Raw genomic sequence first — 133,039 nt, 5'->3', positions numbered from 1 at the left:
TTGAAACAGCATTCAAAATTACTCTTGGCTGTATTTACATGGGCGATGTAAGTTGTGCCCAGCATTCTCAGATGTAATTTGCATTGCACACCACACAGACACTCCGTCCATGTGCTGTGTGACGTGCGAGACACCGCGCATTACATGTCCCATTCTTGTGCTCGATTTGTATGAAAATGGGAAATGTAGTGATTTTTCAAACTTGAACCATTGGTGAGTACAAAATTGCTCATGTGAATGAACCCATTCAAATGAATAAGTTCATTTTCCGTGCAATTTCTGTGTTGAACACTAACAAGATTATCGGCCATGTGAATGCTGCCTAAAGGCTGTGTCACATGAACATATTTGTGCATAGTTTTGTGAGCTGTAGCAGTGCAGTACACAGAAGGGCCTGTAGAGGGCCAGAGACAGGGCCTCTGTTGTGAGGGTTAACCAAGGGATGGAGCAGGAACCAGATAAAAGCCAGTTCCTGCCAAAGAGTGAGGGGGAGAACCAGCGCAGCAGAGTGAGGTGCTGCAAGCTGGTGGCCTGGAAAGGCAAGAGGTTGACAGGGTGATGCCCTCAACCTCAACACCCAGGTGGGGTGTGTATATATGGACTTTATGTTGTACTGAAGTACGTGATCTGGTCTCTGTTGTGTTGTTGGTGCTGTGAATAAAGACTGGCAGGAGCCAGGGTTAAAGAAATTTCCATGTCTCCAGAGAGTGTTTCTACAAGGCTGGTGCCCATTCCGGTCTAGAAGTCAGCGATCCTGCAGGCAAGACTACCCCCCTTGTCACAGAGCGTAATACGTAATACGCAGTGAACAGAGCCCATTGATTCAATGGGTTTGTACACATAAGCGTATTATATATGCACATTTCATTCGCAATCACCAGAACATGGGTTTTATGTTCTCTGTTTTCTTCACTTCAACCCTCCCAATGAGAAGGAGTTTGAACAGAGCAGCGACTGAGCATGTGTGCTCCATTCATTTAAGTGGGATTGCCGGAGATAGGGTAGAACAGCGCCCATCACACAGAGTTGAATGAAGCGGCAGTGTGCATGCTTGGCTTCTGCTCCATTGAATTTTGTCTTTACTGCAGGGAGTGCAGTGAGGAGGAAAGGGGATATGGGACTGCTGTTCTCGTTATTAACAGCATTCCTAGTGGTGAGTCCTCCAACCAATCATTCCTTTATCACAGTTCATGTGGATGAATGATAGCAGTTAATTTTCGGACAACCCCGTTATTAGGGTATTCCCATCCTGGCTTTTCATGGCCAAGATGGGAAAACCTTACTCTCTCTATTTCCTACCACTTGTTGGAAACAGCCGAACGCTTCAGCCCAGTTCTGTTTGCATGGCTCTTTTTAAAGTGAATGAGAGCTATGAAAACAGTGCAGCACAGTGTGCTACGTACGCTGTTTTCATAGCTCCCATTCACTTCAATGAGATCTATAGAAATAGTGTTGGGCTGAAGCGTTTAGCTGTTTTCGTAGTTCCCGACCAGATGGCTGGTAACTAAAGCAGCTATGAAGAGCTGAGATGGGAATATCCCTTTAAGTCTGTTCTTAAGTTTAGAACAATCTTAGCTACTTAGTTCTAGCACCTGCCTTCTGTGCTCAACGGGACACCCTGGAACGTACGGTTCCACAATTGTTGAGGGAGTTGAAGAGTGGAGTGGTAAAAAGGTTTACTAGAGCATGCTGTAAGTTGAAAGAAGGGCTTTATTACTGTTCATTTTCAAAAACTCATACATGGAGACATTATTTTTGGTGTTTTCTCCTAAATAATATTTCCATGTTTCATTTAGGCTGAATAGGCACCTTGCTAGGAGTCTCAATGGCTAGCAGAAATACCATGATATCAGAGTTAGAGGAGTGATGTGAAAGACATCTTAGTAGTTCGGGGGCCCATTAATGCAAAAGGAAGCCAAAGCCTTTTATGACATCAGCTAACAGTGTGTCCACAAATATGAGTCCTCCAACGCTAATGTTGATATCAGAAGAGCAGCACGGTTAATGCTGGATTTTTATTGACTTGGCCGTATTACCATGTCATTTATTTAATCACTGTAGGAAATGGCATTGTAAAATCGTAATCACTCTTGAACATATTTGTTCATTACTTTGTAACCTAAAAGATTAGGTTATAACATTGGGTTTCCTGTAACAGCGGATGCAGTGCATTTACTGAGTCTAGTAGAAAATCAATACCGGCTATTTTCCTGTTGTTTTCATGAAATACGGCGTGTCACTAAAGAATTTAAAATCTAGATGATTCACATTTTTTTCTGTGAGCATTCTTAAGGTCTTCAGTCCCAATGACATATGTTGAGATAAGATGAAGAGCTTAAGGGTGGTGAAATCATATAGTTCAAAACGGGTGTGTCGGAACATACTAATTTTTTATCTCACAGATTCCTATGAATTGCACACTTCCACTTTTCACTGATGTTTCTCTTTGGAACGTCATTACATGCAGCCACTATTTACACATAGTGATGAGCGATTAGTGGAATAATTGGTTCGTTATCAGGCTGATTTCATGAAAATCATTGTGAATTGGGATGGACAATTCCGACTCCCATTAAAGTCAATGGGAATAAAAATTGGGTTCAATCATTTGCCCTCCAGAAGGTTTCTAATGCAGCGAAAGACCCCAAATTGCATAGGAATACAGCTACACATTTGGGGAACACTGTGCTCCTCCCAAACAATAGTGTACAGTGGTATAGGGGTGAATCGTAGCACAAGGGTGTCACTGAAAACAAAAGAAAGCCCACACAGGGTCTCTAGATCATCAACTGCGCCAAAGAAGACAGCAGGTATGCCGCTTGTTTTGAAACAATGTCATCCATTTTACAAGGTCAAATTCTGCCTGGTGAATACCACACTAAGGCTTGGGCCTCCTTCAAGGAACTGCTCTGGAGCTACCAAAAATTTCACAGTAGGTGTAGTGTTTGTTTTAAAAGCAATGTCATGGAGCAAATGTGCTTTGCGAGCTCCGTGCATTATCCTACCATATATCTGCTAATCCACCATCCATTTCCCTAGTTTTTCCCTTTAAAAGACTCCAAGGGACAGGGAAACTTTACCCTATACTGTTGGGTCCCGTTCAGGTGCCTTTCATGCTGCTATCAACCAGAGGAGGGGATGCGGCCTACAGGCCTGGGGGCTCGCCATTGTGAACCAGACCTCATATACGATCAGAGGCCACAAGCGATTCTCTCCTGCCGGGTGAACTTAGACCTCAGCTCACATGCTGCATGTTGGGCATCCTCTGACTGGCATATTGCGAGACCTTCCCTCTGCATCAGTGCCAGGTCGGCGGCTGGCTGGGAGAGTTGCCTCTGTGGGCCTCCAGCAACTCTCAGGACATGGGACTCCTCCAACTCCCACAGCGTTTCCATCTTCTCGCTGGTGAGTATGACCTCACTGCAGAGGTGAACCCGCTGGGAGACAACTGCAGGTCTTTGTGTGTCGTTTTGGTTGCTGCGGCTGGTGGCAAAATCTTTCACATGGCTGCAGCAGGAGATTGGGGATCTCTCCTCCTGATGTGTGACCGGGGACTCTGTGTTGGTTCCCATCCCCCTCCTGGGGATCCTTCTTCCTGCACTCGCTTTATGTGAATAAGGCCCAAGCCTGGGCCACAGCCACCTACTGAAGTGAAATCTAACTCCATACTGCCAGGTAGTCCATATAAAACAGTAGAGGCTGACACTGGGACCTAGGCAACCACATCACCGACTCCACTCACTTCTGAATCAAGAGACTGGTACTTCAGGTTCACCCTTAGCCACTTTGTCCCTGGGGACTATTTGGGCTTTGCTTAAATACAATATACCTTTTAGAAACATAGTGCAGATACTAAAATACATGTACAGATAAACACATACAAGAAAAAGTGTTCAGCCACAAAATTTATTAAAAAGAGACTTTGTGACCTCCAGAGGCAAAACATCTAGTATGGCCACATTTTTACAAACTCTCTCCATGCGGATACTTGAATAGACACCTAATTCCAGACATCAGCGCCACAAGTGTAAATTTGATACTTGGGAGTGTTGGAGATGACAGTTTTGACTCTCTTGGAGGTCTGCAGGTGTAGAAACCTATACAACAGTGGACTCAGCGCAGTTCAGGACGCCATCTTATGGTTCCATGTGGCTGACACTCTGGGTCTCTTGGACACTGCTGCAGTAATTTGACTCTGGTGATATACACTATATAGACAAAGTATTTGGACACTGCATGTTTTTCAGTACAAGTGCTTTATTATTCTATTTAGCACTGTGTCGGCCCTCCTTTTGCTTGTATTGCAGTGACAACACGTCGGGGCATACTTTCCACAAGTTCTCTGTAAGTCTGGACAGGACTAGCTCGCTATTCCTCGTACAAGGCTGTGAGAAGCGATTGTTGTGAGGATGGGCGTGGGTGGCAGTGTCGTACCCGTTGCTCCAGTTCGTCCTACAAGTGCTCGATCGGATGCATAAATAGTTATTGCAAAATTAGCAGCTTTTACTCAGTGTTTGCATGTTTGCTGATTTTCAGCAGTGTTCAAATACTTTTGTCCATATAGTGTACATATTTATACCAAAATACGAGATGCAGGCCCGCTGATTACTCCATGTGCACCATTAAAGTTTCCCCAATAGAGGTCACCAAAACATCAATAACAGATCTGGACATCTCACTTATAATGAATCTCAGCTATATTTGAATGCGCACTGTGGTCCTCACGAGTTTGAGCTTATCTGGTTGCTGGGTCCTTGAATCCTGCCATACGAGACAAGATAATAATCTTTATTTGTAAAGTGCCAACATATGCCGCAGCACTTACAAAGACCGGAGTGAATACAGACAGACAAAAGTACAAAATTAACAGAACCACGGATGGTTACATAGTAATCAGTTGATGGAAACAATAGGGGTGAGGGTCCTGCTCTAACAAGCTTACATACTACAAGTAATGGGGGATACAGAAGGTAAAGGGGCTGGAGATGTGCACGGTATGGTGAGGTGGAGAGTGAGGGATGCTGTACACATAGACAATCGTCAGACATTTAGCCGTGTGACGGCAGAATTGGTATGACTGCATGGGGCGGTTGATGGTGGCTAGCAGGGATTGCAGTCAGTAGGTCAGGGAGCATGTTATCAGGCGGCGTATAGAGGGGTTTGTTTTGGGAATGCAGTATGCCTCCCTGAAGAGGTGCGTTTTTAGAGCACGCCTGAAGTTCTGTGAGTCCTGGATTGCTCAGGTATCCTTTGGTAGTGCGTTCCAGAGGACTGTTGCCGCTCTGGAGAAGTCTTGGAGGTGGGAATGAGAAGTTCAAATTAGAGGGGCGCGCAGTCTAGTTTCGGAGAGCCCGGGCTGGGTGATGGATTGAGATAAGGGAGGCAATATAGGGGGGCGCTGCGCTGTGGAGGGCTTTGTGGAAGAAGGAAGTGAGTTTAAATTGAATTTTGTATTTAATGGGCAGCCAGTGCAGTGACCAGCACAGGGCAGAGGCGTCCGAGTAGCGGCTGGACAGGAAGATGAGCCTGGCTGCCGCATTCATGATGGATTGGAGGGGATAGAGTCTGGTGCAGGGGAGGCCGATCAGCAACGAGTTGCAATCGAGCCGAGAGTGGACGAGGGCAACAATAAGCAGTTTTAGCGTGTCTAAGCGTGTCTGCGGTGAGAAAAGAGCGGATTTTTGAGATATTCTTAAAGTGCAGCTGACATGTTTGGGCAAGAGATTGGATGTAGGGGGTAAAGGAGAGATCAGAGTCAAATATGACCCCAAGGCATCAAGCATGCTGTCTGGGAGTTATGGTGGCGCCACACACTGAGATGGAGATGTGAGGATGAGGTTGGTTAGTGGAGGGTGGAAATACCAGCAAGTCAGTTTTAGAGAGGTTTAGTTTTAAGAGAGAGGACATAGTGTTAGAGACAGTGGATAGACAGTCTGTGATGTTTTGGAGGAAAGGTGCAGAGATGTCACGGGCAGAGGTGTATAGCTGTGTGTCGTAAGCGTAGAGGTGGTATTGGAGTCCAAATCTCCTGATGGTTTGGCCAATAGGGGCTGTGTAGATGGAGAAAAGGAGGGGGCTGAGGACCGAGCCCTGGGGGACCCCAACAGCAAGGGGAAGAGGAGGGGAGGTGGAGCCAGCAAAGGAGACGCTGAATGAGCGGTCAGATAGGTAGAAGGAAAACCAGGAGAGAGCAGTGTCCTTTAGACCGATGGAGCGAAGCATACTGAGGAGGAGTTTGTGGTCAACAGTGTCAAACGCTGCGGAGAGGTCGAGGAGGATCAGTAAGGAGTAATTGCCCCTCGATTTGGCTGTCAGGAGGTCGTTTGATACCCTTGTAAGGGCAGTTTCTGTCGAGTGTTGGGGTCAGAAGCCAGTGTGTAGGGGGTCTACGAGAGAGTTCTCTGATAGATAGCTTACAAGGCGGGAGTAAACCAGGCGTTCTAGTAGTTTGGAGATGAAGAGGAGATTAGAGATGGGTCGGTAGTTGGCAGCGTCAGTCGCTTCAACAGTTGGCTTCTTCAGCAGTGGGGATATGATGGCGTGTTTGAAAGAAGAGGGAAAGATGCCAGAGGTCAGAGAGAGGTTGAATATAGTGGTGAGATGAGAGATGACCACTGGGGAGAGGGATCAGAGGAGGTGATACAGGGCAATTCACTGCTTTGCCAGTAGGGGTTGTATTCCTGTATGGCGTGACGCACTTATCTATGGCTGGCGTCCTTGGTATCAGTTCATATGTGCGGACTGTGTTGTCTGCATTCGCCCCTCCCCCAATTTTGGGTTGGGTTGAGTTGAGGAGCTGCACATTAGTCTGCACTAAATATTTAGCTCCCGCATATTGCAATCTGGCTTTCTGCATGCTACTAGGGGCTATGGTGATTGAGCCTGCCCTGCAGTATCAGGTGATGCAAAAATAAGAAAGATAAATCATCTTTGAAATCCATACAGGGTCCCTCACAATCAGCCCAGGAATAATACCTGTCACAAGACTTTATCCAGGATAATGATTCTGTCTCTCCATATATATCTTCAAATCGTAGCCCTGTCCACTCACCAGTTCCAGTACAGAGAAGCCATTGTGGCGAAGCCACGCTGAAATTGAGATGCCGCGCAAAATTCAAAGCCGCAGCATGTCAAGTGTATCTCCATTTCCGCGACAGCCTCTTTCCTCTTTATGGGGAGAGATGGCCGCAGCGGAATACAGGCAGTGAAGCGCAGGTTTTGAAGTTGCATTTCTGCCGCAGAGCCGCTGCGGTCATACCGCGAGATTTCCATGGGATTTCTGCCCCGTGTGACCGCAGCCTAACAGTTAACTTTGCAGTTTGCAGAAAACCACTGCTAGCTGCGTAAGGATTTCAAATAATTCGTAGTGGCCAGGCTGGCGATTTTGAATAACATCTGTGGCCACAAATAGAACTGCAATATTCCCCACACCACAACATAGTTTGTCTGTCTGCTTTGCTGCTATATATGTTGACAGCAGCAGAAATATACCCTCTCCCAATGTATAGACTTCATTTTATAAAGGCATATAAACATGATGCAGCGTCTTTGTCTGCTCTCTCCAATAGAACCGCATTTTCCTGCTGGTATACGAGCTTTCATGCCAGCAGCAATATATCCTCTGTAGAATGTAGAAATACTACATGTTATATTAGCATAGAAACATGATGCAGCTTCTTTTTCTGGCCCCTCCAATATATATCCTCTGTAGGATATCTGCCCCTAACAACAGGCCACTTTTTATATAAGCATATAAACATGATGCAGCTTCTCTCTCCTGTGCTCAACTGTAAAATGGCCGCAGGTTACATTGTGCCCATGTTATATATGACTAGGTCATGTGAAAGTGCTGCCCATATGATGAAGGATACGTTTTGAACATCATCAAGGCACCATGGCTACTGATTGTCTGCATATTGGCCTCTGCAGCACGCATTTTGTAAAATTTAATTTTCCCACGATTTTAACCAAAAATCTGTACTTATCTGATTTGGCGAAAATTGGGATGATTTCATTGCCGGGCCAATCAAGACAAACAACACTATTTACAGCCTATGTACTATGAAATTTCCCTTCTAAGGCCCCCTGTCCACGGCCAAGGTGGAATATCGCTAGCAATATCCCGTCGCGGGGGGGGGAGGGGGTAGCGCTGTCAGCTCTCAGAGGTGAGCCTATCTGATAGATAGGTTTAGCGCAGGGAATCGCGGCAAATCGCACCATGCGATTTGAGTCTTGCGAGCGGAGAATCGCTATGGGACAAAAAGGTTTCAATAATGACTTATGAAAAACCCTATGAACCCTCCATGTAGCTGGCAAATCAAGTTCATAAGCAAGCGGATTTATTACACGCGTGACGACAAAGGGACCCATATAACGCGGCACCAGTTTCAAAGACAGAACCTTCAATTTCAGATTTCTAGAAGACAAATTTACCTTCTGTCCCACCCTGTAAGGTTCAGATACTGACAGACTCTTCACACTACGCAACTGCGTACGAGCCCCCGTTGCTTTCAGGTTCTTCTGTACTTCTTTCCATACCCCCTGCAGCTCATCTGTGGTGACATCAGCTGCAGGACAGGCAGAAGGAGTAGAAATAGCTGTAAGGAAGCGAGGATGCTGATCATATACGCAAAGGAATGGAGATACCCCAGTGGAAGAACAAGTACGGTTGTTTAGCGCAAACTCTGCCAACGGCAGGAATTCTGCCCACTGATGAGCCTATTGGCTAGCAAACAACCGTAAATATTGCACTAAATCCTGCTTTTTCCGCTCCATCTGACCATTAGTTTGCGGGTGGAATGCTGACAAGAAGGAAAGCGACGTTCCCAGGTTTCTACAGAAAGCTCGCCAAAATTGCGCAACAAACTGAAAGACGAATGATTTTTACAAAAATCTTGGAAAACTCTATCAAAGAAGGTAGCTTCTTTAACGCTACAAATTGTACCATTCTTGAGAAACGGTCTACAACAACTAGGATAGTGCTAAACTTCTGAGACTCAGGTAGATCAGTGATAAAATCTACCGATAAATGCGACCACGGACGAGAAGCCACTGGTAACGGTCTCAGAGGCCCCTCCGGATGATGCCGCCAACTTTTACTGCGTGCACAGACAGAGCATCCCTTTACAAAGTCGTGGATCTCCCGAGACATGCCTGGCCACCAGTAGTGTCTAGTGCAAAGATCCAGAGTCCCCTGAACGCCCGGATGGCCTGCGAGCCAATCACAATCAGACCTACCAGCAAGCGGGCATTTTAAATCCCCGCATGCTGATAGATCAGCAGCGCTACAGAGCCGGGGACAGTGCGAGAAGTCGCCACTGAGCCCCCGCAGCTGAAGGCAGGTGAGTATTTTATTTATTTATTTTTTTACACTATTTTTAATGGCTTTTCAGGAAAGGGGTTATGAAGCCCTTCCCTGAAATCCATTGACGGCTGCCGGGGCTCAGCGGCAACTTCTGGCGCTGTCCCCGACTCCGTAGTGCTGCTCATCTATCAGCATGCGGGGATTTTAAATCCCCGCCTGCTGGTAGCTCTGATTGTGATAGGCTGAAGTGCTCAGCCAATCACAATCAGAGCTACCAGCAGGCAGGGATTTTAAATCTCCGGCTGCTGATAGCTCAGAACTACAGAGTCGGGGACAGCGCCAGAAGTCGTGGCTGAGCCACGACAGCCAAAGGCAGGTGAGTGTTTTACTTTATTTTTTTTAAACAATATTTTAAATGGCATATGAAGCCCTTCCCTGAAATCCATTGACAGCTGCCGGTGCTCAGCAGCGACTTCTCGCGCTGTCCCCAGCTCTGTAGCGCTGCTGATTTATCAGCATGCGGGTATTTAAAATCCCCGCCTGCTAGTAGCTCTGATTGTGATTGGCTGAAGTGCTCAGCCAATCACAATTAGAGCTACCAGCAGGTGGGGATTTTAAATCCCTGCATGCTGATAGCTCAGAACTACAGAGTCGGGGACAGCGCCAGAAGTCGCAGCTGAGCCCCCGCAGCTGAAGGCAGGTGAGTATTTATTTTTTTAACACTATTTTAAATGGCTTTTCAGGGAGGGGCTTATCTTTAAAGCCCTTCCCTGAAAGCCCCTTAGCTGCAAGGACTCAGCCGCGACCCCTTTCGCTGTCCCCGTCTCTGCACTGCTGTGCTGATCTATCAGCAGAAGGGATTTAAAATCCTCACCTGCTGAATGAGCTGATTGTGATTGGCTGAGGCGCCTTAGTCAATCACAATCATCTCTTTTAGCAGGTGGAGATTTAAAATCCCTGGCTGCTGATAGATCAGGACTGCAGTGTCGGGGAGAGCTCAGAGAAGACGCGGCTGAGCCCTGGCAGCTGAAGGGAGGTGAGTTTTTTTTACACTTTTTTTCATGGTTTTTAAGAGAAAGGCTAATATTAAAGCCCTTCCCTGAAATCTATTGACGGGGGCTGGCAGTAGGATCCTCTGTGTGACAGCTGCGGTAGGGAATAGAAGAATTCCTCTGCTGCATCTGTCACAGATGTGGCAGATGTAGCAGCAGGGAATTCTTTTTACTAGCATGCGGCAGACGTGTTCTTCATCCCTGCGGGGGACACGGCAGCGGCGGAGGGTAAGTTTTTTTTTTTACACTAAAATGATTGTTTTTCTGGGAAGGGCTTATATGTAAGGCCCTTCAATGAAAAACAATTCAGGGGTGCCGGTAGAGCAGTGTTTTCAATGGAGCCGCCGGCAGCAGTTGCGGCTCCATTGAAAAAAATGCACGCAGCTGCATACATGCGTGTTTTTGCTCGTACCTAGGTGCGCACGTATGTACGCACCTAAGTACGCTCAAAAACATGCTCGTGTGAAGCCACGCTAAGTTTGTAAAAAAGTAGCAAAATATAAAAAGAAACTCTATACATTTGGTATTGATGTAATTGAACTTACCCACAGAACTAATTTAACATATTATTTATACCACATGGTAAACATCATAAAACAAAATTTAAAAAAACCCTGCAGATTTTGTTAGAGAATAAGTGATCAAAATTTTATATGTTCCCAAAAATAGGATAAATGAAGACATTCCGTAAAAAAACAAGCCATTATAGAGCACCGTCGATGGGTAAATTAAAATGTTATGGCTTTTGCAATGCAGTGAAACAAAATCAAATCTTTCAAAAAAAGTGTTTTTAGTGTACAAAAATAGCAAAACATAAAAAAACTTATAAACTTGATATTGCCAGAATCATGCTGACCCAGAGAACAATGTTATGATATTACTAGCTGATATATCCGTCTTTTCCCAAGTTAATTTGTTACAGGTCCCTGTTGTTCACACAGAAAATTTTTATGAAGTAATGGTTACTGCAGAGGAACCGAGGAATAAAATATGTATATATATATAGAGGAGTGTTAGATTATGCTCAGACTGCATGTACCGATGTCCCTCTGCAGAATGTGCCAACCCTTCCACTCTCCTAACTTTTTACCCTTATAGGTAACACCCCTTTTTATTCAATTTTCCCTCAGACTAGAGGTTGCAACCCCTTCTTAGCCTTAAAGGCATGGTCCATCTCTGCAGTCCATGACCGCTTCCTTATGCACTTTACATCTGTTTACTGTTAGCAAACAAGTTGTCCTTTCTAAAGCTGCTCATACAGATGAGATAGAAGTTGGATGACACGGCCAATTTCAGCTGATCATTATCTGAAAATTTTTCACAAATGATCATTCGCAATGGCTGACTGTGATCTATCCAGCTGTACAATTTAGTCTGTGGTTTGCCAAAAACACAAATATATGGCATGATTGGATAAACAATTGCCAGTTCCTGCAAGCCCAGTGTGGGTGTTTTATTATTTGTTTTTTTCCTCTGGCCCTCTGATTGGTCAGTCTATTCTTTTTATGTTGCTGGTGGGATTTTTTTATACAGACCATTCCATAGGTGATTGACCGATTGCATTGTGTATCTGTATGGCCAGCTTAACTTCTGCTTCCTATAAAAGCAATGCTCTTTTATATGTGAATATATACTCACATGGTAGTAATTTGAAAACTAAAGAGTTCAAAGATCAGTTTTCTGGTAAACATTTGTGTAAGGCGATCTTTCTAAAGTGACCTTTTCCACTGCCAAAAACTGTGATTTGAAGTGACTCAGACATGAAAAACACAGCCTCATTTGAATTTACCCTTACAAGTGCAACACATTTATTGGAAATTCTCTTAACTCGTACATTGCTTCACAACATGCTGCAGCTGTAATATTGATAAAGATAAGGTGACCAGAGATCATGATTTAGGAGGAACAGTTCCACTTTGGGACACAGTGTCCCACTTTTCCCTAAGACCCTAAGCGGGACAGCCATTTATTCCGCTTTCGGGATGTCTGTCCTGCTTTTGTACCTTTTCCGGGACGTGGGGTTTCATGAAGGTCATTACCAGCCAGGGTGCCGCAGTTCCCCAGCTGGTAATCACTCAGTGGTGCTGCTGCAGGATGCACACACTGATGGCAGTGTTTCCGAGGGAGGAGAGGAGAAGAGGAGTCCAGGTGCACAGACTTCCGTCAGTGTGTGCTTTCCACAGCAGCACCAAGTGAAGGAGCAGCAGTGCTCTGAAGACAAGGAGGAGGTGAGTATATCGGTCTTGGATGGGTGGGATCTATTACTACTGGGGCTACTGTGGGGGTCACTGTTACTACTGAGATCAATATAGGGGACACTATTAGTAATAGTATCCCCTATATCAGCCCTAGTAGTAATCGTATTACTACTAGGGCCAATATAAGGAACACTATTACTATTGGGGCTAATATACGGGTTGCTATTACTACTGGGGCTACTGTGGGGGACACTATTACTATTGAGGCCAATACAGGGGACTGTATTACTACTGAAGCCACTGTGGGGGTCACTATTACTACTGGGGCTGATATACTGGACACTATTACTACTTAGGCCACTGTGGGGGTCACTATTACTACTAGGGCCAATATAAGGAACACTATTACTACTGGGGCAGACATAGGGAACACTACTGAGGCTACTCGGCACGTGGCAAAGTACCTCAAGCTGAGTTAGGGTATGTTTACATAAGGCAAAAATGCTGCGGAATGTCCGCTGCAAATCTCGCACCATTTCCGCATTCATAAAACAGTCAAAGTCTGCACTATTGGTGAGAATCGTGACTAGAAATCAGCCACGTACCTGCAGCTGATTTAATACTAAGTGGCGCTCCCCCTTAGCTCCTCCGAAGGCTTCCCGCAATCAGCACTCCCCATCTTCTGGCCAGGTACGGCACCGCTAGTCAGGTGATGATGGTCAGGCGAGGCCACTACAGGCTGCTAGGAACCGGAAACTGGGGAGCGCTGCAGATTAGATAAGACCAGGCCATTTATTGTACATTAGATTGTAAGTTCTTAGGACCAGTGTATATATTAGATATGTGATTGTAAACTCTTCCGACTGGATGACCGAGGTGGAACTGAGGACTGGCTGACCGAAGCTGGACTGCAGACTGGCTGACTGAGGCTGGACTTGCAGACTGGCTGACCTAAGTTACATTGCGGACTGGCTGACCTAAGCTGGACTGCAGACTTGCTGACCAAGGCTGGACTGCGACTGCAGACTGGCTGACCTAAGCTACACTAAGGACTGGCTGACCAAAGCTGGACTGCAGACTGGGTGACTGAGGCTGGACTGCAAACTGGCTGACTGAGGCTGGACTGCGGACTGGCTGACCAAGTCTGGTCTGCGGACTGGCTGACCAAATCTTCACTGCAGACTGGCTGACCAAAGCTGGACTGCAAACTGGCTGACCAAAGCTGGACTGTGATTTGGTGACTGATGCTGGAATGTGGACTGGCTGACTATCTTAGCTGGACTGTGGACTGGCTATCTTAGCTGAACTGCGGATTGGCTGACTATCATACCTGGACTGCAGACTGGCTGCCAGCTCCAATGGCAGATATTGGGGACAAGTATTTGGCATGCTGGTTTTCAGCATACGCAATCCTTTTTTCCACCAGCAGATAAATCGCTGTCAAAATCTGTCTGAAAACACATTCGCACTCAGCCTAGCCTGCATGTGTTTGGTGGAGTTGGGTGGAATAGCTCTGGGCCGAAGGAATAGTCATCTGACTGCTATTTTATGTGTATGGGCACTGTTAGTAGCAGGATACATATTATTGTATTAGATTGAGAACTCTTAGGAGCAGTGCGTCTGTTATATAATAGATTGTAAGCTCTTAGGCCGTAGTCACACAGCCTGCTTTTTACTGCAATTTGCACAATGTTTCAAACGCCGTGCTAATTGTGGTACAATGCCTCCGTTCATTTCAATGGAACATCGCAGACTAGCGCTCGAATGCCAATATTCGTTTCTACAGAATCAGTGCCCTGCGCACATAATTATAATCTATCAAGCAATATGCAGCAGGACAGATTAGATCCGGGGTTATAGCTGATTGCCACATCTGGGGTCGGGAAGGAATTTTTTGGCCCTCTGAGGCTGACTACCCACTACCTTTTTTTTCTGCTGTGAATTTGCAGCGTTTTTTCTTCCAACTGTCAATGGGACTTACTAATGTAAAAAAATCGCAATGCACAAAAATCGCAATTTACCGCTGAGGATATTAATAAAGGCAAAAGAGCATAATTGTCAGATGATACTGGCTGTGTCATGTGTCAGTGATTTGTGTACACAACTTCTCATATATAATCCGAAGCAGACAATAAAATGCTGTATGGAGTTCCTTAGACCTCTGAAATCAATCGTTTAACATAGCATGTCTATGGACGGACATTGCTGCGGAATTCCCGGTGGGTGTCTGATCGCGAATTCTGCAGCAATAATCCGTCCATGGGCATTCGGCCAAAATAAAAAGCAAAATTGAGCAGAACTAAACTAAGAAGCAAAAAACAATAGATACAAGCAGGAGGAAAGGAAAACAACAAACTACAAGGCTAAGAAGGGAGGACAGGATTAGAAACCAGGGACCTCCAGGATCATCTGGTACAACCCCCATAGTGCAAGGGCCCTGATGGCTAGGTGAAGGTGCACAGCAAAAGGACCCTGATGACTGGGGGTTGAAGGAACCATGAACATCTCTATAGTCCTGATAGTAGGATGTTCATATATGATGTATGTGAGGTAGCAACACAACCAGGTGAGAAAGTGTATGTAGTGGGGAGAGACCTGAGGCAAATTGGAACGTTTGATATCAAAGACGAGATCGGACATGTACAATAATAGTCCGAAAGTGTCAGGTGACTTGTGGCCCAGATGGAAAGGATTCTAATGTATCCTGAGTATTACAGGTGAAATATTATAATTCTGGGTGCCGTTTTTTGTAACATTTAAGTACCAAAGCCCTTCTATGGAGCGAAACGTCATTTATCCTATTCCAGTTAAGTAAAGTTATTTTTGCTAAAAAAAAAAAAAAAAGCACTGCCTTCGCCTCTGTTCTGTCACTGCTGCGCCAACTTGTGATCTGTAACCCAGGCACGTAGCACACACTAGTTACAGCAGCGCAAAATGCTGTCTGAGTGCAGCTTGAGCCTTTCCTAAGGGGTTAGAGCATTCTTTGGATGATTCACAAGATGATAGTTGGTCTCACATTGTGATTTCATTATGTGGAGGCTACAATCTGAAGGCAGAGTGTTCTAAAATAAATTTCTGTGTAGCAATGCGGACTCTGCACTTTAAAGTTTAACTGAAGTGTAAATAAGCCTACAATGCTGGACTGGATGGTGCTTGTCATCTATCAACATTAGGGTTTCAGACCTTAAATGTATTCATATGTGGCTGAAAATGAAGACCTGTTCATTTATATTAGTATTAGTCCTATTCCTTGGGAAGAATTTCGTGGCTACTCTCAGGTAATATAATTATGACGCTTATTACATAGTGTTAAACAAAGTTTAGAGACTCAAATCATTTGTTTTAACCCATAGCTTGCTCATAGCATGCACTTATTGATGGGCCTGCTGTCAGTATGGCCAGAGTTGGAAGCAGATAGCACAGGCCACATTGCAGGCACTTCTCCCATTGAATTCAGTGAGCATTGTAACTGTAGTACCAAACCAGGTTGCTGCAGTGTTGACAGGGCTATCTGCTTCCAGCACTGTCTACAATGAGTGGACCCAACGAGCATCGGTCTCCCGCCGATCAACTATTCATGACTTATCCTGCGTATAGGTCATCAATAGGAAAAGTCATTAAAGGGAGACATTAAAGGGGTTGTCCCGCGGCAGCAAGTGGGTCTATACACTTCTGTATGGCCATATTAATGCACTTTGTAATGTACATTGTGCATTAATTATGAGCCATACAGAAGTTATAAGAAGTTTTTCACTTACCTGCTCCGTTGCTAGCGTCCTCGTTTCCATGGAGCCCGTCTAATTTTCGGCGTCTAATGGCCAAATTAGACGCGCTTGCGCAGTCCGGGTCTTCTTCTTTTCTCAATGGGGCCGCTCGTGCAGGATGCCGGCTCCGTGTAGCTCCGCCCCGTCACGTGCCGATTCCAGCCAATCAGGAGGCTGGAATCGGCAATGGACCGCACAGAAGCCCTGCGGTCCACCGAGGGAGAAGAGGCGGCCATCTTCAGCAGGTAAGTAAGAAGTCACCGGAGTGCGGGGATTCAGGTAAACGCTGTGCGGTGTTCTTTTTTAACCCCTGCATCGGGGTTGTCTCGCGCCGAACGGGGGGGGGGGGGGGTGTTTGAAAAAAAAAAAAACCCGTTTCGGCGCGGGACAACCCCTTTAAGGGAGAGCAAAATATGATGTAACGCAAAATCAATTAAAAAAAGGCTAAAGAGACCGGGCAGAATAATTAAAAAAATGGGTTTTCCTTCAACATTGGCTCTTTTATTTGGCCAGAAGTAGGCAGTATTTACCAAGGATATAACTTTTCATATGCTGCATGTACTTCTTGTAATGACATAAGATGTTCAGTGTAGCCTCTATCTCTACTTTGTACACAGTATGTGACACAACATCTGAGTTTGTACAAATTTTTGCTATTTCTTTAAATGGTAGCCAAATTTTTCTCAAACTTCTGACATGTCATGGTGACATGTCAGAAGTTTGGATCGTTAGGGGCCCAGTTGCTGAGACCTCACTGACCACTAAAACAAATGAGCAGAAGTGCTCATCTGAGCGCTGTGCTAATTCTGCTGTTTCTGTCACTGCTCGAGAGCAATGACCTGTTCTCGACATAGGTGCAAGTGCCACTTACAGTACATTAAAAGGGTTAAAGCCAAATACAATTGATGACCTATCCTCAGGCTGTGGTCCGCCGCTTAGTCCCTTCACTGATCAGCTGTTCTGGTGCCTGCTGTCACCAGCCAAACAAACAGGGTATGGAGTGGAAGCTGATTCTCCAACCCCTATGTAGTAGCTAGCGCTCGTAATTACAGGTGCAGCTCCCATTAAAATCAGAGAGAAATGCACCTGCAATTACCTATGCCAGCCACTGCATGGGGGTCAGAGCATCAACGTCTGTTCTGTACTCTGTGAATTTTGCCACTGTGAGCAGACGCCGGAGCTAACCGTCCAGAGTCGTGAATGGCAGACCCCAGCCAGTCAACTATTGATCACCTATCCTGACGATAGGTCATCAATAGTATTTGCCTGGAAAATTCCTTTAATGTACTAAAGGTGTCTCATGCACCTATATCAAGAAGAGTAATCTGTTCAGACAGCCACTGATTAAATTTCTGACTTGTGACTTGACCGGTGTAGGAGAATCAGGTCCTGTTGGGTTCAGCCATAATATCCTTGGTTAGCCATCTTGTCTGCTACATGGTGGAAATCAGTTCAAATTTGCTTGATACTTGATGTCATGATAATTATTCAATCTACCCTGCAGAGAAACATCTTATCTCTATTGTTAAATTGTCAAATTGTCATAGCCATGAATTTGGGCAGGTAGCCTAAAAGCAATTATATATAACCAGCTTGCTTTCATCACCTAAGGGCCTCCTAGATAGGCATCTATGCATATACCAGGAGGGCTCTAAAAAGGTTACTAATATTATTCTTAGTCTGCTAGCCTCATGTTTATCATATATAGTGACATTTTTATGGTTTTTCAGTAGATGATCTGAGGGAAACAGAGACGTTTATGGTGAGGCAATGGTAGATCTAATTAAGGACCCCATAGCAACTGAGGTCTGGTACACTTTCTTTCTCATGTATCAGAAAAGGTATAAAACTCTGTAAATAATGTAACCATTGGCTCATAGGTGAGACAATGAGGAGTCTAGGGAGCTGCGTTTTATACACAATGTGACCCTTTTCAGAAGGGTGTGTGTGTGCCTGTCTCATTGACCCTTGTGGAAGAACATTTGCACACAGTCTTCTCAACAGCCTTCACTGTTCACATGTACTGATTTCTTGGGGTCGCACTGCTGGAATGGGGGACCCAGTGAGTGTAAAAAGCAGCTTCCCCGGACTCCTAGTTTCCTTACCTTTGAGCCCAAAAGGGTTCCCTTTAACAATAGGTTTTTAATAGGGCTTTAAAAAAAATGCTCCTTTCTGTGGATTTGACATAAATGTCTAGTGTGGTTTTACCCCTTTAAAGGGAGAATACAGCACCTCATAGAGGCAAGCTACAGCATCACACAAAGGGGGATAAGTAAACACTTCACACCATACAATAATTTGCAACTTTTTATAATTTTGCAATTCTTTCACTTTTGAAAAGTAGCAAGAAATGTGGATCGTCCTCCAGCAGACCAACAGATTTACTATAATATATCCTAGAAATTGGTACACATTGTAGCACAAATGTATGCCTGCTCCTTGCAGGTATAGATTGCAATTTCTGATGTATGAACAGCCAAAAGTGCATCAACTTTGTTAAAAGGTACGCTCTTCTTAATAAATTTGATGCATCATACTCCAACATATATTGGTTTTAGATTGGCATATGGAATGCAAGTCCAATGGTCAGTTCACATCTGCATTTTAGGGCTTTTAGGGCTTCCTGTGAGTGTATGTGCATTTTATATCGCTTTCTGTTCAGATTTTGCATTTTTAACATATGAGTGTCATTTGAAAGCAATATGTTTTTCACGCGTCTTAATAAAACAGGTAGGTGGCCCAATTGATGTAATTTATTGTTCAAAATATTTTTATTGGGTTTTCCAGATATATTAACTTTAACATTGACATCGTGTCGTAGACTCTTCACAGATTCTGTTGTCGTTAAATGTCCAATTTATGTAATTTAAAGCTCCTATTGAAGTCAATGGATGTGTGAAAAAAAATAGAATGTGCTTGCATGCCGTGTGAGTGCAATCTATTTTCTTTTTTAATGCACCCATTGACTTGAATGGGCGATTCTAGTCCAAGAATCACACCAGAATAGGGAATGCTGTGATTTTCTTACACAGACCATTGTTTCATTAAAAAAAAAATCATTCATGTGAATACACACATTGATTTTAATTCGTCTCAGTTCTGTCAATTTCAAGCTTGGATGAACTTGGATGCTGAAATTGTCTGTATAAATAAGTCTTTAAAGTGACCCGCCAATCTCAAACAAACCAAGATCCCCACAATTGCTTGTCTGACTACCTGATGCACACTGTGCATTAGTTGAGCATCAGTAGTGTATGACACTACGCACTGTTCTCATTGGCCAGCGGTGCTCATATGATCAGTTCTGGACAATCAGAACAGTGTATAGTGTCTTAGACTACAGAGAGTCCACCAATGCACAGTGAGCATCAGGTGGTTAGAGATGCAGTGCAGCCCTCTTGGTTTGTCCAGTACTGGAGGGTCCCTTTAAAAAAAACATTTTAGATAAAATAAGAACTGTTGTGTTAAAAATAGTTATTTAATTCACATAATTTTCCATAAAAGATTCATAGATGATATAATCATTATTTGGGATGGAACCAACAATGAGTTAATTAAATTCATTCAAAATTTAAATAATAATGAATATAACTAGAGATGGGCGAGTATACTCATATACAGGTGAGTTGCCGCGGGTAGGAACGGAGGGGAGATCTCTCTCTCCCTCTCTCCCTTCCCGCTCACCGCCGCAACTCACCTGTCACCCGCGCCAGCCCCCGAATCTTTAGAGACGAGCGGGGAGATACTCGGCTAAGGCACTACTCGCTCAAGTAATGTGCCTTAGCGAGTATACTCGCTCATCTCTAAATATAACCTTCGTTTCGCCGACAGCATAGATGTGGATAAACTTATATTTTTAGATTTAGAGCTAACACATGAAAAAAATAAAATTATCACCACTACCCACTTCAAAAAAGTGGATAGTAACAGATATATTGATTTTTACAGCTGTCATGTGCGTCATTGAAAACAAAACATTCCAAACGGGCAAATAAAAAGAATAGGATGAAACTGTACAAAAATAGAAGATTATAAAAAGCAATCCCAGGTTCTAAAAAAGAGATTTTTTAGAGAAAAAATATCTGGAAGGTCTCATCAATGCGGCCTATGAAAAAGTATTGCAAGAGAAAGAAGAGGAAAAAGAAAAAAAAGAAAAAAAAAGATTTAAAGGAGAAAAGATGGACGGTGGGCAAGAAGAAAAATAAAAATAAAAAACCTGGATTAGCGTTTATAACCAAATTTAACAATCAAAATCAGGAGATCCGAAAAATATTGCAAAAAAATTGGTCTATTCTAAAAAGTGACCCCATCTTACGAGAATCTATTGAAAAACATCCCAAATTGATTTTCAGAAAAAACAAAACTTTACAAAACTCCATAGCCCCCTCAAGAACAGAAACAAAGAAGAACAGGAGAAAAAACACCTTTTTTACACTGAAATCAGGAATTTACAAATGCAATAAGACTAAATGTAAATGTTGCCCCCATATCCAACAGGGTAGGAAATCCATAGAAATGGGACATGAAGAAGAACCAATTAAAATAAAAAATACTTATAGACGTAACTGCGATAGTAAATTTGTCATCTATCTATTAGAATGCACTTGAGGTAAAACGTATATAGGAAGAACAAAAGGGCATGGATTAGCGATCATAAATTTAACATGTGAAGGGGATTCACCAAGCACGGTGTATCCCGTCATTTTACAGAGTTTCCTAATTGTCAAACAAAGGATCTTTCAGTAATATCACTTGAACAGATCCAAACCAAATCTATCAGTCATCTTAGAAATAAAGAAATGTATTGGATCTATAGGTTAAAACTGTAACTCCATCAGGTTTGAATGTAGTATTAGAGAAGATCTGATCAATTAAATTAAATCATTCTTGTACATTTGTAGCATTCAGTATAAATATGACATTCATTATAAAAATGAGAAAAGTAGAAAGATATAAGAACAGCAACAAACGATGGTGCATTATATACCTTCCTAATGAGAATATAATAGGGCGGCAACGAAAGGAAAGCATATAGAACAGCAGTCTAAATCCATATCGTCACTGCTGATATTTCAATAATTCAGTACACTCTTATATGTAAATCCTAGTTTCGCTTAGGTACTTTTAAATATAACAGTGTTTTACTATATACAGTTTTATTAATCCTTTCCAATCCACTGTCTGACGTGTAAAGACATTCTGATTGAAGGCTTTACAGCTCCGATGTCGGAAGACGTCCGGCAGGGTATTCTTACTGCAGATCAGTGGCTCTTTGATCGGGGGCCTCCCCAGCATGTCCCATACTGCAGTGCTGGCTCTAGCCAGCAAATGGCGCCATTGTATAATGGCAGGACAAGAAAGCCCCCTAGGAAACCCTGAATCCAAAATTGGACTGCAAAGGGTTAATGCTTTTATTCATTGATGTATTAATTATACTAATTCAGGAATGGATGATATAAGAGATGTAAAGTTTAGAGCTAATAAGTATTAACATACTGTGAGATTCTTTGTACTCACACGCACATTCCGCTATGATAAACAGAGAATTTTTTATGAATGACTGTGTAAATGACGTGACCTAGAATGACGTGGTCTGCCACGTGACCGGGGTTTCCCTGATCATGTCATACCAAGATTGAGTGAATGTAAGTGAATGTTAAATCTTTCTATATATATAAATGTAATGTATTTTTATGTGAATTCTATGCTTGAGAAAGGCATTTTTTACTGCCAAAACGCGTTGCATAATAAATTATACAGATTGAAGAACACATTACGGATTCCTCTGGGTTCCTGAGCGCGGGTGGTTTTCTTATGTCGTTTGCACCTAATTCACATAGTAATTAAGTATTATACAGTATTAGGGCTCAGTGACACTGGAGTTTTTACACGCGTAAAAACGTTCGTACTGCGTTCGTCAAAAAAAGAAATCGCACCTACAAAAGATAGAACATATGGGTGGCAATGGACATGGTCATATATACGTGCATAAAAATGTCCACGTGACTGAGCCCTTGGCTTGGCTAGAATGAGTAATTGCAAAGGTACATTAGGATCTATTATAAAGATATTGCTATTGACAGTCTACAATACCTACTGCATTTAAATATATATATTTTTTTTCCAGCCAGGACCAGGTGATATATGTTCTACCACGTAGTGACCGACAAGCGCTGGTTCTTCAGAATATCACTTCCTCATATGATGAGAAGGTAATTTGATTTATATCTCACCTAAAATATTAAGAGTACCTACAAAGCCCCTCCATCCTTGGGGGCTACCAACTCTTCAGTCATGTGAATTCTCCAGGGATGCAAGGCGTTCTCATGTGAAAATAGCCTCGCATCACTTTAGGTGGAGGATTGTGGAGTTTCTCCCATTGCTTTCAATGAAAGAGCATGCAGCAAGATAGAATATGCAGTGATTTGTTTCCCACATAGCATTCCAGTGCCATGCAGGAAAAATCGCTCATGTGTATGAGCCCATTCAAAAGAATGGTGTTCATATTTGTGTGAGATTTGTGCATCTCGCACCGCGCAAATCTTATGTGATTTTATTGCCCGTGTGAAGCCAGCATTATAGTCCTTGGGGTTTATTCGGCCATTGGGTACCATATCTACTGAGGTCAGGCTCCCGTCTGTCTCCCCTCCTGCTGTATAGGCAGAGCAGTGTAGTGAATCTTTACAGGGCAGCAGTACAAATGCAGCTACTGTATATACTGTCTGTGTGAGGCTATGTTCATATCTGGAGCGTCTGGTGCAGATCTGGTGTGAAATACCGGAAAAAATAGCCATGAAAATTTCTGCCGGCATATCAGAAGATGGACAGACTACATTATAGACATCAGGGCCTGTCTGGTGCCATCTGGGACCAGCGTATGCCAGCCTGATTTTTTTTGTGTGGGCACTAGTAAAGGGGTTTCATTATTATGCTTGTTGATGGCATATAAATAGCTTCTCCCATAAATAAGTGAACAATGAAAGTTTGACTACTGGGACTCTCAAATCCTTTAATTTGCAAGAAAGAGGTGGGTGTCATTACAGTCAATGTGAAATGCAGAAATAACTCAGCAAGCTCACTTGATTGCATCCATATTTCCCAAAGATTATAATGGCAACTGACTGCACGTGCCCAGCCATCTCTTTGCAGCATAGAGTGGACACAATACATAGAGTGTAATGTGTGGTTATGTTATATGTGCTCCTCAGATGAAATCAAGGCTCATATTTTAAGCCCCCTAATGTGGTAGGTTGACCATAACCAGAGGCGTAACTTGAAGCTTCTTGACCCAGTACAAAACCTGTAACAGGGCCCCCAACTATAATGCTTTATTCATAGTACTGGGCTCTCTATATGGAGAAGAGAGGCCTGATGGGCTCCCTAAGGCTCCTGGACCCGGGTGCAATTGCATCTTTTGCGCCCCCTATAGTTAGGCCCCTACATAACTACAGTATGTATTAGTCTATTTTGGGCCTGATAGACAGAATTAACTTAGGGGGTAATTATGTACTTACTATTAACGGCATATCATTAATAGTTTAGATTTTTAACAAATTTCAGATTGTCCTCTGGAAACCGGACTCACCTGAGCATATAGAGAAGAATAAAGAAGTTCACTTCTATGTAAATGCTTCTGTAATAGATGAGGTGAAGACTAAGCTAAAGGAATCTGCCATCACGTATACGTGAGTGCGAGTGAACTAATAGTATGTTGGAGATTACTGTTTATAATCCCATTTATTCTAATATCCCTGCTAATTGGTTTTCCTTCTCCTTTTCTTAGCGTTATGGTTGAGAATACCCAGGACCTTATTGATCAGCAAACATTCAATAACACTTCTGTTCAACGAAGCACTGCCTCTTATTATGAACAGTATCATTCTCTAGAAGATGTGGGTCTTATTCTTATTTTTAGTACTATTTACAATAAATAGATGTGATAAAGAGTACAAAAATGAATATTCTTAGTATTTTCATTAAAATAGCGTATATGTCAATAAGACTTCATTCATATCACGCTTTCATACTACATTCGTTAAAGGCATCCATAGGGCCCTTCGACCGAATGTGTGACAAAAAAGTATCCTCTTGGCATATGTCAGTGAGGTATGTCTTTGCATTTCTTTTTTTAACTGTATGGAAAGACATGCAATATTCAAAAGGCGGCATCCTGTAAAACATATACCTAAGTAGCATGTTATTTGTAATATCACCTTCTTAAATCATGTGAGTAAACCAAGATAGCTGCAATGTTTTTAAACATGACATGTAGATAATGATCTAGATGCTAGATATATGAAATGCAAATGTTTAATACTGTGCAAAAGTTTGAGACAAGTGTGGGAAAAATGCTGCAACGTAAAAATAGAAGTATTATTGGTTTATTTTTGTCAATTACCAAAATACAAACCGAATTAAAAAAAAATAGAAATCTAAAGCAAATCAATATTTGGTGCGCCTACTCATTGCCTTCAAAACAGCATCAATTCTTCTAGGTATACTTGCACACAGTTTTTAAAGGAACTCGTCAGTGAGAGTGTTCAAAACATCTTGGAAAATTAATATCATCTGTGGATGCAGGCTTGCTCAGATCGTTCCGTTTCTTCCTGTAATCCCAGACAGATTTGATGTTGTTGAGAGCAGGGTTCTGTGGGGGCCATATCATCACTTCCAGAACTCCATGTTCTTCTTTACACTGAAGATAGTTCTTAAATGACATTGGCTGTATGTTTGGGGTTGTTGCCCTGCTGCAGAGTAAATTTGGAGCCAATCAGACATCTTCCTGATGGTATTGCATGCTGGATAAATATCTGCCTGTATTTCTCAGCATTGAGGGCCCCATTAAGGCCCCCTGTTCACAGGAGTTGCAAAGTCCCGCCGCCAGGGAGCAGGAGCCGGCAGACGAATCTCCACTGGTTAGCCTATCTAATAGATAGGCTGACCACGGAGAATCGCTGCAATTTGCAGCATGCTGCGAATTGCCGGCCGTGACTGGAGAATTGCAATGATTCTCCGCTCGTGGACAGGGGGTCAGCGCTTTCCATAGCAACGCTATGGAAAGCTTTAGACGGCGAAAGCTACCACCGGCGAAATCACATTCGCGGACAGGGGGCCTAATCCTCACCAAATCCCCAACTCCATTTGCTGAAATGCAACCTCAAACTTGCAAGAAACCTCCACCATGCTTTACTGCTACCTGCAGACACTCATTATTGTACCACTCCACAGCCCTTCAGCAAACAAACTGCCTTCTGTTACAGCCAAATATTTCAAACTTTGGCACTAGGTTCCATTTTTTCTGTACCACAGTTCCTATGTTTTTGTGCATAGTTGAGTCACTTGGCCTTGTTTCTGTGTCGAAGGTATGGCTTTTTGTCTAGAATTCTTCCACGAAGACCACTTCTGGTCAGACTTCTCAGAACAGCAGGTGAGTGTACCTGGGTCCCACTGATTTTTGAGCTGATGCTCTACATCTTCGATTTTGAAGGAAAGCAAGCATGATGTGTCTTTCATCTGCTGCTTTAAGGTTCCTTGGCTGACCACTGTGTCTATGGTCTTCAACATGGCCCATTTCTTTGTGCTTCCTCACAAGAGCGTGGACATCACATCTTTAGACCCCACTCTGCTTTGAAATCTTTGACTGCTGACAAAGCTGAGTACAGCAAAACGAGTCTCGGGCCTGTATTTTTTTTCCAAATGGCACTTCTGGACCTAGGACCCTAATATGAATTATGGTAACATGAGCCATGTTGTTTATGGTTACCTTGATGATTACCTTTTGCCCTCCCTGCCCTACATTTAGGATGAATATTTATGTGCATATTATTTATTGTGGGCATTGTTTATACTAATACTATTTATGATTACTGTAATGCTCAATTTATTGACTGATTCATATATTATTGTTATGTAATTGGGTTTCCTCCCACTTTCCTTGTATCTCCTTGTAGTGTGTTTAATGTATGTTAGTAATGCATGTTTATGAATTTGATATTGAGTAATATAATAAAATTATTTTTATACATTTTATTGCTTCTGTTTTTTGGTGGATATGCTTTGAAATGTTTGCCTGGGAGAGACCTTGGTGATGTAGTATAACTGCCTTGTGTCTTGTTGCGGTGCTCACTCTTGCTATGGTGTATGACCTGTGATATGAAACCGTCTTCCACAGTCTCACCTTTGTAGCAGAGAGTTTGTCTGTTCCATACTCAGTTTTAAGCCCCCTGTTTCTCTTTTTGCTAATGACAGTGTTTCAACCTACATATGAAAATGATTCTCATTATCACCTATGTGGTATAATTGGTTAATCATACACCTGACTATAGTCCTACAAAATCCCAGATTTGGTGCAAATCTATCTAGAAGAATTGACGCTGTTTGGAAGGTAAAGGGCGGTCACATCAAATATTGATTTGATTTAGATTTCTTTTTTGTTCATTTACTTTGCATTTTGTTAATTGACAAAAATAAACTAATAACCCTTTCCAATCCACTGTCTAACGTCTAAACACATTCTGATTGAAGGCTGTACAGCTCCGATGTCGGAAAACGTCTGGTAGGGTATTCTTACTGTAGATTACTGGCCGCTCTGTTGTCGAGGGCCCCTCCAGCATGTCACATACTGCAGTATTGGCTCTAGCCAGCAGATGGTGCCATTGTATAATGGCAGCAAGAGAATGCCCCCTAGGAAACCCTGAATCCAAAATTGGATTGCAGAGGGTTAACACTTCTATTTTTAAAGCATTCTTACTACGCAGCCTGTATTCCCACACCTGCCTAAAACCTCTGTATTGTTAAAGAAATATTATGGCATATTCACTCGGTAGGTCATACATGTTTTTGTTAGGAATACCACTTTAATATGAGCTAATTCAAGGAGGTAATTTTCAATCTCTGTTTGTTTACTAGATATACTTCTGGATGGAGCAAATGGTGGAGTCACATCCCGATATGCTAGAAAAAATTAGCATTGGAAATTCATTTGAAAAGCGGCCTCTCTACGTCCTGAAGGTATAGTTGCAATACATGAGAAACACTACTATGGGCCTTTATTAAAACCGGTCTGTGACTCTGGAGCACTGGAAAGTAGACATATAATTTACCACCTACTGATAACACAGGAGTGTCTAATTTCGGATAACCTAGTAATAGTGTGTGAAGTTCCTGATAACTAAATAAGAGAGTGACCAATTCATGAAGATCCAATGGGTTAATAGTAGAGATAAGCGAGCGTACTCGGATAAGCACTACTCGCTCGAGTAATTGGCTTTATCCGAGTATCGCTGTGCTCGGGTCTAAAGATTCGGGTGGCGCTGCGGCTGACAGGTGAGTCGCAGCGGGGAGCAGGGGAGAGCGGGCGGGAGAGAAGGAGAGAAAAATCTTACCTCCGTTCCTCCCCGCTCTCCCCTGCAGCTCCCCGCTCCGCGCCGGCACCCGAATCTTTAGCCCCGAGCACAGCGATACTCGGATAAAGCCAATTACTCGAGCGAGTAGTGCTTATCCGAGTACGCTCGCTCATCTCTAGTTAATAGCTATTATATGGTAAATTATAGTTTTATGTCCAGCTTGTGGTGATTTAGGGACAAGAGTACTCATGTAACATGGTAAGAATACGTCTCATTTTGGATGAGGTAGCGGTTCAGTGATTGACAGGAGTGGAGTTCTTAATGACCCAGTCACTGATGGTCAATTGGTTATTGTCATGTACTAATTGTCACATACTCGACATAAAATCTTTTTATATCATTGTATGAGACAAATGTTCACATACACAGACACTTTATATAGGGAATCATGATCTGTGTTCATTGTCATTCAGATTCTAACAGTGATGAACTTGAATGTTCATTAATTTGACAGACTGGTGTTCTCTGGTCTTGTTGCTGGGTTATTAGGGTTGAGAACTGTAAAAAATTATCACATATGTTTTCTTCTTGAATTATAACAGTAAAATAGTATATAAGGCTGAAAAAGACATATGTCCATCTAGTTCAGCCTATTACCCCGCCCCATGTTGATCCAGAAGAAGAAGAAAAAAAAGATGAGTTAGAAGCCAATTTTCCTCATTTTAGGGAACAAAATTCCTTCCCGACTCCATCTGTCGACCAGAATAATCCCTGTATCAACAACCTTTCTGAAGTAATCAGTGACTACAACATGTAATATTGTTACAATCAAATGCTTTCAGGACCCTCTTAAAGCTCTTTTAGTGAGTTTGCCATCATCACGCCCTCAGGCAGAGAGTTCCATAGTCTCACTGCTCTTACAGTAAAGAACCCCCTTCTATGTCGGTGTAGAAACCTTCTTTCCTCCAGACATAAAGGATGCCCCCTTGTTACAGTCACAGTTCTAGGTATAAATAGATGATGGGAGAGATCTCTGTATTGTCCCCTGATATATTTATACATATTTATTACGTCGCCCCTCAGTCGTCTTTTTTCTAAACTAAATAACTTCAACTTTTGATAACCTCTCTGGGTATTGTAGTCCATTTATTAATTAGTTGCCCTCCTTTGCACCTGCTCAAGCTCTGATATATCTTCTTGAGTACCAGTGCCTAAAACTTTACACAATATTCCATGTGTGGTCTGACCAGTGACTTGTAAAAAGTAAGAACAATAATGTCCAAAAATCAGAGGTCCTGAATATCACGCTCCTGCAAATGGAGGTGTCCCATTTCGAAAAATCGTTTCCTTTCCGATGGCGCAGCACAAACATAAAGTATTTAGGTATCCAGCTCCCTGCTGATATTTCCCAGGCATTTGGACTTAATTTCCTTCCATTCGGACCCCTGTTTCTTTCATTGAGCGGGAGGGTCAATGCGGTCAAGATGGACTCGCTGCTTAGATTCCTCTACCTGTGCTAAACCATTCCGATCAGACTCCCAAGACCATTCCTGAAAAAGCTAAGATCTTTAATAACAGAGTTTGTGTGGAGAGGGTGCAAACAGAACATGTGCTTCTCGCTCCTTAAGAGGAGAAAAGAAAGAAGGGGACCTTGGTCTCCTCAACTTCACCCTTTACTACAGGGCTAGTATCTCCAACTCCATGCTAGACTTGCTAAAACATAAAAAACTGAAGCTGCGAGTAGAGGGGGAACAGATTTCCTTTCTTCTCATCACCCCTTCTATTTTTGCTCATTACTTTTTAAAAGGCCAGCACTTTCCATTTTAATCTTTTTGCTATTTACATAGTTGAAGAACAGTTTAGGGTTAGGTTTACTTTTATTTACTTTTTATGTAATTTATTTTTTCCTTATAGCATTTTAATGCTTCTTTATATATATCTTTATTGAGCCACATTGTTTTTCTCCTATTCCTAACTGTAAGAGCCCTGTAAGGTATAAACTGCTCACAGCGAGAATTTAAGATAGTTTTTATAAATGCCCTATTTATTGTCTGTACTCCAATTTTTGAGCAGATTGTCCCAGTCAATAAGGTTAAAGGGGTTTTGTCATTAAAAAAAAATATCTATACTCACCTATTTCTTCCATGTCAGTCTCCTTAAATCATCTTCTCATCGCTGAGCTTCTCCAGTGCCCCCGGGGTCACCTCACCACACACCTGCCGGCTTGTTATAAAGGCTGAATTCCTCACATTCTCTTCCAGCCGGGTCAGTAAAGGTTACATCCCTGTGCTATAGTGTTCACTGGCTAAGAAGGAATGCTGATCTATTGCCAACACAGCTCACATGAGTAGTCTCTGCAGTAGATCAGCACTCCCCCTGCTGGCCTGTGAACTGTGATGTAACGTACATTGGCTGGCAAGAAGAAGACTGGCTGTGAATGTACGTAACCTCACAGGAAGGAGAGGAATCAGCCAGCCGAGATGAGGTGACCCACCCGGGACTGCAGGAGACAGGAGAAGATCAGTGAGGTGAAGTAGACTCATGGGGGGCGGATAGATAAGTATAGAATTTTTTTTTATGACAGAAACCCTTTAAGGGCATCTCTACGCTGATTGAACTTTGCTTTCCCAAAGTTTTGTATTTTTGTAGCTTCCCAATAAAATTCAAGACAAGAAGAAATGTATTATATTATGCTCACTTTTCTCAAGTGCCCCCCAACCTGCACCCCTGTTATTCTCACAGGTTTTTTGGTTAATATTAAGTCCAAATTAGCCCTCGCTCTAGTTGGATCCTGCACAAGTTAGGAAAAGTAATTATGATTAGTTATTGACAGAAACTCGTTTCCTTTATGAGATCTGCAGGTTTCAGTCTCCCAATTTATATACAGAGAATTAGAGCTCCCATATTAATCCCCTCATTGTGATTTGCTGATTCATCTATTTGCCTTAGTAATAAATTTTCGGTGGCTTCTGTTATATTTGGTGGCCTATAGAAAACGCCTATAAGGATTTTAATATTGTTTTTCCCTCCATGTATCTCTACCCATTGAGACTCTGCTTGTTCATTTCCTTCAAATATATCTTCCCATAGTGTGGACTTTAATCAGGACTTTATGTAAAGAAAAACTCCTCCCCCTTTCCAATCTGTTCTAAACAAATTATAGCCCTGTAATTTCAATACCTAGTCACAGTTTTCATCCAAACAGGTCTCTGTTATACCAATTAGGCTATAGTTTTCCTGCTTCCAATTTGTCAACCTTGTTGGTCAGACTTCTAGCACTGGGCGTCATAGAGTTTAGAAAGTTTTAGTTCTTTTTTATTTGAAGTGTATCCCTGTTAACTGTTCTGTCAACTCTAACTGTACTAACCCCTTCCATTGCTATATCTCCCATTTCCATTACTTAATCTCTGTCACTGTCTACACTATCTTCCCCCGTCCATAGTCTAAAACACTCCTCCAACCTTCTAGCTATCTTTTTCCCCAGCACAGCTGCACCCTCCTCAATGAGATGCAGCCCATCCCTACAGTACAACCTGTTGCCAACAGCAAAGTCAGCCAAGTTCTCTAGAAACCAAAAATCCCTTCTTCCTACGTCAACTCTTGGGCCACTTGTTTACCTTCCTAATGTTCCGCTGCCTTTGTGCTACAAGTAGTATTTCAGAAAATACTACTTCAGTTCCTTGCCCAAAGCTTGCATTCTAGTTTCCTGAAATCGTTTTTAAGGACCCTCCACCTACATCTAACTTTGTCATTGTTGCTAAAGTGTACCATGACTGCTGGGACTTCACCAGTTCCTCCCAGTAATCTGTCAACTTAATCCACAATGTATCGAACTTCAGCACCAGAAAGACAACACTCCGTACGATGATCCCCATCTTTGTGCAAATTGCCCTGTCTGTCCCCCTAAGTCTCCCACTACCAGGACCTGTCTAGCCTGCCCTGTGCAGACTATAAGTGGACACACCTTATGAGCAGGAATACTGTTAATAGGGGTAAAAGGAAGACATACATCCCACAGAGGTAGCTCCTGCAGTTGCTACAGGGCTCATGTAGAGTTTTCTCTAGTTAAAGAGGCCTATGCCCTTGCCTATGGCCATTCATAACCTGTGTGGGGTTCCTGTTTTTAAAATCACCAGAATACCAGGAAGATAAAAGGAACCAGTCTAAGCATCTCTTTACTCTTCATATTGAGGAGAGTAATGTACCTTTTACATGGGACGACTGTCAGGCACAGAAGCACCCGACAGCCATCCCAGAGATAATTGCTTCGGTGCTGTTACGGAATTGTTCTGGCCGGCCCACCTCCCTTCACGGTTAACAGGCAGTCATTCACAGATGTTGTTTGATTTTTATGCCTGCATGATCTGAACAATGAACAACTTATCGTTCTTCATTCATCTCATGCAGGCATTTACACCGAATGATATCAGATTCCCACAATCCAGCGACTATCTGAACGATAATCGTTCAGTGTAAAAGGGCCCTAATTACGCTTTATTCCTTCAAGAATTAGGAAAAATAGACAGTGGAAAAAAGCACCAGGCTCTGCAGACCTTGGATGGCAGAGTACAATAGTATAAACATACACTAGTAAGTAGTTTGAGTTTTAGTATAGCCACCATCTCCTTTGAGTATGTCTGAATATATGGATCCCCTACAGCTTTGTCTAGTTAACAGTAAATTGAATTTATTTAGTTCCTATCCTGCTATATATTGCTATGTGTAATTCATATGATTATTCAAAGTCTTATAAAATATAGCCAGATGTTTGCTGTGGCAGGTGACAATTCATTATTTTTACCACCGATTTTTCTTAGATGACAGGGAAAGAGAAAAATGCAACAAATGCAATATGGATTGACTGCGGTATACATGCCAGGGAGTGGATTTCTCCAGCCTTCTGCTTGTGGTTTGTTGGACATGTGAGCATCAATACTAAGATATTATAACAGCTTATTAGTAAAGTAAACTTTTAGTTTATTTCATTATATAGTATATGCTATAACACATTACCTTTTTATATACACATCATAGACAAGTATGTCTTACACAGATGCAGTAAGCTTTATATTACATTGAAAATTGATAACAAACTTTAATTTGAAATGACCTTAAAGGGAATGTCTACTCTGGTACACCATATTGACAGAGACGCAAAACCCTGGCATAGACATAAAGTTAAATGATGACATTCGGTCTACCTTTAGCTACTATTAAAGGGAGCCTATTGTTACGGCCGGCAGGGGCAGATGGACAGGGGATCCCTACGCCAGCCCTCTCCCGTGTCCCTATCTACTTGCCCCCCTGGGCTTGGCCCCAGGGCGACAACTGGGCGACTGTCCTTGCGCTGCACTAGTGTCAGGGACCCCAGGAAGGAGGAATTGGGAGACCGATAGGTGGGAACAATGAGCTGACTGGGACAACAATGCACCGACCAGAGAATAGTCAAGACAACAGGCAAGGTCAAACCAAAAAGTCATGAGTGAAATACAGGAGGGCAAAAACAGAAGCAGAGTCAAATGCAAGCTGAGGTCAAACCAAAAGACACGTTCGAGGTACAGAAGGACAAAGTAGAAGCAGAGTCAAATGCAAGCATAGTTCATACACACTGTAGTCAGGTCAATGATTGCGGGTGTAGTCAGAACAAGTCAAAACAAACATTGGCACTGGAGTCTGGGCCAGCAGAGTTTTATATGCACACTGCCCCTTCCAGAGGGGCAGGGATAAGTCACATGATGACTGGAGGAAGTCATAAAGCCACCTCCCCCCGGCGAAGCGTACCCACCCGAGCACCGCGCAGCCGACCAGTGGACTTGCATGCCCGCGCAGAATGCGGGACGCGCTGCCAGCTGCCGTGACCAACCACCAGAATGGGGGAACCCCGGACAGAGCCGCCAGCCCAGGCCCAGGCACACCAGGACGAGCAGCCTGCACCAACCGGACCCCGGTGCCCCTAGTGGTAACCCTATCACTAACACCTATAAGCTCACTGCATATTGTTTTATTATGTTCAATGTAAAAATTTGTGTAGTAAGTACCCAAGCTCCCTCCAGAATTGGCTACACACAGCCAGGGTGGTAAATTCCAGCTCTATATCTAGATAGGAAATACGGTACTTCGAATCATTAAAAAAAACCTTGCTTCGACTGATAAAGCTATATTCAGAAATATATTCCAGTGGTGCTTGAAAGTTTGTAAACCCTTCAGAATTTTCCATATTTCTTCTTATATTTAACCTAAAACTTCATCAGATTTTCACACAAGTTCTTAAAGTTGGTAAAGAGAACCAAATCAAATAAAGGAGTCAAAAATATAAGATTTGACTATTTATTAATGGGAAAAAGAATCCAATATCACATATCTGAGGTGGCAAAAGTATGTGAACCTTTACGATTAGCAGACATCTGAAGCTGAAATTAGAGTCAGGTGTTTTCAATCAATGGGACCATAATCATGTTTTTTTTTAAAGAATAGGAATATATCAAAGTTAAATTTTTACAACACATTTGTGGAAGTGTATAATGACATGAACAAAGAAGATTTCAAAAGGACTTCAGAGGAAGAGTTGCTGATGCTCATCAGAATGAAAAAGGCTACAGAACCATCTCTAAAGAGTCTGGACTCCATACTGAGATTGTTTACAGATTGTGTACAAATGGAGGAAATTTAAGACCATTATTATCCTCCACGGGAGTGGTGAAGTAGCAAAGATCACGCCAAGAGCAAGGCGTATAATAGTTCACAAGGTGAGAAAGAAACCCAAGCTAACCTGTAAGCAACTTAAAGGCCTTTCTCACATTAGATGTTAATGTTCATAAGTCCACCATGAGAAAGACAAAAACAACAATGGTGTGTCCTGTGCATGGCATGATTGCAAAGAGAAAGCTGCTGCTCTCCAAAAAGAACATTGCTGCCAATCTGCAACTTGCTAAAGATCACCTGGATAAGTTAGAAGGCCATTGAAACTATTTTGGTCTCATCCATTCACAAAACATTGAGTTTTTTGGCTTAAATCAGAAGCATTATGTTGGAGAAAGAAAAACACTGCATTACAGCATAAAAACCTCATACCATCTGTGAAACATGGTAATGTTAGTATCATGGTTTGGGCCTGTTCTGCTGCATCTGGGCGAGGAGGGCTTGCCATCATTGATGGAACAATGAATTCTGAATTCAGCAGCAAATTTTGAACCGGCAAATTCTAAAGGAAAACATCAATATATCTGTCTGTGAGCTGAATCTCAAGAGAACGTAGGTCATGCAGCAAGATAATGACCCAAAGCACACAAGTCATTCTACAAAAAAATGGTTAAAGAAACATAAAGTTAACATTTTGGAATGGCCAAATCAAAGTTATGATCTTAATCCTAAATCCTAAAGAAATGGACTTGGCTAAAATTCCTCCAAGCCGATGTGCAGGACTAACAACAATTACTGGAAATGTTTAGATGCAGCTATTGCTGCACAAGGGGTCACACCAGATCCTAAAAGTAAAGGTTCATATACTTATGCCCCTTACAGACATGTGATATTGGATTGTTTTTCTCAATAGCTAAATGACCAAGTCTAATACTTTTGAATCACTTGTTTGATTTTGTTCTCTTTATCTACTTTTGGGACTGAAAATCTGTACAGATTGGAGCCATTTTTTTTGTTAAGTTCTTTACATTTCATTGATGTGTTTATTATGTCTGTGGTAGCATCCATCCATCTTTTTTCTGGTTATCTTACTCTTTTTGTTCAGTGTTTTTAAACTTTTTGTTTTAAATGTATCCTCATAATAAATAAGTCCTCTAACATTGTCCTCTGTTACTTACTGTTTAGGCTGTGCAATTCTATGGTGCGGACGAGTACATGACAAAACTATTGAAATACATTGACTTTTATGTCTTACCAGTGATGAATGTAGATGGATATGACTATACATGGACCACAGTAAGTATGTCATTTGTACTGCAGTAGTTATATTAAGAAATATACCATGTAGTATATCCTAATTCCACTTGATCTTCACATCACAGACTCACAAAACTTACAATTTTGAAGTAGAGAGCAAAACTCATTATTCTGGTGATTATGGCAAATCACCCAGGCCCAGAAGTGGTAAAACATACCAACATCTTCACACTACCACAATCACAATGTTTGACTATTAGTATGATATTCTTATTGTGGAAAGCGTTCTCAAAATTGATGTCAAATATAGCAGGTCACATCTTTTAAAAAAAATTTTGCTTTTGACTAATCAATCCATTGAGCATTGTTCTAAAAGGCTTGGGGGGTCATCAAGATGTTTTTTTTGCAAGTCTAACACAAGCCTTTATGCTCTTCTTGGTTAGCAGGGGTTTTTCGACTATCCCATGAATGTCATTAACCTGGTCATTACTGCAGATCATTATATTTGTTTAGGTTCTTTTCTGTCCTCTGCTAGAAAATCGTGAAGCAGAATGTTGAGCCACTGGTTAGTAGTCTGAGGCAACAAAATAGTAATCCCAAGCAGAACAGCATGCTTAGCTCTTAATGGCTCAAATTAAACAAAATTATTGTTTTGGAGTGGCCTGACCAAAGTTCCAACTTGAGTCTTATTAATATGCAAAAGAAAGACCATAAACTAGTAGCTCAAGCTCTAAAATTTTGCACAAAGTAATTTCTTAAAGGGTATACTTACCTTTCCCATCATTCCCCCAATGTCAGCTCTGGAAGCAGCAGCTCAAAGCATTGACTGAAGCTACTAAGTTGTCCGCCCACTCTAATGTTATAATGGGCAGACTACTTAGCAGTACCACTCAATGCACTGAGTGTCGGCTTCCAGCGCTGACACCGGGGGAACAACGGGGAATGTAAGTATAACATTTATATCTCCAGGCTCAGCACTTCACCTACTTTTTGCCCACAAGCTTAGTTTATGGGCACAAAGTTGGTGACAGAGCAACTGGAGCTCCATTTTTCAGTTACAAAGTTCTAAATTCCCTGTTGATCCATACAGTTGCCCTTATAAGATACACAGATGGTCCCAGTGCTATGAAGCTGCAATGTTAATACAGTGATCAAGTATTCTTCCCATTCTCCATCAGATCTGCTAGCCTTTCCAGTGTAGAATGTTGCATTAATGTTGCAATGTGTTCCAGGTATGTTTTACATTGTGAATTAGTTTTAGTGATTATTTTTAAGTATTTTATTTAATATCTCATTCATAAATGGAATTGGTTTTCTTGTTGCCTTAGGATGAACACCCACTTATGTTTTTTTAACACTGCGATATCGCTGCGTTTTTTTTAACGCGATTGTCAATGGGACTTTCTAATGTTAAAAACAGTGTAATAAATACTGTAAGATTACAGAAAAGGGCAAGAGTGTAATAGATTTTCTAATATTTTACCAAAATGTAAGATTTCTCCAACTTAACTTTGACAGAATCGAATGTGGAGGAAGAATCGATCTAAGCATGCAAACAACAAATGCCATGGGACTGATCTTAATCGAAACTTTGATGCTGGGTGGTGTGGTAGGCTTTTTTTATCCTCATGATATAATTAGTAGGACATTAATTGCACAATGATACATAAAAATTTGTGGTTACTTTTTTTTGCCCACCATTGCTCCTGATACTTTCATGACCCAATATTAGTCAGTTGTCACACAGTCTCCTCTATCCAGTGTCACTGGCTGAAGTAATGTTTGATTGCTTTGGGCAGTACAGACCGCTCACATGACAACTGACTAGTAACAGGCTTCAATATAAATTAGAACAATTTTGGGTGAATGGAGGGTGGCTACAAAAAATAATTAAAACAGCAATGCAATCAGTAAAGAGATAGCTGTAGAGGTATGCAGCCAATTTTACCGATCAAAGGACGGACAGTTCCTAAAAATGGTGCCTAAAAACTAAAGTAGTATAAATCCAATTGTCAGCAATATACATCTGTGTATTCTGTCCTCACAACTGTGCACCTATAATGCATATTATTACATTATGTCCTAGGACCGGGTGCCTCCACTAACCCTTGCTTTGACACATACTGTGGACCTTTCCCAGAATCTGAACCTGAAGTAGCTGCAGTGGCCAGATTCATCAGACAGCACAACAGCACTATAAAAGGCTACATAACGATGCATTCTTACTCCCAGATGGTGCTCTTTCCTTATTCATATACAACAGACAAATCGAAAGATCATGAGGAACTGGTAAGAATCAATGATCATTTTATGCTAATGTATAGAATAACGTAAGACAAATTGCAGCTGATTTCACATTGAGATGTGATCTTGGTCTACATCCTAGATTCTCAATCTCTGGTATGTAGAAACTCAGTATCAGCGCCTCATATGATCAGATGATTGTAGTGTACAGTGAATATATGGTTAACTCACCTGGTGCCTCGTGGAACTCTCGGTCCTGAGAGCTCCACTAGCACCTGATATCTACGTATGCTTATCTAGCCACCCTGGGTTCCTGCTCCGGATCACCGGCGGGTCGTTTGGGGAATGCAGCCCACACTGGGCTGTTTATCAAATCCTATTTCATGGATGGGTGAGTGAGAGTTGCCTCTGATTGGCTGAGAGCAGGGACCAATCAGAGGCAGCCCATTCAGCAGGCGGGGATTTTAAATCCCTGCCTGCTGAATACTACAGAGAGCAGTTCAGGAGAACTGCCGGCCGGACGCGGCTGAACTCCGGCTGCAGGAAAAAGGTGAGTATACTTTATTTTTTTTTTTACACATTTACAGGATGCTTTTCAGGGAAGGGCTTATATTTTAAGCCCTTCCCCAATAATTCATCCAGCGCTTGCCAGCAGCCCATTGCTATCAATGGAGCCGGCTGTATTGCCAGCTCGATTGAATTCAATGGGTGAAAATCGTTCTTCTCTACCACAGCTGTTACAGCTGTGGCAGAGGAGAATGATCTTTAGTATATGTTCTAAATGGGGCCGGCGCTGCTGCCGCCGGCCCCATTGAGCACATATATAGAACACAGCGATGCGCAGAATGCAGATAGGCGCATTTTGCGAATCGTTGTGTCCTATAATTTATCGCACATCCGCATAAAAAGCGGACATGTGACCGATCCCATTGGGATGCATTGGGTCTATAGATCTGCAGATCGCAAGCGCGTCTGCAGGTCGGACCAAAAAACGCTCGTGTGACCGAGCCCTAAGGCAGATTGTTGCCAAATTTTATATTCAAAATTCAATACATACGTTTCAAACAGAATGTGCACCAGTCACAGCCCTACAGCATCATAAACTAACAATGGTGCTGTTAGGGTATGTGACAGGGAGGCAGGTATTGGAGCTCCAAAAAGATAATTTGCATATTCCCAGAACATTCTGGGAATTTTTACACTTAGTGACATCTTATAGGTTAACCCTTTCCAATCCAATTTTGGCTTCAAGGTTTCCTAAAAGGTTTTCTATTTTTGCTATTATACAATGGTGCCATCTACTAAAGCCAGTATGTGTGCGCCAGAGAGGCTCCAACAGCGGAGTGGCTGGCAATATACAGTAAGAATACCCTGTCGGAAGTCTTCTGACATTGGAGCTGTACAAGCTTCAGTCAGAATGTAGGAAGACGTCAAGCAGTGGATTGGAAAGGGTTAAATATCATTATGAGAATTCCTGACTACTAGAAGTTTGGAAGTGGACATAAACTGACTGTGTAATATGAAAAAGGAGAGGAGCCATATGGTGAGCTGCAATGCATGCTATATGTTTATAAAGCTACTAGAGGAAAAGACAAACTTCACCTGCCAGAAATGCAAGCTTGTGTCTCTATTGGAGGAAAAGGTGCAAAGTCTTCAGGAGAGAATAGCTATATTGAAACTGATTAAAGGGGTTGTCTCGCGAAATCAAGTGGGGTTATACACTTCTGTATGGCCATATTAATGCACTTTGTAATATACATCGTGCATTAAATATGAGCCATACAGAAGTTATTCACTTACCTGCTCTGTTGCTAGCGTCCTCGTCTCCATGGTTCCGTCTAAATTCGCTGGTGGCTTGCTTTTTTAGACGCGCTTGCGCAGTCCGGTCTTCTGCTCTGAGCACGAGCCGCTTCAGTGTGCTCGCCGCTACAGCTCTTCTGCGCATGCGCAGACGAGCTGTATCTTCTCAGGAGTGCGCTGGAGCGGCCATTCTGCTACCATCCTCTCTTAGAGGAAGGTGCAGAGCCGCCCAGCCCAGCAGAGCTGCCCAGCCCAGCCCAGCCGCCCAGGTAAGTGATGGGTGACGGACTGACGGGGGTGACGCGTGACTGACTGCTGCTGTGGCCCCGGAGCCTGCCGCTGTGGCCCCGGAACCTACCGCTGTGGCCCCGGAGCCTACCGCTGGGCCCCGGGGCCTACCGCTGGGGAGCCGGGGCCTACCGCTGGGCCCCGGAGCCTACCGCTGGGGAGCCGGGGCCTACCGCTGGGGAGCCGGGGCCTACCGCTGGGCCCCGGAGCCTACCGCTGGGCCCCGGAGCCTACCGCTGGGGAGCCGGGGCCTACCGCTGGGCCCCGGGGCCTACCGCTGGGGAGCCGGGGCTAGCGCGGGGAAGCCGGGGCTAGCGCGGGGGAGCCGGGGGCTAGCGCCGGTTACCTGCTGCCTGGCGGTGGGTGACTGGTCGGCCGCGTTCAATCCCGGGGTCCGGTCGGCGGCTGCGGGGCGTCTGGTTGTCAGGGAGACACAGCTGGTATCGTCTCGGGAGCGCGCACGTCGGGCTACAGCAAGCGACGGGAAAAGAGGCGGCGGCCATCTTGGGGAAACTTTTTATAAGTTGCTGAAACGCTGGAACTGTAATTACAAACCAGCTAGAAAAGTCATTTACAGGGGGGCTTAGTAATGTATGCTTAATTAGGGGGACTGGGCAAAAAAAAATTTCACTGCTTCCTCGAGACAACCCCTTTAAGGAAAATGACAGAGCAAAAGTAACTCTTCAGAATGTTGAAGGAAAATACATTTTCAGTGTACCTGCAGAAGCAGAGGAATGGAAGCATATGACCCAAAGAAGCAGAAAGATCAGGAGTAAGCCAGCACTCATACTCCTGATGAACTGGGACCAGGCTCTCACGCAGGAGAACAATGAAGGAAGGGGTACATCAAGAAACGACTTTGCTCACAAAGAACAGTATAGTAAGCACTCAGAATCCAATTGGAAGGAGAAAAAGAAGTGTTATCGTAAAGAAGTAAAGGAGAGTGGTGGTTGTGGGGGATTCCCTGTGGAAAGGAACAGAGACAGCTGTCTGCAGACCTGACATGACCACACGAGAGGTGTGCTGTCTTCCAGGTGCACAAATCAAAGTTGTGTCTGTTAAGCTATCAAGATGCTTCAGTCCTACAGACTACTATCCATTCCTACTAATTCATGTAGGGACAAATGACATCGCAAAAGTACCTTGCAATTATCTGCAAAGATGTTGAAGACCTCAGCAGGACAGTGAAGGAACTAGGAGCACAAGTCCTCTTCTCATCCATCCTCCCAGTGGATGGCCATGGAATAAGGAGATGAAACAAGATTCGAAAGGTGAAAAACTGGCTACATTAATGATGCCGTCAGCAAGGATTTGGATTTGTAGAACATGGAGTGATTTACCTATATGACGGACTCCTTGCTATAGACGGGTTGCACTTTACAAAGACAGGAAAATGTATCTTTGGTAGGTCGCTTGCTACACTCATCAGGAGAACTTTAAACAAGAACAATATGAAGGGGATTGAAACACCAGACCAAAATATACAGCTAATGAATACATTTGAAAACCTTGGTATTAGAAGTGGAAAGAAACAAAGACAAAAAATTCAGAAGGAAAGTAGAGGAGCAAGAGACACCGATCACAAACTAAAATGTTTCTACACAAATGCACAGAGCATGAGAAACAAACAAGGAGAATTAGAGCTCCTAACACAAGAAGAGAAATATAATGTCATAGGCATTCCCGAAAATTGGTGGAAAGATACACATGATTGGAATACAACGCTTGAAAGCTACAATTTATTTAAAAGAAACAGACATAAAGGGGTTTTCCAAGGAAATACTATTGATGACCTATCATCAGGATAGGTTATCAATAGTTGAAAGGCCAGGGTCCATCGCTTGGGACTCTGACCAATCAGCTGAGTGGGCGCAAGCTGTCAGCGCCGTAATAACACAGAGGTCATAAAAAGGTCTGAAGCTTGAATCTCTGTGGAGATTTGTGCTTTTCTAACATACAAGGCAACACCTCCCCCTCTTTTATTAAAGAGGTTTTCAAGGGAAATACTATCAGGATAGAGCATCAATAGTCGAATGGCTGGGGTCTGTCGCTCGGGATACAGACCAATCAGCTGAGCGAGTGCATGCTGCCAGCGCCGCAAGAACACAGAGGTTGGAGTGGAAGCCTCCGCGCAAACCTCTGTGCAGTGGCCGATGCTTGTAACTGCAGGCACAGCTCTAGTTGAAAACAATGGGATCCATGCCTGCAGTTACAAGCGCTGGCCACTATACGGCTTCCACTCTGATCTCTGTGTATTTGGAGCAGAAGTCTCCGAGCCAACCTTCCATGTAGTGGCTGTTGCTTGTAACTGCAGGCATGACTCCCATTAATTTCAATGGTTTCCCATCCCCCATCCATCCAGTGCATAGCCCTGCATTTTCTAAGGAAGCATCAGTAATGTAACTGCCCATGTATGGACAGTTATCATATTTGAACAGTTACGTCACTGGAGTGCCCAAACTGCATTGTGCTACACTATAGAAGCTGCAATTTGAAGAGAGAAGGACAGGCAGCATTTCCGACAGAATCATGGTGTAGAGAAAAGGCACCTGTGCTGCATCTCTGCCCTCAACTTGCTGAGAGTGGGTAAGATGGCTTGAAGTGATCACTGCCCTCTAGTATGGTGCCCTGCTTGGACCAGGTCCCTGTGAACTCTCAAATATAGGATTATGAATTGCAGGAGGGTGTTCTGCTAAACACTGGGTCCCTGAGAATGCAGGAGCTGCAGTGACTACTGTTTATATATAGTCTATTATAATGGGGTGATACTTCTGTATCACCCCATTATTTGTAGTATGTAAGCTTGTTGGAGGAAGACCCTCACCCGTACTTTCTCCATCAACTGATTACTAGGTGTAACTGTGGTTTTGTTTCTGTTATCCCTGTTGTGTAAGCGCTGAGGAAAATGTTGGTGCTATATAAATAAGGATTATTATTATTATTAGGCCTCACTTAAACAAATACTTTTTTATAGGACATCATGGATCTACTAATACTATTCAATTGCTTTAGTTGTGGTATACTTTCATATATTGGGCAGAGAGAGGCCAAAAGGACATCTTTTTGGCCTCTGTTTAACTATAGACACCCATAGACAGGTACTTTGGGGGGCTATCCTGACATAAACACTACTAAAAGTAGGTCAAAAACATGATGTAAACAGCCACTAAGTCGTACGGCGGCAAAGGAGGAATAGAAACATTATATTGTGCATGTATGTCTGCGGATTGCTTTGCTGTTAGGACAAGTATCAATTTGCTGTGTCTTAATAGACATACAGTAGCAATGCTCTCTGGAATAGTGCACTCTTTTTAGCCATTATAGTAAAACTCTACTACTGTTGGTAATCCTTTCGAAAGCAATCGGCTTTACCTGAAACCGTTGCTACTCAAGGTAATTGTTTCCATAGGAATCAATGTAAATCCAATTCATTTGTTCTAGACATTCAAAAATTTAATAACGAATAAATATGGTCTTTAATACTAAAAACAATAACAATAATAAATGAATATAAAAGACTACTGTAAAGAATAAATGAACATTTAACATGTTATTGAACATGTTAATGTGTGTTCTCTGTGCTGTTACATAGGACTTCAGGTCACATCTACTACATCTTCTGTCCTCTGCGTTATCACTGTGTTCTCTGTGGTGTTACATAGGACTGCAGGTGACATCATTATCTGTCCTCAGCATTATCACGGTGTTCTCTGTGGTGTTACATAGGACTGCAGGTGACATCTGCTGTACTACCGTATAGTTCATTATCTATTCTCAGCATTATCACTGTGTTCCCTGTGCTGTTACATAGGACTGCAGGTGACAGCTCCTGTACTACAGTACATCATCTGTCCTCAACGTTATCACTGTGTTTGCTGTGGTGTTACATAGGACTGCAGGTGACATCACTATCTGTCCTCAGTGTTATCACTGTGTTCTCTGTACTGTTACATTGGAGTGCAATTGTACAGTACTGTACTGTAGTATTGTATTACCCATCACCGATAATAAAGAAGGATGGGTTGCATTAGCAGCAGGAGGAGGAGAAGGAAACGCCGTGCAGGAGATCCCGTGGGTTCAGCAGCAAGGTCACATGGGCTGGCACACACCGGTGTTATTAGAGGCAACTAATGTTACTAGAGACAAAATATTGGCTAAAAAACCCGGCCTTACTCGAAATCGGCCTTAGTAGATGTCAATGCTAGTAGAGGTTTTACTGTATTTGATTATAGTTTTTTGTTTGCATATCCCACTTGACATTCTTGGTAAAGGCATAGAATGACATGTATAATAGAAACAAAACAATAATCCACAGTAAATCACAAATACATTTTAAAAGTTCTAAAAGTTATTTGTACTGAATAGACGTGTTCACGATCCTGTATTTTTGTAAACTTTTTAAAATATATTTTCACATTAGATTTGCTTTTAGTAAGTTTTTTACCTGTAAACGCAGGTAACTATCATTTATTTTCCTTAAGTTTTAATTAGAATCTTGATTTTTTTTCATTGGCAGTCGCAGCTCGCAAAAAAGGTTGCAGATGGAATAAGGTTAAAAAACAGAAGCAAATATGTTATCGGTGCGGGAGCAGACACTATTTGTAAGTGATTCTACTTCTATATAAACAATGTAACTGCTGTCTTTAGAGATCATTGAATAGTACTTGAAAAATGTGATTTCTGAATTTTCTAACTATGACGCCTAACAAAAGTGATAGAAGATACATTGCAACCAAATTGGTGACTATTATTATGATCTTTTCCAAGATTGCTAGAATATTGGTAGGTTGTATCATGCAACGTAGTGGCACAGTACTCTTTGAGACTCCATTACAGCACATATAAGTAGCCATGTAGTTGTCTTGGTTTACTTCATCCATTCATTGAATTACGTATTTGCAGGAAATGTAATGACACCTGTATCTATTATTACATTTTCAGATTTGGCTCCAGGAGGATCTGATGATTGGGCGTATGATCTGGGTATCAAGTACTCTTTTACTTTTGAACTTCGTGATAAAGGAACCTATGGATTTTTACTACCTCCGCGTTTAATAAAACCAACATGCAGTGAAGCGCTGACTGGAGTTAAAATTATTTCAGCACATATTGTGAAAAATACTTAGTTGCATCTTATAAAAAAATTGCAAACAAATTCTCATTACTCTGGGTTTAACAATGTATACAAGCAAGCATAAACTAATGCATTTTATATGTGTAATGACCATCTGCCCTTTGTATAAACATGTCTTACAGTAATAAAAGGATTTCAATATCACTCAAAAACTGGAGACAATTCCTTTACAGCTGCATGTGAAATAGAATCTAGTAAAACCAGAAAAGGAGATGAGAATTATGAATAATAGACATTTTGGATACTTAAGGGCTTATTTTCACGAGCGTATATCGGACGGCATTTTCACGTCCGGCCAATATATACGCTTCCATCTAAGCAGTTCCCCTTCCCTCCCCCTCACCGACTCTCTGCCTCTCTCCTTCACTCCAGTGTTTGCAATGGAAGGGGCCGGGAGCAGAGCTAAGCTCCGCTCTGTCCCGCCCAATCCCATTGTTGGCTATGGACAAGGGGCGGGAGCTTAGCTCCGACCCCGTCCCGCCCACTCCCACTGCAAACCACTCGGAGTGGAGGAGAGAGGCAGAGAGTCAGTAAGGGGGAGGGAAGGGGGGGAATGTATGAAAGCGTATACCGGGCGGCCGTGAAAACGCCGGTTGATATACGCTCGTGGGAATAAGCCCTAACAGTGTGAGGTGAAATCACACGGATCTTATTTAATTCTGTGGCAAACCAACTGGTGGCAAATTGGATTTTGTAGAGACTTAGGACTCCTTTATACGGCCGCTGTGACTTTTGGCCTGCCATGTTACAACTGCAGCACATGAACAAGACATCCCGGGGGCTGTAAGTATACACTGCAGCATGAAATACCATCGGGTGGGTGGAGAGTTTAGCTCTGATAAACTCCCTCCCCCTCTCTGCCCCTTGCCAGCTGACAGCAAAGGCAGGGCGGGAGCTAGTGTACTAATCTTCTGCCCCTCCCTTTGCCAACAGTCAACAAGGGAAAGAGGGGGGACGCGCGTTTTCCCGTTGTCTCCATTAACACTATGTTAATAGACACCTCCCACGGCGTAAACCCGCGGGAAATAGAACATGCCGCGATTTATTTCCCGCGGTGAAATTCCGCATGTTGGCATTGGCATATTAGGTTCAATAGAACCTAACTGCCGCGGAATTCCACCGCGGGAACCGCGGTAAAAATCCATTTGTGGGCATTAACCCTTTAACTGAGCTAAACTTTCATTAAGTTAGCCTTTCTGTTTTCTTATGAACAGAGTCTCATGGACTATTTATTTATATAAAGCCTCACCCTGTTTAAGAGCTGAGAAAGGTCAGAGATAAATAGTAACGTGATGTAATGTCTTCACAACGCATCATCATCCTGTTGTAGTCACACCTTTATGCAAACAGCTACGAGATGCAATGTGGTTGCCACACAGTATCAGTAGCTCTGCTTCCAGGCAGAAGTAGAAGCAAGGCTGTCTCGCTTTCATTCATAAAAGGGACATGTTAGAGCAAATGGATCTTCTTGCTGAGAACCCCACTCCATAAGCTAAAATAGAGAGCAATTCACACTGTGGAGGACCCGATTAGTCAATTGAATGGAAGCCATGAAATCCTACATTTCTCCCGGTCACTGGGCGTTGAGAAGTCAAACCCAAAGGGATCAGCTGATTGTATGTCACCGTGCATTTAAATTCTGCATGATTCCACAAATTAAAGTACATTAATAAATTGCACATACAGTACGCTGCATCCTTCTACAAACCAAAAGTGTCCTGTGGTTCACTGTAGCTCTGTAGATATCGTGTTTCCCTGAAAATAAGACTACAAAAGTTGCGTTAGGGCTTATTTTCAGGGGATATCTTACTTTTTAATGAACAACAATCTACAATAAGTGTTGGCTAATGCTGTCTCTCAGACATAGATAGGGTAGTCCTACTGGCGTCACTCCTATCACAGGTGCTGTCAGGTCCCTTGGAGTTCCAGGTGCTCTCTTTCCCGCTTCACTGCAGCCAAGTGTAGTGGTTGGCTCCCCCTGGTGACTGGAAGTAGCCACAACGCTCTAATATAATGAACTAGGGAGTGGAGTGACACCAGTGGGACTACCCAATCGGTGTGTGAGAGCCTGGCCCTTGCCAATCCTTATTGTTTTGTGTCTTGTAGGGTCTTTTGAGTGCGATTCTTTTAGGGGTGTCTGCTTTTCTTAGTGAAGGATCTATCTGTTCTGCTGTATTCTACTGTCAATTAATTTTACTTATGTATAGCTGCCTGGGCACTATTTAAATTGACTTTTCTATGAACTGCAATTATTTTTTGGAGTAGGGCTTATATTTCGAGCATCCTCAAAAATCCTGAAAATCATGCTTGGACTTATTTTCAGGTAACATAGTAACATAGTATGTAAGGCCGAATGAAGACATTGTCCATCTAGTCCAGCCTGTCTATCCTACTGTGTTGATCCAGAGGAAGGCAAAAAACCCCAAGGCCAGAAGCCAATTAGCCCTTTTGGGGGAAAAATTCCTTCCCGACTCCCTAATGGCAATCAGACTGTTCCCTGGATCAACCCTTAATAGTTCCTACCTGCCTGTATACCCGGATTGACACTTAACCTAAGATTTATATCCTGTAATATCCTTCTTCTCCAGAAAGACATCAAGTCCCCTTTTAAACTCCTCTATCGATTTTGCCATCACCACTTCCTCCGGTAGAGAGTTCCACAGTCTAACTGCTCTTACAGTAAAGAACCCCTTTCTATGTTGGTGATGAAACCTACTTTCCTCTAATCGTAGCGGATGTCCTCTTGTTACCTTTGTGGTCCTGGGTGTAAACAGATCACGGGAGAGATCCATGTGTTGTCCCCTCATGTACTTATACATGGTTATTTGGTCGCCTCTTAACCTTCTTTTTTCTAGAGTAAATAGTCCCAATTTGGACAGCCTCTCTGGGTATTCCAGTCCCGTCATTCCATGTATTAGTTTAGTTGCCCTTCTTTGAACCCCTTCAAGCACTGTGACATCTTTCCTGAGCATCGGTGTCCAGAATTGTACGCAGTACTCCATGTGAGGCCTGACAAGTGCCTTATATAGTGGAAGGATAATGTTCTCGTCCTTCGCCCCTATACCTCTTTTAATGCACCCCAAGACTTTATTTGCCTTTGCAGCAGCTGACTGGCATTGGTTACTCCAGTTTAGTCTATTATCCACTAATACCCCTAGATCCTTTTCCATATCACTTTTCCCTAGCAGTACCCCAATAAGTGAATATTTGTGACATCCGTTCCTCTTGCCCATGTGCATAGTCTTACATTTTTCAACATTGAACTTCATTTGCCATTTTTCTGCCCAAGCCCCCATCTTATCCAGGTCCGTTTGTAGCCGCACATTGTCCTCCGTTGCATTAATTATATTGTATAATTTTGTGTCATCTGCAAATATTGATATTTTGCTGTGCAGCCCCTCTATCAGGTCATTAATAAATATGTTGAACAGAGTGGGGCCTAATACTGAACCCTGTGGCACCCCGCTAGCGACTGTGGTCCAATCAGAGTACGAACCATTTATTACCACCCTCTGCTTTCTATCGTTGAGCCAATTTTTTACCCACTTACACACGTTTTCGCCCAGTCCGAGCTGCCTCATTTTGTATATTAGCCTATTATGTGGCACGATGTCAAAGGCTTTAGAGAAGTCCAGATATACGAGATCAATAGATTCTCCCTGGTCCAGCTTAGAGCTTACTTCATCGTAGAAACTGATCAGATTTGTCTGACATGAGCGACCCTTCATGAATCCATGCTGGTGAGGAGTTATTCCCTTAATAACGGTAAAAGCGGTATTCAAGGAAGATGGCTGACATAAAATAAAATACATACAAAATTTGAAAAATGGATAATGTAAAATTCAATAGATATTTTAATTTAGGAATTTAAAAAAGTGCTACATTTTTCCTAACCAAGGAATTTGGAGGAAACCACAACTGGAAAAGCTTTAAAGTCCAATGTCCAATTGCTCATACGGATTCCACTGCTGAATCCCACAGCGGAATCCTGCCCGCAGACATTGGGAGAAAAAAAGGTTTTCTTACCTCTCCTCTGCCCTGGCTGGATCTTTTTTCTTCAGCACAGCGGATGCGTCCGGACGTGCCGGACGCATGCACAGTGCATTTAATATATTTTTTTAATGTCCTGCTTTCCCGCGGATGCTCGGCACAGCCACAATGACAGCTGTGGCTGTGCCGCGGATATGACGGCTTTCATTGACTTCAATGAAAGCCGTCCTGCAGAATCCGCAGTCAGTTTTTTCATGTTGTAGGGTAGAAAGGGAGTCAATAATTTATTCTAACATCTCTGTGCACCGAGGACAGGATTGGTATTGCAGGCCAAATTCCCATTCACTTCAATATGAGTTGAACTTGTAATACCAAACCTGGCCACTGCAATAAGAATGGAGCTGTCTGCTTCCTGTTAAAATCAACTCAGTGCGCACACACACAGAGGCTCAGTGAACAGCAGATTGGTGGGGTTCCTTTGAAACGGAACCCGCTGATCTACTATTGATGACCTATCTTGCTGATAGGACATCAATAGTTTAGAACTGGGCAACCCTTCTAAATACTCTCTATAAGTGCAGCTTCGTCTCACAGTCGCAGATCGCCTATTTGCTGGGGAATGGTGGCGCGATTCTGAGTGTGGAGAGATAGGTATAAGAAGAAAGATGGAGAGAAAAGTTTTGGCAGTACCTGCAGCTGGAGTAGACTAGAAGCTTCAGAGAGCGTGATGCACGGGCGATTTACCACCCGCGGATCATCGCCCATGGACAGGCAGCCTTAATTGTATATACATATTGTAAAATGTTTAAAGGTTTCACCCACTGTAAGGCTGCATTCAGGCAGAATGTGGTCACATGTCACAGCTCTTATTATGGCTGCACAACCTTGCAAACTTAGACTGCCATAACAAACTGTGGTGATCTAAGTTTGGCTCACTTGAAACACAGAGGGTCCAGATCCTGACACCATAATATGGACAACATACAGGGAGTGGACAAAAATATGGAAACACCATACACAATGCATGCCTTAAAGGGGTTGTCCCGCGCCGAAACGTTTTTTTTTTTTTTTTTAACCCCCCCCCGTTCGGCGCGAGACAACCCCGATGCAGGGGTTAAAAAAACAAACCGGGTAGTACTTACCCGAATCCCGGCGGTCCGGCGTCTTCATACTCACCTGCTGAAGATGGCCGCCGGGATCCTGTCTCTCTGTGGACCGCAGGGCTTCTGTGCGGTTCATTGCCGATTCCAGCCTCCTGATTGGCTGGAATCGGCACGTGACGGGGCGGAGCTACACGGAGCCGGCATTCTGCACGAGCGGCCCCATTGAAGACAGCAGAAGACCCGGACTGCGCAAGCGCGGCTAATTTGGCCATTAGAGGCCGAAAATTAGTCGGCACCATGGAGACGAGGACGCCAGCAACGGAGCAGGTAAGTGAATAACTTCTGTATGGCTCATAATTAATGCACAATGTACATTACAAAGTGCATTAATATGGCCATACAGAAGTGTATAGACCCACTTGCTGCCGCGGGACAACCCCTTTAAGTTAGATGGGATTATAAATCCTAGTTCACACTACCAGTAAATTTTAACTATATCAAAAGGGCATCTCAATGGTAATGATTAAAATCCCACGCGGACCCCTCCTAATGGTCCGGGATGCATACATGGGTACTACAGCGGAGTTAGTAGGCGGTGCTGTAGTTGTTGCGTGATACATTGATCAGTATAATAGCGCCAACATGCGGTAAGCGTCGTTTGTTTTTCAGACAGCATTCTGCGCAGTTGTGAGGGAATCGTGGCAGAGCTGATGGAATTCCAACGCGGTCAAATTGTTGGGGCCCATATGGTGGGTGCCTCTGTAACAAAGGTAGCGGAGGGTCTTGCCGTATCCTGAGGCACAGTATCCAAGATGATGACTGCATACAGTAAAACTGGAAAAACCACATCAAATAAACAGAAATGTGTCAGAAAACCTGTCATGGGATAAAGTCAGTGGGGTTGGCTGCATAACTCTGCAGCTTCGGCCCCGCTGACCCTTTCCCTATTTTCATAGCTCTGCAGCTGCAGCCCCGCTGACCCTGTCCCTGTTTTCATAGCACTGCAGCTTCGGTCCTGCTGACCCTATTCCTGTTTTCATAGCTCCGCAGCTGCAGCTACGCTGACCCTATTCCTGTTTTCATAGCTCCGCAGCTGCAGCTACGCTGACCCTATTCCTGTTTTCATAGCTCCGCAGCTGCAGCTATGCTGACCCTATTCCTGTTTTCATAGCTCAGCAGCTGCAGCTACGCTGACCCTGTCCCTGTTTTCATAGCTCCGCAGCTTCGGTCCTGCTGACCCTATTCCTGTTTTCATAGCTCAGTAGCTGCAGCTACGCTGACCCTATCCCTGTTTTCATAGCTGTGCAGCAGCGGCCCCGCTGACTCTATCTCCAATTTTTTTTCTTTTCATATTCAGCTCTCTTCTCCCGGATGGGCTCTAAGGTACAGCTGCTGGCACTGTCAATGAAGTCTGACATTACCCACTGACAGGTAGCGGGGTGAACTGCCCAGTCAGCACATTGACAATGCTTGGAGACAGGCCTAAGAAGAGCCTGTCCGGGTGATGGGTGTAGACTATGGAGAAAGAAAAATGAAAACAGGGATAAAGTCGGCATGGCTGCGACTGTAAGCCATGCAGCCAGCCCCGCTGACTTTATCCCATGACATGTCCTCTAACAAAGAACAGATGAAATCATTACAGTGAAATGTATTATATATTTGCATTTATTTAAAGGCAACCGTGGTTTCATTATTTATATAGTCTTTACTTTCTTTTTGAGTAAGTACGGTGTATATCCTAAATTCTAGATTTAGGAGAACGAATAGTTCAAAATAATGGAATATGACACCTCTTTGAGATGACCGCTCTCAACTGCAGTAAAAAGTGTCTGCTAGACAAGGGGTTCTCTCAAAGAACGGTTCTTTCTTTCATCCGGACTGTGAACACTTTATATGCCACTGTCAAAATAGACAGCAGTATTTAAAGCGTTAACAGTTCAAACGAGCGGCGCGGCTTGTCGGAACTGCTGCCGCCGCCGGGTGCCGGCTGTAAGAAACAGCTGGCACCCGACGTTCAGGGGTCCCGTACAGTGTCCTGCGATAAGAGCGAGGGACACTGTGCGGTTGCTAGGCAGCCGGGAGCCTTCTGAAAGGCCCCAGGGCTGCCTATGCAGAGAGCCTATAAAGCGCATGGCTTGATAGGCGCCCCGCATAGGCAGCCCTAAGGCCTTTTAGAAGCTGCCTAGCAACCGCTCAGCATCCCGCAATTTGACCGGACAGGCTTCTATCAGGCTTGATAGAAGCCTGCCCGGTCCCTGCACAGTATGATGTAATGCCATAGCATCTCATCATACTGTGCAGGACAGATAGTTCGTATCTTGCGAAGTTCGTAACTCGAACGTTCGCAAGTAGGGGACTATCTGTATAATGGTGCATTCACATGTGGCAGCTTTTGATGCGGATCCACAGCAACATTCACACTGCTTGATGCAGATCCCACAGCTTTATTTGGAGGCTTAAAGTGTGCTGAGGATCCACATCAAAATTTGCACTAACTTTATGCATCTCCATAGTAATAGGCCGATCCTGCAGTCATACTCCCTTCTATCTGTCCTCTACTCCCTGCTACTATACCAAATGTATGTTAGGAAGAAGTCGGAGACAAATGGAGAGGAGTATGACTGCAGGATCATGCTACAGGATGTATTTGATGTGTTACCGTGGCAATGCATAACTCTGAATAGTATCTGGTGACACATAATGGTAGGAAATTTGAAAACATCTATTTTTTTTAGAAATCCTACTATCAAAGCCCTTAGCTAAGCCCTAGTTACAGAAAAAAACAAACAAAAAAAAAACAGTATACATCACCTTAGAAGCGCTGCAGCCTTTCCCTGTTCCCAGTCACTGTTCTTCATCTCTTCTGGCCGGGGATTGAAAAATCTCCACCTCCTGCAAGCGCTGCCTCTGATTGGTGGAAGCTTAGGCAATCAGAGCCAGTGCTCAATGAATGGCTGTGATTGGTTCATCGAGTGCTGCCTCTGATTGGCTGAAGCTTAGCCAATCAGAGGCAGTGCTCCTCGGAGCGGGGATTTTTCAATCCCTGCCCAGAAGACATGAAGAAGAACAGTGTCGGGGATCAGGAAGAAGCTGCAGTGGAGTCCCGGACAGCACTTCTGAGGTGATGTATACATTTTAAAAAATTTTTACCCTGCAGCTAGAGCGTATTTTCAGGGTAGGGCTTATATTTCAAACCTTCCCCCCCCAAATCCTCACATGTGGTGCTTGCAACTTTGTAGCACTACAAAATCGTAGTATCGCTGTGAGAAAACACAGACTGGCGATGCGATATTACTGCTATTTTCTCGCGGCGATGCCATGTCACCTGTGTGAAGGAAGCCTGAGGCCTCCAATGGTTGAAATGTTGTATGTCTTTCTAGTGGATTTATAATAAAAGATGCTCCTTTGCGTTCTAAGAAGTCTCCTGAAGAATCCTTTATGTGCTGCCCCCTTCAATTACTTCTGCTTTAACCCTTTTATTGCCAAGAATATATATCATACATCTTGCCTTTAAACGCTTGACTAAACCTTAGAATATTAGCTTTCAAATGCTACCAAGCTCAATATTCTGGATGCAGCATTTGTATGAAATCGGGGAGTGACTCCATGGGAACCCTATTACAAATACAGTGACCTATGATTGTCTACTATAGAGGTAAGAGGATGAGCAGCAGCACATCTAATCACCAACTGTGCTTAATCATTTATCAACTTAAATCACTGCCATCTGGATCAGGTAGATGCTTCGTCTGTTGGGTTTTTCGTGACTATAAAACAATGTGAGCATGTGTAGATTCTGCGCAACTTTTATTTTTAAGGGGTTTTATGTATCTCAGGTTCTACTTTTTCTTCCTACTTTGTATGAACTAAAAGGGAACCTGTCATGTCCTATAAGTTTCATAAGCTCAGGTTATGGGCTCATGGTACAGGGGTGCTGACTCCAGCAATGCAACTTTTATAATCACCTGCTTCCCCGTTCCCTTGCTGACTGTTCAAAGCCTGAACTCGATCCATTGAGCAAACTCCACTTCATTGTGTTTATATGCGCACGCTGTCCATAGTGCACACACAATGCAGAGGAGCCTGCTCAACGGACTGAGAGAGGCAGATGAGTATGAAAGTCCCATCCGCTGGACTCAGCATCCTGTTTTATGAACATATAATCTCAGTTTATGGGGCTCACAGGATGTGATAGCTTCCCTTTAATGTTAGTGCATGTTACAATCACTTTGTTATTAGAGATGAGCGAGCACCAAAATGCTCGGGTGCTCGTTACTCGGGACGAAATTTTCGCGATGCTCGAGGGTCCGTTTCGAGTAACGAACCCCATTGAAGTCAATGGGCGACTCGAGCATTTTTGTATATCGCCGATGCTCGCTAAGGTTTCCATTTGTGAAAATCTGGGCAATTCAAGAAAGTGATGGGAACGACACAGCAACGGATAGGGCAGGCGAGGGGCTACATGCTGGGCTGCATCTCAAGTTCCCAGGTCCTACTATTAAGCCACAATAGCGGCAAGAGCGGGCCCCCCCCTCCCAACAACTTTTACTTCTGAAAAGCCCTCATTAGCAATGCATACCTTAGCAAAGCACCACACTACCTCCAACAAAGCACAATGACTGCCTGCATGACACTCCGCTGCCACTTCTCCTGGGTTACATGCTGCCCAACCCCCCCTCCCTCCGCACGACGCAGTGTCCACAGCGCACACCAAAGTGTCCCTGCGCAGCCTTCAGCTGCCCTCATGCCACACGCTGGCCTCATAGCCACACCACCCTCATGTCTATTTATAAGTGCGTCTGCCATGAGGAGGAACCGCAGGCACACACTGCAGAGGGTTGGCACGGCTAGGCAGCGACCCTCTTTAAAAGGGGCGGGGCGATAGCCCACAATGCTGTACAGAAGCAATGAGAAATATAATCCTGTGCCACCGCCATCAGGAGCTGCACACGTGGGCATAGCAATGGGGAACCTATGTGCCACACACTATTCATTCTGTCATGGTGTCTGCATGCCCCAGTCAGACCGCGGTTTTTTATAAATAGTCACAGGCAGGTACAACTCCGCAATGGGAATTCCGTGTGCACCCACAGCATGGGAGGCTCCCTGGAACTCACCGGCTGTACATAAATGTATCCCATTGCAGTGCCCTGGACAGCAGAGCTAACGTCAGATTAAATGCAGGTGGGCTTCGGCCCACACTGCATGCCCCAACCTGACCGGGGTTTTTAATTCATAGACACAGGCAGGTACAACTCCCTATTGTGAAGTCCCTGTGGACCGACAGCATGAGTGGGTGCCAGGAAGCCACCAGCGGTACATAGATATATCCCATTGCATTGCCCATCACAGCTGAGGTAATGTCATGTTTAATGCAGGTGGGCTTCGGCCCACACTGCATGCCCAGTCACACTGGGGTTCTTTAGAAGTGGACACATGCAGTTACAACTCCGTGTGGACCCACAGCATGGGTGACTCCCTGGAACCCACCGACGGTACATAAATATATCCCATTTCAGTGCCCAGCACAGCTGAGGTAATGTCATGTTTAATGCAGGTGGGCTTCGGCCCACACTGCATGCCCCAGTCAGACTGGGGTTCTTTAGAAGTGGACACATTCAGTTACAACTCCGTGTGGACCGACAGCATGGGTGGGTGCCAGGAAGCCACCGGCGGTACATAAATATATCCCATTGCAGTGCCCAGCACAGCTGATGTAACGTCAGCTTTAATGCAGGTGGGCAAAAAATTAATTGGATTACACTGTAGACGAGGGCCCCAAAAAATTGGTGTACCAACAGTACTAATGTACCTCAGAAAAATTGCCCATGCCCAACCAAGAGGGCAGGTGAAACCCATTAATCGCTTTGGTTAATGTGGCTTAATTTGTAACTAGGCCTGGAGGCAGCCCAGTTAATAAAAATTGGTTCAGGTGCAAGTTTCAACGCTTTAATGAGCATTGAAACTTATAAAAATTGTTTACAAATATTATATGACTGAGCCTTGTGGGCCTAAGAAAAATTGCCCGTTCGGCATGATTACGTCAGGTTTCAGGAGGAGGAGGATGAATATTATACACAGATTGATGAAGCTAAAAGGTCCACGTTTTTGATGGTGATAGAGAACAATGCTTCCATCCGCGGGTGCAGCCTACGTATTGTTTAGGTATCGCTGCTGTCCGCTGGTGGAGAAGAGAAGTCTGGGGAAATCCAGGCTTTGTTCATCTTGATGAGTGTAAGCCTGTTGGCACTGTCGGTTGACAAGCGGGTACGCTTATCTGTGATGATTCCCCCAGCCGCACTAAACACCCTCTCTGACAAGACGCTAGCCGCAGGACAAGCAAGCACCTCCAGGGCATACAGCGCAAGTTTAGGCCACGTGTCCAGCTTTAAGACCCAGTAGTTGTAGGGGGCAGAGGCGTCACGGAGGACGGTCGTGCGATCGGCTACGTACTCCCTCACCATCCTTTTACAGTGCTCCCGCCGACTCAGCCTTGACTGGGGAGTGGTGACACAGTCTTGCTGGGGAGCCAGAAAGCTGTCAAAGGCCTTAGAGAGTGTTCTCCTGCCTGTGCTGTACATGCTGCCTGATCTCTGAGCCTCCCCTGCTACCTGGCCCTTGGAACTGCGCCTTCGGCCACTAGCGCTGTCGGATGGGAATTTTACCATGTTTGTCCGCCAGGGTCCTGTGGTATAGCATCACTCTCGAACCTCTTTGGGTATGAGAGTGGAAAGGTTCTCCTTATACTGTGGGTCGAGCAGTGTGTACACCCAGTAATCCGTAGTGGCCAGAATGCGTGTAACGCGAGGGTCACGAGAAAGGCATCCTAACATGAAGTCAGCCATGTGTGCCAGGGTACCTGTACGCAACACATGGCTGTCCTAACTAGGAAGATCACTTTCAGGATCCTCCTCCTCCTCCTCAGGCCATACACGCTGAAAGGATGACAGGCAAGCAGCATGGGTACCCTCAGCAGTGGGCCAAGCTGTCTCTTCACCCTCCTCCTTATCCTCCTCATGCTCCTCCTCCTCCTCAACGCGCTGAGATATAAACAGAAGGGTGCTCTGACTATCCAGCGACATACTGTCTTCCCCCGCCTGTTTCCGAGCGCAAAGCGTCTGCTTTTATGCTTTGCAGGGAACTTCTCAAGAGGCATAGCAGAGGAATGGTGATGCTAATGATTTCAGCATCGCCGCTCACCGTCTGGGTAGACTCCTCAAAGTTTCCAAGGATCTGGCAGATGTCTGCCAACCAGGCCCACTCTTCTGTAAAGAATTGAGGAGACTGACTCCCACTGCGCCGCCCATGTTGCAGTTGGTATTCCACTATAGCTCTACGCTGCTCATAGAGCCTGGCCAACATGTGGAGCGTAGAGTTCCACCGTGTGGGCACGTTGCACAGCAGTCGGTGCACTGGCAGATGAAACCGATGTTGCAGGGTCCGCAGGGTGGCAGCGTCCGTGTGGGACTTGCGGAAATGTGCGCAGAGCCGGCGCACCTTTCCGAGCAGGTCTGACAAGCGTGGGTAGCTTTTTAGAAAGCGCTGAACCACCAAATTAAAGACGTGGGCCAGGCATGGCACGTGCGTGAGGCTGCCGAGCTGCAGAGCCGCCACCAGGTTACGGCCGTTGTCACACACGACCATGCCCGGTTGGAGGCTCAGCGGCGCAAGCCAGCGGTCGGTCTGCTCTGTCAGACCCTGCAGCAGTTCGTGGGCCGTGTGCCTCTTCTCTCCTAAGCTGAGTAGTTTCATTACGGCCTGCTGATGCTTGCCCACCGCTGTGCTGCCACGCCGCGCGACACCGACTGCTGGCGATGTGCTGCTGCTGACACATCTTGATTGCGAGACAGAGGTTGCGTAGGAGGAGGATGGTTTAGTGGAGGAAGCATACACCGCCGCAGATACCACCACCGAGCTGGGGCCCGCAATTCTGGGGGTGCGTAGGACGTGAGCGGTCCCAGGCTCTGACTCTGTCCCAGCCTCCACAAAATTCACCCAATGTTCCGTCAGGGAGATATAGTGGCCCTGCCCGCCTGTGCTTGTCCACGTGTCCGTTGTTAAGTGGACCTTGCCAGTAACCGCGTTTGTGAGGGCGCGTACAATGTTGCGGGAGACGTGGTCGTGCAGGGCTGGGACGGCACATCGGGAAAAGTAGTGGCGACTGGGAACTGAGTAGCGCGAGGCCGCCGCCGCCATCATACCTTTGAAAGCCTCCGTTTCCACAACCCTATACGGCAGCATCTCCAGGCTGATAAATTTGGCTATGTGCACGTTTAACGCTTGAGCGTGCGGGTGCGTGGCGGCGTACTTGCACTCGAACACTTGCGCTAGCAACGGCTAGACGGTGCGCTGAGAGACATTGGTGGATGGGGCGGAGCACAGCGGAGCTGAGGGTGTGGGGGCAGGCCAGGAGACAGTACTGCCTGTGTCCTGAGAGGCGGGTTGGATCTCAGTGGCAGGTTGGGGCACAGGGGGAGAGGCAGCGGTGCAAACCGGAGGCGGTGAATGGCCTTCGTCCCACCTTGTGGGGTGCTTGGCCATCATATGTCTGCGCATGCTGGTGGTGGTGAGGCTGGTGGTTGTGGCTCCCCGGCTGATCTTGGTGCGACAAAGGTTGCACACCACTGTTCGTCGGTCGTCTGCACTCTCAGTGAAAAACTGCCAGACCTTTGAGCACCTCGGCCTCTGTAGGGTGGCATGGCGCGAGGGGGCGCTTTGGGAAACAGTTGGTGGATTATTCGGTCTGGCCCTGCCTCTACCCCTGGCCACCGCACTGCCTCTTCCAACCTGCCCTGCTGCTGCACTTGCCTCCCCCTCTGAAGACCTGTCCTCAGTAGGCGTAGCAAACCAGGTGGGGTCAGTCACCTCATCGTCCTGCTGCTCTTCCTCCGAATCCTCTGTGCGCTCCTCCCTCGGACTTACGCCAATTACTACTAACTGAGTGATAATAAAGAGTTCTCTCACCTTCTCAGGAGCTTGCGGTGCTTATGGTCTGTGCATGCAGAGAAAATTAACCTCCGGTCCGTTTAGCCATCCGGTCCTGTGGCTTGTTCAATAGCAGAAGGTATGTAGGAATCCGGACACATGAGGTGAATTTTCTTTGCTTTATTTTCACTTAAGCTTGCATAGTTAGGTACATGGTTTCACAAGAACGCGTTTCGGCGTAATGGAGGTGAACAAGGCATTACGCCGAAACGCGTTCTTGTGAAACCATGTACCTAACTATGCAAGCTTAAGTGAAAATAAAGCAATGAAAATTCAACTCATGTGTCCGGATTCCTACATACCTTCTACCTGAGTGATAGACAACTGTGTCTCATCGTCATCGTCTTCCTCACGCACTGAAAGCTCTTGAGACAGTTGCCGGAAGTCCCCAGCCTCATCCCCCGGACCCCGGGAACTTTCCAAAGGTTGGGCATCGGTCACGACAAACTCCTCCAGTGGGAGAGGATTCGGAACCATTGCTGCCCATTCTGGGCAGGGGCCCGAGAACAGTTCCTGGGAGTCTGCCTGCTCCTCAGAATGTGTCATTGTAATGGAGTGAGGAGGCTGGGAGGTAGGAGCAGCAGCCAGAGGATTCAGAGTTGCAGCAGTGGACGGCGCAGAATTCTGGGTGGTCGATAGCTTGCTGGATGCATTTTCTGCCATCCACGACAGGACCTGCTCACACTGCTCATTTTCTAATAAAGGTCTACCGCGTGGACCCATTAATTGTGAGATGAATGTGGGGATGCCAGAAACGTGCCTCTCTCCTAATCCCGCAGCAGTCGGCTGCGATACACCTGGATCAGGAACTTGGCCTGTGCCCACACCCTGACTTGGGCCTCCGCGTCCTCGCCGCGTCCTCTAGGCCTACCCCTACCCCTCAGCATGCTGTATTTACAGTAGTGCAGAAACAGAACGCTGTAATTAAATGTGCCGCTTATTGGCCTGTGGTTGGAGGCTGACTTCCCTTACGGAACGCACAGCAGATCCAGGAAACAATTTTGCGCAAGCCTGCTGTAACGCTTAGCTGCGTATTAATTAGGACTACTACCCCCAGCAGATAGATACTGTAGGCAGCGTATAATATTATGGATACTGTTTCCCTCTGGCGGGATGACGGCGCTGATGTAACAGAGACAGCAGATCCAAAAAACAATTTTGCGCAAGCCTGCTGTAATGCTTAGCTGCGTATTAATTAGGACTACTACCTCCAGCAGATAGATACTGTAGGCAGCGTACAATATTATGTATACTGTTTCCCTCTGGCGGAATGACGGCGCTGATGTAACAGAGACAGCAGAACCAGGAAACAATTTTGCGCCAGCCTGCTGTAACGCTTAGCTGCGTATTAATTAGGACTACTACCCCCAGCAGATAGATACTGTAGGCAGCGTATAATATTTTGTATACTGTTTCCCTCTGGCGGGATGACGGCGCTGATGTAACAGAGACAGCAGATCCAGGAAACAATTTTGCGCAAGCCTGCTGTAACGCTTAGCTGCGTATTAATTAGGACTACTACCCCCAGCAGATAGATACTGTAGGCAGCGTACAATATTATGTATACTGTTTCCCTCTGGCGGGATGACGGCACTGATGTAACAGAGACAGCAGATCCTGGAAACAATTTTGCGCAAGCCTGCTGTAACGCTTAGCTGCGTTTTAAGTAGGACTACTACCCCCAGCAGATCAATACTGTAGGCAGCGTATAATATTATGTATACTCTTTCCCTCTGGCCGGATGACGGTGCTGATGTAACAGAGACAGCAGATCCAGGAAACAATTTTGCGCAAGCCTGCTGTAACGCTTAGCTGCGTATTAATTAGGACTACTACCCCCAGCAGATAGATACTGTAGGCAGCGTATAATATTATGTATACTGTTTTCCTCTGGCGGGATGACGGCGCTGATGTAACAGAGACAGCAGATCCAGGAAACAATTTTGCGCAAGCCTGCTGTAACGCTTAGCTGCGTATTAATTAGGACTACTACCCCCAGCAGATAGATACTGTAGGCAGCGTATAATATTATGTATACTGTTTCCCTCTGGCGGGATGACGGCGCTGATGTAACAGAGACAGCAGATCCAGGAAACAATTTTGCGCCAGCCTGCTGTAACGCTTAGCTGCGTATTAATTAGGACTACTACCCCCAGCAGATAAATACTGTAGGCAGCGTATAATATTATGTATACTCTTTCCCTCTGGCGGGATGACGGCGCTGATGTAACAGAGACAGCAGATCCAGGAAACAATTTTGCGCAAGCCTGCTGTAACGCTTAGCTGCGTATTAATTAGGACTACTACCCCCAGCAGATAGATACTGTAGGCAGCGTACAATATTATGTATACTGTTTCCCTCTGGCGGGATGACGGCGCTGATGTAACAGAGACAGCAGATCCAGGAAACAATTTTGCGCCAGCCTGCTGTAACGCTTAGCTGCGTATTAATTAGGACTACTACCCCCAGCAGATAGATACTGTAGGCAGCGTATAATATTATGTATACTGTTTCCCTCTGGCGGGATGACGGCGCTGATGTAACAGAGACAGCAGAACCAGGAAACAATTTTGCGCAAGCCTGCTGTAACGCTTAGCTGCGTATTAATTAGGACTACTACCCCCAGCAGATAGATACTGTAGGCAGCGTACAATATTATGTATACTGTTTCCCTCTGGCGGGATGACGGCGCTGATGTAACAGAGACAGCAGATCCAGGAAACAATTTTGCGCAAGCCTGCTGTAACGCTTAGCTGCGTATTAATTAGGACTACTACCCCCAGCAGATAGATACTGTAGGCAGCGTACAATATTATGTATACTGTTTCCCTCTGGCGGGATGACGGCGCTGATGTAACAGAGACAGCAGATCCAGGAAACAATTTTGCGCCAGCCTGCTGTAACGCTTAGCTGCGTATTAATTAGGACTACTACCCCCAGCAGATAGATACTGTAGGCAGCGTATAATATTATGTATACTGTTTCCCTTTGGCGGGATGACGGCGCTGATGTAACAGAGACAGCAGAACCAGGAAACAATTTTGCGCAAGCCTGCTGTAACGCTTAGCTGCGTATTAATTAGGACTACTACCTCCAGCAGATAGATACTGTAGGCAGCGTACAATATTATGTATACTGTTTCCCTCTGGCGGAATGACGGCGCTGATGTAACAGAGACAGCAGATCCAGGAGACAATTTTGCGCCAGCCTGCTGTAACGCTTAGCTGCGTATTAATTAGGACTACTACCCCCAGCAGATAGATACTGTAGGCAGCGTATAATATTATGTATACTGTTTCCCTCTGGCGGGATGACGGCGCTGATGTAACAGAGACAGCAGATCCAGGAAACAATTTTGCGCAAGCCTGCTGTAACGCTTAGCTGCGTATTAATTAGGACTACTACCCCCAGCAGACATGCAGTAAACTGAAGACGGTCAGAGGCAGCCCAAATATAGTATTTTTCCCCAATTTTTTGGAAAAAGCCCACTGCCTATATAGCCTGTATATCTCTTTCCCTGCCTCACCAGTACTGGCCCTATACTCTGTACAATGACTGCAGACTGCGGACGCAATGCTCTGCACGCCCGATATACAAAAAAAAAATTGTGCAACACTGCTAAAAGCAGCCTCAACAGTACTACACACGGTCAGATGTGGCCCTAAGAAGGACCGTTGGGGTTCTTGAAGCCTAAAATCACTCCTAACGCTCTCCCTATAGCATCTTCGGCATCAGCAGCACTGTCCCTGATCTCTGTCAGAATGCATCTGTGGCGAGCCGCGGGAGGGGCCGATTTTTATACTCGGGTGACACCTGATCTCGCCAGCCACTCACTGCAGGGGGGTGGTATAGGGCTTGAACGTCGCAGGGGGAAGTTGTAATGCCTTCCCTGTCTTTCTATTAGCCAGAAAAGCGCGCTTACGTCTCAGAGATGAAAGTGAAAGTAACTCGAACATCGCGTGGTGCTCGCCTCTAGTAACGAGCATCTCGAACACGCTAACACTCGACTGAGTATCAAGCTCGGACGAGTACGTTCGCTCATCTCTATTTGTTATCCTACTAGTATGTATATATCCTTCAAAGAGGCGTCTGTTTTTTGAGTACTACATACTTCCCTTCTATTAAGGGATTAAGGGGGTTTCCTGTCCTTTTTTTAACTGATGACTAGAGATGAGCGAGTATACTCGCTAAGGCACATTACTCGAGCGAGTAGTGTCTTAGCCGAGTATCTCCCCGCTCGTCTCTAAAGATTCGGGGGCCGGCGAGGAACGGAGGGAAGATCCCTCTCTCCCCCTGCTCCCCACCGCAACTCAGCTGTCACCGGTGCCAGCCCCCGAATCGTTAGAGACGAGCGGGGAGATACTTGGCTAAGGCACTACTCGCTCGAGTAATGTGCCTTAGCAAGTATACTCGCTCATCTCTACTGATGACCTATCCTGTGGATAAGTCATCAGTAACTGATAGGATAGGGGTCTATGGCTCGGGACCCCCATCCATCAGCTGATTATCCGGCCAGCTGTTCAGTTCAGTGGGCAAGATGTGGTCATCAATGGACAAAGGAGGGAGCTGGAGCGCTGGCTTCCTCCAATTGAAATCAATGGGAGCACCATGTTGCACCTACACTTCCTGGTTGACTCAGCCTTCCATCCTTCCGAGGTCGGTAAAATGAGTACCCAGCTTGTTGAGGGGTAATAAATAAATTACCTGAAAGCGCTGCAGAAGAAGTTGTCGCTGTACAAATAACAAGATTTATTTATTTTTAGGATGTATTTGTCACCGTAGGCTTGAGGTAAATTGTGTATTAGTGCAAAACCTTTTTTTTATGTTTTTTCGCCATTAATCTTCCGTCTCATATGTTTTGGCCACGCATGAGTCTCGGAATAAAGGAACAATGGCTTCATCTTTGGTAGGTGTTCACGGCATCAGTAGTCTGCCTGGAGAAGAGTCATGTAGTGACACTATAGTCGGCCCCTCTGCCCCCCATCTCTCCAGTAGAGGCAGGTTTGCTAGGTTGCATTGTAGTCCGATACTGCGATGTGGTTTGCGTTTACAGCACTGAATCTCTTTATTCTTTGCTCCCCACATAGGATCAGTGTTGGTTCTCTTGTGGATCTGACCAGGGAAATATTCTGTACACGTTCCTACAGTCTTTGTGGATGAACTGGATAGCTTTCTCCTTCTTATTGAGATTGTACTCAGATGAAGTCCTGAGCTAAACGGAATAGCACTGGTGAAGTTTCCATCTTTCCCGTACATTGGCTGGAAAATGCCTAAATCTGCACCTGTTGCACTTGGTAGTGACACAGTTCTAGCTTTTCTCTTTTGGGGCGCTCCAGGTTTATTTTGTGACATGTACGTAGCAGATGTATGAGCAGGAAATATAGTGGGAACGGCTCCCTTTCTAACATAGGTTACCAGTCCACATCGCTTGTAGCAGTCAGCCGTGAAGTGCTGAGAACAGATGCGATATACTCCAGTTTTGGTTCCCTCCAGAACACGTTGTGAAAACTCATCTATGTCTCCAAAGTCTTGCTTGGTTTGTAAAAGCCAGGTCTTTATGGTGGTTAGGTGTCTCGGAAAGCTGTGCAACGTTATGTTGGGGTCCTTCTTGTACCAGGAGTAGGTGCAGCTGCGCACAATGCAGGACGGCATAGTGACTTACTTACCAGACAGTGGTGCCTATAACAGATAGCCAGGATATTACACGTTAGCTACATATATGATTCTGGAATAGAAAAAACTGGAAGTAACCTACCGTACACACAGGTCCAATGGAGAATATGAGGTCCGGCAGAGGAAATGACTCCACTAAGGATGCTGTAGAGGTGCAATCTGGTATATAATAATAATACAAATTATGCTTATCAGTTTTTTATAGATGTGACCAACTATAGGATACTATTGTCTACTTACTTCATGTTATTCTTTGCAATTATAGCTTCTATACTTAAAGGCCTATTTGCACACACAGATATCTTTCAAAAGATTGAAAGATCAGTGATCGTTTTGCATTAAGTACTAATAGGCACTAATTGCTATTAGTACTTTATCAGCTTCATTTGCATGCAAATGAGCTTCGGGGAGCTGTTGCAGAACTCAGCAGGAGCTCTGTAATTAGCTCCATTGTTCAGCCACAGGCTCCCTGTGGAGAATTCAGCACCATGGACAGCAGACACAACTGCTGACAAGGCTGACAGCTGAGAACAGCTGATAATATGTTATCAGCTATAATCAGCTCTCCCCAGAACACAGTGTGCGATCCTGCTTATCAGCTGTTCTGTCTAACATGGTTTTCAAACAGAGCTGAAAACCGTCGTTTGGCAGAAAACTGAAAGATGTTATATTTAGACACAACAATTATCATTCAAAGGCCATTTTTTGAGCAATAAGGCCGGCTGCACACGGCCGTGACAGACTCTGCCGCGGAATTCCGAGGCGGAGCCCATCATGGCGCCCCCCAGAGACCCCAATACTTACCTGCGGATCCGGCGTCCTACGTCCCGCACGACGCTTCGGCGTGACACGCCGGCCATGTCACATGAAATGCCCACAGCGTCATATGACGCGGCGGCGGTAGGCGGGGAAGCGGTTTCACGCTATCTTTCACTGTGCTACAGCGGAAGATAGCGTGACGGACGGCTTCCATTGACTGCAATGGAAGCCGTCCACGCGTACACCCGCGGCAAATAGAGTATGCCATGGGTGAGGACGGGTGATTTCACAGTGCGGAATTCCGCACCATGAGCATTGAGCTATTAGGTTCAATAGAACCTAATAGCTGCGGGCAACGCGGCGGAAATCCGTCCGTGGGAAGGGGCCCTATTTGTTGCGTGTAAATGTGCGCCCATCGTGCACTTTTCATCCATTGCTGAGTTCAGCTCAGCTTATAATATATCTGGACTGATAAGACGTCCCGCATGCTGAGTTCTCCGCGGGCAGCGCTGATAACATTCTTTCAGCTGCTGTCCCACTGGAGAATAATAGTGGTGTATTTAGAGAACAGACCACCCGCTGTTCTCTAAATACATGTAATTGAAGCTAGTGATCTTCTATTGGGCTGATTAGCCCATTAGTAGCTAATGCAAAATGATCGCTCAAAACTGTCAGTTTCTGACGAATTTTGAGCGATCATCTGTGTGTGTAAATGGGGCTTTAAAGGGCTCTTCTTCGGATAAGTCATCAATATCTAATTGGTGAGGGTCCGCCACTCGGGACCCCAGCTGATGAGCACAGTGGCCTCTTCTCAGGACAGTGACATCATGTTCATTTGTCAACAGTTGTGTCCCATTCATTTGCAAGGGATTGAGTTGCAATACCAAGCACGGCCACTACAAAATGTACAGCACTGTACCTGCGAGTTACTGCGTATTGCACGGGTGTACAGAGCCCGCATAATACGCGGTAATCATACGCCCGTGTGAGCCCGGCCTGAAACACATGCAACTTGGGCATAAATTGATGTTTTTACATCCTACGTGCGGTATATTTTTTGATTCATTTTTCATGCTTCAACACTTTTTTTTCCTTTGAGGCACTTGATCGCAATAAATGTCTGCGTTACGCTCATGCTGTGTTTCCGTACGTTTTCCATTGAGCGCGGGGCAGAAGAGTTGGTTGTGCTTTTCAATGGCACAAAAAAAAGTAAAAAACCCCACACGCCTTGCTAAGCGCCGTCAGACCAAAGCGTTGCTATAGGGTCCGTTAATCGCTACGTTTTCGTCCCTGTTTTGCAGTAAATACGCGTGCGGTTTCCTAGGCGACAGCGCAGACCGCTCTTATGGCTTCCCAGTGACAGATAATAGCCCTGTATAATATGAAGCTAATATTATAAATGACCCCCAGCAGGTACTACAGGCGGGAGATAAGGGTGCTGGCCAGGACAGGAGGAGCACTGCTGGCCCCGTGCACACAGGCCGCCGCCCGCAGCTTCCTTCCTCCCCTTGTTCCACGGCCCGCAGCTTCCCGGCAGGCTTTGCGTCTGTCAGTGCGCAGGCGCAGTAGCTGCGGTCGTAGCCTGCTGAGTCGCTGCTGTGTGCGCCGTGTTTCCGGCAGGCTTGGTGTTCGGCCTGTGTCCTGCCGCCCCCCCCTCCGCCTGGTACTTAGTAGCCGGTGCTGCGTCACGATCGCTCCCGGAGGCCGGGACCGGCGGCGGCCGCAGTGGGGGCCGCAGTGTTGGAAGAAGAAGAAAAAGAGGAGGAGGGGGAAGGAGGAGCCGGGGCGGCAGCTGCCTGCAAGGAGGGCGGCTGGAGACGGCGGGCGGCTTCGCCGGGCTCAGGCACTCGGTCGGTCCGCGGCACTGGGAGACGCCGCTGAGCTCCCAGTAGCGGCCGGCAGACACGCAGCGGTCACGGCCCGGGACTCTGGGGCAGGCGGCCTAGGCCGCCGCAATCCAAGGAAAATCGGTGAGGAGACACAGAAGGGCTGCTTGTACCGGGGTGCTGGGACTTGTAGTACCCCCGCCTACATGCTAGAAGGGCTGCTTGTACTGGGTTGCTGGGACTTGTAGTACCCCCAGCTACATGTAGAAGAGCTGCTTGTACCGGGGTGCTGGGTCTTGTAGTACCCCCGCCTACATGCTAGAAGGGCTGCTCATTGTACAGGGGGTCCTGGGACTTGTAATACCCCCGCCTACATGCTAGAAGAGCTGCTTGTATCGGGGGTCCTGGGACTTGTAGTACCCCCAGCCTACATGCTAGAAGGGCTGCTTGTATCGGGGGGTCCTGGGACTTGTAGTACCCCCAGCCTACATGCTAGAAGGGCTGCTTGTATCGGGGGGTCCTGGGACTTGTAGTACCCCCAGCCTACATGCTAGAAGGGCTGCTTGTATCGGGGGGTCCTGGGACTTGTAGTACCCCCAGCCTACATGCTAGAAGGGCTGCTTGTATCGGGGGGTCCTGGGACTTGTAGTACCCCCAGCCTACATGCTAGAAGGGCTGCTTGTATCGGGGGTCCTGGGACTTGTAGTACCCCCAGCCTACATGCTAGAAGGGCTGCTTGTATCGGGGGTCCTGGGACTTGTAGTACCCCCAGCCTACATGCTAGAAGGGCTGCTTGTATCGGCGGTCCTGGGACTTGTAGTACCCCCAGCCTAAATGCTACAAGGGCTGCTTGTATCGGGGGTCCTGGGACTTGTAGTACCCCCAGCCTACATGCTAGAAGGGCTGGTTGTTGTACCGGGGGTCTTTGGACTTGTAGTACCCCCATCAGTGCTTCTAATACACAGCTGCGACAGTCCCTTGTATAACCGGGGGCCAGAGAGTTGTCTGCAGCATATGGATGGAACCACAAGTCCCAGCATGCCTACAGCTGATGGCGCTAGTGAGGAGATCGCAGCTGAGTTTTTGACCCCCTGTTATAAGTGTGTTGGTGGTTTGGTTGGCACCTCTGCTGCCCAACTGTTGGCGGTGGGCAGCGCAGTGTAACAGCTGCCATGTTACGGGTGGGTGGTTTTACATGTGCGCTTGGGGATCTACTTCAAATGCAGCAATGGGGAATCCCCGTGGATGGATCCCACTGACTATAATGGAGGCCGTTCTGTTTCCGCTGAGCCGGAGCTGCTGCAGAACCTCCACCACAGATGTGCCGCCGGCCTGTCTGTGTCGTTTGGGATCTGCTGGTTGTCCGGTTCTGTTCACACTGGCGTGTGTTCCGCTCTGCAGGTTGGGTTCCGATTTGGTCCGCGTGCTGCGCTGCTGTGTCTGCTGTCAGTGGGGGAGTAATGCTAAAGAATTAGTCCCAAAGCTTTGTTTCCATTTTCAACGTATCTGTTTTTGTCTTTTTTGTTTGTGCGCAGAAGGGAATACAAACATTCATTTAAAAACGGATCCGTTAAAGGGATAACAAACTGTTCTATTGTGTTGAGTTCCGTCACGCGGCGCCTGTACTGTCTGTAGGCTTTAAAAAAAAACAAAAAAACCACTGCTTTTTTTTTTTCTCTTTTGCTGCTCATCTGACGGAATAGCAGAATTGAAAACAAAAAAGCGCTGATATGAACAAACCCTTAGAATGGTTTACTACCTCAGCTAAAAAATACATGAATTAGGTGTGAAAGCGACACTATGGTCCTGGACAAAGTCTCTCTTACTCCCTGATGAACACTGTGTATTAGTAGACATCTATAGTCTAGGAAGCTATATGTGGATCTGACTGGGCAGCTCTGGCCAATCAAAGCAGATGTAGCGTCTTAGGCCTCGTTCACACGAGCGACAAAGTCACGCAATTTTGTAGCGTTGCTACAAATCGCATGTATGAGAAGCCCATAGTTTCCTATGGGTTACTTCACACATGCGATATTGTGTAGCATGCGACAATCAGACACACAAAGATCGCAGGTTCGGCGATATGCCCGCGCCTCGTGAGGTTTTGTAGCCCATGTTTCCCTATGGAGCCTTTCTCTCTGTTGTGTTGCATGGCACTAAAACGTGATTTTTCATGCAGTGCGATGCAACTTTGACATCAGGAAATCCTACTATCAAAGCTAAAATTTAATCCCTGGCAGAAGAAAAAAGAAAACCCAATACTCATACATCACGTCTCGCGCGCTGTCAGCCCGGCCACATCTTCTCCCCGGGTCCCTGGCAGTGATCTCTTTTGGCTGTGGATTCAAAAATTCCCGCCTCCTGGAAGCGCTGGCTGTGATTGGCTGACACCTCATCAATCAGTCAGCGCTGGATAAAAGACAGTGATTAAACGAGGGGGATTGGAGAAAAAAATTCTGCCATATATTTTTTGGATTTTTAGTTTTACAGCTTCAGCATGCGGAATAAATAATGTGATAACGTTACTCTCCGGGTCAGTACAATTTCGGCCTCCTGTCCACAGCAGTTTATTCGCCAGCCGACGCTTCCCATAGCATTGCCTGTCCACACGCGGAGAATCATTGCGATTCTCTGCTCACGGCGGGCAATTCGCAGCATTGCCACGATTCTCCGCGGTCAGCTTATCTATTAGATAGGGCTGACTGGCAGAGATTTAGTGGCGGCTCCCATGGCGGAGCTTCGCCACGAGATACTGCATCGCCCGTGGACAGCCGGCCTTCAAGTTTATGCATTTTTTATTTATTTTTTAATGTTTTGCTACTTTTGTACACAAAACCCCATTTTTTTTTTTTTTTTTAAATTAAAGGTGTTTTTGTGCTGCTGCATTCCAAGAGCCATAGCGTTTTTATTTTTCTATTAACGGAGCTCTATGAGGACTTGTCTTTTGTGGGATGAACTCTAGTCTTCCTTTATCCAATTTTTGGGAACATGTAACATTTTGATATTTTTATTTCATTTGTTTCTCTAGAGGCAAGATTAACAAAATCTGTAATTCTGGAATTTTTTATCTTGAACAGCATTCCCCGTTCTGCAGGCCATTATGATTAAGTCAATACCAAATTTATGTAGATTTATTTTCTTTTACATCTTTTTCACAATTCTTTAGAAAAAATATTTTTTATCGCCGAATTCAAAGATTCCTAAAATTTTTTATTTTTTTCGCTAACCGTACTGTGAAAGTTTTTTTTTTTGTGTTTTCTTTTCTTGTGGCATGAGTTGTACTTTTTAATACTACAGTTTGTTGATCCATGCAACGTTTCGATCACTTTCTATTCTGTTTTTTGTAAGGCATGGTAGGCAAAATTAGCTATTTTCGCCAGGTTTCTTTTTTTCTTGCTTTCTTTAACGATGTGCACTGTGTGGGTTAAATACCAAACTAACTTTTTCTGTCTTTGTGGCACTATGAACACAGCGATTATCATGTAGTAAAGGGGGAAAGGTAAGGTTTTGCCTTTTTTTAAATTTTTTTTTTTAAATTAATAATTTAATGTTTTATTTTTATCCCACTTGAGGACTTGAATATCACCAACTTTTATCACTTTTCTAGTACACTACTATACTACAGAAACTGACAGACCCAGAGGCTATATTCAACCCATCAGGAGCCCCCTCCCTCTGTCAGCCTTTTACATGCCATGGTTGGACTGACCATGGCGTGTAAAGGGTTAAACAGTGGGGAACAAAGGTTTCTTCAGTCCCCAGTGTTAGAGCAAGTGCCCAGCTGGCATCTGATAGCTGAGCACCACACAGGACACCCACACCAGGCTTTTTATGCAGCTGCTGTCGAGACAGTGTTGTAAAATAAAAAAACCCTTAACGACTGACGTCAAAAGATGTATGGGTGGTCGTTAGGGGGATAATATACCAAAACCATCTTATAGGACCTAGTTTACATACATGAGCACATACGTGGGAATTACAAATAATTCTCTGCCATTGCTCTGGGAATCTGTGAGCATAATACAGGCTACCATATTCTGTCCATGAAGAAGCTGGCACAGACTATCATAGAACAGCCCGCCTGTGTGTGAGTGGGACTGATGGCAAAGTTCTAGTGATTGAACCCTCTGACTTGCTGAGTGTGATACAGGCGGGCATGGATGCTCTAGTACCCTGTTGTACTGCCTCTAGCTTGGATACAAGATGGGATACGGGCGGGCATGGAGGCTCTAGTACCCTGTTCTATCGCCTGTAGCTTGGATACAAGATGTGATACGGCAGGCATAGGGGCTCTAGTACCCTGTTGTACTGCCTCTAGCTTGGATACAAGATGTGATACGGGCGGGCATGGAGGCTCTAGTACCCTGTTGTACCGCCTCTAGCTTGGATACAAGATGTGATACGGGCGGGCATGGATGCTCTAGTACCCTGTTGTACCGCCTCTAGCTTGGATGTAAGATGGTATATGGGTGTTCATGGAGGCATACAGTTTCCATATGGGATCTTGCGGCATATCTGTCCACATTTTGATAAATCTGACAACCGGGCAGCCACAGAAGTGTGACAATGTTGTGGAGGCTCCTGTGATAACCCTTGTGTGTGCAGCCCAGCATTATCCTGCGAGAAAATGCCTTTTGGAAGCCTCCATGAGAGGAACACGTGTCTGCAGGATGGCCTGAACATATCGCTTAACTGTCATTGTCCCTCGTACCACTACTGAGGGAGACCGACTATCGTATGCGATGGTCCCCCAGACCACCACACCAGCAGTGGGGGCAGAGTTGAGGCGCTCTTCCTTAGGTCTCCAGACACAAGTATGGCTGTCGCTGGTGCCCAAACTAAACCTGGGTTCCTCCTTGGCAGTCTAGTTTCGTCATTGATGATACCACTGCAAACTGAGGTGATGGTGGGTGGGTGTCAAAGGCAATACATGTAATGGGTGCCATGAGACAAAATGTCCTTCAGACAAGCGCCTGGAAATGGTTCTGACAGGCGGAGGGACCTGTTACGATGGTGCCGCCTATCTCTGGATGGCGGACCACGAAACAGTTGGAGCTGCTCGTGCTTGTTGACCGATCCTTTCTACTGGTGGTCAGTCGAGGGTGTCCTGAGCCCAGTTGCCGTGTGTGTGTGTGTGTCCTCATGCAATCGCTGGTCCCAACATCTCAACTGTTTGGTCAACTTCTTGCATTCCAATAATGCACCCCTTTTAAGCTGTTAACGGGGCAAAGTCTTTTTGATTGCATTGTAGAGGCGTCTAGCAGTCAGCAAGCTCTACACAGATAGAAAAAGAGGTTACTACACACCAGTAGCCTCTGAGAGCCTTTTATAGGCCAAGGGTGGAATCACTTTTAGGGCCTCGGGTGGCAAGACCATTCATCTAAGCATTTGCATATCTGCTTGAGATTTAAATGCATGCCTAGCTTTGTAGCAAAGCGACAACTCCTAGTGGCTTGATATTTTTTTTTCTTAAGAGTATATTTGCTCACTGTGTGATCGCAGTGCTCGGTACAAGAATACATTGGACCCAGTTAACATGTATTTTTTTTTTTTTTTTTTTTCATGCAAAGTTTTGATGGCTGGAATAGCTCAGCCAAATAGAGGAAAATCTAAAGGCCCATTTACACACAGATATTTTTCAAAGGATTGAAAGATCAGTGATTGTTTTGCATAAAGTATTAATGGTCACTAATTACTATTAGTACTTTATTAGCTTCATTTGCTTGCAAATGAGCTTCTGGGAGCTGTTGCAGAACTCAGCAGGAGGTCTGAGCTCTGTAATTGGCTCCATTATTCAGCCAGGGGCTTCCCGTGGAGAATTCAGCACCATTGACAGCAGACACAGCTTGCTGTTCTGCAAGCCAGATGTTATCAGCTGTAATCAGCTCTCCCCAGGCAGAACACAGCATGCAGGCCTGCTTATTAGCTGCTGAAGAATAGTGTTCAAGCAGAACTGGAAACCGTCGTTTGGCCAAACAGTGAAAGATGGGCACATTTAGACTCAACGATTATCGCTCAAAAGACGGGTTTTGAGCGATAATCCTTGTGTCTAATTGGGCCTTAACACTTTCAAGTAAAAGGGATCATTGCCAACCAAATCTGCCATAGCTCCTTAACAGTATGTGAACAGAACCTTGTGTAGTTCCCTAAGTAATTCTTTTAAATTCCTGTGCTGGGAGTTTTGCCGTCTGTTTGGGATCTAGTTAGAGTTCTTGGGATCACTAACCATTAAATATCATCAAGTTACATTTCTTTTCCTATTACAATGTATAGATTTATTAGTATGTGGTCGGGGTTACTGAGCATGCTCACCTTTAAGTATCATGTTAAGGATGTGTTCACACGTAGCTGATTCTGATGCGGAATTACTAGCAGAATTCTGCTATTTTCATTCTGCATCAAAAATCTGCACGTTGGCATCGCAGATTTCGGTGCTAAATATTTTGCAAGGATGCAAATTCTGCAACATTACTGAGGAGTAATTCTGCCCGTGTGAAAGCAACCTTAGGATGTATATACAAATGTGTATATATAGAACATTTCCTGATTTAGAAGTTGTCAGGTTTCAGCTCTGAAGCTTCGAGAACTGTGAACAGGACTCTAGACTAATACAGGCTGTATCTCAAGGTTGGTACAAAATGTCAATGCTATGTGTTTACAAACGTATTCAACTTTTGCTGTAAACTGTAGTTGAAGTGAACCTGCACTTTAATACATAAGATGCATGGTATTAACCCTCGGTTGGTACCATGGGGTCTGTTTGACCTCAGCCTTGTTCATTGCAGTTCTGCATGTTGAAGTTGGTACCACACAAGGGTTAAAGACAAAATCTTTACCTTTTAATAGGAAAGAAAAAGAACAAGATGTCAAAAATCCGACGGAAGGTCACAGTAGAGAATACCAAGACCATATCGGATAGTACATCACGTAGACCAAGCGTTTTTGAGCGGCTTGGACCTAGCGCAGGGAATAGTGCAGAGGTAAGAGCACACATGTTTTCATACACAATATCCCAAAAAAGGCTTACGGCCAAAGGGCAAGAGATAAAGTGATGTTACACCTTACAATAGGGAATGCAATTCTTTTATGTGTATTTCTCGATCACATACTGTAAGTTGCTCCCTTTACCACTGGAAGCTATTTACTGTATTTTTCTGATTTTATAAGATGCAGATTTTAGCATTTTTTTTTTTTCAAGAATACCATTTACCATACTATATATTGTATCAGAAAACTTTCAAAAATTTCTAAAGGTAAAATGGGAAAAAAAGCTATTGTTTTTGGGGGGCTTTCGTTCTTATGGCATTCACAGCACAGTAGAAATGATTTTGTTTTCTCTGTGGGTCAGAACAGTTACGGAGATGCCAAAATTATATAGGTTTTTTTTTAAAAAATTTTATTTTAAATTCTGCCACCTTTTGAGCCCAAAACTTATTTTTCATTCAGTACAGCAGTGTGAGGGCAAGTTTCTTGCAAGGTGACCTGTAGTTTTTTATTGGTACAGTTCTGGGGTACATAGGATTTTTTTTTTATTGATCTTATCTATTTTTTATGCAATTATTTTCTTGGAGATGGTGTGAGTAGAAAAACGCAATTTTGGCATTGTATAAATGTTTTTTTGTTTTTTATTTTTATTTCAAATCTCATTCACGATCTGGGATTAAAGGGGTTTTGTCATACTCCCTTATTCCTCCCCCTGTCAGATTTCTTACGGCATCTTCTCCTTGCTGATCTTGTCCAGTCCCCTAGGTCAGCTCACCGCAAGTCGCCCGGCTTGTTATGAAACCTGCATTTCTTGCATTCTTCTTCCTGCAGGTCAGTGAGGGTCACGTCCCTGTGACATAGCCTTCACTGGCTAGGAATGAATGCTGATCTATTGCAGAGACAGCAGGCATGAGCAGTCTCTGCAATAGCTCAGCACTTCCTGCTGGGCTGTGAACTAATGACGTACCGTAGATTGATGGGTAGGAAGAAGACTGCCTGTGAATGTACGTAATGTCACAGGAAGCAGGAGAATCAGACAGCTTGGAGGTAAGGTGACCCGGGTGAACTGCAGGAGACAGGAGAAGATTTGGTAAGTAGACTGCCTGGGGAGAAATAGGTAAGTATAATTTAAAAAAAAAATTAATTTCTTTTAATGACTGAACCCCTTTAATCATTATATTTTAAATTGGACTTTTACGGACGCAGCGATACTCAATTTTAACTTTTTATGTCATAACCGAGAAGGGTTTTTTAACCTTTTTTTTTAATCTTTTTCAAAAGTAGTTATAAAACTTTAATATTATTTTTGTAATAAACTTTATTTTACTTATTTTTGCTTAGTGTTTTTTTTTGTCTCCATAGGAGACTTGAACTTGTGATTGTTTGAACGCCTTTACAGCATACTGCACTACCATAGTATTGCATTATACTGTATTCAGACAGTCATTCTTTTAAATGTGCCAGGTATATAGATGCCATAGAGGGACCATTTAGGACCCCAGCTCCACTCTTATTAGCCAGAGCAGAGGGCTATTAAAGTGGGGCTCTCATGCTCTTGGCTCCACAGTGTATAACATGATTGTCCGTTCATTAGAATAGGTGTTCTATGGTAGTATGTTTTCCCTGCTGTGAGTAGATGACTAGTACTTCCATAGATTGACCACATTTCCATCATCTTTTAGGGTGGTTTTACACAGGCGTTTTTGGAAAACACTGCAGGGTTTTGTGGCACTTTTTCAATTAGTTTTTTGTGCCAAAGCCATAAGTTGATTTGGCAGCAGCTGGATACATAAAGGAAGTAATTATACTTATGACTACATCAAAAGCTTCTGTGCTGTTTTTTTATTTAAAGACTGTGTAAAACCAGCCTGAAGTAGGTAACTGGGGTCGGCCTTTGACTACATCTGCAGAACAGTGATAGAACTAGAAGGAACTCCTAACTTGATGATTTCTGCTTTGACTCTACTTACCTCCAAAAGTTCTGCATGTCATCCATTTAATTTTTTTTCTTTTTAATGCTGCCATCTCCAGAAATGTTCTCATCTAGTCTCTATAGTAGTCCCTTTATTTCTTATTGCTAATAGACACGGATAGTTGGAAAATGGATTTGGATATTGTTAATTAACCGTAACTTCATAAAATCAAGCCTCTTTTTCAAAACTCCAAGCTGGGCCCCCCATTCAAATTTAATCCACATTTTAGCTAGTCACATGAATGGTCTGTGTGGTTGGATGCAGCATTGAACACGTTTGGCCTCATTAGGTCATGAAGATACGAATGGTCTGCATCTATCTAGAGTTCATGAATACAGCAGTAATTGTCTTACAGTAGTGCACACCATAGAGGAACAACGTCTTCCACAGAAACCTAAAATAACGCTTTTCCTTATTTCAGACTCAGTGTCGTAACTGGATGAAAACTGGTAACTGTGGGTATGGTAATACTTGTAGATATATTCATGTGCCATCAGCAAGGGGGAAAGGCTATAGCAGTACTTACAGAAGGTAAGTCAAACCAGTGATGTAACGTCTTATACAGTATGATCTGTAGTTTCTCTTAAAGGGGTTTTGCCATATCCAAACTATTGATGATCTATCCTCAGCGTAGGTCATCAATAGGGCATCAGCCAGGGCCCACCATCCTGAACCTTCACGGATCAGCTGGGGTCACATAGCTCTGTACATTCAAGAGATGGGTATTCAGCTCATCCTTGCAAAGTTGTTCATGTCTCTTTTTTTCTTTTCCTTTTCTCTTCAATTTTATTTATTAATTAATTAAGTAAAAAGGGTGGAACTAGAGGAACGAAGTAATGCAGCTTATGCACTGCAACCAGTCAGGTCTTGCCTTTAATTTTCCAAAAGGTATCTGAAAAATGGAACCTGATATCTGGTTGCTGTTGTCAGCTGCACCAGTTTTCCTTTGCACTTGCTTTGATAAATGCCCCCAGTTTGTTTTTGGGTTTGATTCCAGCTACAAAATACTAGTGTAAAAGTTAACATTTAAGATGATGAGGCGGGCTGTTCGTAGAGGTGCAGGGAATCTTTTCCAAAAGACCACTCCTTAATCAAGAATAGGTTTGCTGTGTTAGATTTTTCATTTCCCTTATTTATGTATATTGGGATTTCTTATTAATTAGACTATTTTTTTTGTCAAAGGTTTCACTACTCATGCCGTTATTTTCCAGTTAGTCATTGCTACCCAACTGCTATCTGATTTGGATGTAGTTGTTTCTTCCTAGGATGTTAATCTATTTTTGTTTGCAGACCCCTTCTAGTACCCAAAATGGCCCCCTATCAGCACCTGATATGGGGAGGTTCATGATCTCACTTACATTGAAGATCCATTTACATGTAACGATTATCACTCAAAATTTGTTCGACTGACCGAAAATGAGCGATAATCATTATATATAAATGCGGGCATCAGGCACTTTTCATCTGAACGATGATTTTAAGGTGAGCTTAAAGTCGATCGATCAGCTGCATTGAGATAGTGTCTTTCAAGAAAGGCCACATGCTGTGTTCTCCACGGGAGATTACATTGTAACCTGCATGGAGAGCAATGCAGCTCGGTGCACAGCTGAGTGTGGGAATAATCACATGCTAGGCTCTAGAAACAGATCCTGGAGGCCCTTTTACATGCAAGTGAAGATGATAAAGTGTTAATGAACATTAGTGGCTATTAACACTTTACACAAAAAGAGCACTAAAATTTTCAATCGTTCGAAAGATTCTTTGTGTGTAAGTGGGCCTTTAGACTACACATTTGAAAAGAAAACCAAGGCAAGAGGACCACAGCGCTGTTGTAGGGTGAAGGAGGCAAAGACCATAGGGATGGGAACAAAGATGAGGTTTTATTCAGCAACAGGCATGAGGAAGGTTTCAATCCAAAATGCTTTGCCAAATAGACTCCTTATTTCCATCCCTCTGGTCCCTGACTTCCTTCACCTGACAGCAGTGCCGTGCTGCCCTTTCCTTGGTTTTTTTCATCAATGATGGATGTCCTGCATCAAACTATTACAGGTAAAGCTGCAGCGATGTGCCGCCTGTACAACCCGCTCAGGCACATGCTTTCTAGACTTTGCATATCAGCCCCTGCACTATGGAGGACTTCTTTTTTTTTTTTATTTCAGTAACTAAATGTTTGATGTATTTCTACAGTTTGAAATGTAGAATATATAATGCAACATTTGTCCATAGCACATTTGTCCCTTGCCTTTAGGTCAGGTTCACATACAGCAGCCAATTTCGTGGCAAAGAATGGACACTATATCTGTACACTATAGCTGCAGAGTAGAGGTCCCCGTTCACATCTGTGTTAGGGGCTAAACACTGCGGGTTTTAAGCAGCGCTTTCCCAGCGGAAATCTTGCGGTTTTTTTCGCTGCAGCCAAACCGTGAGATTTCTGTCGGGATTCTGCCCTGTGGGAACCCAGCCTTAAGAAAACTGAACACTTTGGTTTAAAAAAAACAAAAAAACATTTTAAATCAATGTGGAAAAACTGATCTGTTTATTTCGGTCTTAATTCTATAGAAATTGTAAGCCCTAACCAAGCTCTAGTGCAGAGGGGACTAGGGCCTACGTTGTCATGCTAGTTTGGTATATATCTGTATGAAAGCAAATGTAATCTGAAATTTTTAATGTATTCTTGCATCAAGAAGAATTCTATTATTTTCTATCTTATAAGTGGTATATTAAGCTTTTTTTTATCTCAGGTCACCAGAAAGACCCACTATAGACTTGCGTGATAGAATGAAAAATAAGCGCCAGGAGGTAGAGTCAGAGCCACAGAAACGTACAGCGGAGGAACAAACTTCTCCCTCCAGGGTATGAAAAGATAAGGAAAAGAGTGTTTTGTTTTTTTTTTCATTTATGTCGGATAGATTGATGATGTCATCAGTGCTGTGATACTGAAAAGTCTAGAGAGATGAAAATGATTCTGTTGGTATGAATCTACAGGTCCAAGCAATGTTTCCCGTCCCTTGTTTCACATAGTGATGGTCCTTGTGGAAGGGTTGGTGTTAGGTGCCTACTTGCTCAGCACAAGGGTTCCTTGTAAGCTCTTCCATAAGCCCGGTGGCCCCTTCTGTCAACTGATTGGTTGGAGTGCAAAGTGTCAACCGGTTTAAAAGGTTGGATAACACTTTAAATGTAGACTTCATTTCATCCCTAATTGTTTGGGTGTCCATTGGGGTTTCCTGCGACAATACAGCAGAGGAGACACCCATGTGAAAACATGATGTAGTAAATGTAGAAAGTTGGTCATTTTACCCGATCTGTCACAGATGCCAACGTATTTGGAGAACCTGTATTAGCCACTTGTAATGGCTGATGCTTAGTGGGAAGATATCATTCTTGTAGGGTTTGTCTTAAAGATAGGTTTCCTGTTAAGGGATTCTGCAAGTTAAGGGGAACCCCTGTTACCGGGACCCCGTGGTATAAAGTAACAAATAAGCAGTTGCTCACCTCTCATCGTTCTCTGCTGGCTCCGGTCTCCTTTGTCTTTTTACTGACAGCGGTGACATTCCGTAAACCTACTGTAGCACCCAGTGTACACCGTCATGGGCTGCTGCAGTTTGTATATAGAGGGGTGCAGCATACAGAGTGATGTCTTTGGGAGACCGGAGCTGGCAGCGAGCGACGAATGGGGGAGTAACTACTCATTTTGTTTTCTACCATAGGGGACTCAGAGACAGGGGTTTCCCTTAACTCGGACAACTCCTCTTAAGGTTTTTTATTTTTTTTTTAATAGTATAATCTTGCATTGCTGCTGCCTGCAATAAAACCGCACAAGTCAATAGGACTCTCTAATGCTACAATTGCAATGTGCGTATGTTGCGTTGCGATTAAGAAAAAAGGCATCCATACGGAAACATTGGAAATAAATAAAAATCGCGCATCGCAGAGAGAGGCCATGCCGCGATTTTTTTTGTTCTCTCAACATTGCATCAGTGAAAACATTGCAGATGGTAAGGAAATCATTGTACATCATTGGTTTCCTAATCTGCTTTTCGCGTGATTTCTCGCCCGTGTTAAACCACCCTAAGTGTAATATGTTTGCTAGTACTTATGTTGGGAAATGCTTTTTTTTAATTCTAGAAAGAATCGTCCAGGGGAAGACACAGAGAAAAGGAAGATATTAAAATCACTAAGGAGAGAACCCCCGAAAGTGACGACGAAACTGCTGAATGGGAAACTACTAGAGATGGTGAGAAGAGCATAGTCATTTAGAATTTTTTTTATTTTTTTTTAGTACGTGCCTTTAGACAATTACTACTTTTATTTGAGTAAAATTGTTATGACCTGGATGTATAGTATCTGTATTTATAGCCTAAACAAAACTGTGTGAAACTACGTTTTTTCAAATATATAATGCACGGTCTCACTCCAAGATTTCTGCATCCATAAACTTAGTTTTTTCTTTCATGTTAAATCGTATCAGATATAGAAATACTTTGATATTTTTTTTCTGTGCTTTTGCTACTCAAGTCTCTTTGCAAATTGTTGATTTTTATTTTGATGCAGTTGCCCAATGTGGAAAAATGAGTGAGTACCAACTTAAGGATAGTGGAAACCTCCCCCCCCCCCCCCTCTAGGTTCTTAGAAGTAAACCAGTAACTGGCTATCAGAACATCCTTGCTAGAATTAGCTCACGCTTCCTACTTTGGTTTAAAGGGGTTTTCCTGGTTGTAGTACGGGTCTAATAAGCAACTGAATTATTTACACAGTATTGCAAGTCTTAAAGGGGTTGTCTCTCGGCAGCAAGTGGGGTTATACACTTCTGTATGGCCATATTAATGCACTTTGTAATATACATTGTGCATTAAATATGAGCCATACAGAAGTTATTCACTTACCTGCTTCGTTGCTGGCGTCCCCGTCGCCATGGTGCCGTCTAACTTCGGTGTCTTCTTGCTTTTTTAGACGCGCTTGCGCAGATGGATCTTCTCCCTTCGGCTGGTCTCGGAAGCATCGGCGTTTTGGCTCCGCCCCCTTGTACGCGGCATCGCGTAGCTCCGCCCCGTCACGTGCCGATTCCAGCCAATCAGGCGGCTGGAACCGGCACACGTCATGGGGCGGAGCTACGCGATGACGCGACAAGGGGGCGGAGCCAAAACGCCGATGCTTCCGAGACCAGCCGAAGGGAGAAGATCCATCTGCGCAAGCGCGTCTAAAAAAGCAAGAAGACACCGAAGTTAGACGGCACCATGGCGACGGGGACGCCAGCAACGAAGCAGGTAAGTGAATAACTTCTGTATGGCTCATATTTAATGCACGATGTACATTACAAAGTGCATTAATATGGCCATACAGAAGTGCTGAACCCCACTTGCTTTCGCGAGACAACCCCTTTAAGTGTTTCTTCTCCATGGCTTGTTCAAGAGATGAAAACATTTGTGTAGCACCGCAAGGGTGACGTTCATTGCCAGCCCATAGAAGGAAGACTAAGGCCTATTTGTCTCCTGATTCCCCGTTGCTGCGTGTTAATGTATATTCTATTGTGTGAAAAAGAGATTTCAGAATACAGATAGCAATGTGTTCCGTGTTCTGACAATATTCTTTGTTTTGTGCTTCCGGGAAAACCCCTTCAAAGATTTGGTTACTGTTAGTTTGGTTTAAATCTAAATCTATGCAGTGACTAGGGCAGGATTGTTCAACTGGCAAAGCTTGGTCCAAATGCCAGCGGTCCAGACTCACAGGGCTGTATCTGCCATGAGATGAAATAAGAAACCTGTGGCATATAGAGTTTCCAAGGGGGCGGCACTGTGGACTGGTAACATTATGTTCAAAAGGGTTTTTAGGAGCTTTCATATAAAAAAAAAAAAAAATTGCAAAGTTTAACTATAAAACATTGCTTATTGAACGGTTTTATAGATGAGCGAGTATACTCGCTAAAGGCAATTGCTCGAGCGAGCATTGCCTTTAGCGAGTATCTCCTCCGCTCGAGACTGCAGGTTCGGGTGCCGGCAGCGGGCACGGAGCTGCAGGGGACAGCGGGGCGGAACGGAGGAGAGATCTCTCTCTCCCTCTCTCCCCCCCACTCCCTGCTGCTGACTGCCGCTACTCACCGCTCCCCCCGCACCGGCACCCGAACCTGCAGTCTCGAGCGGGGGAGATACTCGCTAAAGGCAATGCTCGCTCGAGCAATTGCCTTTAGCGAGTATACTCGCTCATCTCTAAACTGTTTACCATAACCGAAAGACATTTTTCGTATACGTATTTAACACTACTAGGTTTGATGACTTCTTCCATTACAACGAATGCTTCGCTTTCTTGACCAAGTATATGAAAAAGAATAAATTTTCCTCAACACTATTCAATGTCCCGCCCGATGACTTTCTTTCTCCCTCCCCCCACCCCCTCGTGTATAGCATCTCTAAAAAACCCTTCAAACATTTTACCCACAATAGAAGTAAGACTTACTGGCCTGTAGTTTCCATGTTGACTTTTTGACCCCCTTTTTTAATATTGGCACCACATCGGCTATGCACCAATCCAGTGGAACAGACCTCATCACTATTGAGTCCTTAAATATAAGAAACAAGGATCTGTCTATCACATTTCCTATTTCACTTAAAACCCAGGGGTGTATACCATCGGTTCCCAGTGATTTGTCCATTTTAGCATTTTTAGGATGGCTCTGCACTTCTTCCTGGGCAAGAGTGGAGAGTTTGCATTATCACTCTTCATCTCATTTGATATTTCATTTTCCTCTGTAAATATACAGGAGAAAAAACGATTTAATAGACTTGCTTTCTCCTTATCACTATCTATACTTTTTCTTGCATTATTTATTATAGGGCCAACACGTTCAGTATTAATCTTTTTACTATTTATATAATTGAATGCGGACTCTGCTTACAAAAGCTTAAAGACATGAGAAAAGTAGGAGTAACACAACCGATACAAGTTCTTGTTCTAATACGATTGTCTGGCCCTCTTTTATCTAGATAGGGTACTATACCTACAGCTGAGCTGGTCAACAGCCGATATCTGTGAATATACAGATATGAGGTACCCGTGAGTGCATGGAGTTTTTCAGGCAAAAACGCATTGCATCTGAAGTGTCGATCCTCTTGCGCGAGTTTTCATGTGCGATAGAGGATCAGAAGTGTTTTCCATTGATTTTTTTTTTACCTTTTTTTTTTTTAATGGGAATCCACGCATCGCATACGAGAACCAGCAATGCATTAAAACTCCCATTGAAATCAATGGGCGATGTGTTCTGAGGGACGCAAAAAATTAGAGCAAGCCATGTTTTTTTAGTTGTTTTTTTTTTTCTTGCGGTCCATGAAAACTTCGTTCATGTATATAGTTTCATTCAAAAGAATGGGGTTCCTATTTGCGTGAGATTTGTGAGCCTCGCAACAAGAGTTTTGGTGCAATTCTGTCTGATAAATCCACATACCTGGGAGGTCATCTGTTGTGAAGCTGCCTAAAAAAACTGAAACGCTCTGCAAGGGCAGAGCTTCACATAAGGGGTCTGTACATCACCTGGAGCACTGATGCATTTAGTCACGTTTCACTTGGCTATTAGGGGGCAGTCATCTGTACCGATCAGCTACTGATAGGAGGCATCCACAGAGCTGAGAGACCTGGAGCCCCGCCGTAGGTTAATAATACTAAACTCCTACCATTACTTTTTAAACTTTGATAATTTACTAGTCCAGATAGCAAGTCTGGAAAATGATTGAATAAGAAGTGTAATCTTACAAGCATGGCTGAGGAGTTGTAAAGCGTCTTTGGGGACTCTTTATTTATGTAAATTCTTGTATTCTTCCAATTGTACTTTGCATTATGTGGACTCCCCACCCCTACCTCCACCCCCACGGAGTTCAAAGCCCACTGAAAATGGAGCATTTAAGGTCTCCATAGATAGCTGAAGTGCTTGTGCTTCACAATATTGCTTTAGAATTGTCTCCTCTTTCTAACTCATTAATGCAACTTTTAGAAGTAGGAAGCTGAGTCGATGAACACTTCTATTCTTGCCTTTAAGTGTAGTTGGCCACAAGCTCTCTTGCACAGTAGGTGGATCTGTACTCGCTGTCTGAATTAGAGCATGCAAGCAATATGTTCAGAATGTAATCACCAGTTTAGTTCTTAGCCCATGGGCTAATTCTAGGGAACTGTGGTGCGCCCGCTGTGCTCTATTCTAATGAGCCTACAAAGGCATATGTACATCGTGTGTGGCTTTTGTGACCTAAAGAGTGACAAAGGATCCTACTCAGTCTTTCATTGTGGGAACCTGTCTTGTTCTCCTGTTATGAACTAGCACTCTGTAGTTCCGCTGTTAGGTATACTTTTGCATTACTCAGGGCTCCAGACATTAAAAACTTTTTTTTTTTCTTTTTACTTAAGAACAATAGGCTCTTAAAAGGTTTGAGCCAATTTAAAGTTAATCACTAAAATGCATATACTGTATGTACTGTTAGAATAGACCTGCTGTGTGCAGTGCACTATGTGTCTTTCCTTGTGTTCCCTCCTTTTCTGCTGCTTGGGGGTACTTCTATACGTAGCGGATTTGGGTGCGTCTCTGCAGCTAATTTCACCCGTTCAATTTAAGTTCAGTTGTAGGGGTGAAATCTGCATAAAACCGGCATCAAATGGTGTGGATTTTGATGTAGATTTAGTGTGAACGCACTCTTAAAGATTCTGATTCATGGTGACCTGCTGCTGCACATCCATGTGGAAGATCCCGTTATTGTCTATTGAAATTTTTTTGTGAAATACGACAAATTCCACGATATTTGGGGACACAGCTTTTGTGACATGATAGGTTATCGTTCTGGAAGTATCCATTAAACTTATGTTTGTCAGCCTACCACGTTGAGAATATTTGATGTGACCCGTGACTCTATACAAGTGCTGAACATAATATTTAATCGTCTTTGAACTCATTTTGCGGTGGATTGGTGGAGATGTGTTTTTCCATTCTTTCCAATGGACGATGAGGTTAAGGTGCACTGGATGACATTTGTGTAGGTGTGGGGATCTCACCAGTAGAATTGGCTATAAACTTTGTACTGGCCTTTTGACAGTAGGGCATAAGGCTTACATCGTGAATCATCGGAAAGTGGGGCGTCCTTTTCGGGGCGATCACCATGTTATTGGGTAAAAGCCATGCATGGTGAATTAGGGAAAGTGTTTGGAACATACATTTTCAACTTTATGCAAGTACTTGACCCTGCAAACTTGGCTTGCTTTGCTTAATATAGTGCAGTGTGCTGTTGCTCTGCTTGTAAACCAGTGAATAATAGCGAGCTGTTACAGTGTTTCATGTTTGCATCTTTTTCTTGAGCTACTACAATGCAGCAGCGATATGGTTTTATCTACGTTTCATTTAATAGATGAAACCTAACAGATGAACATGGATGAAATTCAAAGCCGCACAGTCTTATGTTTTAATAGGATGATTTTGTTCTGACAGTGATCTCATGAGACAACCCTTGTCTATATATGTCCTATACTGGCCTATGCACTTCATGAAGGGCCCGCACTTTGGTCCTTTATGAACAGAACAGTGAGCCCCTCCTAACCCTTTCCAATCCACTGTCTGACATCTGAAGACATTATGATTGAAGGCTGTACAGCTCTGATGTCAGAAGACGTCCAGCAGGGTATTCTTACTGTATATTACTGGCCGCTCTGTTGGCGGGGGCCTCTCCAGCATGTCCCATATCGCAGTACTGGCTCTAGCCAGCAGATGGCGGCCATTGTATAATGGCAGAAAGAGAAAGAACCCTGGGAAACCCTGAATCCCAACTTGGATTGCAAAGGGTTAATTGGCACCATGTATTACTATATCTCTGATAACACAACCCTTTAACATGGTGTTTGCCTTGTTATACATTTGCTATAGTTCTTAAAAATATATAATTATTTTGCACCAATTCTCACTATTTCTATTCTAGATTCAGAAAATGGTGATGTTAATTATGATTATGACCATGAATTGTCTTTGGAAATGAAACGTCAGAAGATACAACGTGAACTAATGAAATTGGAGCAGGAAAACATGGAAAAACGTGAAGAGATTGTAATAAAAAAAGAGGTAAGAGTAAAGTCCTAGAATTGCGTGCGGCATCCTATCACCCCTTTGCAGAAAATGACCATAATAAGTGCAAAGGAATCGGCAATGCTCCAGTCATTGAGACCCCCACCAATCAGCAAGTTATCCTCAGTCCTGTGGATAGGTGATGGCTTGTAATTCTGGTACAACTCTTAATTTTCATTGTTACAAATGAATATTTTCTAGCACCTACTCATGTGGCAATATTTCTTTTGTATCAACTTGATTTTAACAATATATAAAATTAAGCTGACACAGTCTTTTTAGATTTTTAATTCTTTCATAATAGAATGGAAATGCTAATTTTCTTATTCTTATCATTGGGGGACATGGCTCTCAGACCATGGATATAGCAAAAAGGTGTTTGCTCCTCCTACCAGCTATACCCATCTTGCACAACTTTGTTACCAGTCAGGAATATAGGGCAGGCACTAGACTCTCCCTGTTACCCTATTGAGGAGGGCTAACAGTATATACCTACATCCGACCATGACCTGCCAGCTATAGCGTGCCCCCTCCAATGAGAGCACTCCCTCCATAAAGGCTAGACTAGTACTGGGGCGCACGCTGCTGGAGTCCTTTCCTGCAGATACCTAGGTATACTTCACTCTGTGGTAAGTATTCTCTCCACTGCTCATTCCTATCCTCTCCCTCCTCATACACAGGATGGGAGTCTGCTCACCTCCCCTTTTAGCCTACTACAACCCCCACTATGCTTTCACATGTCCTTCCTTGGAGTGGTCTCTCCCTCCCTCCCTCTTATAGCATGGCTCCTCTCCTGAGTCTTGGACATGCTGTGCCCTTCCTTCTCCAGCTGCTTTCTCGGACTGTGTGGTAAGTTCCGCTCCCAGCCGCCTGGCACTTCACCTGCAGGTGGCTGCTGCATAGGGTTAGACTGACCTATAGGTTGCCACTTTTCAGCGGGCGGTCTTACAGACTCTATTTAGCTTATCCTAGTGCCCTGCTGGCAGGAGGTACTTTCTGTGTTTCTCCTCCATTAATTGCTTTGAGTGCTCTTTTCCTGCACTTTCATTGACTCCCGCATTTCCCAGGCTTAAGGTCGTCCCTCTGGTCCTTTTCTCCTTTGCCACTGACCTGTATTACAGTTCAATGTGTTAATGTTTAATGCTTCATTCCACCTCTTGTACCTTTACATACACTGCTTGCATACAAATGGATTAGCTTAGTGCCTGCAGGAGGCATATAGCTGCAAGGAGCTAACACCTTCTTGCTTAGTGTCCGCCTCCTTGTGACGGGAGCTATAGTCATGGTCCTCCAGTGAACAAGGCAAGAGATTTTATAGTAAATACAAAAATCTCATTTTCATGTGTCTACCAAGTGGGCATAAAGTAAAACAAAAATAGTGTATACAAAAGATTCTCCTGTTGAAAATGCAGCTTTTTTTTTCTTGTAGATTTCACCTGAAGTTATAGCGAAAATGTCTCCTTCACCAAGTAAATCCAGCAAGTCTCCTAAACGGAAATCAAGTCCAAAATCTGGCAATCCTACAAGTAAGAAAGAAAAGAAGGCGGTGACAGGGACATCACCGCCACCGTCTGAACTACCAGTGAGGTTAGTTTCAGGATTACACTAATTGGTCTCCAGTCTATCTTCAAGGCTGGAGGCTCTGCTAGACCTGTTTGATTTTATTGTGGTTGGGGCTCTAGAATCTCTGGGCATTTCTATTTAGTTCTGGGGAGTAACTCTAGGGAACTCAGGTCATTAGACCAGACCACTACAGTGTTTAGCGATAGACCTTGTTCTATTCTGAAAAGGCATTATTAAGTAATTTGTATAGGTAGGGCAATTATCTTAGAATCTTTGTCCTATTCTACCTGCGCTAGCAGACTGTCTAGGGACCAGGGTTCCTACACGGAGGACACACTGTATGACTACCGCATCTTACATAGTGATTTTGGCAGTTGTTTCTGGTATTTCTGTGCTAGCATCATTGCAGATTAAGGTGTAAACCAACTGCAAGAAAATGGTTCTATGAAGGTTCCTGATGAAGTTGAATACTCAACAGAAACTCGTTGAACCGCATGAACTAGAATCAATCTGATTGATAGGAACGTATGAATTAGAATTTTCTCAGCGATTGAAACATACGAACTAGAATTATTTTTAGTGACAGAATCTTATGCTTTAGAAACTTCCTAGTGACATAGGACACAATTGAATCGTATGAATTAGATGGCTTTTACTGAGGGATATATTAGTGCAGCAATATCAGCCCTTTATTAAGATAGTGGTTGAAAGAAGCTTCCACTAATGCCATTCCAGCACAGTCGTCGTGGTCCCAAATTGGGGCCAAGAGAATCCTGTTTAATTACTAGTGGTCCCAGGACACATCTTTTAGGCCTTAGGCCTCATGTCCACGGGCAAATTATGAATTAGGATCCGCAACGGATGACCCGCATGTGGATCCGCATCCCATAGGGATGCATTGACCACCTGCGGGTAGATAAATACCCGCGGATGGTCAATAAAAAGGATTTTAAAAAAAAAATGGAGCATGAAAAAAAATGGACCATGCTCCATTTTCGTGCGGGTCTCCCGCAGGGACAGCTCCCGCAGGCTTCTATTGAGGGGGTACACCCTCTAGTCCAGTCTGTACTGGGGGATACTATCTAAACCCGTCTTTTCAGTATTTTGTGTTGGGGTGGTAGATTTGCATGTGTTTTGTTTGTCTTGTTATAGCTTAGTCACATATTTTATGTCTATTAATAAAAATTATATTCTAAGGAATTCAGTGAAAAAATAACAAATGTACATCGTTTCAGCTTTTTAAAAAGGAGATTCAATATCCTTTAGTAGATTTTGGTGTGTATAAGATAAGGGAACAGGCTTCTTCTCACAGCGTCTTTAAGAGCTCAGTGATCTCTACACAATGGTTTATATGATTTAGTAGCAGTTAGAATGTTTTCTAAATGCTCGGTGATGAGCAGCACTCATTGGAAACCGTTGTCATTTGTTGCAGACATTCCAAGGTATCACAAAGCAAGAAAAAAGGCCCTCGTACACCAAGTCCCCCTCCACCTGCTCAAGAAGAAATTTTGCTCTCAAAGAAGCACAAAGATAAACACAAAGTGAAGGATCGAATGGAGGACAGAGTGAAAGATGGAAAAGAAAGGGGCAGAGAGGTTGAAAAACACAGAGACAAAAAAGATAGACAGAGGTGAGCATTTCTTCTGCTTTGTGCACGGCCGAATCCTGCAGTCAGTCTGTACACCGAGCCGGGTCTCTGCACAGTTAGAGCGCCTCTTGCTGGGAAGATCCCAGATTACCTTGGATAATGATTTTTTTAGATGAGCAAACAAACGAGTGATGTCGGCTTTCTCGTTCGCACTTGTGCAGCCTGTTTAGACTAGTTCAAATGAGAATTGTTTACGGGGTATTTACATAGGATGATTATCGCTCAAAATTGATTCAGAGAGGCAAATTTGAGCGATATCTTGCGGTGTAAATGCAAACAAATCGCTCAAGTTCTTATTGCTGACTTTAAGTCAGCATAAAATCCATCGCTGGATAGTTGGCTTGTCATTCAGTGTAAACGCTCAGTGCTTCACATAGGTGAAGCGCTGAGTGAGAAGCCCATGATCCAACCGTGAAGTCTAGGCAAAAAGAGAAAGATTGTGCTAGCAGCACCAGTGGAATACCCACTTTGGGTCAGGCTGGGAATGCAACAGCTAGAGCAAAATAGGGCGAGTCCAAGCGCACACCCCCTCAAGGAATCCACAAGCACAGAGGATCTGAATTCATGCATGCACAATAGGCTCTAGAGACGCCAGAGTAAGACAGAAGTACAGGATCGGGTGAGAGAGATGGTGGAGCATCAGTAAATGTTATGTTTATGTACATCATTTGTAACACCTGTCGAGGGGGTGGGTATTGTATGTATTGGCTGCTAAGCATATGTGGATCACTATATATTGTCATGTGATTTATATTACCATTGAGCTTGAGAAGGCCTAACAACTGAAACGTTGCTGTGATAGGCTTTATTGCCACATCACAGACAATCTGTATTTATCACCCCTGCATGCTGCCCGAGCTGTTGCTTCAAATTGTGGATTTCAACAGGAAAGTCTGTCTAAACGCTCTGCACAAGCGCTAACTTCATTAGCAGTGATGTCAGCGCTTATGCAGGCCGACTCTCGTTCCTTTTTAGCAAGTAAGAGGGACTGAACGACTGCTGTTGAAGCCGAACGATAAGCAAACAGGGCAACGATTATTTTTAAGGCTGCATAAAATGAAAGACGAACGTAAAATGATTCTCGTTTGTCATTCAGTCACTGGCTCGTGTTTAGACTGAACGATTCTCGTTCACTTTTTCTCGTTTTGAATCATAAGGGTTCCATCTAAACGCACCTTTAGCGAGAACTCCACAGCAGCTGTCAAACAGTAAGCTGGCCCATGCTCTGGCCATTATGTGCTGCCAGTAGGTATCTCCCCATTGCTCAAAAAGATCTTTCCTAATAGATTTTTAGCTAATTTCTGCAGATTGGAGTTTTGCCCGTGAATCTAAAGATAGGGTTTTTTTTTTGGTAGCTTTAACTTTGACCCAGAGGAAAATCATGTTGTCTTCGATTTTTTTTTTTTTTTTTTTTTTTTTTTTTTTTATACATAGCTATTAGCTGTTACTCAATGAGTTGATATTTATTTTCTGAACCATATTCTGGTGTTCTGTTTTCTATCTAGGGATCTGTCTGAGGGATCTCACAGGCAGAAGCGATCACCAAGTCCACCTGAACATTCTCCCAGCAATTCTTCCCATTCAAGAGAGTATTCACCTGTTCCTTCAAGGAGACGACATACATCTTCACCAACACCTGTGAAATCCTCATCTCACAGACACGCAATTTCACCTTCCCGCAGGTGCAGACTTAATATTTTTGAATTTTCTTATTCAGTTAAAGGGGTTTTCTGAGTTATCTAGTTTTGGGTTTTTCATGCTAAAAACTATATAAATATACTCGCCGCAATGCCGAACCGCCTCCGCAGCATTTGGTAGCTGATGTCACCCAGCCAGAAGGCCCTGTCACATTTTGTAAACCTGTCACATGGCCTTCTAATGTTGGGCCTTCTATTTGCTGCAGTGGTCATGTAGGTAAACCCACGTGACTGCTGCAGCACTTGTAAACCAGAGAACTGGGAGCGAGTGGCCGTGGGGGAGCATCGTGGCAACAAGGAGTTTTCTGTAGACTGCATGCCTCCACTGCTACCAATGACCTCTGAAAACACCCTTTTAAGAATGTTTACTCCTGAAATTGTAAAATAAACGATATTAATTAGTATATAGGTTCACTTCATTGTAATTTTACTAGTCTTTTGTCTATTTCTAGGAGAATTCCACGATGTAAGTTTGATATCTGTTCTTTGTTTCAACAGGTCTATTTCTCCTGCACGTCGTCATTCTCCTCTGTCCTCAAGACATCACTCTCCATCTTCACAGTCGGGCTCATCCATTCAGAGACATTCTCCCTCGCCTCGTCGTAGGAGATCTCCATCTCCTCACTATCAAAGAGCCTCCTCGCCATCCGCCAGGCGCTCATCATCCTCTCCATATGCTACCCATACATCGTCACCACAGAGGCGGAGGAGTCCATCCAAACATCGATCCCCAGTCAGGGAAAAAGGAAGGCATGACAGGGAAAGGGCATCTGCTTCGCAAGACAGGCGTAGAGACCGGAGGGATGGTATGTGCTCTGTATACATGTTGTATATGAGCTTCTTTTTTTTTTAAGTAAAAATTCCTCGCTGTATTTCTCACATGCCCCAGATTTTTGACTAGTTTTATTCGTTATATGGAAAGTGTAATACAATGCCTAAAGTAAAACTAGTCATTTACCTTCTGATTTCAGCACTTCCATGGGTGTGTTCATATGTTGCTGATTTGCTGCACATTTTATCACAGCTTGTACTGCTTAAATTGGAAAGGTGAAATCTGCAGCAAAATCGGTGCCATATGAATGCTTTCCAAGGAAGAACCCTGTCTGATAGATAACACTTAGTGGCACATGATGTGACTTATTCTGTTTTATTATTTTTAGTTTACGTGCAAAGTGTATGGAGGTAAGCACAGCCCCAGTGACATGCTGTAACCATATTTGGGATCAGTGCGACATGGGTCCCAAACATGGTCATCTGCATAAGCAAGGATAAAAGGAAGAAAAAAAAACTGCATTAAATGCAAAGTGTAAACTTTTATAAAAGTCTTCTGTGATAGTTTGCTGAAACATGGTTAAGAATTAAAGGTAATTAACTTCAGTCTTCTGGTTTTGATACTATGTGCTTATATGATTAGCTTTTTGTTGCATTATTTCTTTCAGATAGCAGAGGAAGAAAGGATAAGGAAAGAGAACGAGATGACAGGGAGGCAAGTGGCTCTAGAGACCATAGAGATGAAAGAGAATCTCGTGACGGTCGAGATCGTAGAGACATCAGAGATAACCGTGACAGAAGAGAGACTAGGGATACCAGGGAGAGCCGTGAGACTAGAGATACTCGTGACTACAGAGACACTAAAGAAAGCAGAGAGCAGAAGGATTCGCGCTCTGCACGTGACACTCATGATTATAGAGAGAGAGACAACCGTGAGTCCCACCGGAAAGATGATCAATATGAGGAACGTAGTTACAGAAGAAGCCACGGGCGAGACGAATCTTCAAGATCGGACACAAGAAATGATTCTAGGAATGACACTCGAAATGAATCCAGAAGTGAGGCCAGGAATGATCGGAATGGCAGAGCACGAGGGCGAGCACCGGACCCTCCTGAAAAAGGTATTCTTTAAAGGGGTTCAGGGTTGTAAAAACTGGACAACCCCTTCCCTATGCGTTAAAATAACAAATGGCGATATACTCTCCTCTCCCAGCTCCCGCTGTGTCTAGCGCTTTTTCCTCCGCTCCAGTCTCTGTTGACAGCTGCAGTCCCACCCGGTTTATAAGATGTCACAGGGACTGCAGCCAATAACTGTGCTCAGCAACCACTCTTTTATGATTATTTTCTTAAAGAGCCTTCTAGCACTTGAAGACGACCCCATATAGCCACTCTTATATAGCTTTAACCATTGGATACTTACCTACTTTGTGAGTGATTGTATGTCTTTTCTAACTAATCCAGCTATTATGAATAACCTGTCGGTGCCGTAGGGAGATTTGGCAGCTGACTCCTCCCTTCCTGATTAGGGGGGAGGGTGTTGCTGTATTTTTTAATTTTTTTTTACATACAACCTATTGCAGTTCCCAAAACGATTCATCTAGTTTTGGTACCCTGGTATTTTTATATTGATTTGGCTCCCTTTTTAAAAAAAAAAAAAAAAATAGATCTTTTAATGGTTTCATGTTTTGATTTTCTTAGCCAGCGATTTCCTTGTGAACAAAGGATCAAGCATACTGAAATTGAAAATGCCCTTGATCCTTCTCTTCCCTGGCATTTGCTGTTGAGATATCCGAATACATATTAAATGGTTGAGCGGTCCCACTGAAATCTGTGGATTTGGCCAACATTCATACAATGTTCATGACATCTTAACTTCTTGCATATACGAACAAGTGATGCAGTTTATACGTCTTAAGGTCTCACAAGTTTTCTCATCCTTTCCATTGTAATAGGCAGTCGCGGAAACAGAAGTTCTCAGGTGGATAGTCACAGCAGCAGTTACCACGACAACTGGGATTCAAGGAGCAGTTATACGGAACGCGAGAGATATGACAACAGCGAACAGGGGAGAGACTCCTCATTTGATCGTAGACATGGGGACAGAGAACGGCGTGAACGAGAGAGGGGTATATACCAATACTTTTCAGAATGTTTGGCTCAGGAGATGTCATATGAAAGGGGTTGTTTAATTAGGATAACTCCTTTTCGATAGAGGCTAGACCAACTGATTGCATTGGGCCCTTCTTCTGAAATCCCTTGAAAGTCATCAGTTTTCTGCATGCTCATTCCCTGCTGTTAGGGAAATGTACTACATAATGGCAGCTATTCAGATCAATGGATGGCTATTTAGTAGAAGGACATGTTGAGTAACTAATATTGGCTTCCTGCTCGGCCTCAGAAAGTAGTGAACTCCTTCTGATGTCAATATGTCCTGAAAGGGCATATAACAGTAGTTCAATTGTAATAGAATAAAACCTCAATCCTTGTCAGTGCTGTCCTCAAACAGTGTTGCAATTTAAAATCCTTCTTTTGTCTTTTTCTTAATTGAAACTCCTTTCAAACCTGCCACAGAGTTTGAAAAGCACTTTAATTGATACATAAAAATAAGAGTATTTTAAACCACAACTCTGTCTGACAGCACCGAAAAAGACCTAGTTCTTGTTCTATCACCATTGATTGCAAGAACGGACTCAAGAAAATTGCTAACCAGGCCGGACATTTTGGCAGCCAACTCTATAAAGCATAAACGCCTTGAGCACAACCGCCATAGAGGAATGTAACATCTGCAGCAACCAGCAGATTGTACTTTGTGTATACAGTTTTGCACATGATGTGCTTCTCCTTTTATTTTACTTGCATGTTTTTTCATAGTGAGTAGTGATAGTGAGAAAATACATTTAGCTGGATACATACAAAAATGCTGGTTTTACACATCCCCCATGTTTTTGATTTGTGAGTAAAAATTAGTTAATTATATTTTGTCTTTCATTGTAGATCAAAGAGCAACATCGCCAACACAACACCGGGGAAGGAATGATGATGAACGAGAAGAAAGGAGAGACGAGCGCAGAGCAGATCGATCCGATGATAGGAGAGATGACAGGGCTAGGGAGCGTGAACGTGAAAGGGAGCGAGAGAGAGAAAGAGAAAGAGAGCGAGAAAAAGAGCGTGAATCCGAAAGGGAAAGGGCTCGTGAACGGGAGAGAGAAAAAGAAAGGGAGCGAGAGCGTGAAAGAGAGAGGGAAAGGGAAAGAGAGCGAGAAGAACGGGAGCGAGAGAGAGAGCGTGAAAGAGAGCGAGAACGGGAGCGTGAAAGGAACCATGAAAGGGAAAGGGAGCGAGAACGAGGTAGGGACAGAGAGAGGGAGCGTCCTAGAGATTGGGAGGAAAAGGATAAAGGAAGAGAAGATCGCAGAGACAAAAGGGATGATGTGCGAGATGAAAGAAGTCAGAAAGAACTCCATGAAGATAGGAAAGCCAAGTGAGTATCATGTCACATGGTCAAGAATGGAGAACCTGGCAAGTCTGTACATTACATTGAGAGGCTATTGATTTTGATAGGTACAGTGTATTGATTAGATTTTCGCTGCGAGAAATCGAACACTTTTTTTTTTTTTAAAAGGAATTTTATTTAGCCAGAAATTAACAAGCATATAAACATGGATAACTGGCACCGCAGGTGTCAGATTCAGCAGATAGTACATTGCATGAAAAACAGGGTAGAGATAACCTTCGCCTGCGTACATACACCTATTTCCCCCCCCCCCTTTAAACTCTTAACTTTATCAGTTATTGCTAAACAGTAGTTTAACCTTGAATAGATCAACTGTGATCAATCAGGAGAGAAAGCAAAAACTTAAACTTAGACCCAACCCCTTGGCGCGACTCTCTTAAGAAGAACTGTGGGAATAGAGGAGAAAAAAATAGTTTTCTGAGCATAGGGTTTTATCGTAGAAAGCAGATTGAACAGGTGTCTCTTTTTATCCTTCTCTCTCCCTCACTCCACCCCCCCCCCCCACCTGGCTTGGCTCTCCCGACGCTGTCGCGGGGCAACTCACCCAGCTATCCCAAATCTTGTTGAATTTTTCAGGGCACCCCCTGGCCATGTATATCAGTTTGTACATTGGGATTTCAGCATTAACGACCCGGACCCATGCGCTCCTAGTCGGCCTCCCGGGGTGTTTTCAATTAAGTAAGACCACTTTTTTTGCATAGAAGAGTAGCAGCTTGTATAGTGTACGTGTTGCTGCGGCCACCGGCAGGTCTCCCACAAGCCCAAAGAGACCCGTTCCAGGATGCATGATCCTCTGTGCCCCTAGATGCGTTTCCATGAAGACAAGCACGTCTCTCCAATATTCCTGTAGGACCGCGCACTCCCAAAACACATGCATGACCGTCCCATCCGCCACCAAACATCGTGGGCACGTTGCAGTAGAGAGCAGGCCCATAGTGCACACCCTGGAGGGGGTATAATATATGCGGTGCAGAAACTTAACTTGGATGAGCTTGTCTCTAGCGCTAACCAGGAGGGGACCAGAACCACCCAATATATCCTCATCCTCCCCTGAGGTCAGGTCAGGGATGTCCCCCTCCCATCTCTGTACGGCCCTCTCGCCTAGCGGGGCCAGGTGTCGCGCTGTATGGGCATAAAAACTCGACAGCGGTTTGACAAGATTGCACATCTGCGCCAGGGTCTCCAGCCGTGTCATGGATAGCGGGATAGATAAACCTCCAAACTGAGCCCTGGCTACATCTCGCAATTGATAGTACCTAAAGTAGGAGTTTTCGGACAGGCCGTGGGCTATCCATAGCTGCATAAAGGTGCAGAACTTGCCCTCGCTGACTATGTCAGAGAGGACATTGAGGCCCCGGCGTCTCCAGAAGGCGGACTCCGGGAAGCGCTGGAAGTGTGGCAGTTTGGGGTTATTCCAGAGGGGAGTGTGTGGGGATCGCGCAGTCTCCTCTGCAGTGGACAGTCTCGTGACCCGTTGCCAGACCTCCAGTGTCGCCAGCATGGGAGTGGGTAGAGGGCCGACTGAAGATGAGGGGCCACACAGTAGTTCTGAGCCGGGTCCACCATTCTACGTTCCAGGCCTACTGCCGGGTTGTAATTTGACGAGCATAGCCACCATCCCGCGTATACCAGTTGGCTGGCCAGGTAGTAGTAATAGAAGTGTGGTAGGGCTAGTCCCCCTCCGCTCGACGGGAGCCACAAAGTGTCCAATTTAATCCTGGGTGTAGTGCCCCTCCACAGTATGCGCAGTACGATCCCGCGGAGCTTAGTGAGGAATTTTTTTGGGACTAACATAGGAGAATTATGCAGTATATACAGGAATTTTGGTAGCGGTTTCATTTTTAGCAGGTTTATTCTGCCCACCAGCGTGAGTGGGAGAGAAGCCCAGCGTGTCGCTGCCTCCCCGGCCCAGGCCAGGAGAGGGACCAGGTTGGAGTTGTAAAAGGCGGATAGTTCCGCTGAGACCTTTACGCCCAAGTAGGTGGTCTGGGTTGTCCAGCTCAGCGGGGCGGGCAAAGGGAGCTCGGCGGCCGCAGGGTCTACCGCCAGTAAATGAGTCTTGTCCCAGTTGACCTTAATGCCAGAGTGTGCGCCGAATGCGCCGAATATAATCAGGGTTGCGTCTAGAGACGCCTCCGGGTCTTGGAGGAAGAGAAGGGTGTCTTCTGCATAGAGCGCTATGCGCTCTTCGTAGTTCAGTTTAAATCCCTTCACTGTTTGTGACGTTCGGATTTGGATCGCAAGAGGCTCTATGGCGAGGGCAAACAAGGCGGGGGACAGAGGGCAGCCCTGTTTTGTGCCTCTGCTCAAGGAGAACTGGGCAGAAACATGTATTAGTTTTAATGTTGGCCACCGGGGAGTCGTATAGGATCTCGATCCATTTAATAAAGGTTGGCCCGAATCCGAACCGCCGCATCACCGCCCATAGGTACTTCCACTCTACTGAGTCGAAGGCCTTTGCCTGATCTATAAATACCAGGGTGCGCTTCCCGCAATTAGTGTGCTTGTACGACAAGTAGTTAAAGAGCCTCCTCAGGTTCATGTCCGTGCTTTTGCCAGGCATGAAGCCGGACTGGTCCGCGTGTATGATCTCTTTTAGTACCGAGTTTATACGCGTCGCCAGAATTTTTGCGATTTATTTTTACGTCGTTGTTGAGAAGGGAAATGGGGCGGTAAGAGCCGCAGTCCATGGGATCCTTTCCGGTTTTAGGGATCATTATTATAAGAGCTTTACGCATTGTGTCCGGTAGTGCCCCTTCCCGCAGAATAGAATTATATAGTGTGAGGAGTCGTGGGGCCAGGGTTTCCACATTTTTTTTTATACCATTTCCCGGGGAGCCTGTCCATGCCTGGTGATTTCCTATTGGGAAGTGCCTTAATGGCCTCCGTTATTTCTTCTATACTTAGCGCGGCCCACCTGGATAGGGATCTGTCTCCACTCAGTGTGGGGAAGGGAATGTCATCTAGGTACGCCAGGAGCTGCGCTTCAGTGTAGCTCAGTCTGGAGGTGTACAAATCTCCATAGAATTGGGCAAACGTTTGATTAATTAGTTTGGGATCATTTAATAGAGTACCCGTGCCGTCCCGCACCGCCATAATTGGTGGCAGTGTCTGATCCTCTCTAGCCAGGTAGGCCAGTAAGTGGCCGTTCTTGTCTCCCTGATCAAAGATCCGGTGGCGGGAATACAGGAGTTTCTTCTTGGTGTATTCTATAAGCAGTAGTTTGTATTCCCGTCGCAGGGCACCCAGAATTGTAGTAGTTTCCGGGGAGGGGTCTGCTATGTGTCTCGTCTCTGCTAAGTCAAGGCGCCGTTCCAGGTCCAAGCGGCGGGCTCCCAGGGATCTTCTATGCTCGGCAATAGCCGAGGTAAAGGATCCCCTGGTGAAGGCTTTAAATGCGTCCCATACCACTAGCTCCAAGGTCGTCCCCTCATTGACTTCCCAGTACATCTCAGCCTCTTGTTCTACGTACTTGTGCACTTCTCTCTGTTCCAACCACAGCGGACTCAGTCTCCACGCAGGGCGACTGCCCTCAACTCCGAGGTCAAGAACTAATTGGAGCGGGGAGTGATCTGAAATGCCTCTGGGTAGATAGGATATATCACGAACCATAGGGAGGCAGTCCGGAGAGCCAAAACAGAGATCTATGCGCGAGAAGGCATTGTAAGTCAGGGTGTGGCATGAGTAGGCTCTCTCATGTGGATGTTGCGCACGCCATATTTCCTGCAGTGAGTAGGAGTCAGCCCACCCAGGCAGCCGAGCTTGTGTGGAGGCGGCTGGAGTGAGACGGTCCCGCACCGGGTCCAAAATCAGGTTGAAGTCTCCCATGATTACTATCGGGGCCGCCTCAAGGAGGACCACTCGTGCCATCACCTCGTGAAGTATTTCAATGTTAGCAGGTGGTGGCAGGTAAACAGTTACTATCGTGAGGAGGCGGCCATGGAAGGTTCCCTGTAGGATCAGGTAGCGCCCCCCAGGATCTATGTGTATTTGGCAGACGGCAAACTGGGCCGATTTGGCCACCAGTATACTGACTCCTCGAGCATAGTTTGAGTAAGTCGCGTGATACGCTGAGCCTATTGTTGCTCGTTTAAGCGCCAGCGTCTTCGAGCCCCTAAGGTGTGTTTCTTGAAGTAGTATCATGTGGGGGGAGTGAGTTTTAAGGAAGTCAAAAACCAATGCTGTTTTAATTTTAGAGTTTAGTCCCCTGACATTCCAGGAGACCTGTTTTAATTATGTGCTAGCCATTTTCAAGGGGATGGCCATTGTTCCCACGAGTTCTTATAAAGCATCCGAAAAAGAGTCGCGCCAAAAATAACAACAAATAGAAAATTACAAAGCAATTCACATTTACCAACCTCGACCAATCCATCACCCCGAACTTTGGACCGGTTTCGATCCCATAACTCACAACTTTGTAGGGGGCGTGAGACCTAGCCCCAAGCGTGAATCACCAACAGACTATAACAGAAAAATGTAGTACAGTAACGGCAGTTACGAGCATGAAAAGAAAGTCCCCCTGTGAAGAAACAGACAGGGTTATGTGAGTGTGGGCTATGTCAATGTGGGCTATAGGTACCCGGCACGGGCCGCGGGCGCTGCATAGGCCCCCAGTCCAGTCGAGCTCCCACAGTCTAAGTAGAAAAAAAAGTAACTTTATCGCAGCCCACATCGTTCTGGATTTTCATTATCTTCAGCTGCTGGCCTTCTTATCTAGAGTGGAGTGAGCGAGGGTGGTGGCGGGGTTGAGAATGGGAAATGAGAAGGGGGGGAAAGGTAGGGGGGAGGAAAAAGGAAAGAAAAAAAAAAGGGGGGGGGGGGAGTGGGAGAAAGGGGGGAGCCACCCTCCACAACGACCGGCCAGCCGCATCAAGCACGCATTTATGAAAGCCTCACGGCGTAGGTCAATTTTGTTCAAGCCAGTTTAGGACATCCTCCGGGTTTACAAAGAAATGGGAACGGTTATCCTTGATCACCTTTAGTCTGCCAGGGTATAACATGGCGTAGACAAGCTGTTTTGAGCGCAGCATTTTCTTTGCCTCTACAAATTTTTGGCGCCTCTGCTGTACCTCTAGGGAGAAGTCCGGAAAGATACGGATTGTTTGTCCGTCAACCCTTACCGGGTCTCTCTCGCTGTTGAGTGACAGAATTTTGTCTCTGTCCCTATAGTTAAGCAATTTTGCAATGAAGGTGCGTGGAGGGCCTCCGGGCGGCGGGGCTCTTGATGGAATGCGGTGTGCTCTCTCAACGCAGAATAGGGGTGACAGAGAGTCGGGACCATACTCCAGCTTGAGAAGCGATTCTAGGTAGTCACAGGGATCTCTGCCCTCAGCGCCCTCCGGCAGTCCTATGAATCTGAGATTGCATCTGCGCAGGCGGTTTTCCATATCATCCATTTTTCTCCGCTGCGCCGTGAGGTTAGTGCCGAGGGTGCGCACTTGATCTGAGAGTGGTGTAACAGTGTCCTCTAAGTTAGAGACTCGCGTCTCAACTTCTGTTGTACGCTCTCTCAGCGTTCGTACGTCCGCTCGCAGCAGACCAAAGTCCGACTTTTTTTTTTTTTCTGTGAGGGCAGAGCGCGATTCTGTAATCGCTTTCAGCGCATCGGCAATAGTCGGGCCAGATGCAGGAGGTGAAGCTGGTGCTGTTGCCACAGGGGGTGCAATTTGCGGGCTGGAGGGCGCGTTAGGTCAGGGGTCCATTGAGGTGCTGGGCCGTGAATATTGCTGCAGCTTGCTAGTTATTTTGGCTTGCTTGCTTGGCGCCAAGGATAGTAGTAGGGGATGTCCACAGGCCTGAACTTATAAATGTCACAGGGGGGGATTCATGCGCAGTTTAAGCTTTAATGCATAGCTGTTGGGGTGCAAACATAGTGTAGTAGTATTTATGCACCTTGAGCGCGACACTTCCAGGCGGCAGCTCCGGGCTTAGTTTCTGGGTGCGCGTGAAGTAGTTGGCTGCAGTCTCGGGGTGCCACGTTTGTTAAAAGGCGGGATACGCAGAAAGAGGGGGCCGCCAACTGCCTCTGCACCTCTCTGTTCGGGAGTAGAGTGCTCCCCAGAGGGAGGGTGGCTCCGTGCGCGGTACTCCTCGCTGTATGCGTGGTTCTCTGCTGTGTTCCCCCACACTGCCTCCGATTTTTCCCCTCTTGCACCCCTTGTCTTCCCTCGCCTAGGTGGTGTCCGACTGGGGGGAGGGGTGGAGGGGGCCTCTTAATGTGTCTGCCTGTCTGGAGTGCTTACTGCACGACAGGGAGCTCGCTCCAGGGGGTTTCCAATGCCCTGGCGTAGTGCTACTGTCCAGTAGGGGTGGGGGAGCGCAGGGGGCGGCCGCAGGGTCCAGTGGCCGCAGTCACGGCGTCACTCACCCAGTCTGCTGTTTTGTGGGCCTGCCGTTCTCTCTCCTGCTTCTTCTGCCCACTCCCTGGCTCTTCAGGTCCCAGCAGCTGCCCCTTCTTCTCCACTGCTCCTCGGCGGGGGTTTGCCGTTGTCTTCCGCGGCCGGCCCTCACTTCCCGTCGGCCCCGTCTGTAAATTTAGGCCGGGGATGCGCCCGGACCTGTAGGCCTCAAAATCGCGGTTTCAGGTAGAGGCCCGCGGAGGGTCTCTTTCTGCAGGTTTCGGTCCGGTGGTGCCCAGGGTAGTGGTTTCCGCGTGGTGGAAGCCTCCAGGCGCGGCAAAAACTCGCCGGTATGCTGCCAGGAGCTCCGGTCTGTGCGTGCGCTCCTGTTGCCGGCTAGCCACGCCCCCTGAAATCGAACACTTTAAGCTGATAACTGGGGTACCAGCGGCAGGACCCCCTGTGATTCTAACAAAATGGGATTGTGCCGAGCAGACGGTCCCTCTTTAGAATTTCTTTCTTCATGACAGTAAATCCATGTTTTAAATATTGGCAGTAAAGGACGTGTTCACCCTTGAACACTATATTACAATTATATGTAAATTTGAGCTTCTTTGCTTAATATTTTACTTACCTTTGAAACTGCATTAGAGTATATAAAATGTATTTAATCTCTAGTCTTCTGAGATAAATCTCAAAGACTTCTTGGTACTATCAAGTAATCTCATGTAAGACCAATTGTCCCAGAATGCAATGGAACCCAACACCAAGACTGTCTTAAATTGTCTCAAAAGTCCGCTTCTCTAAGATAGAATTTAGGCTATAATCTGTAGTAGGAAGAAAATGTTGGTTTACTTGCCTGATACTAAAGTTACTTATCACGTAGGTATTTGTGTATAGACTATATCTCTCCTTTACATTATTTGATGGGAACAGGACTGCAGTGAAACCAGGCCCAGGGGCAGGATAACAGCAATAATCTTATTAGGCTGGGTTCCCACAGGGCGGATTCCTGACGGAAATCCCGCGGTTTGGCCACAGCGAAAAACCGCAAGATTTCCGCCGGGAGAACCACTGCTTCAAAACCCGCAGCGGTTTTGAAGTGGCCCGGCCGCTCGCTCTTCCCCTGCGGCCGGCGCTCCCATAGAGGAGAGCGCGGCCGCAGCGGGAAAAGAAAATAGACATGCTGCGGTCGGCAAATCCCCGCCGCAGCAGTGGCTTCTGCCGGCTTAGCCGCAGCGGATTTGCCGTCCTGTGTGGATGAGATTTCTGAGAAATCTCGTCCACACAGCTGGCTAATCCCGGGATTAGCGGCCACATGCTGATTTGCCCCGACGAAATTCCGCACGGAATTTCCGCGGCAAATCCGCCCTGTGTGAACCCAGCCTTAAGGTTTCTATGACTGATGTTTTATAGGAGTATCTTAGGCTGGCACAGGCTATAATTCTGGTGTTTGTGATTAGTACACGGTTTGGGTGCATGTGACTGGCAATAACTTTTGTACGTTCTTTGCAGATTTATAGACATTGCTATTAATTTTGGGCCTCATTATGTGTATTTCCTTTTACCTGCAGGAAGCGGCATAGAAATGAAAATAGTCCTAGCCCACGTCAGTCCCCGAAGCGTCGTAGAGAGCATTCCCCAGAGAGCGATGCATATAACAGTGCTGATGAGAAGAGTAAGAATGAATAGTCCCAGGCAACTTTCTTTTAATAATGTTTACTTATATGTATAACCAGCCTTGACGGTACCATAATTAATTAGTACATTGGAAGCAAGCAGACTGTGCAATAGCCAGCAGCTATAATCTATGGAGAGGTCATTTATCAGCTGTGCCTTCAGGCTTGTTATACGTAGCTCATTTGGGATTTTTTTGATGTTATGAAGTTAGCGGTCAATGGATGTTGATGAGTTGAATGTTCAATTATTCATCTTTTAAAGGAAAAAAAAGTATCCTTTTTTTCATAAAATCCACAGATTTATCTATACCGTAGATTTTTTTTTTTTTTATACAGATGGTTAAAATCGATGCTAGGAAAATGGACTTGGTTAAAGGGGTTTTCCAGGAGTAAACTATTTATTATTGGGAGTCCACTGTTAGGGATCCCCACCGATCAGCTGATTTGAAGTGAGAGCGATGCTTGAGTAATAACCGCTGTCACTTCATTCCATACTAGGCACAGTACCATACATTGTATACTAGTTGTGCTTGCTATTGCAACTCAGTCCAATTCACTTGATTGAGACTGAGTTGCTCTCAGGCCACATGACAAATGAACATGAGATCCCTGGACTGAAAAGAGGCCGCAGCACTCAAAAGTGCAGCGGATTCTTCAATCAGCTGTGGATGCCGCCAGTAAACTATTGATGACTTCTCCTGAGGATAGGTCATCAATAGTGTAGCTGGAAAAAGCCTTTTAAAGGCTGTCCATTTTTGTAACACGTCTATTTTTTTTTCTATTTTTCCCAGTGGATCTAAAATATTCAATAGGTCTTGGTTAAAAATGTCCTATAGTTTTGTTTCTACAACAGCTATGCCAACTTATGTGTTTTATATTATAAACAAGGGGCCAATGCAAGTGTGATTGTAGGAACAGACTGAAGTTAGTCTGTTTAGGAGCTGTAGAAAAGAACACTGGAACATTTTTAATCAAAGCATTTTGCAAACTTGCTTTATATTTCACGTCTGATGCATTAGAGAACAAAAAAAAAGTGGTTGTGCAAGTGGTCAACCACTTTATTCCTTTCATTGGCAAGGATGTATGTAATACGTCACAACTTTAAAAACTTGCTGTGACTAATCTAATTGGGCTAGAGCTTATTAAAGCCCGCAATTTGCTTTTGAATATTACAAGGCTCAGTATTCTATAGAACTAACTAATGCAAACACAACAGCACTTGTGTGTACCTTATCACATAAGGGAGGTTCCTTATGTGTGTGTTGCGAGCTCATGAAAGGAGTCTGGATGCGTGACTCCTATAAAGTCCAGCAAGAAATGATATATTGGAGCCGCAAAACAGGGTACCTAAATACCTTGATGTATAGAGTTAAAAGAATTCCATTTTTATTAAAGCCACACGGGCTTGATGCGGTACTCAGGACACAGCACTTCAAGTTAGAGAGGAACACTAAAAAGTTTTGCTCTCCCGATTGTGTACTTTTATGGTAGAGATGGAAGGGGGAATCGGATGAGTGACCTCAGGATCAGCACAGATTTTTACTGATGTTTTCCACTGTACTACCCCAGTGACCTCGAGTTGGGTAGGATATGAAGGGATTTCTTGGCACTGTAAACGCAGTGAAGACCTTGCGTATAGTTCCTGCCACTAGGAGAACCCTAAGCAAGAGAAGAGTTTACTTCTCCTGCAGCCACTCAGCTAAATCTATTTTAGCTTAGTTTCCATAGGAGGCAGACCTTCCTGCTACAGGTCTTCAAGATCCTGGAGTTTCTTGGACTTTTTGGGTTCACAAGGTGACAAAATTCCTTTAACTTTTGAAGAGGTGCATCAGGGTGCCACTAACTTTCCTGCTGCTTTTCTGCCTCACGAAGGCAAGGTAACACAGAAAAGCCTTAACTTTTTTTTTGTGACCCATCAGTGAAGATCCTCCTGCTCAAAGGAGTTTGTGGACTCCTCTCCCACTAAAAGGAAGCAATAAATAGTGGAGGATCAGGCTGGATATCAATGCCGCAGCATGTGGCACCTACCTCTGGGAAGTTAAGTATGATGACCCTTAGTTTTCCTTACCCAAATCTGTCCTGCTCCTATTCTTTTTCACTTAGGTGCGTCTGGCTTTCATGTGGCCTGAGTGGGAGGGAGGACTTTCCCTAGGCTGTGCCGCATGGGGAATTTTTACCGGTTTTTAAACGAACGGTCGGTCCAGTTGTTTCCATTCTCTGCTACAATCTTCGGTGCCGCTTCTGGTGCCCACACTATTCTGGTCGCCTCCCCTTCTAGCCTTCCCACGCTCTTTTGTTTGCTTCCCCTTCCAGCCCTTGTTGTGTCACAAGGAAGGGAGCCTTCCCTTTGCATTTGATTGGCGGAGACCCACTTTCGGGAATGGAATTTCAGCTTCTGGTGATCAGTCTCACCATCATTCCTCCCATCCTGGATTCCATTTCTATGTAGTTCCTTTGTTCCACAGCTCCGGGGGACCTCCTGGATCTGGGTAAGATCTGCCCTAGGGAGCTGCTCTGCCCTAGCCCACCTGTAGCTCTCTGTAATATGTGCACATTGTGGTAACGATAGGTTATTAGGCAATTTTCCTTTGCACATACAGCTACAATGTCGTATTTTAGGGTAGAACCCAGTAAACAAAGCTCGGCAATCGCATGTTCCCGTTGTTACACAAAGTTCTCATGCGGTCAGCAGGAGCATCTTTGCATGAACTGCCTGCTTTCCAGATCAACCGGATAACCTGTTGCAAGGATATCCACCGCTGAGCCCCTACATGGCCCTAAACCCAAATTGCCATGCTCACTCCTATGGTGGTTTTGGACCTTAGAAAAGTCTCCAGGTCCATTGTGGAGATGCTGCGTAGGGCATCCAGCTGGAACCCAACCAAAACTAAAGTCATTCCTACCGGAATGTACTCGTGGCAGGACCACGAAACAATGGTCTCCAAGGTTGCACAGTCATACACAGTTGCCTCCTTCCTTTGCCTCTAGGGACAGCTCCCACTCTGAGGGCAAAATGTTGGATTCTGACTTTGGGCCATCGCAGACATGCTCATAGAGGCGGTTAAAGAGACCATGTGCAAGAGCAAGATTTCTCTGCCACCGCAGACGACTACTCCTTCCAACATCCATGACATTCCCCACTCGTGGAATTTAAGGAGGCAGTTTCCAAATAGTGGTCAGCTCCAGGTAAATGTTTCCTCAAGTCTAAGTACCTGGATGTAATGTTTACGTTCCTTGAGGAATCCATTAAAAAGTGGTCTTCCTCACAATCGGTGGATGCCCAAGTGTTCCCTATCAAAGCGCACTACCCTGCCCCTAGCAGATGTGCCATCTTTTAAGGACTAGCATAATAAACTGCTGGAATCCTTTGCCAAGTCATCTATCGAGGGCACTGTGTCAGTTCTATGCCACCTTTTCACCTCTTTCTGGATGGCGATTGGGTGAAACAACTACGCCGAGGCATACTATTTGGTGCCCCTCTGGAAGAGTTATCTAAGCTTGCTCTTCAGCTCTCTCAAGCAGGCAAGTTCATCTGTGAGGCCTCCCTAAATGCTTCCAGACTTCTTTTTTAATTAAAGTATTTTTATTAAACTTTTTCCAACTTTTACATATTTTAAAACATTATTTTACATGTCTTTTCTTCCCCCTCCTTCCCTCCCCCTCCCCCTCTCTCTCAAGGTTTGGTCCTTTGGATAAACTGTCTCTGAATGGACAGTCTTTTGTCATAGACAATAGTGCTTCTAGCCAGTTCCTCTGTGCTTTCCGTGGCAATTCCGAGCTACCTTATAACTTAAGTGTTGGTCTGCAGACATCCCCTCCAGGAAGTCTCCAACTGGTCTTCTCTTCACCGGAACTCGCCTCTTTGGCAACCGCCTAGATTAAATCATTTTATGAGGCAACCGGCTTTGGACGCCTTAGCAATCCCCCTAGTATTCATCTGATCCTACGGCTCCTCAAGAAAGCCAAGATGGAGGGTGTACCCATGATCTTCAGACCGCCAGACTGGCCATGTCTTTGCTGTGCTGATCTAGTGTCCCAACTGGATGACACCCCCTGGCCATTTGTACTCAGGCAGAGCGCAACTCTTCACACGCATTTGCAAACGCTACGTTTGTTGGTGTGGCTGTTTAATCCACAGTGCTGAAAGTGCAAGGGTTTGCAGACCCCATTGTATGGGCTATGCTCAGGGCAGAAAATCATCCTCTCACATTTACTACGGGGTGTGGAGTCCTTCAGATTAGGCCTTCTGTATTCTCTCCAACCCATGCATTTTTCTGTTCCCAGAATCTTTTCATTCCTGCAATCAGGCATGAATACAGACCTGAGCCTCAGATCCTTAAAGGATCATATCTCTGTGCGATCAGTCCTTTTCTAACGCCTCCTGACTTCCAAATCTGCAGTGCGAACTCTTCAGGGAGTGACACACATTGCTCCTCCTTACCATCTGTAATCAGCACCCTGGAATTTCAATTCGTTCTTGGATGCATTACAATTGTCTCACTTCCAGCCAATGCGTAAAATTTCCATCTGCCTGCTATCTTGGAAGGTCGCCTTTCTGGTAGCCATCACTTCGATTCGCCACATCTCTGAGCTCTCCGCGTTATGTAGATCTCATTTTCTTGTGCTTCATCAGGACTAGGTGGTCCTCAGATCTGTCCCATCATTTTTTCACAAGGCGGTCTTGTCCTCAATGAGGACATCGTTCTGCCCTCCTTCTGTGCAAAGCCTTCACACCCCATGGAATGTTGTCTGCGTAAGTCTGATCTCATCCGTGCACTGTTCTATCTTTCTTGCACAGAATCCTTTCCACTGTTCAGATTTTTTGTTTCTCATCCCTAATGGTGATCATGGGGGCCTACTGTGTCAAGGGCAGGACTGTGCCTATTCAGGTAACGGCCCACTCCACATTATGGGACACCGCACAGGATGCACCTAATACTTCTGTCCTGCAGGTTTGCAAGGATGTGAAGGTTCACTTGATACGTCCACGAAGCTTGCTAGAAATGAGCGATCAATGAACAGTGCACAATGGCAGTGCATTTAGACAGAACAATTATCGCTCAAAAGCTTTTGAGCAAATTTTGAGTGATAATCGTTGTCTAAATGGGCTTTAAGAGGAGTCAACTCTTCGTTTGTTTATTATCCGCCTCCTACTAGAAGTTGCTGTACTCAAGTTCTTCACCCTGCCCCCAATGAACACCTGAGAAAAGGATTTTACATTGTATAACACAAAATCCTATTTCTTTCATGTTATCGCCTCCCTTAGCAGTGAAAGGATATTTATCCTCTGCTATATTTATAGGAGGTGTTTCCCCCCCCCCCCCTGCTAAATGAGAAGGTATGCAGTGTCAGATATATTCAGCTTTTATTTGTGTTTAATTTGGCAGCAAAAGGGTTAAAAAGAAATTTGTCTTGGGTTGATACGTGACATTATTCCACAGATTAATTCAACATAAAGGTGAATAACTTTATGAATCACTTACTTTTTAATTCAAAGTTGTTCCTCTGGCCATTGGGGATAAGGATACCATTAAATTCAGAATATTATGTGCTCCTGGTTTCAGGGGGTAGCACATTGTGGGAGCTCAGATGACAATTATTTTATATATTTATAGTAAAAGCATTTGTAAAGTTACATTCTACAGTTTATGAAGACTTTAATTGTGGAAAATGGCATCCAAGACAAGCAGTTTGTATGACCAGTATTGAGCAATTTTGCAACTTGTACATCAAAAGTGTCAGAAAAAGTGTGACCATATTGCTCAACTCGCAGCCAGGATGGCAGTTCCGATCTGCGGCACTCATGGACGTTCACATGATCTGACCCATCCATCGGCAGTCTACATTGGTTAACATGTTCACTGCATTGCCCATGTGCTACTTTTTAATACATGTTCAGCATTATTCAATGGAGGCCATTGATGGATGTCAGATCTTCTCCATCTGCGGCCAGATGTCTTTGCTTTCCTTCTGTTTTTGTACTTCTCACGTACTGTGTATTTTGGAATGGTCCATAGTAATAGATAAAATGCAAGATATTAACTTTTAGTATAAAAATCTAAATGTACAGAAGCTCTTCCTGAAATGCATAATTACATTGTGTATTCTTTGTAATTTCTTTTCAGATGAGAAGCACAGGCTTCTAAGTCAAGTTGTCAGACCTCAAGACACACGTCTCAGTCCTGCTCTTATTTCAGAGGAGAGGCCAGCTCGTTGGAAGGAGGAGGAACGTAAACCGGACAGGAAAGATGGATCCAGGCGTTATGAGGAAGCGGAGACTAAAGAGCGGATATCTACTAGCGAAAAGCAGAGGGAACACTTGATAGATGCTGAAAGCTCAAAGACCAAAGAGACAGAGAGCACTCTACAACATAAAACTGACGAAAGAGAGGTTACTGACAAACTACATGAAGACAAAACCAAGAAGAAAACCTTGAAGAAAACTGGAAAGAAAAAGAAAGAGGAAGAACCTGCAGTTGAAAAAATTGCAATAGAATCTCCACCAGTAGAGGCTAAAGTATTTTCACCCAAAAAGGGCCAAAAGAAGAAGAATTTGGAGAAAAAGCGAAAGAAGGGAGAATCTGATATTTCGGATGAAGAAGTTGTCCAGACCAGCAAGAAGAAAAAAGGACCTAGAACACCTCCAGTAGTAGCTGCATCCGTCACAACTTCAGCAGTTGTTAAGGAGGAGATTCCGGAGGTCACATCAGACAAAATGGCTGTTGATACAGTCCAATCAAAGGACTCCACATTCAGTGACTGGACAGATGAAGAAGATGTTCCTGAAAGAACAGAACCTTCACTTCCAGAGAGAACTGCAGAAGAACCCATCAAAAAGCCCTCCAAGGTTAAAGTCGAGAAAGAAGATCAGCGACCTTCATGCATGGATGAACCCCCAGCTCGAAAGCCTGTTGAGCAGAAACGCAGCAGTAGTATATCCAGTAACCAGAGCCGTACATCAAGCCGCCTGCGGTCACCATCTATTGATTCTGTTCATCGTGGTGGGGATGAACAGGTTGTTAGGAGAAGACTATTGCATGGCAGCTCTAGAGACCGAGAACGAAATAGAAGCATTGAGCCTTCAGGGGAGCGCAAATCTAGAATTGATCAGCTGAAAAGAGGAGAGCCTAGCCGCAGCACTTCATCAGGTACGGTGTTGTGTTTTTAACTATAACTTGACCCCAGCAGCTCAACTTGTTGTTTATTCAAAATCAATACTCCTATTTCGTAAAAGGATTAAATTGTATTTCTTTATGAGTGGTACGAACAGGTATTGGCTGCTAATCTAGTCTGTTTCTACACTTAATCAGTTTTATTAAATGTATCTTTAATGTGAAAAAGAGATATAAAAACATCAAGAAAGTAAATCTGGTACCAACAATCAATATGTGCCAAGAAATCCCAGCTACTCCCTTCTTGAAATGCCTTCCAGAAACAAGAGAGCCCTATATAAAGATATTGGTCTTCAAAGAGAGTCTGTTTTTATAGAGCCAAGGGAAAATCCACAATCTTGTTTCAAGAGTATAAACTACCAAGTAAATATCCTGCTAAAATAAGGTAGAGGTTAGGAGGGACATGGCCTCTCCGTTTGTGGCTCTCCCATTACACCAACTACATGCATGCAGAAGAGGGAAAAAGTAGGGGTAGAGCACGGCAAAAGAAAAGGAGGTATGAAGGGATGGACAATAAACAAAAGTAAACCGAGTGAAGGGACATTTACACAGGTTGAAACAAACGAAATTGAGTGATAATCATCCAGTGAAAATGCAAAAATCTTTTTTATGGTCCGTTCACTTCTCAGTATAAAAACCGCTGCTAGATTGCGGGTTTCTCGCTGAATGTAAATGTTCCTCGAACAGCCTTTTTATATAGAATATAAACCGCTGAGCAAGAAGCCTACGATCCAGCAGTGTTCTCTGCACGAGCGCTAACTAACTTAGTGGTGACCTCGGCGCTCATACAGTCGTTCAGACGACTATCATACCATCTAAATGGGATTAGGCTTAGAGTATTAAGTAAAGAACAAGTGAAATTTAGCAGAACTTTGTAACGCAACCTAGGGCTGCCAAACCTGCAAAAACGGTTAAGACTTATCAGAATATTTGGCAGTAAATTCCTCAATTTTTGAAGACTTGAAATCTCCTGTTGCCACTTGGGAAGAATTTGTACCACTTAGGCCGCATGCACTTGGGCGGAAATCCTGCAGTGGGATTTCCGCCACTGAAAGCCTGCCTAGGATTGCGTTAGCAAACAAACCGTGGCACTCACCCGGCCGCCGGCTCCGGTCTGCGCATGCGCCGGCAGCCAGCACACGAATGAGCCGGGGCCGCCAGGCGCGGGTGAGTACGCGCTCGCCCCTGCAGGTGCTCGGGTCGGGTCCCGCGACGAGAATCCACGCCGCCGGATCCGACCCGCTCGTCTGCAGGCGGCCATAGTGAGTATTTTATAAGTCTCTCCCTGATCTGCACAAGTGAGAGGGAACCTGTGAGTGTAAAAAAAGGCCTTCTGCCGCTCCCTATCAGCAATACTCACCTCAGCTTTTTTTCCCACTATGCGTTCACAAAGCCTGGTCCATCAGTATTCTTGGGTTGTCTTAAGAAATTTGTATATGAGACACAACATGCACTGATTGCTAATGCAACAGAAACTGGCTTTTACAGGAAGAATAGAGCCTGTTTTTTAGGTGGTAGGTTCTTAATTATACATACGCTATCCAAGATAAGTTGCTGTCAGTGTTTGAGGCTTGGAAGAATAGCGAGTCCAGGTAAGGAGAACATGAAAGAACCAGGGTTTGTTTCATGCATTAAAATGCTTCCTAGATAAACTTGGAAGGGATGATGGGTTGGAGAAAAGGAGGTAATGATCTGCATTCTCTTCAGAGAAAGCCTTTGTGCTGTCACATTCCATATTGTGAAAGGATAACTTCATTTCACCTATGGTCCTGTTTGGTACTACTTGGATTAATGCAAGAAAGGTAAAGTTAGGGCAAAATGATTAGTTCTTGTTCCACAGCCATCCATGGTTTTGAAGTCTTAAAATGATGCCACTCCAAGAACTGAACCAGTAATGAGGTAGTGAGGCATTAAAATTGGGAGTGTAGGTACCAATATGGGGCTTGGATCCACCGCTAAACAAATTTACGGATAGCTGATCTTAAAGGGGTTTTCCAGCGAGAATACTACTGATGACCTATCCTCGGGATAGGCCATGAATAGTTGATTGGCTAAGGGCCGTCGCTTGAGACTCCAACCAATCAGCTGAGCGGACACATTATGTCATCCCTGCAAATACAGAGGTCAGTGCGAAAGCAGCAGAGGTCTTTGCTCTGACCTCTGTGTAGTGGCCGGCTCTTGTAACTCCAGGCACGGTTCTCATTGAAATCAACCCGCGTTGTGCCTGCAGTTACAAGCGCCGGCCACTATACAGAGGTCAGTACGGAGACTTATGCTGCTTCAGCTCCGATCTCTGTATTTGTGGCGCTGACAGCATGCGCCCGCTGAGCTGATCGGTATGGGTCCTGAGCGACAGACCCCAGCCGATCAACTATTGATGACCGATAGGTCAGAAAGAATACTATTTATGAAAAACCCCTCTTAAGACAGTTGAAGATTTGTGCTAGAGGGAGTGGTAGTCTGTTTTAGGGCCCTTCTACATGGAGCGATTAGCAATCAGTTCATCACTGAATTGAGTGAAAATAAACAATAAACCTACAATGCCAGCAACTGAGCGACGATCGATAACTCGATCATGTATTGTTTGTCGTCCAGTTTATGCAAGCTACATTTGGCCTTTGTAAGGTGTAGTCGTTCATCTATGAATGACTGCCTGTTTATTATGAATGGAGGGGAGTGGCTGGAAACTCTGCCTCCATTCACTGAAAGATATCACTCCTGTGTGAATGCTGAAGAGCAATAATCGCTGGGATGACTGTTGGGCGCCAAAAATCGTCCCCTGTAAAATGACCCTTGGACCACTGCTTCCCTGTAGGGGATATAGTAGGGAACTAACTTCTTAGACTGTGGTGCGTCTATTAGCCACAGTCTAGTGGATGAAGAAAGTGCATAGAGAAGAGTGACCGCACTCACCGTAGCCTGCCTGGTGGCTTGTTCCCCTCTTCATCCTTCAGAATGAAGCAAGCTAAGCAGCCTGTCTCCACTTCTGGTTTTTTCCCCCCCTCCCTTTTGAGGGTGGTCTCTCCATATTAAATACAGCATAGAGACCAACTTCACTCCAAGGGACCCATGTTCCACCTTAGTTACGGTCATCACAGCTGCGTTAAGGTGGTAATTTTATGCTGAAATTGCATATAAATCTTAAGGTTTTGACTTTTAGCTATGACAAGTGATTAGCGCTGTACCTTCCACTCATCGTCCTTTGCTGAAAATCTCTTTACTTATCTGCAGATGGTAGCGCTATATAAAGAGTCAATATTACTTGTTAGATTATACTAATGCATATATCCATTATTCATCTTTAAAGCTCTAATTTGTGCATTCCACATACAGGACACCCAGTCGGCACGCAGCCACAAATCTCTACATGGCATACAGGTGTGTAGTTACTGACTAGGCCACTAGGGAGCGCTTTGCACATTTTACAGTAATTTTTTGCTCCAGCTTTGTGCAGAAAATGGTTACGTGGTAGAAATAATTTAGAATATTTAGAATTCTGCCTTATTTTGTCTAGTTATGTGTCTTGAAGTAAAAAATAGGAATGTCGCCACACACGGAATATGCATAAAAAGCAATATCTCTTCTATAGTATTTGCTCCTAATGCAATTCCAGCTGTTGTCTGATTTCTTTCCCTCTTGTGTTGTAAATCTGTTCACAGCTATACATTCAGTGTAAAAATTAGAAACCTGTCATTGAAATATATATAATTTTTATTTAGCCAATGTCTTAATTTTAGAAACCTCCACAGTCTGAGATCACTAGCACTTTGGAATTTGAGTACATGTCTTGGATCAGCTGGTTATTTCACTAATAAGTGCCAAATCTCACCTTGTCTACAGATCAGAGAGACTCCAGAAGTCACAGTTCAAGAAGAAGTTCACCGGAGTCTGACCGCCAGGTTCATTCTAGGTCTGGCTCGTTTGACAGCCGAGAGAGAGCACCTGAAAGAGAGAGATACGAACATGATCGGGAGAGAGATCGAGAAAAGGAAAGAGACCGTGACAGGCGGGATTTGAGACAGAGAGATTGGGACAGAGAAAACACTGATAAAGACTGGCCAAGAAACAGGGAGAGAGAACGATTGCGAGAGAGAGATCGGAGGAGAGACTTTGAAAGAGACAGAGAAAAATTAATTCCGGACAATACAGAGAAAGAGCGAGTTCGGCTTCTTGACATCCCTTCTTTAGTAGATCCGAAACGTAGTGACACAAAGGAGAGAGATGGTGAAAAAAGTTACGAGGCTGCAAGTCGGAACACTTCTGTTCTGGAGAGAGCAGAAAAAGATACAGAAAACCTCCAAGAACCTGTTAGCACCCGCAAAGTAGAGAAAACCGAGAATTTCGATGGTATGTTGAAGTGTAAAGCTGATGTCTGTTGTGTGGGAGTAATGGAATTGGCCTCTGCTGTTAATTTCAAAACCTTTATTTTTGACAGATCTTGCATTATAGCAAGCACAATTCATTTAACCTGATCAAATATCATTTAGGGAAATTGTTCAAGATTAGAAAAACATGGCTGTTTTTTTCAGAAACAGTGCCACATTTGTCCACAGGTTGTGTCTGGTAATGCAGCTCAGCCCTAGTCACGAACAGTGGATATAAAGTCTACACACCCCTGTTAGAATGCCAGGTTTTTTTTGTTGTGAAAAATCAGACAGATGAAACATTTCAGACTTATTTCCCCCTTCAGTGTGACCTGTTATCTGCACAATTCCATTGGAAAGCAAACTGAAATTATTTAGGGTGGGGAAAAAAAGTAATGTGGTAACATAAATATGCCCACCCTAAGCCTCCCTCACACAGGCGTCGGCAAAGCGCCGTAGTTTCAGTCGCGCACTTTGCTGTGATTTTACTTTCATTGATGAAGTGAGCTTTATGCTGAAAACAGTATCCGCGCGACGCTCTCCAGAGGCTGTCTGAGAGGCTCCATTGAAAACAATGGGAGTGTTACCCCGTTAATCGCAGAAAAAAGCGACTGTTTGAGGAAGGCCTAAAATGAATGCTGTCACAAAGTCTAAGGGTGACAAGTATTAGGTCTTTTTGGGTAGGTGTCTTATCAGCATAACACATTTTGGTTTGGTAATCTTTGCCCGCTCTTCCTTATACAAGTGCTCCAAATCTGTCAGATTTTGAGGGCATCTCCTGTGTAGCGCCCTCTTCAGATCAACCCCACAGATCTTCAATGGGATTCAGGTCTGGGCTCTGGTTGGGCCATCCCAAAACTCTGATCTTCTTCTGGCTAAACCATTTTTTTTTTTTTAGATTTGGAGGTACAGTATGCCTTTGGGTTGCTGTTGTGCTGAAAGGTGAAATTCCTCTTCATCTTCAGCTCATCAGACCATAACATGTGCTCCCACATACGTCTGGCAGACTTGAATTAGGGTTTGGCAAAACATAGTCTCATTTGGATGTATTTCTTTGTTAGAAAAGGCTTCCATCTTGCCCCCCTCTACAGCACAGCCCAGACATATGAAGAATATGGGAGATGGTTGTCACATGCCCTACACAACCAGTACTTGCCAGGAATTCCTGCAGCTCCTTTACTGTTGCTGTAGGCTTCTTGGCAGCCTCCTGGGTCAATTTCCTTCCGGTCTTTTCAGCAAGTTTTGAGGGATGTCCAGTTCTTGGTGATGTCACTGTTGTGCCAAATTAAGTCCACTTCTTGATGATCGTCCTCACTGTTCCATGGTAGATGTAATGCCTTGGTAATTTTTGGTCCCCTTCTCCTGACTAATCCCTCTCAACAATCAGATCCCTTTGATGTGTTGTAAGCTCTTTACAGCTTTTGCTGAAAAGTGCAACTAAGAAAATGTCAGGAAAATCCAACTAGGAGATCTGAACTTTATATGGGGTAAATCAGAATTACTGTAAACAATAGCAGCGGAGTACTGACTACTATTTATCATGAGTTTAGATGTGGTTGGCTAATTCTGAATACAACCACATCCCCAAATATAAGAGGGTATTTGCACTTATGCAACCACATTATTTTATTTTTCCACCCTAAACTGATTTCAGTTTGTTTTTCAATGGAATTGTACTGATAATGGGTCACATTGAAAATGAAAAAAAATCAGAACCCATGGATGACTTTGGTTCTATGTGTGTAAAAAGTGGCCATATTCCAATCTTCACCAACTTTTAGAAATATTTGTGGTCTCTGGCACTTTTTTTTTTGGCGTTCTCCAGGTGTCAATCCCTTAAGAGGATGATCCCTTAAGAGGATGTCAGTCTCCTTTAAATAAAAAAAAAAAGTTGTATCTTTTTTGTATTTTTGTTTTCCCCAGCAATAAGTTACAGTTTTCTTGTTTGCTAATAGGTAATCTGCTATATGGCATTATACTAATGTAGCTTGGACCTCCTGCTGGAGAATACAGGCACAGTACAAAGACCCATCCCTTTATTATGATGGGAGTGCATAGCTTTTTCTATGGTGTTTGATTGCATTATAAACTGTATGTCCCACTAGCAGCCATCTCTACATGCAGTCATTGATATTGTGCTTGACTGACAAGTAAGTGCCTGCTAAATTTGGGAAGAAAAACCTGAATGCTGCACAGCAGATCTTAAGACGCTGATGCTGCATGACATGTTCTGTATTTGTGTTTTAATTTACAACGTAGAAGGGCTCATGGCCGGGTTGGATTTCGCCTGCGAAATATTGCAGTGGAGTCAGACCCTGCGCCCCCAATAGACCCCATACTCACCTATCTGAAACCGCCGCGAGTGTCTCGCCAGGCGAGCCAGCAGTGAGCCGTGGCGCGGATTCTCGCGATACTTCCGCTGCTCGGATAGCTTCCATTGACTGTAAAGAAAGTCGTCCATGCGATTTTCCTCATGGAATAGAACATGCTGCGATTTTCTGCCTGCCTACCATAGCACATGGCAGCGAGGGCTCAATGAATGACAACCCAGCATGCACCCTTACCCTCTAGATGACAGTCCATGCTGCCTTGCCCCTGCCCACCAGTGTAACAGAGCAAAGCGTGTAGCAGAGAGGGTGCAAGCCAAGTCCTCTGCAAAAATGAGGACTCTTCTCTATAGGACTATGTTCCCTCTAAGATGCTCAAGGTCCCTGGTGGTCCCTCCTTTCCTTTCTCACAAGGTCCTTTTTCTGGTAGCCTTCTCTGCTTCCGGAGCCTACTGCTTTGGGTCTTTCTAGCTGCTGGGGTCAATGTCTGCTGTAGTCCTTCGCTTTGTGACGTACTTCTAGTCATTGAGGATTACTGCTCTTTTTCTTCTGATCCCGCACCCTGCAGACCCCATGCTGCTAAGTGAAGCCACCAATTTAGCCCCTGGTTTATGGCCTACTTCCACTCACTGGGGTGAAGCCGAAATGGAGGACACTCCTCAGCTTCCCTGCAGTAAAAGCTCTCGCGGGGAATCATTTTTTTTTCTTTCTGAGAAGCCTCCTGTTTTGCCAGTTTATTCATTTAATAGTCTAGGTTTTAGGCCTGTTGGCACTCTGCTGTGGCATCTTATGACAGGCAGGACCCATATTTTAGTCCTAGTTTTCAACCACAGGACGTTTTTGCTCTGCCCCTCTGCTTCAGCTCTGTAATTTCCCAGGCATAGGATCCCTGACAGGCTGCTCTCCTGGTGAGCTCCTTCTTTACGCAATTTGGAGCTGCCATTACTGGCAAACTTGAGGGAATTGTTTGACTAAATACATAAGTGTTTTTACTGGTGCCGAATATCATCTATCTTGTGAGCCAACAGGCAGAATCTTTAATGTCTGTGGGCCAGCATGATCCCTATTGGGCTCTATTGTCCCCTTCCCCTCCTTTTCTGGGGTCTATGTTGCTCTTTGTTGGCTTAGATCTAGTGTAGTATCTAGACCTTTCCCAGAGTTTCTCAATCCTTGGTTTTAGCCATGAACATTTTCCAGTTTACAGGTACATCAGTGGTTCAATATGTGAATGGACTGCCTAGATGCAAAAGGGCCTAGGTTTGTGTATTCCAGCCACATCTAGCCCTCTGTCCACCTCCCCAGAGTGGGTCAAAGCAGTCAGGAGTGAACTTACATTGTGGCTGATCCTGTACACACCGCATGGCACTGCCTCTCCGGCCTACCAGAATCTAATGTTGTCCTAACTACCTCTTGGGCTTCCTCATTGAATTGTGTCTTTTGCCATGCAATTCCCTGTCTTATGGCAAGGGTTCCCTCCTGGACTCTGCTTTGTATTCAGACTCAGACCCACCTAGCATATGTACGGGAAAGCCTTATTATGGCATACCCAGAAAGACAGCCCTCCCTAAATCAAGAAAACCAGAAGCTGATGCCTCATAAGAGGAAGTTTGCTTTTAAGCTCCCCAAGTATTCTACAAAAAAACAAAACTGCCTTTTGGATTTTTAGAGGTGTTGGATGCTGAAGACCTGGAAGGTTGACTCTGCCTTTAAGATTTTCTTGGCTGACCTCCATTTTTTAACGACCAAGTTGTTTGGAGCCAGACTTGAGGTGCTCACCTCTCCCACAATCAAAACCTTTATTCCTGGGTCCAATACTCACATTCCTGGAGAAAAGTAGAGCACTGCACGTGTAAAACTCTCAAGCCCACCTCTGCCCAAAGGCACTTCTTGCTCCATATTCTACAGAGCTCTATGCTCACCACGGTACTAAGGCGTCATCATTCTTCCTTTACTTGTGAGAGATTCTTTGAATATATTCAGACCAATTTTTTCCAGAAAGTTCTCCATATTTGATTAAAGCCCCTCTTCAACTTCCATGGGGCATGAAAGCAGGCTTGGTTGTCCTACAATTCAGAAAGCATCCTCTGTGCCTGTGGCTGCATTGCCCATGATAACTGCTATCAAACTGGTTCCTTGGTTGCACAGAACCGCTACCTGGTCCTTCCTTCTCACCCCTTCCTAATGAAAAAAACAAGAAAAGGAGTTTTGTGCTTATCAAATCTTTCTTGGCGGTCGATCCATGGTAAAATGCGGGCATTCAAAGGCATGTATTTTCACATTTTCTTTTACACTCGTGGATATGAATTGCGTATTCCACCTGTAGAAGAAAGAACTGCAGCCTGCCCTATTTTACTGCGGATTCTGCTTGGACAGTCTCCATTGATGTCAATGGAGACGTCCGACCTGCTACCCATACACACTTAACATTGTGTATGGACTGCGGGTACCCGCGTCATCACTAAGCGATGGCGTGAGAAGTGCAAAAAAAAAAAACCTGTACTATGCACCTCAGAGGTCATCTGCAATACAAGTGAGTGCCATTCACGGTCACCGGAAAGGCTCACAGAAGAAATCCGCTGCAGGCCTCTCGCATGCGGAATCCAACCCAGTCGTATGAGCCCTGCCTTAGTGTGTCGCTTTCTAGTGGCAGCAGCCTATGTCCAATGAAGGCTTTAAGAAAGTGATTTTACAGTAAATACAAAAAAAAACACATTGAAAATTGCTGTTACCTTTTCTTTTTGTGTGAGACACAAGGTATTACTAGTTATACCTTTCATTAAGGCGGCCGTTGAACCAGTGCATGTGATAGGTTTTTATCCATATATTTTCCTCCCTTGTAGGTCATTATCTACCAGTGGAACAATTAAATAATGGACACCCAAAATGTGGTTCAGGTTTTAATTATTTTTGCTTACACATATGTAATATTTACTGCATATTCTGAGGTACAGTCCAGTTTTAAAGTCTATTAAGTAAAGTTGTTCTAAATGCCTTTGTAGGTCCTGAAGAGGAGTTTTCCAAGCTTGATGCGGATCAGTCTGGGGATTCTGTGGCTGGAGAAGAGTATGAACCCATCAGTGATGGAGAGCTGGAGGAGATTCTAGCTGATGATGCTGAAAAGAAGGAAGACCAGCATGATGATGAGAAGACGTCTGGTAAGGATCCTCACATGGGTTCCGGAGTCATGAACTGCTTTCTGTAGAGATGCAATATTAAATCTGTTATTTAAAGAGATACAGCTAAGCATATACAAATAATGGCAAATTGTAAGCAATTCATTGTATATTTCATTACACTATGATCAGTTCACTCATATTTCATCGCTTGCTTTCTGCAGATCCTCTGGATGTGATTGATGTGGACTGGTCCAGTTTGATGTCCAAGCAGGCCAAGGAACCGCGAGAATCTGGTGCTGCTTTGTTGAAATTCACGCCTGCTGCTGTTTTACTGCGTGTCGGCATTTCTAAACGACTAGCAGGACCTGATCTATTTAACAAGGTTAAAGACACTTGTCAACAAGCAATAGAAAAGCCTAATGGTGGGTCCTTTCACCCTCTTTTGTTTGAAATAATCCTACACTGTATGCCAAGACTTCTGGCATCCCACCTTATTGTCTGTAAGCCAGGTTATTAGTTTTGGGGCTCCTATTTATACCATGCTAGTATCCTTATGGACATAAGGAAATATAAATACTATTTGTGCAGATCAGGAGTAATTTCCAGTGTGCTCCACCTCCATTCTTTGGATTTCACACAGAAGCAATAGTCACTCAAACTGAAACCTTGGAAATCCAGACAGAAACCTGTAATGAAACCCAGGGATGTATGCTTGAGCCTGGTGTGAATAGGCCTTTACAGGCGGCTTGTGGTTGCAGCAGTTTATTCACTTAGTGACCTGAGAGAAACAAGCAGGAAGTTTTAACCATGACAAAAGAATTGATGGAAGATGGTTCACAAGCTAAATTGAGAGGGGGGACGCTTGAGCTAGAGCAAAGAATGCAGATAATTATTGCTAGAGGTCGTAATGTGCTTCTCATTGAGGTTTGTATTATAGAAAGGGGAATTAATGTTGCCGTATTAGGCTTAAAAATATATTGCGACCCATTGTAATATTTCATTTTGGCCATTTTGGATTGACCTTTTCATTTTGCTCAAGTTCATTATTTGGATCAAAACATTTAACCAGTCCTGTAAAGCCCACAGCAGCGGGTTTAGCTGTGTATTCTGTCTTCCATCGTTGGCTTTAGCTCTTTCTAGTCTTTTTAAGTTGCCATTTAATCGCCCATTCTCAGAGGACCTTGTCCTCACGATTGTCTAGATGGCTTATATAGCAGTTTGCTGTATGTCTTTGTAAGGTGTCTATGCAAAACGAATTCCGCAAGGTAGGGTCTTACAGATCTAGTAGTGCCAAATGATTGAACAGTGATCCTAATGACTGCAGGTAGTGGATTCTCGTATCAGAAACTGTATTTGCTATTTGTCCCACCTTGTGTTTTTTAATATTGTCTTCATTATTTTATAGGTTGAGCTATGACTTCCTCTGAAGTCATATTAACCTTGTTGAAAGTTATTTTCTTTTTATTAGCTTTTTTTCTTTCATCTAACTGATTTTTGTCTTTGTGGTATTTAGAAGCTGAGAACCTATTTGAACATGAACTGGGAGCACTGAATATGGCTGCACTTTTACGGAGACAAGAGCGAGCTGGCTTACTCAGTAATCTTGGACCTTGCTGTAAAGCTCTGTGTTCTAGGCGGGATCTCGCAATTCGCAAGCAGCTTGTACAAAATGAGAAGGTAAATCGACTGACTGTAACCCCATCGCACCCCAGGGTGTACTGTTCCATCCTGGGCGTGTGTATGTCTAATATATAGATATATAGGGATTTAGTACACTTTATAAGGTACATTAAATAGGACTTTTGAAAAATGCAACTTGTCCCGCAGAGAAGTTAGCCCCTGGACCGCTACCATTGATGGATAAATAAAGTGATTTATTTGGCGAGTAGGGGATAAAAAATTAAAATGGGAAGCGAAAAAAAGATCTGTGTCATTAAGGGGTCAGATGAGATCCCTGGGGCAGGCACGATCCATGGTTTACCGTATATACCGGCGTATAAGACGACTTTTGAACCCCGAAAAATCTGCTCTGAAGTCGGGGGTCGTCTTATGCGCCGGTAATACCAAAAAAAAAGTGTAAAAAAAAAAAAATCATTACTCGCCTCCCCCGGCGTTCTGTCGCGCTCCGGCAGGATGTCGCTCGCTCCTCGTCCCCGACGCAGCATTGCTTTCTGAATGCCGGGCTTGGAATCCCCGCCTCCAGAAAGCTAATACACACGCCGTCAGCCAGTTAGCCATTCAATGACCGCATTGAATGGCTGTGATTGGCTGAAGGCGAACGTGGCTTCAGCCAATCACACTATTCAATGACATCATTGAATGGGTGTGATTGGCTGAAGGCGCACGTGGCTTCAGCCAATCACACCCATTCAATGATGTCATTGAATAGTGTGATTGGCTGAAGCCACGTTCGCCTTCAGCCAATCACAGCCATTCAATGCTGTCATTGAATGGCTGTAACTGGCTGACGGCGTGTGTATTAGCTTTCTGGAGGCGGGGATTCCAAGCCCCGCATTCAGAAAGCAATGCTGCGCCGGGGACGAGGAGCGAGCGACATCCTGGCGGAGCGCGACAGAACGCCGGGGGAGGTGAGTAATTTTTTTTTTTTAACACTATATTACCGGCGTATAAGGTGAAAGTTGGGGGGTCGTCTTATACGCCCCGTCGCCTTATACGCCGGTATATACGGTATATGCATAATCTATAGCACATTAACAAAAGCCATCTGTACCAGGAATGCACAATCTTTTCTGGCTTGAGGTCCACGTTGCTATATTGAAACACCCCCAAGGGCTGCAATAATATATAAATGTGATTTACCATATGGGACACTTATGGCATATTAAAGGTATATGCCAAAAATGTTTGATAGGTGGGAGTACTGAAGTCAAACTTCAGCTTATCTGGAGAGTTGGGGTCCCCTTTTTCCTCTCAGTCGGCATTTCAGAGAGAAGGGAACCTTGCATGTGGTTCTCTCCATGTTATATGTTAAACTGTTAACACAACCTCCACAATCTACTAACAATAAACTACATTGGAGAGAGCTGCATGCATGTTGTCACCTCTAACCTATTCCTTTCTGGCATGCCAGACGGGTCAAGGGGATATGCGGACCCTGAGATGGCTATGCAGTGCACCATTAGTACTTGCATGTTTCTGCTCTTTAGCTCTGTGTCACTTCCCCTAACATGGAAACTACATGTGAGTACCACCACACAGCATTTTTGTTTCCAGATGCTTGGGGTTCTGCACAAAGTGCTATTGCAGGTTGTGCACATCTTTTCTGTAGTATTGGTCTTTTTTATGTTGCAGTGAGCATTAAATAAAAAACTTTGCTAAAACAAACCTTTTTGTTTTCCAGGGCAATGTGAAACAGACTTATTCGAATCCTCCACTGGTTGACAGTGAACTTCTACGACTGAGTTTACGTCTTTTCAAGCGAAGAACCGGCTTAAGTCAGGAAAAGACTGATGATGGAAAAATTTCTGTAGCAAATAAGCAGCCTGAAGTTTGCGTTTCCTAAAGACTTCTTCTATAAAACAGTGTTGCAAAGAACTGTTGCCATTTTATTTTTTATAATTTTGTTGACCTATAGTTGTTCTTTCTGTAGTAAAGAGATTCATGTTTTATGATGTGTTGTTTTTGGTTAAATGAAAAAGTTGCAATTTGTTACATGGAGATGGTCCCATTTCCGTTAGTTAGGTTCTTATGTAAAGTGTACATACTGGATCTCGGGTGAATACGTCTTTTTCTTACCATAGCTGCCTGTGTCATATAGCTCTATGCCTTTTGAATGCTCTACATGTACATGATGTAAAAAAAAATGGAATACCTGTTTTTACACAAGAACAATCTTTCTGAAATGCAGACGTATATTTGGTACAAATGGTTTTTAATCACTTTGGCCATGGAACTTGTGGAGCTTTACAAGTTTTCTTAGAACTCTGCTTGTATGGTTTGTGGCTACTTCAAGGGTAAAAGAATGAACCGTGTATGTCAAGCATAAAAACTAGGACTTCAGTACAAGAAGGCTGCATTGCCAATCTTTGTTGCCGTGCTGCCAAAATGCAGATTTTTGTTCACTAAACTGTTTCTCAATTGTTGGGGGATAAATTATGACAGACTTTTTGAACATAACTATCATATTGTCATAGAGATGCCACGACATTAGAGCTGCTTCTATAACTTGTATCAGCATAGTGAACTGAATTATCCATGACAATTGAGTCTGAATTTACAAATACATTAAGGGGGTTTTCTGACTTTACAAAAGAATGGCGTAAATGCAGGAAATGAAATAAAATAAAAGAAGCTATACAGACCTGTTCAACGTACTAGTGCCACCGCTCTTGTCCTGCTTGCTAGACTTTGGTAACATTGCTGCAGAAGTCACATGACTGTGTATCCCACGTAACTGCACTGGCCTCATTGGTCCTGTGATATATCATACTGAGGCTAGTTGGTGCCAGGAGTGATCATGTGAGGTAGATGGGCATGTCCCTGCTACAGCCAAGAAACCAAAGCGTTACATGGTGTCAAACAGATGAGTATAGCTACTTTTTATGTCATTTCCTGCACTTACCACATTCTAGTTATGTGTGTGCATAAATACCTTTTATTTTTAAATTTAGATTCTACTCTACTGCTCATTAATTTCAATACACCAGAAATAAGGCAAATTAACCTACTTTGTACTCCTACACATTGTTACAAGTTAATTGAACAGTTATGTCCTTAAATTCTCTCAAAGTGTCAATCCTTAGGGCATGTTCACACGGCAGAATCCAATGTGGATTCTGCACTAAAAATAATGGCAGCAAACTGCAGCTCTATGGCTATAAATCTGCATGCAAACTTAGCCCTTTTCAGTGAGCAAATCTAGGTGATGATTTCCCAACCATGGCTTCCACATCAAGAAGGGACATGTTCCTACTTTTTTACTGCATACAGATTTCAAATCCACTTGCCGAAAAAAATTTGGGATGCTGTATAGACTACGGCACAGAGTCACATAACAGCCAATGTGGGTATGACAGCAAATTCAAAAGGAATCTGAAAGAAAACCAGAAGATGACATGTATAGATCCTGGGCCAAATAACTGCAGTGCTAGTAAGTATGAGCACTCCAGCGTTGGATGTCCCTAAATCGGCTGCCACTTCTGGTGTTTAAGTAGCCTGTTGTGTGCCTTGTGCAAACCAAATGTACTTGTGTATAAACATTTATTTTTTCTGCACAGTTTTGTTTAGTTTGTTTACCAGGGTGACAAGAATGTGGCTTGGTCTGCAAAAACCCAACTGGAAAATCTGCATCTTGTATGAAAAAGTTGCCACCAGCATACCCTATGCTGTTACGCATAACCCAGATTAATAAAGAAGAATCTAGCGGCTTCATGGAGAATATCAGGCTCTAAGGCCTCCTTCCCACGAACGGATTTACGCCGCGTAAATTCGCGGCAAAAATCCGCTGCGTGGCCCCCTGCTATTAGGTTCTATTGAACCTAATAGCACAATGCTCACGATGCGTAATTCCACCGCGATTTCTCCCATCCTCACCCACAGCATGCTCTATTTGCTGCGGGTGAGGACAGGCTGTACGCGCTGACGGCTTCCATTGCAGTCAATGGAAGCCATCCGTTCATGCTATCTCCCGCTGTAACCAGCGGGAGATAGCGTGAAAAAACGCTTCCCCACCTACCGCCGCAGCGTCATTTGACGCGGCCGGCGCGTCACGTGACGCGGTGGGCGTGTCACACGACGCGACGGCGGTGGGCGGGGAAGCGTTTTCACGCTATCTCCCGCAGGTAAGTATAGGGGCTCTGGGGGGCGCCGTGACGGGCTTCACTGCGTAATATTACGCGGCGGAGCCCGTCACGCTCGTGGGAAGGAGGCCTTAGTCAGAGATGAGGTCTGCTCAACTCTAGCCTACCCAGGACACACCACCATCCACTTCCTCTATTCCGATACAGGATTATAGATAAAGTAGCTTAGACTCTGACTCCGAAAAGAGTATAACATTCTTGGAGGGCAAGGAGGAGGCAAATCTAAATGAGTCTTCAGATCCTAATGGGGATTTCAAAAATTCCTCTTTTAACGCCGAAGACCTACCAGAACTAATGAAGGCAGTCAGGGCGACTCTTAATATGGAAGAACTAAAAACAAGAGAACCATCCAGCATAAGGTTTTCAGGGGGCTGGGTGAGACACACAAACATGTTCATGGTAATATTCGGAAGCTAATTAAGAAGCAATGGAGTAGACCCGAAGTGGGAAGCCATGCCTAAGGTACCACAAAGGAAAATATGCTTTTTTTCCCCTTCGACATCATGACAGCATACATCTGGAGGTTGCTCACCTGCTGACCTGACGGGACAGGAAAAGGCAGAGCATAAAAGAAACCTCCCCTCCACCAAACACCAGTGCTTTTCCTGTCCCTTCAGGACAGCAGCGGCAGAGCTCCAGCGATGCTGTCCCATGCCGGAGGTTCCAGGGCTTACCGGTGAGCGGCGGCATCTCTCCTGGCAGCCCCGGTTGCCCCAGTGGGAAGTACCTCATCTGGGAGCTAACCGGGGACTGCGTGGGCCTGGGTCCAAGTACGGGCTTTCCGGCACCACTGCGGCCGTCATTTAGGCGGCGGCCGCCATCTCTGGGTCCAGGGCCGAGCAGCAGCATTCCTCAAGGGGGCGTGGCCTCGGCGGAGCTCCGGGAGTGACGCAGTGACGTCAGGCGCTCCGCAAGGGGGCGTGGCCTAGCGCGGCTGGCGCCGGATTCAATTTTTAAAGCTCCTCTGCACCAGGGAAGCGGCTGGTGTTTCTTCACGCCGGGGAATCGATCCTAAGTATAGGAGTTGATCCCACAAGCGCAGGATGTCGGCCAGAGAGGACCCAGAGAATCTCCAAACTGTAAGTGGTCCTGTGGGCCAAACTACAGACACCTGCACTACATACACTTCCTTACTAACAGAGTTCTCCCTTGTCATTTCAGGACAGGGATACTCAAAAACCTAGGGAGGCTAGGAGAAGGAGTATAAAGTGTCCAGTGTGCTTGGCCAAACTCGACGACTCCTACACCAAAACATGTGCCGTTTGTTCTGCAAAAAGTTCTGCAGGAGGAAAAATCTTCCCTTCTGTCCGAAATTCGGTCGGTTGTCTGGGAAGAAGTTCAGTCCTCCCTCTCGGACCTCCAACCTGGGCCCTCAGGGGTTACACAAAGGTCTGCTCTGGCTGTGTCAGAGTCCGACTCGGACATGGCGGAAGATTTGGAGTTTGATAATCTTGGAAGTGTTGCAGGAGGAGAAAAAGTACCTTTTTTCCACCGCTGACATGGATCAACTTTTAAAAGCTGTACGTAGAACCATGCAGGTGGAGGAAGAAGTGCAGCAACCCCGCACAGCGCAAGACGATATGTTTGCGGGATTGCTTTCACAACGGAAATCTTCGTTTCCTGTAAACGCCACACTCAAACAACTAATCCTGAACGAGTGGGATTGTGTGGATCAGGCTCCGCTAATCCCTAGGGAGTTCAAGGAGCGCCTTTTATTTGTGGGAGACGAGGTGGCGTTTCTGGACGAAATGCCGAAAGTAGATGCGGCTATCGCTATGGTGTCCAGGAAGTCTGGATTACCATTTGAAGATATGTCCCACTTAACCCCTTAATGACGCGGCCATTTTTCTGTTTCCATTTTCGTTTTTTCCTCCCCCCTTTAAAAAAATTGTAACTTATTTATTTATCCATCGACGTCGCTGTATGAGGGCTTGTTTTTTGCGGGACGAGTTGTATTTTTCAATAGTGCTATTTAAAGTACCATATAATGTACTGAAAAACTTTTAAAAAATTCTAAGTGGAGTAAAATGGGAAAAAAAACAACATTTCGCCATCTTTTAGTGCGTCTTGTTTTTACGGCGCACAAACGGCAACAAAAATGACATGATAACTTTATTCTATGGGTCGGTACGATTACTAGGATACCAAACTTGTATAGTTTTTTTTTCATTATACTCCTCTTTTTTTTTTTTCAAAGACATTAAATTTTTTTCAATTATTTCCTGCGGTCATTTTGTGCGCACAATAACTTTTTTATTTTTGCGTCGACGTAGTTGAGCAAGGACTCATTTTTTGCGGGATGTCCTGTAGTTTACGTGGTACCATTTTGGAATACACACGACTTTTTGATCGCTTTTTGTTGCATTTTTTCTGGGAGACAGGGTAACTAAAAAAGTGCATTTCTGGCGTGCTTTATTTTTTTTTTCGGACGACGTTCACCGTGCGGGGAAAACTAATGCGCTACTTTGATAGTTCGGACGTTTACGGACGCGGCGATACCAAATACATATTTCTAATTTATTATTTAGATTTTTTAATAGATATGACAAAAGGGGGGTGATTTACAACTTTTTTTTTTTTTTCAATTAAAAAAAACTTTATTGATTGTTTTTTTTACATTACTTTGAAGTCCCCCTGGGGGACTTTAAGATGCGATGCTTTGATAGCTCCTGCAGTATGACGTAATGCTATAGCATTACGTCATACTGCTTTTTGACAGGCAGTCTATCAAGCCACCCTGTGTGGATGGCTTCATAGGCAGTCTGTTAAGGCAGCCCTGGGGCCTTTCATTAGGCCCCGGCTGCTATGACACCTGCACGGCTCCCCCGATCTCACCGCGGGGGGGGGGGGGCGTGCAGGACCCCCGAACATCGTTCGGGGCATTTAAATGGTTAATAGCCGCTCGCGTCAGCTGTTATAAACAGCTGACGCCCACACTGTATGAAGAGAGGTTGCATCGCAACCTCTTTTCATACATACCCCGCGGCCACAGGACGTACCGGTACGTCCTTGGTCGTTAAGGGGTTAAAGGACTCCTTGGACAATAAAGTGGACATGACCATGCGTAAGGCCTGGTCCACGTCCAGCCTTATTATAAAATCCAATATCGCGGCCACTTCTGTGGCTCGCTCCATGGCGGTCTGGCTGGATCAGCTCGCGTCCCTAATTGACCAAAAAGCCTCCAGGGAAGAGTTTGCGAGCGGCATCCCTCTGCTACAGATGGCAACGGGGTTTCTGGCGGATGCCTCTATGGAAACGGTCTGCTTCGGAGCTCGCATTGCAGCCCTATCCAACACCGCTAGAAGGGCAGTCTGGGTAAAGGAGTGGTCGGGGGACTTAACATCCAAAAACAAGCTATGTACCCTACGCTTTCAGGGCGCACGCATTTTTGGATCGGACCTGGATCACCTGCTGGAAAAAGCAGCTGACAAGAACCAGGGACTGCCAGCCATCAGACCGCCCAAGAGACCCTTCACTCCACGTCCCTCGTCTACATACGCTGGGAAAGGGAAGACCGGAAGATGGTCTTATCCGAAGGGTGGAAGGGGTAAGACTTATTGTTGTCCCTCAGCCCGCATCTTCGTGCCCGGTGGGCGGTAGACTGGCTCGGTTTGCCACTAGTTGGCGTAACATAACGACTAACGAGTGGGTGCTACACCTGGTGGCGGAGGGGTACAAGATCGAACTAGAATCTCGCCCCCCTGACAGATTTATTGTAACCTCAATCCAGTCTCCAGCCATAGAGCAGGCTCTGTTGAGAGGTGTACAGAACCTGCTGGATCTTGGCGCGGTTATCCCCATCCCCAAGAAGGAACAGGGGAAGGGATTTTATTCCCCCCTTTTTCTGGTTCCCAAACCAGATGGCTCCCACCGTACAATAATTAATCTCAAAGAACTGAATAAATTCATTGAGTATAGGAAATTTAAAATGGAGACTATCAGAACTGCAACTCCCCTAATTGCCAGGGATAATGTAATGGCTACAATTGACCTAAAGGATGCTTACTTTCACATCCCTATTTACGCCAACTCGCAAAAGTTCCTGAGGTTTGCGCTGAGAATGGAAGGGGAAATCGGTCACTTTCAGTTTATTTGCCTCCCATTTGGAATTTCCTCTGCTCCGTGGATTTTTTCCAAGGTGGTGATAGAAATGGTTGCCTTTTTGCGCAATCGTGGGATTATTATCGTCCCCTACTTGGACGACTTCCTGTTGGTGGCAGATTCCCCGACTATTCTGAGGTCACACTTGGGTTCCACGCTTCAACTGTTTAAGGACCTGGGTTGGATTATTAATGATCTAAAATCCAACATGGAACCAGAAACCAGGAAAAAATTCCTGGGAGTCATTCTGGATTCCAGTCTCCAAAATTCGTCCCTTCCTCCTCTAAGGAAACAGCTTATTTTAGAGGAATGTTCCACTCTCTATAAAAAATCTAGAGTAACAGTAAGAGATGCAATGCGGATCCTGGGGCTAATGACTTCGTGTATTGGTGTGGTTCCCTGGGCCCAGTTCCATAGTCGCGGTCTCCAGTCACTAATCCTTCAGAATTGGGACAAGTTACAGTCCTCACTCGACCAGACAATCTCTATTTCTGCTAAAGCCAGATCTTCACTCCACTGGTGGTTGTCATCGGACAACCTGTCATGGGCATCTGAATGGAACTTGGACCCTGCAATAATAATCACAACAGATGCCAGCGCCAAAGGGTGGGGGGCCCACTTTGAAGGCGGTCATATACAGGGTACTTGGGACGCTCATGAGAGATCTGGTTCGTCTAACTTTAGAGAACTTAATGCGGTGTGGAAATCCCTACGTAGCCTGCAATCGCTCTTAGGGATGAAGCATGTGAGGATCTTTTCAGATAATATGACGACAGTGTCACTCATTCGCCACCAGGGTACCACCAGGAATCCTCTACTTCAGCAGTTGGCGGGAAGGATCCTTCAGTGGGCGGAACTCACAACCAAGTCACTGTCGGCCTTTCACATAAAAGGAGCCGAGAATTCAGCCGCGGACTTTCTAAGCAGGAAGAAAGCGGACCCAGGAGAGTGGGAACTCCATCCCGAGGTGTTCAGCCTGCTTGTGATGAAATAGGGGGTACCAGAAATAGACCTATTTGCGTCAAGCGCAAATACCAAGTGCCGGCTTTTCTTTTCCCAAGGCGCGGAGAAACAGGCCTTGGGCATGGACGCTCTCTCACCCCTGGGTTTGGGACTTGGCGTACGCTTTTCCCCCTTTACCATTAATTCCGCTACTACTAAGGAAATTACTGTGGTCAAGCCTGTCACTAATTCTGGTAGCACCTTATTGGCCCAAAAGACCTTGGTTTCCCCTCCTGAGATCTGTCAGTAGGAGAGCCTTTCCACCAAGACCGGACCTATTGCTACAGGGCCCTCTTCTTTACCCGGAGGTTCACAAGTTCAGGCTTACGGCCTGGATCTTGAACGGGTAAAATTCTTGGGGAAGGGTCTTTCTCCTAACGTAATTTCCACTATTAGCGAGAGCCTTAAACCCTCGACAAAAAAGATCTATTCCAAAGTCTGGAAAAAATTCTCAGAGTGGATGGGCCAGGACATCCAGCAGTTAGATCAGCCAGACATCCGTAAAATCCTAGATTTTCTCCAGGCGGGCCTGGATAAAGGGTTGAGTCCGAATACCCTCAAAGTCCAAGTTGCGGCTTTGGGGGCATTCTTTGATCTCGCGCTTGCGGAGCACAGGTGGATTAGGAGATTTCTTAGAGGGTCAAGTAGATTGCATCCATTTACAAGGCTTACGGCACCCCCCTAGGATCTGACCATAGTCCTTCAGGCCTTCTGCGATCCCCCATTTGAACCTATTAGAGATCTATCCATCGCCTTGCTGACGTATAAGGTAGCCCTCCTTGTGGCAGTCACGTCGGCTAGACGTGTGGGTGAAATCCAGGCCCTCTCACGAAGGGCCCCATATATGACTATTCACCCAGACAAAATAGTATTTTCTTTAGACCCGTCCTTTCAGCCTAAAGTCTTGTTAGATTTCCACAGAGGCCAGCCAATAGTCATTCCAGCCTTCTGCCAAGATTTCAAAAACGAAAAGGAGCAGAAGCTCCATAATCTAGATGTCAAAAGAGCTGTAATAGCGTACCTTGAGGCAACGGAAAGTTTTTCAGAAAGACTGATAAACTTTTCGTTCAATTTCAGGGGCAGGCCAAAGGAAGGGCCGCTTCTAAAGATGCGATCGCCCGGTGGCTCAGGAGAGCTGTCCAGGAGGCTTACAAGGCCAAGGGCATCCCTCCTCCAGAAGGATTGAAGGCCCACTCGACGAGAGCGGTGGCATCTTCTTGGGCAGAAAGAGCGCACGCGTCAATCGAGCAGATTTGTAACGCAGCCACGTGGACTTCTGGCCATACTTTTATTAAACACTACAGGCTGGACTTTAAATGTAGTCAGGACGCAACCTTCGGTAGGAAGGTGCTCCAAGCGGTAATCCCTCCCTAAAAAAGCCCATGCCAGTTATTTGGTATTCCTCCAGATGTATGCTGTCATGATGTCGAAGGGAAAGCGGGAATTTTTCTTACAGATAATTCCCTTTCTTGAAGGCATCATGACAGCATACGGGCTTCCCCCTACCAACATGGTTACCCTTGTTTTG

At 44.6% G+C, this 133,039-nt stretch overlaps 2 protein-coding genes across 4 annotated transcripts; both read left to right on the top strand.

Annotated features, from left to right (window-relative positions):
• Positions 1 to 15,703: 15,703 nt before the first annotated feature.
• On the top strand, positions 15,704 to 45,151 carry CPB2 (carboxypeptidase B2). Its single transcript, XM_066593264.1, has 11 exons — positions 15,704 to 15,832; positions 22,446 to 22,530; positions 23,879 to 24,003; positions 24,102 to 24,210; positions 27,227 to 27,328; positions 32,481 to 32,585; positions 35,488 to 35,598; positions 37,078 to 37,168; positions 37,646 to 37,848; positions 44,408 to 44,492; positions 44,833 to 45,151. The coding sequence occupies exons 1-11, from the start codon at positions 15,753 to 15,755 to the stop codon at positions 45,015 to 45,017; spliced, it is 1,281 nt and encodes a 426-aa protein (XP_066449361.1). The 5' UTR covers positions 15,704 to 15,752; the 3' UTR covers positions 45,018 to 45,151.
• A 21,951-nt stretch (positions 45,152 to 67,102) lies between these two features.
• Positions 67,103 to 124,318, top strand: ZC3H13 (zinc finger CCCH-type containing 13). 3 transcript variants are annotated; one of them, XM_066582046.1, is made up of 21 exons: positions 67,103 to 67,506; positions 74,209 to 74,342; positions 76,741 to 76,850; positions 79,061 to 79,172; positions 80,445 to 80,553; positions 86,258 to 86,397; positions 87,830 to 87,987; positions 89,396 to 89,593; positions 91,117 to 91,293; positions 91,807 to 92,114; positions 92,748 to 93,200; positions 94,032 to 94,205; positions 95,074 to 95,560; positions 103,506 to 103,609; positions 109,736 to 110,758; positions 114,116 to 114,160; positions 114,623 to 115,129; positions 120,473 to 120,628; positions 120,811 to 121,011; positions 122,103 to 122,266; positions 123,951 to 124,318. In XM_066582046.1, the coding sequence occupies exons 2-21, from the start codon at positions 74,226 to 74,228 to the stop codon at positions 124,110 to 124,112; spliced, it is 4,905 nt and encodes a 1,634-aa protein (XP_066438143.1). In that variant the 5' UTR covers positions 67,103 to 67,506; positions 74,209 to 74,225; the 3' UTR covers positions 124,113 to 124,318. The 3 variants fall into 3 exon arrangements, with proteins under 3 accessions (XP_066438143.1, XP_066438158.1, XP_066438150.1); XM_066582061.1 differs by lacking the exon at positions 74,209 to 74,342; XM_066582053.1 differs by lacking the exon at positions 114,116 to 114,160.
• Positions 124,319 to 133,039: the final 8,721 nt, after the last annotated feature.

The sequence above is a fragment of the Eleutherodactylus coqui genome, chromosome 1 (assembly GCF_035609145.1).
Source record: "Eleutherodactylus coqui strain aEleCoq1 chromosome 1, aEleCoq1.hap1, whole genome shotgun sequence".
Taxonomy (NCBI): Eukaryota; Metazoa; Chordata; class Amphibia; order Anura; family Eleutherodactylidae; genus Eleutherodactylus; species Eleutherodactylus coqui.
This window is presented reverse-complemented; position numbering and strand designations above follow the sequence as displayed.

What these genes read in the sequence shown, in the direction of transcription:
- CPB2 (XM_066593264.1), top strand. Translation starts at nt 15,753, where the DNA reads ATGTGGCTGAAAATGAAGACCTGTTCATTTATATTAGTATTAGTCCTA. An exon ending in CTTCCTCATATGATGAGAAG is followed by an intron (nt 22,531 to 23,878) that starts GTAATTTGATTT and finishes AACAAATTTCAG; the next exon opens with ATTGTCCTCTGGAAACCGGA. An exon ending in TGCGGGAGCAGACACTATTT is followed by an intron (nt 44,493 to 44,832) that starts GTAAGTGATTCT and finishes TTACATTTTCAG; the next exon opens with ATTTGGCTCCAGGAGGATCT.
- ZC3H13 (XM_066582046.1), top strand. Translation starts at nt 74,226, where the DNA reads ATGTCAAAAATCCGACGGAAGGTCACAGTAGAGAATACCAAGACCATA. An exon ending in GCGCAGGGAATAGTGCAGAG is followed by an intron (nt 74,343 to 76,740) that starts GTAAGAGCACAC and finishes TCCTTATTTCAG; the next exon opens with ACTCAGTGTCGTAACTGGAT. An exon ending in GCGTAGAGACCGGAGGGATG is followed by an intron (nt 92,115 to 92,747) that starts GTATGTGCTCTG and finishes TATTTCTTTCAG; the next exon opens with ATAGCAGAGGAAGAAAGGAT.